Below are 135,298 nucleotides of genomic sequence, written 5' to 3'. Positions count from 1 at the left end.
AAAAAAATTGAATTTGAATTTTAGTATTATGAATGTTAATCATTTGAAATAATTGTATTATCTTTTTAAAATATTTGTATTATTTATTATCTTTTATTATCTTTACAGTAAAACTTTATTTATTATATTTTTTATTATTATTTAATTTTTTTAAGTCTTTTATTATTTATCTTTTACGCTCTTTACAGTGAATCTTTCACTATCTAGAGGCTCTCTATCACTGGCGGCGGGGTGAGCCGTCATGTTTTGCTGCTGTGAGAAGCGATTGGGCTGTAGAGCTGCTGTGGGTCTGTGCGCTCTGACCTTCGACCTCACTGACCGTCCTCATGTGTGTGTGTGTGTGTTTCAGATGAGCAGGTTTCTGCCGTGTGATTGGATGTCGGCTCTTCACAGACGCTCCTGGTTCGTGCCAGAGAAGCTTCAGGTTTGCACCAGTTCTTTTCCCAAAAATCACATCTGTCCCCGATCATCGACAGCTCGCTGAAGAACGACTGTCCACCGAACGCTCTCAGAAACGAAGCCAGCCCCTCTTTCTCTCTCATGTTTCATTCTTGGAGGAAACAGACTTTTGTCCCAGATTGCTCGAGCATCACATTATGGGCATGAGTCCAGCGCGGACCAATCATGGCTCAGAGATTAACGTTTACGGTACTGTAGCGACGCACACCTTTCTCGATGTTTATAAAGACGAATCAGGCGCCTCTCGCATGATTTCAGCATCGGACTCGTTTACACACGTCCTCGGTTTACAGTGTCTCTTCTGCTGACCTGCTGCATCTGCCTAGTTTTTTACGCAATAACACCGGAGCGGATCGCACACGAGTCCGATTTGTACAGTCTCAGCTGCTCCTGTCGTTGTACATAGCCAACGAGATCAATAATGCTTGTCAAGGGAGAATATATTTATATGCTATACGTGCATTTTCAGTCCTTGTTAGTTAATGCTCTTTGACAGAACGTTTTGTATAGACTGCAAATGGTTTCATTGCTCTCTGTATATCTCATTTGTATATGAACTAAACCGAGATAAATGTATTATATTAAGGGACGATAACTGGAGTATTACATTTTTATCCTTTACTTTACCTGTCTGGACCCAGATGCTTTTCTTCTTCTTGTTATTTTATTTTTAGTATGTTGTTTTGCAATGAACAGCATCGATTGTATTAATGATATAAGCATAAAGGGTTTTTTAATGTATGTTTTGTTGTAAATGAATGTTATTGATCATGTACAGCTGAGAAGAGAGTGCGCTATATAAACTGTATTTTCACTATTTTGTTGAAATAAATCTGGGATTGTGTCCGCTCCTGTTACCGGGCAGAACTTACTTGTTTCTCCGAACTCTGCTAATGTTACGGCTTCAAGAGTTTTTTCCACCCATCTTCCAGAGACAACATTACAGGTCCTTCTCAAAAAATTAGCAGATTGTGATAAAGTTCATTATTTTCCATAATGTAATAAAAAAAAATAACTTTCATGTTGTAATACGGTTCGTAGATGGGAAGGAAGGAGGCGGGAACCGGCGAACGTTCAAAAACTTTAATTCAAAATAAATAAACAAAACGAAAGTAAAACCGCGGGCAGCCCCTCACGGACGACTGCCCACAAACACATAATAACACGTAAAACAAAACTCAACATAAATCCTCCTTATATGCTCCCGTCACATGGCCGCGAGACGAGACCGGTGTGCCACGCAGCTGGCACTCGTGAACATTAATCACCGGCCCGCTCTCGTGGTCCCTCGCCCCGCTGCCTGTCACACCACACATATATTTTAGGTTCATTGCACACCAACTGAAATATTTCAGGTCTTTTATTGTTTTAATACTGATGATTTTGGCACACAGCTCATGAAAACCCAAAATTCCTATCTCAAAAAATTTGGACACTTCATCCGACCAATAAAAGAAAAGTGTTTTTAATTTAAAAAAAAGTCAACCTTCATATAATTATGTTCAGTTCTGCACTCAATACTTGGTGGGGAATCCTTTAGCAGAAATGACTGCTTCAGTGCGGCGTGGCATGGAGGCGATCAGCATGTGGCACTGCTGAGGTGTTCTGGAGGCCCAGGATGCTTCGATAGCGGCCTTAAGCTCATCCAGAGTGTTGGGTCTCGCGTCTCTCAACTTTCTCTTCACAATATCCCACAGATTCTCTATGGGGTTCAGGTCAGGAGAGTTGGCAGGCCAATTGAGCACAGTAATACCATGGTCAGTTAACCATTTACCAGTGGTTTTGGCACTTTGAGCAGGTGCCAGGTCATGCTGAAAAACCAAATCTTCATCTCCATAAAGCTTTTCAGCAGATGGAAGCATGAAGTGCTCCAAAATCTCCTGATAGCGAGCTGCATTGCCCCAACAGTGCAAACGTCATGTTTACGGAGTTTCAGTGACTTTACTATATTAAACAAACTATATATAATGCTATGATAATACAGTGGGGGAATATTTGTGTCCCGATAATAACATAATGACAATAATATTATTTAAAATAATAATAAAAAACTATTTTGTAGGGCTGTCAAAATGAGCGTGTTAATGAATATAAGAATATAGAGCCCCTATAGAATATAAAGCCCCTATAGAATATAGAGCCCCTATAGAATATAAAGCCCCTATAGAATATAGAGCCAGTATAGAATATAAAGCCCCTATAGAATATAGAGCCACCATAGAATATAGAGCCACCATAGACTATAAAGCCTCTATAGAATATAGAGCCCGTATAGAATTAAAAGCCCCTATAAAATATAGAGCCACCATAGAATATAAAGCCCCTATAGAAAATAGAGCCACCATAGACTATAAAGCCCCTATAGAAAATAGAGCCACCATAGACTATAAAGCCCCTATAGAAAATAGAGCCTCTATAGAATATAGATCCCGTATAGAATATAAAGCCCCTATAGAATATAGAGCCTGTATAGAATATAAAGCCCCTATAGAATATAGAGTCCGTATAGAATATAAAGCCCCTTTAGAATATAGAGCCACCATAGAATATAAAGCCCCTATAGAATATAGAGCCCCTATAGAATATAGAGCCCCTATAGAATATTGAGACCCATCTAGAATATTGAGTACCTATAGAATATAGAATCCCTATAGAATGCAGAGCCCCATCTAGAATATAGAGCCCCTATAGAATATAGAGCCCCATCTAGAATATAGAGCCCCTATAGAATATAAAGTCCCATCTAGAATATAGAGCCCCTATAGAATATAGAGCCCCTATAGAATATTGAGACCCATCTAGAATATTGAGTACCTATAGAATATAGAATCCCTATAGAATGCAGAGCCCCATCTAGAACAGTTCAAGTTCAAGTTCAAGTTCAAGAGTTTTATTTGTCACATACACAGTTATACAGAATACAACCGGCAGTGAAATGTAAACAGGTCCGCTCCATGGACAGCAAATAACAATTAACAAAAAGAGCACAATAAATTATAAAATAGGAATAGGATAAAATAGGAATAGGATAAAGGTGCTATATATACATATGTAGAATTATGAATAAATCAAGTAAAAGAAATAAGTAAGAAATAAGTAAATAAGAAATAAAATAAGTGAGATAAAGTAAACTGGAGACTATAAAAATAAATGTGTGGATAACAGAAGTGCAGGAGTGTAATGTGCAGACAGCATTATAATGAGTAGTTACATGGAACACAAGAATAAAGTGCAGTGCAATATCAGTATGTGAGTTTGTTAGTACTGAAGTGAGGTGAAATCACATGTAGTTAAGTGACAGCGTTCAGGAGTCTGATGGCCTGTGGGAAGAAACTCCTCCTGAGTCTCTCAGTTTTGGCCATCAGGCTACGGAAGCGCTTACCAGAAGGCAGCCGGGTGAAGTGGGGGTTGGCCGGGTGATTAATGTCCTTGATGATTTTTGTAGCTCTGCCTGTGCATCGTTTGATGGAGATGTCCTGCAGAGACGGGAGAGCTGACCCTGAGATGCGCTCGGACAAGCGCACCACTCTTTGCAGGGCTTTGCAGTCGTGACTGGTGCTGTTACCATACCACGCTGTGATGCACTGAGTCAGTAAACTTTCTATCACCCCTGAATAGAAAGTTTTCAGGATAGCTGGTGAGACCCGGAATTTCCTCAGCTTTCCTCAGAATATAGAGCCCCTATAGAATATAGAGCCCCATCTAGAATATAGAGCCCCATCTAGAATATAAAACCCTATAGAATATAAAGTCCCTATAGAATATAGAGCCCCATCTAGAATATAGAGCCCCTATAGAATATAGAGCCCCTATAGAATATAGAGCCCCATCTAGAATATAGAGCCCCATCTAGAATATAAAACCCTATAGAATATAAAGTCCCTATAGAATATAGAGCCCCATCTAGAATATAAAACCCTATAGAATATAAAGTCCCTATAGAATATAGAGCCCCATCTAGAATATAGAGCCCCTATAGAATATAGAGCCCCTATAGAATATAGAGCCCCATCTAGAATGTAGAGCCCCATCTAGAATATAAAACCCTATAGAATATAGAGCCCCATCTAGAATATAGAGCCCCTATAGAATATAAAGTCCCATCTAGAATATAGCCCCATCTAGAATATAGAGCCCCTATAGAATATAAAGCCCCTATAGAATATAGAGCCCCATCTAGAATATAGAGCCCCTATAGAATATAAAGCCCCTATAGAATATAGAGCCCCTATAGAATATAAAGCCCCTATAGAATATAGAGCCCCATCTAGAATATAGAGCCCCTATAGAATATAAAGCCCCTATAGAATATAGAGCCCCATCTAGAATATAGAGCCCCTATAGAATATAGAGCCCCATCTAGAATATAAAGTCCCATCTAGAATATAGAGCCCCATCTAGAATATAGCCCCATCTAGAATATAGAGCCCCTATAGAATATAAAGCCCCTATAGAATATAGAGTCCCTATAGAATATAGAGCCCCATCCCAATCCGGGAATAATGATTGAAAAAGGTTCTCTGAACTGTAAAGTTAAGTTTTTCAATATGTTTTGCACTCACACAGAAGACCGCTTGTACTTCTTTCTACACATCCGCGACCAACAATAATCTCCAATATTCTTCAAAATATATTTTGTGTTCAACGGAAGAAACTCGTACAGGTTTGGAAGAACATTTGAAAGTTTTATCAGTTGTGCATGAGCTGTCCCTTTAAGTATATAGTAGTTAAGGCCACCTAATGTATAGTTTGACCAAAACCTTTTTAAAAATATTTCCACGGTCAAAGTTAGAAGAGGATATTCAGGGTGATGATTGTTCTGCAGGACGTTACATGTGTGAGAAATTTCTGACGTTCGGTGTGAGTAATTACTGTAGGAAAACTGCGTTCAATCCAATCATCTGAGCTCAGGATGGCTCTTCAAACTCCGATCGGCCAGTGTGAACGCTTCATCAATAATGAACATCCAGTGGATCTCCAGGAACATCAGGCCAGATCCCACCGTTAAATCAAACGATGACTTATTTAATGATTCTCCATCATTGATGTGTGATGAGCTCAGGACAGGAGGCGTGTCGGCGTCTGAATATTCAGCAGACGTTCAAAGCCCTGCCAAGTTGACAGAGAATATTTTAGGCCGTTAAATGGGCGTATTTCCTTCCTTCGGGCCTCCATAGCGGAGACTTCTGGAAATTATTCTAAACTGCTTTTCACAATATGCATTATAGATCACAAGAGCAGCTCTGCGTCCAGACAGAAGAGTATTAAAGCATGATAAAAGGGAAAGAATCACTTCCCATTAATTGTGCTTCATGTTCAGATTTTATACATGATTTCTAAGCCTCTCGACTCAAAGCTGCTTCTGTGTCTTCATTGTTTTGGTCGCAGGAATCACACGAGGGTTCTTCGCTTCTGCTGTCCAACTCTCATTAACCACACAGGAACCAGCAAATCAAGCTCTTCAGGATTACCAGAAACCAACCGGAGAACCAGCGTGTGTTTCAAAGGCCGTTTGTGTTTTGCCTTCATGAGCGTCAGTCAGTCACAATGCAAAAAATATTTTTTACTTATTTTAGTCATTATTGTCTTGTTTCTTCTAGTCTAAATATCTAAAAATTCTTACATTAATAAACATTTACTAGACAAGTACAAATTATTGTCTTGTTTTGGGGAAAAATAACTCTAGAAAAAAGTTTTTGCTTAAAATGAGCTAAATAATCTGCCAATGGGGTGAGATAAATAATCTTGTTTTCTGTTTGAATTAAGATTATTTTTCTCACCCCATTGGCAGATTATTTATCTTATTTCAAGCAAAAACTCTCTTCATTTTGAGTTATTTTCCCCCCCAAAACAAGGCAATTACATTTGCTTGTCTAGTAAATACTTCTTTTTTTAAGAATTTTTAGATGTTTGGACTAGAAACAAGACAAAAATACTAAAGTAAGAAACGCATTTTTGTCTTTAGTGCGGTTACAGGACTGCAGTGTAACGTCATGGGGAGAAAACGTCTCGGGTTATGACTATAACTCATGTTCCCTGAGAGGGCACGAGACACTGCGTCTTCGAGATGACAGTTTGAGGTACGCCCCCAACATGCCGCTCCTGACGCTTGAATGAAAAAAGGCCAATCCTGATTGGCAGCACAGTAGCACAGTTAGCTTGCTGCGATGAAGCGAGCGCTCTGATGATAGGCGTGGAGACAAGACGCAGTGTCTCGTTCCCTCTCAGGGAGCATTGGTTATAGTCATAACCCAAGACGTTCCCTTTTTGAGGGATTTCGCACTGTCTTCAAAATGAGTTTGGGGAACGAGTACCCACTATGCCACACCAATCGTAACCCCCTGGTGTGAAGGCAATTTTGGGCACACTCAGGAGTGTGAGAGACCTCCGGGGGGAAAACGACCTCGGTCGTTCCACCGAGTGGGGGACAGCTCTCAGCGACCCAGCCACAACTAGGACCGCTTGGAAGCCTTCTTAGCCTGAATGACCTCCCTCAGGTCGGCCTTCGGTTTCAAAGACTTCCTGTGAGAGCATCGCCTCCTTTGCCAGGCTCCCTCGGGAGGGGCTCCCTCTGCTTTTGCACCTCGCACTGCCGGCCAAGGCTGCCCACTCAAGGCAGCCTTCCCAGAGGAGCCCGAGCGGCGAGGGAGGAAATGATGAAAGGTGGCTGCCTGTTTTTTCACCTCATGAAACCCTGACGACAGTGCTCACAGCACTGCCAAAGAGGCCAGAAGGCAAAACCGGGGAATCAAGGAGAAAATGTCTATATCTCTCCCTGATCCCCGACAAGTTCAGCCAGTGATGTCTCTCCCCACACACCATACCAGCCATTGAGCCGATAGCACGGGCCGTCTCTGGTGATGCGAAGAGACAAATCGGTTGCCTTTCTCAGTTCGGTGACATCCTCTGGAGAGGGTCTTTCACCCTCATCGAGTTCCAATAGGTCCGCATGGTAGGCCTGCAGTACCGCTAGGGTGTGCAGGCAACCACCAGCGCGCCCAGCCGCACCATATGCCCTGCCCACCAGCCTGGATGTTTCACGGCATGGCTTCGAGGGCGACGCCTGGGCCTTTAATGATGCAGCAGTCTCGGGTGAGAGGTGGCTCGCGAACGAATCTTCCACCCGCGGCAATGCTGTATAGCCCCGCTCCCAGTATATTTGCAAAGTCTAACACTGGGGGATTGGATAAGCGGCTGAGAAGGGCCTTTCGAGGTTGAGCCCTGCGCTTGAAAAAGCATTCATCCAGCTTATTTGGCGGCTGGATGTCCACTTTTTCCTGTGGCCAATCTAAACTCAGCTTGGCCACAGCGCCGGACAAAACCTCCACCAGCTCCTCTATAGCGGGCGTGTGGGGACTGGCCTAAGCACTGGATCCTCCCCCTCATGAGAAGTCGCTTCCGCACGTGGTGGGAGAATGTCTGAATTGTCAGACGAGGAAGATGCCTCAGCAGTTCCCAGTCCTGCAGACAGATCCATCTGCGAGCCCCACGATCTGCGGCGCCTCGCTGCCTCAGCAGCCGTGGGCCCAGAAGCGTGAGGCTGGCCGGCCTCATAGAACACGGTCAGCCGGGAGCGCAGCACTCTCAGCGGCAGCTTATCACACTCACGGCAGGCCGCCCACTCGAGAGCGGCCCGGATGTGCTGGTGTGTGTCTGTGCCCGAAATGAATCGCGGACACGGAGGAACACACCGCCTGAACTGCTCGTTTGCCATCATCTAATAATAATATTGTTTCCTACGGGACAAACAACACCAAATAGACGACAAACACAAACTGCTGTGTGCCGGTGTCCCTTTGTACCTTCCGGGTATGCCGTCACTCGCTACGTCATGACACAACACCATTCAGGATTGGCCTTTTTTCATTCAAGCTTCAGGAGCTGGGGGCGTTCCCCAAACTGTCATCTCGATGACGCAGTGTGAGATCCCTCGAAAAGGGATCCCTGACCATCAAACGCATCCAAATGTACAGTGGCGTTTTACTCTACATTTCAGGGTAGAAAAGGGCAGTTCCTGTTTTGTAGCAGAATTGTGTTTGATTAGGTTGCTTAAAAAAATGTTTCCAGCAACATTATTGTTAAAGGGATAGTTCACCCAAAAATGAAAATGACCCCATGATTGAAAAAAAAAAAAAAAGCTCATCTATCCATCATAAAAGCTCATCTATCCATCATAAAAGAGCATCTATCCATCATAAAAGCTCATCTATACATCATAAAAGCTCATCTATCCATCATAAAAGCTCATCTATCCATCATAAAAGCTCATCTATCCATCATAAAAGCTCATCTATCCATCATAAAAGTGCATCTATCCATCATAAAAGTGCATCTATCCATCATAAAAGTGCATCTATCCATCATAATAGTGCATCTCTCCATCATAAAAGTGCATCTACTCATCATAAAAGTGCATCTATCCATCATAAAAGTGCATCTATCCATCATAAAAGTGCATCTACTCATCATAAAAGTGCATCTATCCATCATAAAAGTGCATCTATCCATCATAAAAGCTCATCTATCCATCATAAAAGCTCATCTATCCATCATAAAAGTGCATCTATCCATCATAAAAGTGCATCTATCCATCATAAAAGCTCATCTATCCATCATAAAAGCTCATCTATCCATCATAAAAGCTCATCTATCCATCATAAAAGTGCATCTATCCATCATAAAAGTGCATCTACTCATCATAAAAGTGCATCTATCCATCATAATAGTGCATCTCTCCATCATAATAGTGCATCTTCTCATCATAAAAGTGCACTTTTATGATGGATGGATGCACTTTTATGGCCTTTAAATCAGAAGCATTCATTCGCTGCCATTATAAAGCTTGGAAGAGCCAGGATATTTTTAACATAACGCCGAATGTATTAATCTGAAAGAAGAAAGTTATATACACATGAATGAGGGTTATTAAATTGTGGGATTATTTTCATTTTGAGTGAACTAACCCTGAAATGCATTTTGCAAAGTTGACATTCCTCCCAGTATTATTAATAATAATAATAATAATGGCTCAGTTTTCCTGATTGAGGATTCTGCTCTTCTGGTCCCGACAGACACTTGTCACTGTGCTCCAACACACCAGTACTGCTCAGAGGAATCCGAAAGGCCTTGGTTAGTCGGTTCAGACACACTTCATTAGAGTTTCATTTAAGGGATGAGGAACCTGTCCTTAAACAGAAGAAGAAAATCATTAGAAAGAATCGGTTCCAGAGAACACCTGACGCTGAGCTGACGCAGTTCCTCAGAGTGCCTCTGGGTGTCAGTGTCTGCTCGCTCCTGAAGCAGAGGCGGCTCTGATTATTACAGACACAGGCGGCTGAAAACAAACTCTGATGTTTGCATGAAAACTCTCGATTATGTGTGTGTGTGCGCGCGCAAATTTGCGTGTAAGAGTGTGCGTGTGCATGTGTGAGAGAGTGTGTGTGTGTGTGAGAGAGAGAGAGTGTCTGTGTTAGTGTGTGCAAGAGTGTGTGTGTGCGTGCGTGCGTGCGAATTTGTGTGCGTGTGAGAGTTTGTGTGCGACAGAATGTGTGCGTGAGAGAGTGTGTGTGCATGCATTTAAAATAGTGTGTGCATGCGTGCGTTTGTGTGTATGTGTGTGCGTGCACTATTAAAAGGGGGACAGGTAAGATTTCCTTTTTTAAAGTCACTTTATTCATAGAGCAGATTTAATAAATCTTTGTATACTAGAGTGCTGCACAATGACAGTCACAGCAATAAAACACAAGAGAGAGCTAGAAGGGACCATAAATGAAAAGACAAAGACATTCTTTTTGAGATGTTAGAGTGTGTGGAGCGTGTGTTTATGTCTGGTTAAACCAATGTGTTTGCAATTAAACCATACATTCAACCAGTAAACCAGTCCAAATTCACACCATACACATGTATTATTTCCTGAACGGCTTGCCATAAGGAGGGCCACACACACCGGCTCATCTATAGCACATCCTGTTCAGGCCAGAACACACACTCTCTCAGGCCCAGTGAATATTAGCACATCATGTTTAAATCTGTAACTGTGAGAAAAACGTCTTCAGAAAGTCTGAATGATGAAATCTGGAACAGATCAGATTGAAATCTACAGACAACAGTCTTATACACACACACACACACACACACACACCTCTGTCCTGAGAGGAGTCATCCCTGGTCACCTGTGTGTGTGTGTGTGTGTGTGTGTGTGTGTGTGTGTGTGTGTGTGTGTGTGTGTGTGTGTGTGTGTGTGTGTGTGTGTGTGTGTGTGTGTGTGTTTAGGTCTAATGAAAGTGTTTCGTTCACCTGAGCAGGGGTCTTGAGGAATCAAATGCTCAGTCTTTTGTCTTTGTGTTTTTTTACCTTTAAAACATCCTGCAAGCTTAAGAGCTTAAAGCATCCTCATTTCAAACAAAGCATTAATTTAAAGGTGACGTATTGTGCAAAAATTCACTTTTATACGGTGTTTGAACACAGATGTGTCCACAATGTGTGTAATCAACCAGCCTATAATGGTATAAATCCACCCAATACTCTTTTTATAATCCCAGTCAATCATTATCAATCTCTCATAATGCTCTGTTCGATATTTCCCCCACTCCTATGTGAGAGGAGGGAAGCCCCGCCCACGCCCGCTCCTGATTGGCCCTTTTAGCAGAGACACGCCCCCTGAGGGAGAAGCACAGAGACGCCATTTCTGTTTGCTCGCTGTATCAGCGCTCGAGTATTAAAGTATCTGCACCTAAAACATTACTAATGTTCTTCATATTCTGTGAATGATGGCTAATATGGCTAACGTTAGCATCGCCTCCGACTGTATTCACAGAGCTGTGGCGTTAGTTTTATCCTAAAAAAGCTCACCGTAATTCATAAACACATTAATTATGTATTATATAGTCGGGTGACGGATGTGTTAAGTTCCCACACGAGCATCTATACTTTATAGATGAACATGACGGCACATGCTAGCCGATGAGTCGACTCAACGTAACTCCACAACAGCTAATGCTACATCAATGATCCGCTAGGCGTTCAGTGTAAAGGTGTGGAGCTCAAATATGTACGGCTGCTCCACAATGGCTGTTTTCTCACATTTTGTCTGCGTGAGATTGGCCTGTTTTGGATCCGCCCTATTCTGGAAAGGGGGCAGGGACCAGCAGCTCATTTACATCTAAAGGGACACTCACAAAAATGGCACATTTTTGCACACACCTAAATAGTGGCAAATTTGTCAAGCTATAATTAGCTCAAAAACAGCTTATTTTATATTGAGGGATCTGTGACATCACATGTTCTGCAGCGGGTCAAATATCCGCGGATACTCGCATAAAAGTGTCTAAAACGGATGGATTGTGACATTCCTAAAATTCACGGGCGGAGATGCAGGCGGATAATTAACTCCATGAGGGTGGGTAATAGCGCGGATAAAAAATATGTGCAATATTTCGATGACTAAATTACCATTACACATACACAATGATATGCCATCACGTCACCGCCACTGAGACTTTTGCTGATGCTCTCGTAGCCCAGTTGGAGCGAGCGTTGCAGGAGTAGATGGATGAAGTAAAAGTAAAGTTGGTGAGTGGAGTATATGAAATTGTTGACAACGAGTCTTTAAAGGTGCCCTAGAATGAAAAATTGAATTAACCTTGCCATAGTGAAATAATAAGAGTTCAGCACATGGACATCACATACTGTGAGTCTCAAACAGCATTGCCTCCTCCTTCTTATGTAAATCTTGTGAATCAAAAACACCACGGAAAAATAAGTGCTTCTCAACATAAGGCCAACCGTGACACAAGCGTTGGGGATCATTTATACGCACGCCCCCAACATTTGCATCTGTCCAAACAAGCCGAATCTACTGATGGCAAACAAGACACTCGAAGATCGCAAAACCGGCCCTCATGACACATGGTTGAGGTTTATTATAATCAGATACCACAACAGATCGTTCGTTTGTTCGGACCATTTCAAGCAAGCTTCACTCAGCGTCTTAAACTGAAGAAAGTGGCGAGTGTATTCCTGCAAGCAGTAAGTAGTGATTTATCCACTTATTGACTGTTTAAACAATTTCTGATTAAATTGAAGGTTTCTTAGAGAGACCGCATTGTCTAGATAACAGAAGATGCTAGTACAGTAACAATAGGAAACACCAAGTAGCATACAAAACTAAATAGTGTGTCTAATGACAAAGGGTAATATTATTTTGTATTACAAAATACAACCGTAGATACTTTGCTTACAGAATATTAATTCGATCTAGATAGTCACCTTTGCCACCATAAAAGTTAAAAAGATAGTCAATGTAGATTGATAAAATGCAGCTTGTTTATTGGTGTTTTCAGATCATCCGTGCGCGAGAGAGAGAGAGAGAGAGAGAGAGAGAGAGAGAGAGAGAGAGAGAGAGAGAGAGAGAGAGAGAGCATATGGTTGCCAGATTGGACATGTTTTGGTAAAACACTGGATAGTATATGAGTTTCTTTTCACAGAAAAGCTCTGTTTGGGTATTTAATTACTGAAATCTGGCAACCGCACGAACGCGAGCTCTTTCTCGCTTGCGGATGATCTGAAAACACCAATAAACAAGTAAGCTGCATTTTATCAATCTCCATTTGAGATGTTCTGCTTAAAGTGTCATTCAGTCGGTCTGTTCTGTCAGGACGGTCAGGACTCACGAGCCGCTTCACTGAACTGCTGTGAGCTGCTGAAATAAGCCAATCCAACACATTCTCACACCCAACTCGTCACATATGGACGCTTGACCAGGACCCCTTGTTGTCACTTTTTAACGAACTGGGCGTACCTTTATCGTCAATTTTCGACTCGCTGGGTGCTCCATTCATTTCAATGAGAAACCTTTGGCGTCATACAACGACGCACTGGGAATGGGAATATTATCGTCATGGTGAAATTTATTTTTTGATTTATTTATTGAAATTATTTATTGGTTTATAATTTTGCCATTATGACATGTTGGAGTGTGCTTCTCAATTAAATCAGCAAGCATAATTTAATTTACATTTATTTTATTTACGCTATTTAAACACATTTTAACATGTAACCCAACCCACCCCATCCCTAAACCTACCCATTTGTGTGAACATGATATAAAGCACAGGATATAACATACGACTGCATCCACGAGTTATTCAAAAAAGTTAAATAATCCAAGTTTTCCGAGGCCAAGCGATTGATTTGCATGAAGAAAATCCCCAAAAGCGATCAGCATCTCTCCGCCGAAGATCATGAACAAACACATCAGATTTCAAATATTGCCGCCCATACTTCAGATTTCATAGTGAAATTGCATTGGCTCTCGTGTGTCTTGTGACCAATTGCGTCATTACGTCAGCATTGATTGTAAAATGTCATTGGCTCTCGTGTGTCTTGTGACCGATCGCGTCATGCTCAGGAGTCGTTTGAATTATTTGAATGAGATATGAATGAGTTCGTTCAGGGGGCAGCGGGATCATCATTTCAGCGATTAAAACATCAAGATCAACTCTGTTCATCACATGAAGACATCGTAGGACTTCAGAAGACTTGGAATGCAACATGAGTTAATACTTTTATACTGTTTTGGTCAGATTTTGCAATAAATACTTGTGACTGTACATTTATTTGCCTGGTATGTGTTTTATATTGTTAAGATGTGGGTAGGTTTAGGGTAGGAGTTGCTCCAAAATATAAAAGTAGCCTTTAAATATGAATGAAATCATGTCTGCTTTTACAAACGCAAAGAATTAAATGCGTCTGTGTATGACGCCAAAGGTTTCTCATTGAAATGAATGGAGCACCCAGCGCGTCCAAAATTGACGATAAAGGTACGCCCAGTTCGTTGAAAAGTGACGACAAGGGGTCCGGGTCAAGCGTCCATATGTGACGAGTTGGGTGTGAGAATGTGTTGGCCAATCAGAGCAGAGCTCAACATTAATATTCATGACTCTTCCAAATAAGGCAAAAACAGAGCATTACATCCTAGGGACGATTTATAGGGTTGTAAATGGAGCTGTAAAACTGTATCTGGGCAATTTTGGCCCTTAATAAGCCACATACCCTCTCTGTAGATATCAGAGAACAATTTAACATATTGTTTTTTCCCACTGAAGCTAAGCAGGGCTGAGCCTGGTCAGTACCTGATGGGAGACCAACTGGGAAAACCAGGAGCTGCTGGTAGAGGTGTTAGTGAGGCCAGCAGGGGGCGCTCACCCTGTGGTCTGTGTGGGTCCTAACGCCCCAGTATAGTGATGGGGACACTACACTGACAAAGAGCACCGTCCTTCGGATGAGACGTTAAACCGAGGTCCTGACTCTCTGTGGTCGTTAAAAATCCCAGGATGTCCTTCGATAAAGAGTAGGGGTGTAACCCCGGCATCCTGGCCAAATTTGCCCATTGGCCTCTGTCCATCATGGCCTCCTAATCATCCCCATATCCTGATTGGCTTCATCACTCGGTGTCCTCTCCACCAATCAGCTGGTGTGTGGTGAGCGTTCTGGCGCAATATGGCTGCCGTCGCATCATCCAGGTGGTGCTGCACATTGGTGGTGGTTGAGGAGATTCCATCCTTCAATGTAAAGCGCTTTGAGTGCCTAGAAAAGCGCTATATAAATATAACACATTATTATTATTATTACTATTATTATTATTATTTGTTTCAAATCATTCTAGGGCACCTTAAACGGCACTTTAGCCTGTTTCATTAGCCCATTCATGACGCTGTCGATGTTGAGAGGTGCAAGATAAAAAATAAAGCATTTTATTTGAATGATTTTAGCGTGTGTGATTTATCATGGACACGGATCGGGTAACGGGCCAAATATTACCGGATCTGGGCGGGGGCAGATTTAATTTTGATATTTTCACGGGTCACGGGTCGGATCTGGCGCTGAACTTTGCGGTCACCGGTGGGGGCGGGTCTTCAAAAATAGACCCGTGTAGGACTCTGCATCACATAGGCAAACACATTTGTATATATGCCCACCTCCAGAGCAAGACATCGACCAATAGTTATACATCATCGCAGCATAGGCCACGCCCACTGCCGTTCATTTGGCTGACATTTACCAGTGTTCAAGCCCATTCACTTGTAAATGTGGTTTACGGTGACTCTCCATATGTGTAATAGGTTTTATACTGTACAATCTGTATATTCTATCAGTCTACACTAAACCCATCACTGAAAACTGTTGACATTTTAAAGTGAAGATCAATTAAAATTGGTTGATCGTTATGGTCAACACAGCCCTATAGCAGACACTTGTCTGATGAAACACTGAATGTGTTTATATGTGGACTGAAGACTGAGAGGACAATTACAGCTCATAGGGTTTACTCCTCCGGCTGCTCATCTCTCCATCTTTCCCTTTTCTATTACGGGACACACAGGGAATCTCGATTTGAATGTGATGACTTTGAGAACACAGGGAAGCGCAGGACTGACCCCGGTGTCCTTCTGCAGGGGTGCGTTTGAAGACAGCGGTCAGGAAGACGCCTTGACACAAGACATGAGTTAATCCATACATATATTTAACAAAGACGTAACGGTGTCAGGAAACAAGGGATCTGAGCCAGACATCCCTGGAATAAAGCCATTCAACCAGTTCCTCCAGGATTTCACCGGACTGGTTCAGATTTTTGCGGTCTAAAATAACTGCGACGCCGTTTCTCAAATTTTGTGGCACTATTTGTGGCATTTCTTGTATGGTTTTTCAGTGAGAACCTAACACTTTTATAACAATTCTGACTGCGAGAACCAGTGGGCTCTGTAATTTCTAAAAGAAGAACACTGTTAATAACTTAAAAATATAATTTCTAAATTATATTTCAAATGTAACACAAAAGAAAAACACAAACGTCCCACAGGATTTTACGAAGTTGTGGGGCATGGGGGGGGGGGGGGGGGGGTCTAGGGGCATATGCTCGACCTTTTGAAAATGGATATTTTAAATGTATCAATAAATTTTGTATATGTAATTTATCAGACACAACAGGATTTTGAAGAGTGTTTATTTGTTCATCCCTCAATCATCATTAGGCCTATAGCATAATTGTGTATGTGTATATACACTCACCTAAAGGATTATTAGGAACACCAGTCACACAATATCTAATCAACCAATCACGTGGCAGTTGCTTCAGTGCATTTAGGGCTGTGGTCCTGGTCAAGACAATCTCCTGAACTCCAAACTGAAAGTCAGAATGGGAAAGAAAGGTGATTTAAGCCATTTTGAGTGTGGCATGGTTGTTGGTGCCAGACGGGCCGGTCTGAGTATTTCACAATCTGCTCAGTTACTGGGATTTACACACACAACCATTTCTAGGGTTTACAAAGAATGGTGTGAAAAGGGAAAAACATCCAGAATGCAGCAGTCCTGTGGGAGAAAATGCCTTGTTGATGCTCGAGGTCAGAGGAGAATGGGCCGACTGATTCAAGCTGATAGAAGAGCAACTTTGACTGAAATAACCACTCGTTACAACCGAGGTATGCAGCGACGCATTTGTGAAGCCACAACACGCACAACCTTGAGGCGGATGGGCTACAACAGCAGAAGACCCCACCGGGTACCACTCATCTCCACTACAAATAGGAAAAAGAGGCGACAATTTGCACAAGCTCACCAAAATTGGACAGTTGAAGACTGGAAAAATGTTGCCTGGTCTGATGAGTCTCGATTTCTGTTGAGACATTCAGATGATAGAGTCAGAATTTGGCGAAACAGTATGAGAACATGGATCCATCATGCCTTGTTACCACTGTGCAGGCTGGTGGTGGTGGTGTAATGGTGTGGGGGATGTTTTCTTGGCACACTTTAGGCCCCTTAGTGCCAATTGGGCATCGTTTAAATGCCACGGCCTACCTGAGCATTGTTTCTGACCATGTCCATCCCTTTATGACCACCATGTGCCCATCCTCTGATGGCTATTCCAGCAGGATAATGCACCATGTCACAAAGCTTGAATCATTTCAAACTGGTTTCTTGAACATGACAATGAGTTGACTGTACTAAAATGGCCGCCACAGTCCCCAGATCTCAACCCAATAGAGCATCTTTGGGATGTGGTGGAACGGGAGCTTCGTACCCTGGATGTGCATCCCACAAATCTCCATCAACTGCAAGATACTCTTCTATCAATATGGGCCAACATTTCTAAAGAATACTTTCAGCGCCTTGTTGAATCAATGCCACGGAGAATTAAGGCAGTTCTGAAGGAGAAATGGTCTAACAAAGGATTAGTGTGGTGCTCCTAATAATCCTTTAGGTGAGTGTATATATATTGTGTTTCGCCATCCACAACAAAAACGATTGAGCTTGCATCATAAAAATAGGTATTTCAATATCATCAAGACATTATTAGTTATAAGTGGTCTGTTATACTGTTATAGAGATCTCATTGATTTACATTTGTGTCTCACCATATCATACTATATGGGCCACAAAAGCCTGATGTACCATGTATACGCATGCAAACTTTTTTCTTTTATATTTTGTTTAAAAGTTAAAAAAAAAATACCATTAAAAAAAGTTTATTATTTCAGGATTTACAGGGTTGATAACAAATTTTAAAAATCCTCCTCTTTCAGCAGATGTTTTTACAGTCAACAAATCCAAGTCTGCTGTTATAAAACATGCAGAGCAACTGGTAAACTTAATGAGTCCCAAAAGATGACAGCTTACTGTCATTGATTCCCACCCAAAAACACCTCAGACCCTAGAGGGTTAACGGTTGGCAACAGTGGTGTTCTTTGGCTTTCTCTAAAGTGAAACTCAAAAAATAAATAAATAAAAGCCATCCCTTCCTTCACTGAAGCTTCTCGGTTACATCACTATGTAAGGGCTCTAAATTGCAGCCCCATGCTAATTATACAGCCCTTGCTATTAACCCTCTGTTAAGCTCATTATTTGATTAAAATACATTGGAGACTGGCTCACAGTGTTTTTTGGTGACATTTAGCAAGTATACACCAGTGATTTGTGCATCTCAACAAGCTTATCTCTGCTTACTGAGCTGACAAGACAAAAATGTGTTATAGTAAATAGAAAAGTTAGACACATGGATATTTTGGGCATAAGCTCTGCTCATATCAGCCAGCGCAGTTTTTAGCAGTGCCTTGTGCTGAACATTTTAAATATAATAGTTTGAGCCTGTGGGATTTAATGGAGCATCTCTCAATAATGCTGCAAGAACAAAATCAATGCCCAGGTTTAATGACATTTTATATGAAATAACATCATATCTATAATGCAGTTTTATTTGTGAGTACCTGTAAATGGAGAGAACTAGCACCACCAGAAAAACCTTATGAGCAAAATTTGGCCTAACTATGTGGGGGCCAACTATTTAGGACCATTATTAGACCCTGCTTCCCATACTGGAATCGCTGCTTCCAATCCCACTCAGAGGAATTTGAGTAGGACTAGTTATACTGGGGCCATGACCTGGATGGGAGTGAATGTAATGGAGGTCAGCTAGTAAGAGCTGTGTGAGTAAACCTCACTCACCTGATCTCAAGAGGTGCCCTATTGACTGACGATATAGGCTGTGTCCTTGTTAGCGCCTGCCTCCCATGCTGGAAACGCTGGTACGAATCCCGCTCAGAATGGTGTGAGTAAGACTCGTTACACTGGTGCCGTGACCCGGATGGGTGTGATGTTTACACAGTGCTGGATGAACTCAGGGCTTACTGAGAAACATACCTGAGTAAATATGCGCACGCATCCGGTCCATGGAGTGGAATAGCACAGTAATCGATGAACCCTGTGCCTGTCCAGTTACTGGCCCCTTAGGGCGAGTACACAAGAGGAACTGGCCCCAGTCGGAGATATGGAATCTAGCGAATGTGTTAAGAGACCCAGGCCCAAGCTACTGGGACCTGGAGCAGGCCCTGTTGCCATGCCCATCTTGGGAGTCTTATATGAAGCAATCCAAGCAGCGTTACGTGGCTTTGGACGCCATATACCCCAGGAGCCTCTGAAATAACTTCAGTTCAAGCATCAATGAGTAACAAAACTGCACTGGATCAATATTTATTCTTATTACTTTCATGTGAAATGTAATGTAATGATTATGTAGTTATGTCTGATAACAATTTCTTAGCAACTATGGATTGTATACTGTATATATATATATATATATATATATATATATATATATATATATATATATATATATATTAGGCCTATGGGCTATACAGGCATCTGGCTATACAATGGTTTTACTGGTATTAATTTTAATCCTTATTAACAAATATATACAAATATGTATTTATTAATTAATACCAGGAATACCAATCTTGCCTTTTAAGATTTGACCGGGAAACCAATAAGGATTTCGCCTAGGGTGTCAAAATGGCTAGAAAACGGCCCTGGATCTGAAGCACATATTTCCATAATTTTCATATATTTTCTGAAGGAGACACTCTATTAAGAATATGGGGAGTTTGGCAGTATTTGATTTGAGTTCAACCTCTTAATAAATCATACAAGAACATGCATTATAGCTCACTATGGCATCACAAATTGCAATTCTGTCCTTTTTTTCACTTTATATTTAAAACATTTCCAGACCTTTTATTCTGGAATCATTGACTGGATGTTATATGTTGAACTCTTTGCGTGAAAACAAGCTGGGTTTCTACCAATCTTTCATTTCATTTCATTTTATTTATTTCAAAATAAAGGTCTGAACTTAATATGAAAACTAGAATGTATACGCTGTATTACTACATAAGGGGACTAGCTAACATTACCCTGAAGAGGACAGCAACTAAGCAAGTAGTGGAGTCCGTTTTCCATTGTTCATCATGGGCAGTCTCTGATCTTAATCACCAGTTGTGTGTTTAGATCGCACTAGTGTACAATTAGAATCGCAAGCACACATTGTAAAAAAATGTGGTTGTTTTTTGTTGGTTTAACTTAAAAAGTAAGTTAACTGGTTGCCTTAAAATTTTGAGTTTATTGAAATAAAAAATTTGAGTTGATACAATGAAGGAAATTTGTTTAATAAATAGAAACTCAAAATATTTTTGTATCTGAACCACATAAAAATATGATAAATCATGAAAATAGCACAATTTGTCATGTTTCACTGCATCATCAAAAATAAAACACACACAATTACCCAATATGCTTACAAAATCTTTTAATAATATTTGAATAAAGGTTGTCGAATCTCAAAAAATGTTCATTGTATGGTTTATTTTGATGAGTAGTCTTTCGGATGTTATGAGAGCAAATGAGGTTTTTTTTTTGTTGGCTGATATAGTGCAATCCCAGACGGAGTACTGAAGGAAAATGAAAATTGAGTGTAAGTTCGTAGGAGGGCATATACGAACACTGTAAAAAACGTCACAGCCTACATTTTTTTAGTACAATCGACTTGGATGTTTAAGTTATTTCAACTTAGATTATGTTAAAATGACTTTAAAAAATGAGTTGCATCTTGTATAAAAACATGTTGTCATAACTTATTGAACATATCATTTTTACACTATACTTTTCAGCTTGCCGCTATAAATTGCAATTTTTTTTTTGCACTAAACAAGAACATTTTGCCAATATATATTTTAAAGATGATAGACAAGATGTTGTAGAATAATAATTGAATGAAAACCCAATGTTGACCAAAAATTGACTCGACTTTCCTGTAGTCGTCCCCGCGCGCCATCACAACGAGTTTTCCCAGATTGCATCACAAATGTATAAATCGGAAGGAAAAGTGTGTGTGTGCTTGGACCCTGACATGCACATGAGAGCACTTTTCCACGTCAAAGAGCGTTTTTATAAATATGAACTTTGGCAAGGATTTTAGCGTTGGTTAACGCACGTTATAAATGAGCCCCTACATGTCTCACTTAGTAGTCAATGCTGTGCTTTTGTCTAGTGATGCAATAACGTGTAACTGTGCTCTATCAAGGACTGGAATGTTAATCAGCTTTTACAATCCACTATGATGATCTTTTTGTCTTTTTCTAATTGGATTAATCATGAGACAGTCAGGTCTTTCAGAGGCAGAACAGGTTTGTATGTGCACGGCTGTATGCTCCACTTATCTGTTATTCCACAGGTGAATTCCATTAGCGACTGTTATCTGCTGTCTCTCATGTGAGTGTTTACTGGAGGAAAGCATATTCGGCAGAGTAAAATATCCCCGCAAGCACTTGAGAACCTGTCCTTGTGATTTACAACTCATCTTAATTGCTGATGAATTCACAGAGAGACTGTTCTCACACGTGGAAGGGCTCTGTCATCTTGTGAATCCTAATGGTCGCACATGTAAATTGGCTCCTCACAGCTCAGTGTCCGTAAGCAATCATCTTTTCTTAACTCTGCCTCAGAAGGAGCTATAAATAAAGATCCCAGAGGGAAATGTTTTGCTCTCCACCTATTTATATGCGCATTTTGGGATATAGCATAAAAAACATGGATGGAAACGGCAAAATGTGAATAAATGTACATAAAAAAAAGTCTGCACTCAATTATGATACATTTTTTATCCGATAAGAAAACATGCATAAGCTACGATTGAAACACATTTGGCTACTTAATAAATTCCTCGATGTACATCGAAACAACGTTTTTTTGACTTTGTGATGCGATGGTATAACTGACTTTCCAGCGGACCGATCTCATTGCACAGCATCTGAAATATACACTGGCTATTCTGCTTGGCGTGAGTGTTTTTATCTCTCAGCTCCCAGGTCAGAGCTTGCACACTGCCTGCGTGACAAAAACGCGTGCATGCTAGAAATATAACCCAATGCCTATTTTTCAACAAAGCTAGCATGTTGGAAGCTTTTCCAGGCTAAATAGAATAGGAAAAGATGTTTGTCATTTTGACACAAATACGTATTAACTCTTTCCCTGCCAAACACGTAATTTTCCGTTATTCGTGAGAAAAACGCTTCCCGATCAAAAACGTGATTTTCTGTGTTTCTGTGTTTTCACTGTCAGACGCTAGGGGGCTCAGATATTAAGATATTGTCATATTGATATCTGATATTGTCAGATATTGTCTCAGATATATCAGACAAAATATTCTATGTGCTTTTAGCCTGGATGCCAGCCGAACTTAGCCCCGCCCACAAAATGTTTAGGTCGGGCAGTTCGGTCTGGCCTTGCTCCATAGAGGAGTAATTATGGCTGAACAGAAACAGTTCGGACCAATGAGATCATCAGGGCGGGCTTTAGACGATGACGGACAGATGATCAACAGAAACTGACCAATGAGATCATCAGGGCGGGCTTTAGCCGATGACGGACAGATGATCGACAGAAACTGACCAATGAGATCATCAGGGCGGGCTTTAGCCGATGACGGACAGATGATCGACAGAAACTGACCAATGAGATCATCAGGGCGGGCTTTAGACGATGACGGACAGATGATCAACAGTAACGTAATCATCACGTCATCAAAGGGGCTTGGGTTATATTTGTTCAAATCCTAAACGGAGAGCTTGTTTGTATCTGCATCACCTTCACTATTTCTCTCAGAAATGATGATCATGTTGGGTAAGTGTATCATTCACTCTGTGTATCATTAAAATCTTGTATTTTTTTACAACACCGGCAAAGATCGTTTATTCCAGCGTGCGTTCAGTCAGGTTTGCCAAGTTTTTACAACAAAAAATGGTGTTTGGGGGCAGGGGCGTGGGACTGGGGGGATAAAGGGTACTGAGTAACCAGGGCCCGAGGCAGGGGGGGGCCTTAGACGTCAGTTTTCTATACATACACATACATGGTACGGGGGCCCAGCAAGATGGTTTGTACCCAGGGCCCAAAATTTGGTGCTACGCCCCTGTTTGGGGGGTAAAATGTGTGTTATTTTGGCAAGGTTGCTGCTAAAATTCGCACTCATGGGTCTATATCACATAATAGTCGCTTCAACCCACGGGAAAAAAAAAAAAAGTGGACTTGGCAACACAGTGCAGTTGAGCTCTGTTGACGTCGCTTCGTTGCTCTGATTGGTTGTCGGTCTGTCCAATCGAGGTCTTTCCTGGTTGGGTTGAAACACGCCCCATAATCACAGCCCAATGGAGCATCAGACTCATATTCTGACTAGAGCTGAGTATGACCACATCAGGCTAATGTGCTATTAAAGTTTTGGGAAAATTGTCAAAAACTCTGGCAGTGGCTGGCAACTTTTCTTTTTTTAAACGCTGAAAGTCTCTAGGTTGACATAAATGCAGATATAGACCTAAATGTAATTAAAATAATGATAATTATCGATTTTGAAATATTGCACCTGTCAATGAACGAAATATTCTGTAGCATATTTTGCCATCAATACTGCCGAGGATGTCTTTGTGTATCAGTAGGCTATATATTTATGTTTAACATGAAGTATAGGCCTTCCCTGTATGTCAACTAGCAGCATAAGCGCAGCGTCAGACACGCGTCTGGTGTGCTAGGACAGAGAAAACGCCACGCTCACGCCACACTGCACGAAAATAATCTTATTTCTGTTTGGGACGGAAACAAGAAACAAGATTTCAATCAGAAATAAGATTATTTTTCTCACCCCATTTTGATTTTATGGAAACAAGGAAAATAATTATGCCATTTTACATCTCTAGTAAGGAAACTCACATTAGGAAATAAATGCTTTTCTCCAAAACATGTCGGACAAAATTATTGGCACCCCTTGAACTTTTTATGAGTAAAATATCTATGTAGGTTTTTTTGTTTTGTTTAGTTTAGTTTAGCACCCCAGGATGACTAGGAACATGAAATTGTCCAGCTATGACTGAGAGTATATGAGGAAACACTAAAGGACAATTTGCCGTGATCATCCTCACAATGAGTAAAACCTCAGAATATAGGTCTGATGTGCAGCAAAAGATCTGTTTTTTAATCTACATGTTTTCTGTTTGAATTAAGATTATTTTTCTTTCCCCATTGGCAGATTATTTATCTTATTTTAACCAAAAACTCTCTTCATTTTGAGTATTTTTCCCTCAAAACAAGACAATTACTTTTGCTTGTCTAGTAATATCTTATGTCTTTTTACTTAGGCCTATCTAGTAAATGCATCTTGCATTTGCATTCATTTACAGAATCTAGTGAAAAAGTTGAAACTGAAGCTAGGTTTTTTCTTTAGAAACAAATCTTGTTTTACTTTTTCTGCCAGTAAAAGACTAGTCGATGCCACTTTTCTGTCTATGATTGATTATGGTGATCTGTTGTATATGAATGCTCCTTCAAAGTATCTTCAGATGTTGGATTCTGTGTTTCATGGTGCTTTAAGATTTATTTCGAATTGTAGACCCCTATCTCATCACACTTTACTCCACAGTGAATTTGCCCTCTTTGTCAAGTCGCCGGCTTACTCACCTTTATATCTTTATATATAAGGGTATCATTGGCAGGCTACCAGGTTACATATCTGATTTACTTTCTTTTACACAGAGTACTTATGGTTTACGGTCCCAGAAAATTATTTCATTGAATGTACCTAAAGCCAGGACCGAGATGTTAAAAAAAGCTTTCATGTTTGTTGCACCTTCAAATTGGAATGACCTACAGAAAATACTCAAACTACAGAGTCTAATTTCCTTAAATGAGTTTAAAGGTTATGTTAAATCTATAGAACATGACTCAATCCACACATGCAAATGTTTTAATTAATGTCATTTTTATTTAATTGAAATGCACTTGACTTTTGTGTTTTTGTGATTGTGTGATTTAATTTGTACTGCTATCTTGGCCAGGTCTCTCTTGAAAAAGAGATTCTATATCTCAATGAGACAAACCTGGTTAAATAAAGGTTAAATAAATAAAATAAATCTTGATTTAAGAATTTTTTGATGTTTGGACTAGAAACAAGACAAAAATACTAAAGTAAGAAAAGCATTGGTTTTGCAGTGAACGTATGATGCAAAATGAATGGTGTTAAGAAAGCTACATTTCAATCTTCTAAAAAATATAAATGTAGCTTGCGTTGTGAATAAAGGTGTTTTTAAATGAACACTCGACAGCTCCAATCATTCACTCCCAATAGAGCAGACACAAATTCCTGGACTCGATGGTCAGCTTTATCTCCAGTGATTGAGGCTCGCGTGTCCTAATGACCGGATGTTCCCGCCGGAGATCAATGGCTCATGGTGACCTGTCAGTGACCTCTCTGGAGGCAGCGCATTGAGCCTGTGATGGATGGAGCTGGAGGTTGAGTTAAACTGATCGTCCTCATGCGCTTTCACCCTCACCGATGCCTGGAATTAGGAGCGCCGAGCGTCTCTCTAAACCGCATCCTGTTTGATCACAGCAGGAGAGGCAAAGAGCGCAGTGGATTTATCTCAACCCCGATGAAGCTGCACGTATCCGCATAAAGAGAGGATGCTGGACCTTTATAATGAAGAAGCATGACATTGCTACGGCCAAACTGGCAAAAACACTGTGTGTAACTCAACAAATGTGTTCAAAGATGAAGAAGTACACTGCAAAAAATGCTCTTCTTACTCAGTAATTTAGTCTTGTTTCTAGTCTAAATATCTAACAATTCTTCAATCAAGATTAAGTAAAATGACAAGATATTTTTTTCTGGCGGAAAAAAATAAAAATGAGAGTTTTTGCTTAAAACAGGCAAAATGATCTGCCAATGGGGTGAGAAAAATAATCTTGTTTCTGATTGAAATCTTGTTTCTTGTTTCCGTCCCAAACAGAAATAAGATTATTTTTCTCACCCCACTGGCAGTCATTTTATGTCATTTTACTGATCTAGTAAATGCATCTCGATTTAAGAATTTTTAGATATTTGGACTGGAAACAAGACAAAAATACTAAATAGGAAGAACATTTTTTGCAGTGTAACTATGAAGAAAAGTGAGTAATATGGTGTTGCTGTGGACATTGCCATTCAGTTGCTAATGTTTTTGTGTTGTGTAGGGGAGTTCAGGGTTATCGGGAGAACATTCTGGCAAAAACACCAACTTTGTAAGAATTATTTCCAATTTTCTTGAGCATGTTTTGTCCATATCTACAGGGAGTGCAGAATTATTAGGCTAGTTGTATTTTTGAGGATTAATTTTATTATTGAACAACAACCATGTTCTCATTGAACACAAAAAACTCATTAATATCAAAGCTGTTTGAAAGCAAAGTTTTAGTTTTTAGTTTTAGCTATTTTAGGGGGATATCTGTGTGTGCAGGTGACTATTACTGTGCATAATTATTAGGCTACTTAACAAAAAACAAATTTATACCCATTTCAATTATTTATTTTTACCAGTGAAACCAATATAACATCTCAACATTCACAAATATACATTTCTGACATTCAAAAACCAAACAAAAACAAATCAGTGACCAATATAGGCACCTTTCTCTGCTTTGACACTCAAAAGCCTGCCATCCATGGATTCTGTCAGTGTTTGGATCTGTTCACCATCAACATTGCGTGCAGCAGCAACCACAGCCTCCCAGACACTGTTCAGAGAGGTGTACTGTTTTCCCTCCTTGTAAATCGCACATTTGATGATGGACCACAGGTTCCCAATGGGGTTCAGATCAGGTGAACAAGGAGGCCATATCATTAGATTTTCTTCTTTTATACCCTTTCTTGCCAGCCACGCTGTGGAGTACTTGGACGCGTGTGATGGAGCATTGTCCTGCATGAAAATCATGTTTTTCTTGAAGGATGCAGACTTCTTCCTGTACCACTGCTTGAAGAAGGTGTCTTCCAGAAACTGGCAGTAGGACTGGGAGTTGAGCTTGACTCCATCCTCAACCCGAAAAGGCCCCACAAGCTCATCTTTGATGATACCAGCCCAAACCAGTACTCCACCTCCACCTTGCTGGCGTCTGAGTCGGACTGGAGCTCTCTGCCCTTTACTAATCCAGCCACGGGCCCATCCATCTGGCCCATCAAGACTCACTCTCATTTCATCAGTCCATAAAACCTTAGAAAAATCAGTCTTGAGATATTTCTTGGCCCAGTCTTGACGTTTCAGCTTGTGTGTCTTGTTCAGTGGTGGTCGACTTTCTGCCTTTCTTACCTTGGCCATGTCTCTGAGTATTGCACACCTTGTGCTTTTGGGCACTCCAGTGATGTTGCAGCTCTGAAATATGGCCAAACTGGTGGCAAGTGGCATCTTGGCAGCTGCACGCTTGACTTTTCTCAGTTCACGGGCAGTTATTTTGCGCCTTTGTTTTGTTGACTATTTTGAATGAAACGCTTGATTGTTCGATGATCACGCTTCAGAAGCTTGGCTATTTTAAGACTGCTGCATCCCTCTGCAATATATCTCACTATTTTTGACTTTTCTGAGCCTGTCAAGTCCTTCTTTTGACCCATTTTGCCAAAGGAAAGGAAGTTGCCTAATAATAATGCACACCTGATATAGGGTGTTGATGTCATTAGACCACACCCCTTCTCATTACAGAGATGCACATCACCTAATATGTTTAATTGGTAGTAGGCTTTCCAGCCTATACAGCTTGGAGTAAGACAACATGCATAACGAGGATGATGTGGTCAAAATACTCATTTGCCTAATAATTCTGCACTCCCTGTATAAGACTCAAAGACCCATAGACTAAACCCGTTCTCGCACTAAAAACACAAGACGCAGTGAAATGACACTTCAGGAACACCTCATGTGTGATGATTGTCTTTAGCCCTTATAGAAGCAGTTCATTGGCTGATGGCACAAAGGTAGAGGTACCTCTAGAAACGTTTTAGCATATTTAAAGCATTTGGAGTCCATTAATTCTTTGAATTGATTTTTTCCCCTGTTTATATTGTGTTCGGGGGTGATTGGAGAAGAGTGAAATGAATACAAAACACACAAAGCAAGTAAATTGGTTTATTGTTGTCTGCTATTTTATGCTTTAGCTCAACAGGGTTCATATGTTAAAGAATGACAGAATCCTAGCACTGCAAAAAATAATCTTATTTCTGATTGAAATCTTGTTTCTTGTTTCCGTCCCAAACAGAAATAAGGCAGATCATTTTGCCTGTTTTAAGCAAAAACTCACTTCATTTAGATATTTTCCCCAGAAAACAAGAAAAAATATCTTATGTCATTTTACAGATCTAGTAAATGCATCTTGATTTAAGAATATTTAGATATTTAGTCTGGAAACAAGAAAAAAATACTAAGAAGAGCATTTTTGCAGTGTGGGGTTGACAGTAATATTATAAAATTATATTAATTTTACTTATAAGTAAACTTATAAGTTGGCTCCCCAAAAACTCAGTCAATCCGCTTCAGTTGCACGTCATTGAGGATATTTGTGTCATTCCAGTTAAATTTCTGCAAAAGGTTTCACACGATTTTAATAATTGTAATCTTTCGAATGCACACACTAGAAGATTCGTCCGGAGCTCGAGACCACAGTTCTCCTGGTGTGAGTTTTATTTTTCATATATTTTACCTTTATTCTACACTTCTCTGCCCCTCTTTGTAAAAACGGTCTGATGTTTTCCAGGTTCTATGAAGCCGGTCCCTTAAAAATACACAATGGGCTCTGATTGGCTAGCTGGCCCAGTGTGTTGTGATTCGCTAACCGCCTAGTCCACGTGTTTCGGAAACCCCTTTACCTTTAACGGCCATAAAGACTGCGAATCTATAGCGATCGCTACTGAATGGCAGCTTTTGTATTTTTAGACCATTATAGCCAAATATCTGTCACAAGAACTACTAAGCCAAAACAAACACTAAACATTGGCTTTACTATAGTAGCCAAAGCAAACACAGAACCATGTTTAGCATGCCTGTAGATAAACAATACATAACAGCTCTAATTAAAGAATAATGTACACTAATTCCAAATCCGCTGTTAAGATTTTAATACGTTTGTAAGTTTAGGTGTTTGTCGGATAATGTTAAGTATGAGCATTTAACAAACTGGTTTTCAGAGCTAAACAGCATTGTCATTGGTTTACTTCCTTGCTACAATGTACAATTAACAATACAAACTATTACAGGAAAACACATAGAGAAAAAAGAAATCATACTTACAAGTTGTGGCCCATTTTTAAAGTTGGAACTGCTGCATCTTTCAGGACAAGCCGCTGTGCAAATCCTGCGTTGAACTCGCAACGATTGTGGAAGCTTTCCTCTGTAAAATGTGCAGCACAAAGAGCTAGATTTGGGTAATAATTATGAGGGGTCAAGTTAAAAAAATACATTTTAACCATTGATCCCTAATTCCCGCGTCCCTAAGGCTGAACAAAGTAGACCTGCAATCCGGATAAAAATAACAGCGCTTCGTCGGCAACTAACTATACCAAAACAACTCTTCTCCACAGCAATAAAAACGGCCTCATTTCCCTTATTTAATATTCTCAGAGGAGGGGTTTATGTAAATATTGGAGCTGCTAATGTCACCAACACTGGAGGAATATCTGTAGTTCCCTACCAGCCGTTTCCTGTAGTCCTTAGAAATGTATTTCTTCCCTTGCTTAAAACTTTGAACGTTGTAACTTTGCAGATGTTGTTCATGCTCAAACCGCAACATTAAACACTAGCTGAAGTTAGAAAAGAGAAATCGTGTTTTACCACCCCTTTAAACAAAGAAGAAGAAAAAAAAATTGTGTGGGTCATCTTCTCAATTCTCCACTTTCATGGCATGTTTGCGGATGCCAAGTTTCATCTATAGAGGCATGCAACATCCGGTTGGCGAAGCAAGAGTCGTAAATATCTAACATGTTGACACCACTCAATTGAGGATTTTTTGGACAAAAGGACTGCCCCCCATTCATACACCCGGTCGCTCGGGGTGCAAATCGGGCTTAAGATCTTTAAGTGTGTGTCCATCCTAACCCTGCTCAGCCATTCCAGAGACAGTGAAGTCTTGCCCCAGGAGGGTTGGTGAGGTGAGCTGAAAAAGGATGTTTCCAGGACCACGAGATTGAGGAGGAAAAGAAGTAAGCCAATAAGCAGTCAAGCTTAGATTGCCTCTCTTGATGAGGCTTGTCTAGCCTTGACCCTTGAGTGAAGCCCCTTCATTATCACATTATCACAACACTGGCAGTCTGAGCTACTCCACCCAAAATATTCTCTCAACATTTACTCACCCTCATGCCTTCTCAGTTGTATCTGACATCCTTTCTTTAGATGAACATTTCTTTTTTTTTTTAAAGGGGGGGGGGGGGGTGAAACACTCAGTTTCAGTCAATCTCATGTCAATCTTGAGTACCTATAGAGTAGTATTGCATCCTTCATATCTCCGACAAGTCTTTAGTTTTATTATATTTATAAAAGAAATATGGGCTGAACCGAGTCTTTCCGGAAAAAACGAACGGCTGGAGGCGTATCGAGTGGGCGGAGCTAAAGAATGACGAGCGCGCAGCTACAGCACGAGAGCTTGAAAAAAAAAGCTGACATCGTCATGCGTGGGAAAGAAAACGTTACTCTAATAAACAATGGCTATCAACAGATATGATCCAGAATTGGACCCAGAGGCTGAAATAAATTGAACAGGAGAAACAGCAGCAGCAGGACGTCCGTCTCTGTGGTATGGACTGTATTTAGTGGCCTGTCAACATTTGTGTGTCTTTACTCGCAGTTTATGAGGACATGATTCGGTTTATGGACTATTGTATGCGACTAAACCTTAGCAGTAGCAAGCAAAACGGTTTTGCACGTCAGACTGTGTTATAGTGTTACATAGAAAAACAATGGAGTAGCTCATTTGAATGTGCTTTGTGTGAACGTCACCTAGGTTTATGTTTGGGGTGGCTTTACAATAAACAAACCATAAGTTACATCGCATGCTCCATTGATAAATTAACTATACGATCGTGTTGTTTACTGATGTTTTACTCACGTGACGATAGTCAACAACATAGACATTTGAAGCAGTTTTACTCACCGCCTGCTTCCAAAGCACAATTGTGAACCTTTATAGTCACCACTCCATCAAACACACACTTCTTTGGTGACGTTGTTGATTTAGTGAAGTCCTGAGACAGCAGCTGAGAGCAGTGTTTATGGGCATCCATTTCCTCTCTCGCTCTGGTCGCTCGCGCGCACCCTACCGGGAGAAGAGCCCGTACGGCCCATACAAGGACCTTCCGCTCTATTAACGTCAAGCCGACCCATACTCGAAAAAAACTCTCCGAAACTTGTGAGAAACCGGAAGGAGTATTTTTGACACAGAAATACTCCATCAAACGTCCAACATTAGTTTTTGAAACTTTGTCTATGTTTAGGATGGGAATCCAAGTCTTTAACAGTGTAAAAAGCTCAGTATGCATGAAACAGCATTTCACCGCCCCTTTAAGTTTTTTTTTTAATAATCCCTTCATATAATGCAAGTGAATAGTAACCCAAAAGCTGACTATAAAGCAATAATGGCGTAACCCGTTATGACCCCACTGGATGAGTCAATGCCTTCTGAAGGGAAACAATAAAGGCCCCGATAAACTTCAAGCGAAATCGAAGAATGAACATGGCGTGATCTCTTTTTGAAAAAAAAACACACAAAAAAACAGGCCACAACCAGTGTTATTAAGTAATTAATTACGTTTCCATCGAAAAAGAAAGGGATTACCTTTTCTTTTTCTTCTGTCATTTAATTACAGTTACTTCTGATGTAATTGAACTAAATACTGTGAGAACTTTAAAGTGCATGTTTTTATGTATCCTTCTCACGTTTGTAACACTTCAGTGAGTTAATAAGAAGAACGTATGTAGTTTTATATTCTTAGCCGTTTCATGTCTTATCCTTGAATCACTTAACTAGTCGAGGTTGATATATGATTTAGAAAGTAATACGTAAAAGAATACTTTTTGGAGAGAGTAATTTGTAATCTTAGCAACTAGTAATTCATTATTTTTTATAATAATTTACCCAACTTTGGCCACACACAATGAAGTTTGTTTCAAGAGTTTAAAACAGTTTACCAAAATGAACTTTCCAGAAAAGTTTCCTCCGACTGGTAAACACCTTCTGATTTCCACTGAACTGTGATGATGATGCAATATGTGGGTGTGGCTCTGAGTCTCCGCCTTCTTTAATGTGGAAATCTTCTCTGGTTCTTGTCAAAGTCAGACACACACACACACAGACAAAGAAAGAGAGCTGCTTTATAGGAGAAAATTATGTTGTAGTTATAATAATAAAAAATAAAAAACCGGTAAAGCTACTTACTTTAAAGCAATACATTGCATACAATGCAATAAGATAAAAACGGCATGACTTGACTAGAGAGCCGAATCACAGAGTTGCTGCAAACATCCACATCATTATGACCAGATGCTTTCTTAACAGTTGTTTCTCACCACTGTCATTTGAGTTGTTTTGGAGAATTTACAGTTCTGAGGAACAGATATGACATAAAGACAAGGGGTGTTTCTCAATATCCCTCCTCGTTTCCTCGCTCCTCCGTCCTCCATCCTATGACCCGGAAACCGATGGAGCTCAGACATTTTGTAGGAGATCTCAATTCTCGAATTGCACCGCGAGGAGGCGAGGATGGAGGAGTATCCTTTGCGGAAGTGTTTTATCGACTAAACGTGACGCAAGCATTAATTCTCCTCCCCCTTCACAACGTGCCACAGTTTATTAATCATTATAATTATGTTTACATGTAAAAGACACAAATGTTTGTCAAAGAACAACACCTGACAGTTGAAGAATTATATCAAAGCACAAGAAAATGAACGAAACAAATAGAAACTAATACTATACAATGAAAAAAAAAAGTTAATAACTGGAATTCGTTGTTAATAATAACTGGTAATATTGATTAAAATATGGACAAATGTGGTATTTTGTGGAGGCTGAAGCTCACAATATAAATAGTTATCTCTAATGTTCAAGAATCCCGACTAAATCCAGCGGTGTCATCTTTAACTGACCCCGCTTTAAAGTGTTAAAGGGAGCGAGGATATCTCATTCCACTTGATTCAATTCCTCCGTCCTGGCGTCTTTTCCTCGCGACCTTCCCTCGCATCCTGAATGGGTGGAGCTAAGAAGCGAGGAAAGGAAGCTAGGAAAGGAAACGAGGATAAACAAATAAGAATTGGGAAGCACCCCAGGAGTCAGAGATGAGATCAACTGAAGAACATTTACCGAAAAATAGTTTGCAGTTTCATCAGCGTACACACAATACAACAGCAATTAAACTACGGTATTACTTCAGGTTGAATTTTTCTGATCAGTTAAGACATAAACTTAGAAAATCCCTTCATACGGACATATAGTTCAAAGCATATCGCCATTGATTAGCTGGATGAGAACAGCCTACCAAGAAGTGACCTACCAAGGACATGTATCAGCGTTTCTAGGCTTCGGTTTGTCTGAAAGATGGTCATTTCACCTCCCCGTGGTGCCTGTGTTCACCTCACTGGAGCCAGGACCTCTAACAGAGGATACAGACGCACACACACAGATACACAGCTTTGTCAAGGTTGGTCAAGCTCTAGCTCTGATCAGTTTATTTTGTTATTGAGAGGAAAGCTTGCAGCACATATTTGCATATTCATCTGTTGCTCTCAGCAGTGTCGACGGAGTATGGATGTTCAATAACAATATACCGCTGGTCATGTATTTCAAAGCCCTAAGAGAAGAATAAAAATATCTTCTGTGCGACTATATCAAGGTCTTATAAACCATTATTTCCAGTCAACTGCCATATAACCGGTCATTGAGTTTCAATCTCAAAATATCGACTTCATTGTAACTGCTCAAAATGATTCAGTAGGAGAGCGGTCTAATGAATCGAACTGAATTACAAATCGATTCAGACCATTTTGAAAACCTTTTTGGCCAATTCACTGAGAACAACCCAAAAAAGATTGATTCATTTGTACATTATTCATTGCTAATTCTGATATAAAGAACAAATACATGACATGAAATTGCTACAAAATATTCTCAGTGGTTGTTTGGGTTCAAGTGTGTTGTTTACTGGCCCAAGAAAGTGTTATAACATCAAACAAAATAGCACACTTTCAGCATGCCCGACGTGCATAAATAAAAGTGTACAATAGTTAAAAGGAAATGTTTCTTAAATCATTTTGGGAGTTTTTGTGGGTCTGTCCCTGGCTTGGCCTGTTATCTGCTGCTGCTTGTTTTTTAGCCTGACTGCGACACTGAAGCATGCATTTACTGCGGCATTAAAAGCCTATGAGGAGCTGTGATGTGTTTAAAAAGACATTTAGAGATAAGAGCAGGAAGGGATCTGTTTGTTCTTCAAACACTGTCTGTGTTGCATCCAGCACTCAGAGCAGAACGGCTGTGAAAGCGTGAGAAGACTGCAGGGAATGAAAGCGATAACACTGCTTTCCTGGAGTGCTCAAGCCTTTTATTTGGATAAATCTGTCATTGCTCTCTGATCCAGAAGTGTGTGTGTGTGTGGCAATTTTTCAAACACATCTTTTTCTCTTCTACCTGCTTCTTATGGACATGGACCACCACTAAAAACTCTACATCTTACCTCATCTTGTGCAATATTAAAATTCAGCAAAATTTAAATTTCTAAATATGCAATATACACTCCCCTAAAGGATTAATAGGAACACCTGTTCAATTTCTCATTAATGCCATTATCTAATCAACCAATCACATGGCAGTTGCTTCAGTGCATTTAGGGGTGTGGTCCTGGTCAAGACAATCTCCTGAACTCCAAACTGAATGTCAGAATAGGAAAGAAAGGTGCTCAGTTACTGGGATTTTCACGCACAACCATTTCTAGGGTTTACAAAGAATGGTGTGAAAAGGGAAGAGCATCCAGTATGCGGCAGTCCTGTGGGAGAAAATGCCTTGTTGATGCTCGAGGTCAGAGGAGAATGGGCCGACTGATTCAAGCTGATAGAAGAGCAACTTTGACTGAAATAACCACTCGTTACAACCGAGGTATGCAGCAAAGCATTAGTGAAGCCACAACACACACAACCTTGAGGCGGATGGGCTACAACAGCAGAAGACCCCACCGGGTACCACTCATCTCCACTACAAATAGGAAAAAGAGGCGACAATTTGCACCAAAATTGGACAGTTGAAGACTGGAAAAATGTTGCCTGGTCTGATGAGTCTCGATTTCTGTTGAGACATTCAGATGATAGAGTCAGAATTTGGCGTAAACAGAACGAGAACATGGATCCATCATGCCTTGCTACCACTGTGCAGGCTGGTGGTGGTGGTGTAATGGTGTAGGGGATGTTTTCATGGCACACTTTAGGCCCTTTAGTGACAATTGGGCATCGTTTAAATGCCACGGCCTACCTGAGCATTGTTTCCGACCATGTCCATCCCTTTATGACCACCATGTCCCCATCCTCTGATGGCTACTTCCAGCAGGATAATGCACCATGTCACAAAGCTTGAATCATTTCAAATTGGTTTCTTGAACATGACAATGAGTTGACTGTACTAAAATGGCCGCCACAGTCCCTAGATCTCAACCCAATAGAGCATCTTTGGGATGTGGTGGAACGGGAGCTTCGTGCCCTGGATGTGCATCCCACAAATCTACACTGTAAGAAATTGCTGTTAATTTACAGCTGAATTTCAACAGTATAATCCTGTTAAGTTCAAAAGCAGTACATTAATGTTTTTTTTGTTTTTGTAAAATGACGTAGACAAAATATAACGGCATTTTACCGTATTTATTAGTTGAAGGAAAAAAAACATTACTATCCAGTATTTTTGAAAACTGCTGAGCACGCATGGACTTTCATCCGCCATCATACTGTTAATAGGTGAGTTTTGCACGATATCGTAGACAAAATACATTACATTTGCTACAGCAACTAACCTGTATTGTGGATATTGGAAGTGAAATTATCTTTTATTTGTTCTTTTCAGAGACTCGCCAGAGTTTCGAGTCTCTCGAAACTCTTTTCAGAGATGCAACATCTTGGATAGGATTTCTGACTCGGATTATATTATTCCCAGTTACAGGGTGAGTTACATGAGACAATAATTCTTCTGCATCTATTTTATTTTATTTTATTTTATCCAAACACTGTTGCATTGAAATCAAATTGATGAATCTGTAGCGCGCTGTAAAGAAAGGTTGTTTACTAACTGGCTAGCTTGCTTTTCTGTAATCTGCGAAACCTCTAGAGTTAGAAAAAAAACTTAATTTCGATGTCATTGTGATTGCAAACTTGGGTAAGCTTGTTCTAATATGCACATCTTTATTCTTAGGTGCATTTATTGTAGTACTGTTGTGCTTTTATTCCGGTTATATGTTCTAATTTGTACATATCTTTATTCGGTCGATTTATTTGTATTATATTTCCGATTACAGAGTAAATTCCATGCAACATGATAGAATTCTTCTGCAAAGTTAATTTTTTAAACACTGTTGTTTTGAGATTACATCGAAGTCTTTGTAGCGCGCTGAAATAGGCAGACCGGTATTAGTTTGCTTTTCTGGAATTGGCGAAATCTCCAGCATTACGAAGAAACAAAAAAACAACAACGACAAAAAAAACGTCTCAGGTTACGTATGTAACCATGGTTCCCTGAGAGGGAACGAGACGCCGTGTCTTCACAAAGCGCTCTGTGTGATATTGTATGTCCATTTATTGTGTGTGTGTCAAAGAAAACGAAAAAGAATGTCGAGTCAGTTCAGGCGATGTGTCACTCCCTGCCCTCGTTACATCACGGGTGGGGATCCACACGACCTGTGTGTAATGTGTTTGGGGCTCGAGCATGCCCAGTCAGCTCTCGAGGGGGTTGGCTGTGAGCATTGCGAGAGTCTCCCAATGCGTACATTAAGATCACGCCGGGCACTCTTCGAGGAGAGTGCTTTGGCTCGCGGTCCTCAGGGCTCGGGTCCCGCTGCTGCCGAGGCACAGCGAAGGCTCGCGTCTTGGGGATCGCAGTTAGATCTAGTGGCGGGGTTAGAGACGGGTGATCCCCTATCTCTGCCCTTACCTGCTGGATCTCAAGCCTCAGCTCGCGAGTTGGAAGCACGCTCTGCGGTTTCTTCCGCTCGCGCTGAGGCACAAGATCAGCTGCAGCACTCCAGTTCCGAGGAACTGGATGTTGTAAGCATAAATGAAACTGACGAGTTACTTCCACCATTACACACGCACGCACAGGAGGAGCTTATGGAGGTTGTCACTCGCGCCGTTGCCAGATTAAGTTTAGACTGGCCGGCCGAGCGCTCTGAGTCACACAAACATACAAGCAGGCTAGACGAGAGATTTTTACCGTCATATACACAACCTCCTAGGCGGGGCTTGCCATTTTTCCCGGACCTCCACACCGAGGTGTCGAGGTCCTGGGCTAGACCAGCATCAGCCAGAGTCTTTAACCCGTCCACATCTGAATATTCCAATATAAACGGGTTGAAGGCTCATGGTTATGCGGCGATGCCGCGGGTGGAAGAGACGCTCGCGAGCTATCTCTCCCCCGAGTCGGCATCGTCGCTGCAAGCCCCGCAGCTGCCCACCAAGCCCGTGAGAACAACATCAGCGCTGGTGGGCAGGGCGTACTCGGCAGCAGGGCAGGCGGCCGCCTGTTTACATACGGTGGCCGTCCTGCAAGCATATCAAGCTGATCTGTTGGGGGATATTAATGAAGAAACAGAGGAAGTGGGGAGAGAAACGATCGCCGAAATTAGGCGGGCGGCAGATTTGTCTCTTCGTGCCACCAGGGAGACGGCCAGATCCATCGGCCGCTCTATGGCAGCCCTGGTGGCCACGGAGAGACATTTATGGTTAAATTTATCAGATATTAAAGAACGTGACAAAAAGTTCCTTATGGATTCGCCCGTCTCGCCTACTGGCCTCTTTGGTGACGCTGTAACAACAGTCGTCGACCGTTACCAGGAGGCCAGGAAGCAGGCGGCGGCATTTCAAAAATTTCTCCCCCGCAAATCATATCCCCCAGGGGCTGCCGGGCGGGGGCAGCCCCAGCCGAGTACGTCCTCCTCCGCAGCGCATCGAGCGCAACAAAAACAGAGCGTGGCCGCTCGGGCCCCCCCGCAGAGAGAACGGGGGACCGGGCGACGCGCTCAGCCGGGACCTTCCCGCGGTAGGACGGATCTGAGGACCGTCCTTATCGCTAGGAAGGCCTCGGCTAAGAAGTCCTGACGCCAAGAGCGCAGGGCTTCCGATGGCAGTCCCCTCCGGGAAAGTGCGGCTCGCCGAGGCGCCCGCTCTTTCCCGGTGCCATCGGGGGGGCCGGTCTGCCAACCCTGCCACCATTGGTGCTTCAGGGCGCGGCGGTCCCCGGCGAACGCATATCTCCATGTCCGCCCGGAAACGTAGCGGCTTGGGGATGTTCGCGCCCTCTCGGGAGGGCCCCTGGGCGGTCAGTTCGGTTGCTACCTGCCGGTTATCCGTTACAGGACACCGGGCTGACCACACAGGAAAATCCAGAGACCAGCCTCGAGAGGCTGGTTCCCTTAGTAGATTTTCTGGCAGCGTGGAAACTTCTGCCGAATGTCTCAGAATGGGTCCTGCGTACAATAGAAAAAGGGTACAGAATTCAATTCGGGTTACACCCGCCCGTGTTCAACGGGGTTACTACCACGGTAGTAAGCCCCGAGCAGGCTCTGGTAATGGAACAAGAGGTACAGACTCTTCTGCGAAAAGAGGCTATAGAACGGGTCCCTCCCCACTGCAGAGAGTCGGGGTTTTACAGCCGGTACTTCATAGTTCCAAAGAAGGATGGGGGGTTAAGGCCTATCTTAGATCTGCGTCATCTAAACAGAGCAGTAAAAAGATTAAAATTCAAAATGCTCACGATAAAACAGATCGTGTGTCACATCAGGTCCGAGGACTGGTGCGTCACGATAGATTTAAAAGATGCGTACTTCCACATCTCCATCCTTCCGCAGCACAGACAGTTCCTCAGGTTCGCTTTTGGGGGAAAAGCTTACCAATATCGAGTGCTGCCATTCGGTCTAGCTTTATCGCCCCGCACTTTCACGAAGTGCGTGGATGCAGCTCTGGCTCCGCTGCGACTCCAGGGCATCCGCGTGCTAAATTACATCGACGATTGGCTAGTGTTAGCAGAGTCAAAACAACTGGCGGTTCAGCATCGAGATGCTGTTCTCGCCCACATGAAGGTGTTGGGGCTAAGGTTGAACGAAAAGAAAAGTATGTTGGCGCCACAGCAGAGCATTACTTTTCTGGGGGTAGTTTGGGACACGAGAACGATGTCGGCTCGGCTATCTCCGCCCAGGGTAAAAACGATCCTGAATACCGTCAGCCAGATAAAGCTAGGCCAGTCACTCACTGTCAAACACTTTCAAAGAGTGTTGGGTTTGATGGCAGCAGCGTCCAACGTGATACCTTTTGGCCTGCTGTACATGAGACCCTTGCAGTGGTGGCTCAGGACCAAGGGGTTCTCCCCGAGGGGAAACCCTTTTCGCCTAATCAAGGTCACGCGGCGCTGCCTACGTGCCTTGGTGAAGTGGAAAGATCCTTGGTTCCTTTCCCAAGGTCCAGTTCTGGGGGCTCCTTGTCGTCGCGTAATGCTAACGACGGATGCCTCCCTAACTGGCTGGGGAGCGGTCATGAGTGGCCGCTCGGCCCAAGGTCTGTGGAGGGGCCATCAGCTCTCCTGGCACATAAACCAGCTGGAGCTGATGGCTGTGTTTCAAGCACTCAAACACTTCCTCCCAGACCTACGGGGCCGCCATGTGTTAGTTCGGTCAGACAACACTTCGGTGGTCTCGTATATAAATCACCAGGGGGGATTGAGATCGCGTCGGCTGTGGAAGCTCACGCATCACATTCTAATATGGGCCCAAGGCAAGATGCTCTCGCTAAGGGCGATGTACATCCCGGGGGTCATGAATGTAGCGGCAGACTCCCTGTTGAGGCAGGGAGTGGTGCCGGGGGAATGGAGGCTCCACCCCGAGGTGGTGGAGGAGCTGTGGATCCGCTTTGGGCGAGCCCAGGTGGATCTGTTTGCGTCTCGAGAGACGACACACTGTCCAGCATTCTTTTCCCTCACACATCCAGCCCCACTGGGGCTGGACGCAATGGTACAGACGTGGCCGAGGCTGCGTCTGTACGCCTTTCCCCCTCTGGCGTTGCTCCCAGGAGTGCTGGAGAGAGTCCGCCGGGACGGGGTTCAGCTCTTATTGGTAGCCCCGTTCTGGCCGGGCCGAGTATGGCTCTCAGACATCATGTCTCTCCTAGAGGGTCCTCCCTGGGAAATCCCAGTCAGGAGGGATCTTCTTTCACAGGCCGGGGGGTCAGTACTGCACCCGCGCCCGGAACTGTGGAAACTGTGGGCTTGGCCCCTGAGGGGGCCCAGTTCATAAACACGGGTCTATCGACTGAGGTGATAGAGACCATGTTGCACTCCAGAGCACCATCCACAAGGAGACTTTACGCACTCAAATGGAGAGTTTTTGTCGCCTGGTGTACGCACCAGACGTTGGACCCTGTTAACTGCCCGGTCGGTTCAGTTCTCGAGTTCTTGCAAGAAAAATTCTCCACAGGGTTATCCCCGTCGACTCTGAAAGTGTATGTGTCGGCGATATCTGCATATCATAATCCATTAGATAACGCATCATTAGGGAGACACCCGTGGGTCACGCGTTTCCTCCGTGGTACCTTGAGGCTCAGACCTGCGGCACGCTCCAGGGTGCCGACTTGGGACCTGGCCATAGTGCTGGAAGGCCTTATGTTGGCTCCCTTCGAGCCGTTAGAGGAAGTGTCAGAAAAGTTCCTCACACTTAAAACAGTGTTTCTCCTAGCGATTTCATCACTGAAAAGAGTAGGAGACCTATAGGCTCTATCAGTAGCACCTTCCTGCCTTGAATTTGCACCAGGAATGGTGAAAGCATTTCTCTTCCCGAGGGAAGGATATGTTCCTAAAGTCCCGACCAACGTGCCGGGACCAGTAATGCTGCAGGCTTTCTGTCCGCCTCCGTTCACTAGTCAAGACCAAGAGAAGCTAAATCTGCTATGTCCGGTCAGGGCCCTAGATGCATATGTCCACAGAGCTGCCCTGTGGCGAAAATCAGAACAGTTGTTCGTATGTTTTGGGTCCTCGAGTAAGGGAAAATCGGCTTCAAAGCAGACGCTTAGCAAGTGGATAGTCGAGGCTATCTCGCTCGCTTATGAGTCGGTCGGACATCCTTCACCTATGAGGGTCTGCGCCCACTCTACTAGGAGTATGGCTGCCTCTATGGCTCTTATTTCGGGAGTTTCACTGTCAGAGGTTTGTGATGCGGCTGGGTGGTCCTCTCCGCATACATTTGTGAGGTTTTACAATCTGGACGTAGCCTCTACTCCGGGGTCCCGGGTGTTTCTGGGTTAAATCACACAAACAGACATTTGGGACTCTGGCGGCGTGGGTATTGAGGTCCCCTAGCGTTTCGACGCAGCTCGAAGTTCCCTCGAGATAGGGAACGTCTCAGGTTACGTATGTAACCATGGTTCCCTGAGAGGGAACGAGACGCTGCGTCGAGATGCCATACTCCCAGCATGCCTGTGATCGATTTGTTCGACTTTTCCAGAAGCTAGTGACTGTTTGGTCCGGGCATGCTTTATAGCTTCCTGGTCGATGACGTCACCCGCCCGTGACGTATCGTCCCGCTATTGGACTGATTACACAAGTGCTTCATGACATGGCACGCAGAGGCGTCCCCTAGCGTTTCGACGCAGCGTCTCGTTCCCTCTCAGGGAACCATGGTTACATACGTAACCTGAGACGTTTTTCTTGTTAATTTTAAATACAATTATTCCAAGTTGGGTTTACTTAAAAAGTATGATGCAAAAATGGTGCATATATATTTTAAGTAAACCCAACACATCATTTTTACCAGCGTGAAACCAAAAATCATGACTATTACTTCTGGAAAAAAAATTACAATTTGACAAAAAGAAAGTCTCTAAAGGACCATCCATGAAGCCACCTTCATGATAATCCTCAGTCTGTGTGCTGTTCCAGTTCCTCGAGGTCACCAGGACTATCCTAAAGAAAAGAATAGCAAATGTTTATTTACTTACAACATTACTTGGTGTAGTTTTAGATTGTTTTACAGTGGGGAAAATATAATGCATTTATATAACAAAATGAGACAGAATGTTTTAAAATAACAAGAAAACACATTTATATTTAATAAATAAAATAAATGTTACATTTTATTGTTTCATTTCAGTTTTATGGTGAAATTGATTTACCGCCATCTATTAAGTTGGTCATTGAGCTTTGCAGTAGAGATGTCAAAGCCCTATTCGGATGGTAATTGTTGTAAAAATATAAAAATAAATTTGGCATTACTGAACATGGCACTTTAGTAACATTATTCGGTATTCGGGTGGCAATTTTAATTCACGATGGAGGAGTACGTTTTGTGGGAGGATGATTGCTGTAAATAAAATTTCATATGCTAATATGTGCAATAATATCCTATTTATTATTTTATTATTTAAATTTCCTGCTTAAAAAATAACAAGATAGACGTGCTATAGTTTAAAAAGTTTTCTGTATTACATTTTATCTCAAAATGATGCATCACCATAAAAAAACTAAAATATCTGCAAATGTTGAAAATGTTTTAGATCCCCATGAGAAACAGTCACTGTCGAATACTCTTCACTGGCTTCACTAAAAAAAATGCTTGGTTAAAAACAACCCAAGTTGAAAATGGACAAACCCAGTATTTGGGTTGTTTTGTTGGCAAATGTTTGTGCAAGGCAGATTTATTTAAAGCAACTATTGTTTAAAAAATACTGTATTGCTTGCTTAAAATGAACCCAATGTATGTTGAATTTTTATTTTTTTATATATATGTTTAATAAGTTGACATTGTTTATAACCCAGCAGGCACAGTACATCAATGTGACGTCAGGAAGACGTTGGACTCCAACCAACTAATCCATCGCAGTCATATTTCGTCATATTTTGGTTGAAAATCTAAGTCGAGTTGACATCTAAAGCCAACGTTTATTTAACATCAGGCTTCAACGTCAGAAAGACGTTGAATTTTGATTGGAATAAGCACTGAACTGAAGTAATAATGATAATAATAATTTTTAAAAAAGAAAAAAAAGGGTGAAATGTATGAGTGTCACACATTACTAACCAGGCTGACTTTATTTCTGTCAGACGTCTACAGAAGCTCTTATTGAGAATTAACAGAGGTTTTGTTGTTGATGTTTTATTGAAAATAATAGTTTGGTTTGAAGTCACCATTATGGTGATCAGTGATTGTTTTAGTTGGGTAGTTTGGCTTGACTTTTTAACATTAGTTTTTCTCTGGCTGCTGTAACTGTGTTTGTTATGGCAAGAAAAGCAAGAGAATATGTGATCAGATGATTTTGTCTGACTTGATGATAAAGATAAGATCTTCTTCACTAATGCCATCATGAATCTAATCTTTTGATACATGGTCATTTTGTATTATTAATTATAACAAGCCTACACTCTAAAAAATTCTGAATAAAAAACAACCCAATGTTGGGGTTTTTTTGGACCAGAATTCAACGTCTGTCCAATGTTGGAGCTTGACGTCAAACAAACGTTGGATTTAGACGTCAAACCAATTTTCCTTTTCAACCAAAATGCAACATCTGACTGACAATGGAGTTTACATCCTGTGCCTGCTGGGAAGTTTTAAAAAATTAAAATTAAACAATAAATATTTATTAAATTGCTTATTAATGTGTTCACCGTTTGATTATTATTGATGCCTCTAGTAATTATGTCAGATTTTTTTTTTGGTTTCATTTTAGGCCAGCCATACAGTCATTTTTAAACAATTTAAAACCAGGATTAAAAACCACTGCCATGTATTGCGTTCAATGTATTCCAGACACTCACCTAATGCCTGATGAGATTATCAGCGCTGTCAGAGAGGTACACCATAAAACACTGAATCAGTTCTGTGTATTTCCACAGGATTGATCTGAAAAGTACATGAGGCAAAAAAGTTGATTTTCATAGATACACGCTTGTTTATATCTAAACTGACTGAGAAAAATATTTTTAAAGCAGACAAATCATCCAAAATGCAGAGAATATGCCAAGTTCCCCTTTATTTGGTAAAGCCAATTTGTCAAAAACAATTAATCGTCAAGTGTGAAATTATTATTTATTAATTTTTTACCTGCAATAATTGATCTGAACAGGATGCGCCATATCCTGCTATTGTTGCACCACAACTGTTTGCACTGGAAAGACAAAAACAATAGCATTACAACAAAAAAGATTAGGCTAACTTTTTCAAATTTTCTTACATATTTTTGGAGCTGTCTGAAAGCTCAGTGCATGCACTTAATGCATATGCAAACTCCATAATTTTACCTTATGCAGTTTTCATGAATACATGTAAACATAAGCATTTAAGCATTCAACAATAAGTTTGCTGGAAGCATGTACATTTATAAAATATACTCGTGTGCAAACTGGTTTCTTTGTTCATGTGCAATAAAGATACACATACAAACTTGATGTATAGAGCTAGAACTATCACAAGGTATTCAAAAGTAACATTCTGATTGTTGAAGAATTCATCAAAAATTCAAAATATAATTGTAACGAATCGTGACTACTAATGCAGTAAACGAGTCGACGTTAGATGACATGACAAACTTTATTTTGTTAACATAAAGCTAAGCTTAGCATATCTCCTTTCACCATCTTCACCACACTGTGCTTCAGAAAACATTACATTGTACTTCTAGATTAGGAATACACCCCTCAGAACCAATAAATGAGTGTTAATGAATGTTTAAAAAAGTCAAAATCGAATATTTTAATACAATACAAGTATTATACCTAATACAATACAAGGTACTTCACAGATTTCACTTCACTGCACAGAAATTGTCTAAAATGGGGTTTGGTTCTGATTTATGTTCTCACTGCATGCAAAATAACCCAGACACATACATTCATGCTGTCTGGCAATGCACTCCAGTCAGCCGTTTTTGGGTAAGTGTCACAGAATCACTCTCTTCTATCTTTGGCTGTCACATCCCAGCAACCCCTTCCCTGTGTATTCTTGGTGATACTACCACAATCAACTTAAGCACCTCGTGCAATAAAACACTGCTAGTAGCATTGACTATCGCCAAGAAAACAATACTCATGAACTGGAAATCAAGGAACAATATACATATTACTCACTGGAAAAACTTGTTAACAGATTATATATCAATGGACACTATATCATCTCCAAAATTAATCAATACTCAAGATTCACCCTCCCTTTGGTCACCCTTCATCACCTACTTACAGTCCTGACACTCTCTCCCTGAGATCCAAACCACAAAGTCAGATCCACACATTTCTTCATATTCACATGTCAATAGCCACAAACACTAGGGCAGAGGATGGTAGCTGGAACAATCATCATTGATGGTGATGATAACAATGATGGTGATAATAATAATAATGATAATAATAATGATAATAATAATAATATTGTTGTGATTATTATTTATTATTATTAATTAAATATGAATATAATTTCCCCCTCCCCTTCTATCTTCTATTTTTATTTTTTTTATTTTTTCTAATAACTTCATTATTTACCCCCCCCCCCCCCCCTCTCTCTCTCTCTCTCTCTCTCTCTCTCTCTCTCTCTCTCTCTCTCTCTCTCTCTCTCTCTCTCTCTCTCTCTACTTCTCTCTACTCGTCTCTATTGTGCCTGGGCCCCATGGATGGCTCGGACGGCCCGGTCCTGTGGGGTTGCCATGTTGGTTTGGTGTCGGCCGGTCCGGTGGGGTATCTGCGGGTTCTAGGGCCCCCATGGGGCCCCCCTCCCCACTCAGGCATGCGTGCGCCACACCCTGGTAGCACTCAACACGCCTTACTCTCTTTTAAATGCTCTACACATTAGGCTGGACACATCATATTTCTACCAATAACAAGAATAAAAATCAAAATAGGGTATGTGAGATGTACATGTGGATGCCTTAGCAGGTGTTTCACTGTACACCTCACTTCTTTTAATGCACAGAGAAAGCATATATCCACCTATACATAGGGGGAGTGCGTTGTGCAGGAAGGGGGGATCTGGGTAGATACTCACCCTGCATATCCACTTCTTTTAATGCAGTACATCTGACAAGCCCATAATTTAGTAATTCACACTCATACATAGGGCGAGAGTAGTATGTTGAGAATTGGCTATGGGGTTGGGGCGTGGTAGATCCTGGGGGGGGAGGGGGTTGTGTGCTGTGGGCCTGATGGCACGCAGGGCCTCCCCTCTGCTGCCCCACCATGGTATACCCTGTGCGGGGACCGGAGAGCACTGTGGCTTTGTATGGGTGACCAGGCAGTCTGAATTCAGCTTTTTACAGTTCACCCCCCCCCCCCCCCCCCCCCCACACACACACACACACACACACACACACACACACACACACACACACACACACACACACACACACACACACACACACACACACACACACACACTGCTTCTTCACTCCTGGCATGTAATTTTTTTTTTTTTTTTTTCCTTACTTAATTTTTGCCATTTCATTCATATCTAGAATCAACCTGTATGCAATAACACTCAGCCTTTATATTTGTTGTTAATGTTATTTCCTATCAAGATAATATTCTAATATTATGTGTAATACATGTGTCTATTGTATTGTTATAGTTTGTTTGAAAAAAAAAAAAAAAAAAAAAAAAAAAAAAAAAAAATCGAATATTTTACTTTGTTAATATAAATTTAGCTTTAGCTTACCTCCTTTCACCATCATCAACACTTCGTGCTTCAGAAAACATCACATTGTGCTTCTTCCAGTTAAGGAACAAACTCCACTAATACAATAAACAAGTGTTAATGAATCTTAAAAAAGTCAAACTCTAATATCTTCTAAGTTTTTAAAAAAAGACTGCTTACCTGACATAGTCTTCACCACATCAGGCTTCAAAATGGCTCTAGCTTCTTCTCATTGGCTGGATAGAATATTTGAATATCACGCAGCTCACAAATAGGTAAAATGTTATGTTGGCGTTACTTAAATTTAACCAAGTTGTAATGCTAGTTGATGGTACTTACGTTTTTTTCTTTACTTTATGCATACACTTATGTTCCCCTTTTGATTTACATTTTTGTGTTGCATATGCTAGAATATGTTAAGTAGAGCTTGAAATGTAATAAATATATATATTTTTGAGTTTAATCTATTTATCTTTATAAGTAATGGTTGTTGAGCCAACGAATCGTTTTTTTCAGTGCATGAGTAATTTTTTTCTCCCCTCCTCACTAATTCTAAACACACACATTTGTTTTGCAGGCAGGTCATTGGGATAAATCCGGAAAAGGGCACCAAGGCCGGAGGATTCATTTCAAAACGGACGGGGAAGGTCACTCAGAAAAAGAAAACCGTGAACCCTCGTGTCTCCAGTCTGCTTAAATAATTGATGGATTTTGAGTGGGACTTTATCTAAGTATTACACACCACAGACCCCACACACATCTCGCACATGCATCACACATATGCGCATCTCATGCACACTCACATCGCACACATCGGACACGCATCACGCACACACACACACACACACACACACACACGCACGCACGCACATGTCGCACGCACATGTCGCACGCTCACATCGCACACATCGGACACGCATCACGGACACGCATCACGCACACACACACACACACACACACATACACACACACACACACACACACACACACACACACACACACACACACACACACGCACGCACATGACGCACGCACACACGCACACACGCACACACGCACACTCTGTTTTCTCAGGTATTCAGTAATTCTTATTCACTTACAAACATTTACTCAGTTGTTTTATAATTTGTTCACTTAACACTGTGTCCAGAGTTCATTTTTTGGACAGCCTGTATGACTTGAACAGCCAGAATAATTTGTTAAAAAATTGTTAAAGCGGTTGATTTTACATTAACAAATGTAATAATTTTGTTTAACCTTTTGCTTTCATTTTGTACAAATGTCAGAATTCGATTAGGGGAATATTTTAAGTTTATTTCTGTATAACCAATTCTTCCCCATACATTTTCACTTCTTTTCCTAAGAAAGTTATTCAAAAGTTTAATAAAACAAGACATGTTTTCAAACAATACTTTAAAGCTGCTTTCCTTCTGTTACATTTTTAAGTCACTGTTTCAAAAAGTACACACTGTACACTTATACTTACATATACACACTGTAGTAAAACATGGTATTTTGTAGTAAGACTGTTAGGGGCAATTTGCTAAATCACACTGTTTAGAAAATAAATAATATGTACATATATATATACTTTGAATGTAGAAACAGCATTATGCTGTATTTGCAAAAACAGTCTCCAACTGTAAATTTCACCAACAGTAAGATACAGTTAATTTTACAGTGCCTTGCTGGCAACCGTGCTGCCAGTTCTTTACTGTTTTTTTTATAAACAGTAGGTAACTGTAATTTTAATTAACAGTTAAACACTGTTAATTTTACAGTGCCTTGCTGGCAACCGTGCTGCCAGTTCTTTACTGTTTTTTTTATAAACAGTAGGTAACTGTAATTTTAATTAACAGTTAAACACTGTTAATTTTACAGTGCCTAGCTGGCAACCGTGCTGCCAGTTCTTTACTGTTTTTTTACGGGAAATTTTTTTACAGTGTACATCAACTGCAAGATGCTCTCCTATCAATATGGGCCAACATTTCTAAATAATCCCTTCAGCACCTCGTTGAATCAATGCCACGTAGAATTAAGGCAGTTCTGAAGGAGAAAGGGGGTCAAACACAGTATTAGTGTGTGCTCCTAATAATCCTTTAGGGGAGTGTATATGACATATATCGCTCTATATCAAGAGTGATAATGCCATACATGTTACTAAGGAATAAATTATTGTCACATACATGCATCATCTGGATATATAAAGATATAAGTGAATAACATTGACTGATCAGGCATAACATTTTGACAGGTGAAGTGAATAACACTGATGATCTCTTCATCACGGCTCCTGTTAGTGGGTAGGATATATTAGGCAGCAAGTGAACATTTTGTCCTCAGTTTTTTAGCGTTTGGGCCTTTTAAAAATGTCCATGCTTGACAGGATGTGTAAGGTAATTAAAACAACATGTTAAATATTCATACTAAAATCTGTATTTGTACGTATCGAGAGGAGGATTTTTCTCCTACGGTATATATTATAAGTAGCAAGTTACCATATATGTTAATACTATATAATGATTATATGTGCAAGGTAATTAAAACAACATACCATATATACAACAATTCTGTTTGCATGTACTGTATATGTTTTTCTTAATGTTTAATGTGAATATCTATCCTAAATCTCAAACACATCAAGGTTGTGCCACTGAAAATATTACCTACAAAAAATGTGATGTATTAATAACAGACTTTTTTTGCCATATTTTGTAAATGTTTTCATGGAAAATTCTTATAATTCATAAAATAAAATCTAAATTAAATATGGTAGTGGTTTAGCAGTGACTGATTATGTGATAATGTAGATAAGATAGAAAGCAACGGTCTATGGCTTAAAGACAGCCATGAGCCCCAAATCTAGCCTTAAAATAACAGCATTATGCACATTGGGAAAAAAGAAGATTGAATAAATTACATTATCATAAATCAATAGGGAATGACATTTCAGATTTTTGATTTTATAAGTGTGGGAATCCTCTTTAGTTTCCAATGAATACATCAGATTTGGTAGCAATGCAGCTGACCACACAAGATGATTTTCCATCTATACTGTGCATTATTGCACCTCGTAGCTTCAACATGTTGTCTAGAGTACTTTGTGCTTTCTCCATTGACTCCTCTCTTCTTTTCATTATGGAAAGGTGACTTGGAGATGGTTTGCTTCATATTGCGCTGGCAATCATCTAGCGCTGAGGTTATGTGTGTCTTGAGGGGAAATGGTATATTAGGGCAGTAATTGCCCTTGTGGTCTGCGTGTTTGTTTTTTTGATAACCCCACTTTCTCTTTTGACTTTGACAAGTCCTCTCACCTCGTGCTCCGTCGCGAGACATTTGCATCAAAACTGAGCTCGGGACAAAAGTTGGGAACAAACATATCATGCTGTTCCTGATGACTCGGGAAGGAGACACCTGGGATTGTGTGCTAGGCTTGACATAGCTGCGTTTTGACATTGCCAGAGCTCTCTGACTTTCTTAAATGGTGCTCTCAATTAAATTTCGCCCTCCTCTTCAATATGGGTGGAGGTGACGCTGTCCTTGAGCATCAAACAACACGCTCCTAGATTAGATAGCTGCATGTGCTCCATTTCTGAGGAACTGCTCTGGGACATGCACTGTGTTTTCTCCAGCCGGAATAAGGACACGCTGGATTCTTCTAAACATTAGCCACTTTTCCACTTTCGGGCCAGAAGCTCCGCAGCGCTTCACTAAACCCGCCGCCCGTAACACGCCTCTCTGGAACAACGTCACACAAAGCCATCATTTCACCAACAGATGGAAGTTTATCAGAAAAATAATCAGAAACAAATCACTGGAAACTGCTAGAATAAGAGCAGGGAGATCAGCGATTAAAAACCTCCCGGAGTGTAAACAGAACAGAACTAACAGTGTATTACAGATATCAATAATGTCAACAGTAAATGTACACTGCAAAAAACATTCTTCTTATTTAGTCCTTTTGTCTTGTTTCCAGTCTAAATATCTAATAATTCTTCAATTAAGATGCATTTACTAGATCAGTAAAATGACATAAGATATTTTTTCTTGTTTTGTTGAAAATAAAATCATAATGGAGTGAGTTTTTGCTTAAAACAGGCAAAATGATCTGCCAATGGGGTGAGAAAAATAATCTTGTTTCTGATTGAAATCTTGTTTCTTGTTTCCGTCCCAAATGTACTCCTCCCAAAATTATGTTTATTAACTTCACTTAATGTTGATGATCATGTTATTTTTCATATGAATCTGCTTACATACGATCGCTTGTTTTACTGCGTCTTCCTCACGTGTGTTTTGATCAGGAGATTTAGTGCTCATTCTGAACATGTGTAACAGCGCCCCCTAGCTCTGACAGTGAAAACACAGAAAATTACGTTTTTGGCCGGGATGCACTGTAAAAAAAAAAAGTAATTTTACAGGTAATGGTCTGTATTTTTTACAGGATTTTCCTGTTTTTCATTATACAGTGAAATACCTGTTGTTTTACAGATATTTGCTGTAATTTAATTTTTGACTATTAAATTTACAGGAATTGCTTGTATTTTGGTATTACATGAAATTTCCGTTTTTTAAGAGGAAATTTCTGAATTTTTACATAAGTTTGATTATGTAATTTTGTATTTTTGACTACTTTATTCATGATTAAAATTATTTTTTTTTAAATAATGGTATATTATATTTACCACCAAAGTTTTTTTTTTTTTGCAGCAGATCAGTCATTCTGAATTTTGATTTTTAAATACATTGTGAGAACTTTTTAAAGATACAGACAGACACCTAGAATCAGCATGTGAATCTCAACAATGGTGACATGCTTCATGCCACAATGCATGCTGGGAGCACTTATTTTAATACTACGTTGGCTCCCAGCATGCATTGCGGCATGAAGCATGTCACCATTGTTGAGATTCACATGCTGATTCTAGATGCCTGTGTGTGGTAAAACACTCCACCCAATAATGCATTTCAAGTTCAGAAGGTCTGCTCTACTGCAACAAAGTTTTGCTGGTAACACTGCATGAAAAGTGGGATTTTCGTCAGTAAGCGGCACTGTAGATTGTCGTGGAAGATCAGGTTTACGACTGTACACGGCAGTTTGCAGGTGACACCGAAAACTGCCGTGAATTGTCAGAAATTGACGTGGGCCTTGCTTGGCAGTTGTCCCCCCCAAGACCCCCCTTCCCTTAACTCCAGGGGAGGCTTTAACATGTAAATGAACATGCTGTGAGCTATACAAATGCAAATCAGGGTAGCAGGAGTTTTAACCCATGTGACATTTTTCTAAAAGGTATTAACTTCCTTCTAAAAAAATCTCTTAGATAGATCAGGCTCAGTATAGCCTAATTGTAAAATCTTAAACTTAAGCTTGAATTTATATATTTGATGAAAGTATTCTAGATTATTTATTGTGTGTCATTTGCAATCAGTCCCCGTGAATTCAGTGCGACTCGCAATTTTGACCAATCACCGCAACTTTTACCAATCATTGCGGTCTCCTGCTAATAAGCGGCGTCATACATCAGCAAACTTTATATATCATATATCATTGCCTGTCAAAATTAACGTGTTAACGCAAATTAATTTTAACGGCACTATATATATATATATATATATATATATATATATATATATATATATATATATATATATACATATATATATACATATATATATATATACATATATACATATACATATATATATATATATATATACATATATATATATATATATATATATATATATATATATATATATATATATATATATATATATATATATATACAGGGGTTGACATTAACTTTTTTGCTCACCGGCCACTGTGGCTAGTGGTTCCCTATATCGAGGGAACTCAACACTGCGTCGTCGAGTGACGACACTCTGGGAACGCCCCCAGCGTGACGGCTCTGAAGTATGAATGAAATCAGCCACCAATCCGATTGGTGCAACGTCGTGACGTAACCGGCGACGGCGTACGCGGAAGCTATAAGAAGGCGCCGCCCCAAACAACAGACAGTCTTTGCTCTTCAGCGAGGCGCTCTGTGTGAATATTGTTTGTCTATTTACTGTTGTCTGTCTGATTATCAGTCCCTCTCTGAGAAAGCATGGCAAGCGAGCAGTTTAGAAGGTGTGTTCATCCGTGCCCGCGCTTCATTACGGGCTCGGACACACACCAGCTGTGTGTGCAGTGTCTCGGAGCGCAGCACGCTCAGGCGGCGCTTGAGGGTGCCGCCTGCAGCGAGTGTGAGAGGCTGCCGCTCCGGGTGCTGCGCTCACGGCTGGCCGTCTTCACCGAAGGCAGTCAGGCTCGCGAGCCCCGTGGGTCTGGTCCCGCGTCTGTTGAGGCAGCGCGGCGGCGTAGATCCTGGGGCTCACAACTGGATCTCGCGACGGGAGGCGGGCATGCTGAGGCATCTTCCCAATCCTCGTCCGATGATTCAGACGCTCTTCCGCCTCGTGAGGAAGCCCGCGCTGCGGCTTCTTCCCACGAGGTCGATAACCCAGTGCTGATGCTGTCTGATTCCGAGGGATCAGATCAGTTCAGCCTGGAGGCGGGCGGAGTGCAGGTGAATTCACCTCTTCACTCTCCCGCTCAAGAAGAGCTGGTGGACGTGCTGACACGTGCTGTGGCCAAACTCAGTATCGACTGGCCACAGGAAGAGGTGGAAGTCCAGCCTGTGAGCAGGTTGGATGGTCGCTTCTTCAAAAAGCGTGCTCAGCCGCCACGCAGGGGCTTGCCGTTTTTCCCGGATTTGCACAATGAGTTGTGCAAATCATGGGGAAAACCATACTCATCGCGCCTATCGACACCCCCAGTTCTTGACTTCGGGTGTGTCGTGGGTGCGGCTGAGGCTGGTTATGGGACGCTGCCTCGCGTCGAGGAGGCACTAGCGAGCTATCTGTCTCCCGAGGCAGCAGCGTCCCTGAAAGCCCCTGTCCTGCCCACCAAGCCATGCAGGGACACGTCGTCCCTGGTGGGCAGGGCTTATCGAGCGGCCGGTAGAGCTGGTAGTTGCCTGCACACCATGGCGGTACTGCAGGCATACCAAGCTGAGCTCCTCAAAGAGCTCGATGAGGGAGAGGGTCCGTCTCCGGACGATATTACAGAGCTGCGGAAAGCTACCGACTTGTCTCTCCGCGTCACCAAAGAGACGGCCCGTGCTATCGGCCGCTCTATGGCTGGCATGGTGTGCGTGGAGAGGCACCTTTGGTTAAACCTGTCGGGGATGAAGGAGAAGGAGAAATCCTTCCTTCTGGATTCCCCGATAGCTCCTGTGGGTCTCTTCGGCGACGCAGTCATTAGCGTTGTCGAGAGATTCCAGGAGGTGAGGAAACAGTCGGCGGCTTTCCGGCAGTATCTCCCTCGCCGCCAGGGGCCTCCTGTAGCCAGCAGGGAGGTCTCTGGTGGCCAGTCCCGGCCCTCCACCAGCGCCCACAGACAGGCGCAAAAGGAGAGCGTCGCTTCCCGCGCCCCTCCCGAGGGAGCCCGGCAAAGGAGGCGACGTTCTCGCCAGAAGTCTTCTAAGCCGAAGGGCGACTTGAGGGAAGTCCTTCAGGCGAAGAAGGCTTCTGGCAAGCGGTCCTAGCTGCGGCGGGATCGCTCAGAGCTGGCCCTCCCGGGGGCGGACGACCGAGGTCGTTCCGAGCCCGCAGCTCTGGGGAAATCGATGTTGTGTTCCCGCCGTTAACAACGCTTCGGGCCTCATCGTTTTCCCGCGTACGTGCGCTGTCCCAGCCGCCTCGAAATCGACCTGCGGCGGGGCAGCGAATGCGTGCGCACACCGAAAATCCTCCCCGACTAAGCTCTGCCGGGTGGCCGCTTCAGGGGGTCGGGCAGGGGGTTCGGTGGGTACCAGAGACCAGCCTCGAGAGGCTGGTTCCCCTAGTAGAATATATCGGCGCATGGATGTGCCTCCCGAATATTTCTGCTTGGGTCCTGAGTACAGTGGGAAGGGGGTACAGATTGCAGTTCAGAGTTCCACCACCGAAGTTCAGCGGGGTGGTCTGGACTGTGGTCCCCCCGGCCCAGAGGCAGGTTATGGAACAAGAAGTACAGTCTCTGCTGGTCAAGGGGGCGATAGAAAAGATCCCTCCGCCAGACAGGGAGTCGGGCTTTTACAGCCGTTATTTCATTGTTCCCAAAAAGGGTGGAGGCTTACGTCCAATATTAGATCTGAGGTACTTGAATCGGTCTCTGAGGAGATTCAGGTTCAAGATGCTCACAATTCAAATGATCGTGAATCTGATCCAGTTCGAGGACTGGTTCGACACGATAGATCTAAAGGACGCATACTTTCATGTCTCCATCCTTCCTGCCCACAGGAAGTTCCTGAGGTTCGCTTTCGGGGGCGAAGCGTACCAATATCGGGTGCTTCCTTTCGGTCTAGCTCTTTCCCCTCGCACCTTCACGAAGTGCATGGATGCAGCTCTGGCCCCTATGAGGCTGCAGGGCATCCGTGTGCTGAATTACATCGACGACTGGCTCATTATGGCAAAGTCGCGCGAGATGGCGATTCGGCATCGAGATGTCGTTTTAGCCCATCTCAGGTGCTTGGGGCTGAGACTGAACACGGCCAAGAGCGTGTTGATACCCGCCCAGAGGACTACGTTCTTCGGGGTGGTATGGGACTCAACCTCGATGCGAGCGAGCATGTCTCCCGCACGGGTGGGTTCTATACTGGCGGAGGTCTCAAGGGTGAAGCTAGGCCACAGCCGCACTGTGAAGCAGTTTCAGAGACTGCTGGGACTCATGGCAGCAGCATCCAACGTAATTCCCTTGGGTCTGCTATACATGAGGCCCCTCCAGTGGTGGCTAGGAACCAAGGGGTTTTCCTCGAGGGGAAAACCTTTCCGTATGATCAGGGTAACGCGCAGATGCCTTCGTTCCCTCGTTATATGGAAGGATCCGAGGTTCCTGTCCCAGGGGCCTGTGTTAGGAGCGTTATGTTGCAGGAAGATCCTTTCAACAGACGCCTCCCTCACGGGCTGGGGCGCGGTCATGGAAGGCCGGTTCATGAGGGGTTCATGGGGACCCCAACATTCCTCCTGGCACATAAATTGCTTGGAAATGTTGGCGGTTTACAAAGCTTTGAGGAGCTTTCTCCCAGACCTTCACGGCCACCATGTCCTGATACGATCCGACAATACGTCGGTGGTATCGTATCTCAATCACCAGGGGGGTCTGAGGTTACGCCCACTATGCAAATTGGCGCTTCAGATCCTCCTGTGGTCCCAGGGGAAACTGTCGTCTCTCAGAGCGATGTATGTCCCAGGGGACCAGAACCAGGGAGCGGATGTCCTGTCGAGGCAGGGGCTGAGGCCCGGGGAGTGGCGGCTCCATCCAGAGGTGGTGGAGGCCATGTGCGAGAGGTTCGGCCCAGTGGAAGTGGATCTGTTTGCTTCCGTAGAAACGACCCACTGCCCACTGTGGTTCAGCCTCAGGCCTCCGGCCCCGTTAGGGCTGGATGCCATGACACAGACGTGGCCGAGGCAGCGTCTGTACGCATTTCCCCCGATCATTCTGCTCCCGGGAGTTCTAGAGCGAGTCCGCCGGGAGGGCATCAGCCTCCTATTAGTGGCACCCCGGTGGCCGTCCCGAGCTTGGTTCTCCGACATTGTGGCACTTCTAGACGGGACCCCGTGGCAGGTCCCTCTGAGGAGGGATTTGCTGTCTCAGGCAGGGGGTGTGATTTTCCACCCCAGGCCAGAGTTGTGGAACCTCTGGGTCTGGCCTCTGAGGGGGCACAGTACCTAGAGGAGGGTCTGCCACAAGAGGTCGTTGAGACCATTCTCAGCTCTAGGGCTCCCTCTACGAGGAAACTGTATAGCCTAAAGTGGAATGTCTTTACTAGCTGGTGTAGAGAAAGGGGGGTGAACCCAGTTGACTGCGCAATCGCTTCAGTACTGGAGTTCCTCCAAGACCGTTTCTCCGCTGGTTTGACCCCATCCACTCTGAAGGTGTATGTGGCAGCCATAGGGGCTTTCCACTCGCCTTTGGAAGGGGGCCCTTTGGGTAGACACCACTTGGTTGTGCGTTTTCTCCGTGGGGCTAGGAGATTGAGGCCTGCGGCTCATCCCAGAGTCCCGGCTTGGGACCTGGCGGTGGTTCTGGAGGGGTTGGCTGAGGCCCCCTTCGAACCATTGGAGTCGGCTGAGGCGAGAAATCTGACCCTGAAGGTAGCATTTCTCCTCGCCATCACTTCTCTGAGGAGAGTGGGGGACCTCCAGGCGTTGGCGGTCACGCCTACTTGCTTGGAGTTTGCCCCGGGCGGGGTGAAGGCTATCTTGCATCCCAGACCGGGCTACGTGCCCAAGGTCCCTTCTTCAGGGATGGGGTCGGTATTTCTTCAGGCTTTTCATCCTCCGCCTCACGCGACGGCAGAGGAAGCTAGGCTGCACCTGCTCTGCCCGGTTAGGGCATTGAGGATCTATCTAGACAGGTCAGCTCAATGGAGGAAATCGGACCAGCTTCTGGTGTGCTTTGGCCCCCCTAAGAAAGGGTTGCCTGCGGCGAGACAGACTATTAGTAACTGGATCGTGCAGACGATAGCCACGGCTTATCGGGTGCGCAATATGCCTTCACCCAGGGCCGTGAGGGCTCACTCTACGAGGGGCTTGGCCTCCTCGGTGGCCCTCCTTTCGGGAGCCTCACTTATTGAGATTTGTGAGGCGGCGGGTTGGGCTAATCCACACACCTTTATAAGATTTTATAAGCTGGACCTCCCGGCTACGCCGGGTGCTAGAGTGCTTGCGTCCTGAGTGTGCCTGGGATCCAGCTTCACACCAGGATGGGCGTGTCTCGGTGTGGCATAGTGGGTATTGACGTTCCCAGAGTGTCGTCACTCGACGACGCAGTGTTGAGTTCCCTCGATATAGGGAACGTCTCGGGTTACTATTGTAACCCTTGTTCCCTGAGAGGGAACGAGACACTGCGTCTCGTCGCCACACCTACACGTAGAGCGCTCGCTTCATCGCAAAGGCTGTCTGTTGTTTGGGGCGGCGCCTTCTTATAGCTTCCGCGTACGCCGTCGCCGGTTACGTCACGACGTTGCACCAATCGGATTGGTGGCTGATTTCATTCATACTTCAGAGCCGTCACGCTGGGGGCGTTCCCAGAGTGTCGTCACTCGACGACGCAGTGTCTCGTTCCCTCTCAGGGAACAAGGGTTACAATAGTAACCCGAGACGTTTTCCAAAGTTACTAGCCACTCAGCATTTTCACTGGCCACAATTTTGCTGTTTGGAAATTACATTGTATATGTTTAAAGTTGACTTTGGCATATATAAATTACTTGATTTTGAACCATTTTACTTTATTTAGAAGATTTAAAACCCTTTCAAACTTTCAAATGCAGAATGTCCCCCCAAATCTTGTATATCAGCTGGGATGTGCAGGTGGGCAAGGGGTGGGCAATATAATAGGCTAATATGAGAACGGTAATATGACAGGCTATGAGTTATTTTAGTTAGGATATATATATATATATATATATATATATATATATATATATATATATATATATATATATATATATATATATATATATAATTTAAAAAATACCCTAAGCAAATTACAAAAACAATAGTTATTAAAAATAAAATAAAAATTCCGATACTAATACGGCACAATGTAATTTATTGAATGTAATTGTCATTGGATACGACTTTCATTGAAACGAATGTAACAAAATGTGGGCGTGGTCTGTGTTGTGAAATGAAACCACATTAAAAATTCCCTTAAACTGCGTTTGAAACATACAGCAAAGTAGCGACAGAGGAAAACACAGAGCCTGATATTATGCAAACATTTACCAATAATGTGGAAAGCGTTTTAAATCTGTTCAGTGGAAAATCCGCTGTGACGAATCTGTCCTCGTCTAACATCTGCTGTAAATCCAGGTAAAACTAGCTACGTGCACGCGCCCGTCCCCAGATAACATGATCCCCAGTTGATCCGTAACACCGGCGGGAAGACACAGCTGAATGCAATCATTGGGCTATCTCGTCAGCTTGCTCAGTTTGCTGCCGATTTTAACGAGCAGTTCACTTTAGTAATCTCCAGGTTGCTGTCCATAGATGATAGGTTGCTTGCTTTGGAGTCGAAAAACTGTGTGGAAGATACTAACTTTAAGAAGAGAAGACGAGTGCCTAAGAGAAGACCAGTCCTAAGATTGCGGTAAGACTGTTATCTAAGCTAAAGTAACCTAAAGCAAAGCTTTTTAAGTAGCACAAGCTCAAATTAGCCTTGTAAAAGAACAAATGTAAGTTGCTTTATAAAAGTGTTTTCTTTTTCTGGTCATTTTACAGGAAGCAGTACGCCGTCTTCACAACTTCGTCATAACACTCATTTAATTGTTTTCCAGCTGCATGTAAGACATAGAGACATTACGCAGGACGCACAAACATCCAGTTCTTGCATCGCACGCAGAAGCTGTGAAGAGTTCAGCGCGGAGTCGATTGAGAAGAGGGTAAGATTTATTAGATTAGATCCGTTTTTGGTCAGTGTGACTATTTTTCAGGTGCATTTTACGCAGTACATCGCGCAATACTGATTGTCGTTATTGTTTGTTTTTACAGCTGCTACAAGCAAGAAAGCGTGTGTTAGCTGAGGATGAGGTGGGCCTTTGGAAGTGCGCTACCATAGACCTGATGAGGAAGACGGCATCGTTCGCGCGGTGTTTGGATGGACTGTTTGACCAGCCAGGAGCTCGCCGAGCTCTGTGCCACGCTGCAATCGAGATTAGAGGCGATTCCAAAGTACAGGGCAACGCACGACAGACGTCTGAAAAATGGACTTAAAACAGACAGAATGGCGCTAGTCACCTACAGCTCTGAAGCGGAAAACAGAGACTTCATGGTGCTGTAGGATTTTGGGCTTCTCGTGAGCTTCCTATTGTTGTGTGGGCAGATCTCAAACGTTTTGCATTTGGTTGTGTGTTTGTTCTAATAAAGCTCTTTCTTTGAATAAACTGCACGTCCCTGGCATATTTTCCTTTCCTCAATAAATGAATGTCCTTGATGGTTATAATAGCGTAATCCATAGGATAACAATGACATGAATATAAAACATAATAGCATATCACATGAATATGAATATATACAATTAAAAAATAATATGCAAATCATAATTTTATATGTGTAAAATTATTATAATTTGGGGGTTTAAATTTATTAATTTATTACCCAGGTTGACCAATAGTAACAGATCTGCCAACCAATCACGAGTGATATTTCTTGTTTCAATGTAGTAGTTTCAACCAATACTGAGTGAGGAAATTCAAGCAAGGCGCCACCCAGAGCTGCTATTCATATGCTAATTAGAGCCATTAGCGCCGGCGCCAGCATGCCTCCGCAAGCTCCACATACGTCATGGTTCGTTTCCGTCAATATGTGGCACAGACGAACGCGACGTGCACAGGCTGTAAACTGACGTTAATTGTCGAAAATCAGGGAGATTTCCGGCCGTTTACGGGGACGAAAATCCCACTTTTCATGCAGTGTAAAATATTGGTCAGAAATAATAATATTGATTTATTAGAGTTTATGAGGCTGAAAACTTGATCAACTTGGTTTCTTTCTTAGCAGAAAATAACCATTTTTTTTACAGTTCTTTTCTTCTTCAGTGTATATATATACCCATACACACAAATACGTGTAATTATCTGTATCTAAACTTTTTTAAATCATTCTTTAAAGATACGTTTTCTGTGTTTTAGAGGTGTATAACTGTATTTTAACAATTAAAGTATGTTAAAAGTTAAATATTTCATTGTATTATAAGGAGATTTTTGTGTAGAATAACAGTAATAAACTGTAATTATAGGATAAGAAATTACTGTTTTTTTTTTACAGTTTAGCTATGTTTTTTTCCTGACAGTATCTTTCTGTTTTTTTCCTAGACATTTTACTAGAAAATAACCGTTTTTTTACTTTTTTTTTTTTTTTTTTTTTTTTTTTTTACAGTGTGGGTTTTCTCACAAATAACGGAAACTTCTGCGTAAAGCCCTGCATTTATGCCCGAGCCCGACGGGCCCTGACTTTTTTACGCCCCTCGGGCCGGGCTTCGGGCCAATTTTCACGTCATACCTAAAACGCGGGCCGGGCTTCGGGCCTTTTTTAGGCATCTCCTCCGTTTTATATTTATTTTAATAATTAAAAGGAACAATGAGATGTTCTGCTGGTGGAAACAGCACGAGACCATAATAGCTAACGCGACTTTCAAGATATGGCTGGCACAGTGTTCAGAGCATAGGTTCAGAGTCCGCGCCAGCAGCAGCAGCGCGCGTTTCTTGTAAGCGTGACATTTCTGTTGCGTGTCATCCGCGGGGCGTCTGCTGCTATTAATGTACAGGGAAGCCCTATACTTCATGTTAAATATAAATATATTGCCTATTGATACAGCAAAGACAACGTCGGCAGTAGCCGGCCCATACCATATCCATGGTATTGACGGCAAAAGGCTACAGAATATTTCGTTCTATACAGGTTTAATATTTCAAAATCGATAATTATGTTGTTTTTTATTATTACAATTCGGCCTATATCTGCATTTATGTTAACCTACAGACTTTCAAACATGAAAATGTCATTTTTATTAATATGTATTCGTGTCAAAATGGCATATAAACATCTTTTCCTATTATATTTCGCCTGGAAATGCTTCCAACACGCTCGCGTGTCGCGTGAAAATAGGCCTATCTTCTATTTGAAGCATGAACGTATTTTCCGCGCGGCTCGGACCGACGTAGGCAGTATGCAAGCTCTAACCGGTTAACATGGGAGCCGAAATAAAAACGGACGCAGCCGAGATGCTCACGACACGCTTGCAGTGTGTCCCCGGCGTTATGGCCTTTTCACAACTGGTTCCTTCATTCGTTTTCTCTGAACAGGTATTTATCTGATTGCGAAATGACTAAATGATCTTACCAGTGCGCTTAGGTCGCTCTCTCTCTCTTATGTGGTCTTTGAATTTGAAATGAGCTGCTGAATAAAATGCATCTAATCTTATGCTTTCGTTGCTGTAAACTCCGTTAAATGAGCATATACCACGGGAATTGAAGATCGGATTTATATTCATTTTGCGTAGGTGTAAGGTAGGCTATAAGACAACCTGCATGTTCTTGTTTTATTTTTATTTGTTTAGCTCCGTTTGCGAGAGCCGCGAGCAGAATCAGCCTGCCTCAGCTCGTCAAAATGCATTTTACTGTGGTGGTAATAGCAGGCAAAATTAACTAAGATTGTGATGCTTGAAGTGTTTTACATATGGATTTTATTATAGGCAAGACAAGTCAAGAGTGTATTTGAGAGACTAAATCGATTAAATATGCGGTTAACTCACTGTCGGCCGCTGGCCGCTTGGTCGTCACTTAAAAAAAAATAAAACTTTAATTTAACAAACAAAAAAATGCTCTAAACATTTTTCTTAATTAACTTAATAAAGAAACGAAACGAAATATATCTACTTTGACATTAAAAACAAAACAGAACTATTTTAATGGCTGCAACAATGTAAAAAAAAAAAAAAAAAAAAAAAAAAACACGGGCTCCAGTCGGACTCGGGCCGAGAATTTTGATAAGCTGTCGGACACGGGCCGGGCTAGGGCCTCAGCGTCTCGGGCCAGGGCCGGGCTAGGGCCTCAGCGTCTCGGGCCAGGGCCGGGCTAGGGCCTCAGCGTCTCGGGCCAGGGCCGGGCTAGGGCCTCAGCGTCTCGGGCCAGGGCCGGGCTAGGGCCTCAGCGTCTCGGGCCAGGGCCGGGCTAGGGCCTCAGCGTCTCGGGCCAGGGCCGGGCTAGGGCCTCAGCGTCTCGGGCCAGGGCCAGGGCCGGGCTAGGGCCTCAGCGTCTCGGGCCAGGGCCGGGCTAGGGCCTCAGCGTCTCGGGGCAGGGCCGGGCTAGGGCCTCAGCGTCTCGGGGCAGGGCCGGGCTAGGGCCTCAGCGTCTCGGGCCAGGGCCGGGCTAGGGCCTCAGCGTCTCGGGGCAGGGCCGGGCTAGGGCCTCAGCGTCTCGGGCCAGGGCCGGGCTAGGGCCTCAGCGTCTCGGGCCAGGGCCGGGCTAGGGCCTCAGCGTCTCGGGCCAGGGCCGGGCTAGGGCCTCAGCGTCTCGGGCCAGGGCCGGGCTAGGGCCTCAGCGTCTCGGGCCAGGGCCGGGCTAGGGCCTAGATTTGAGGCCCGTGCAGGGCTCTACTTCTGCGTTTGGTGGGGAAAGTGTTAACAATGTTATATTATATTTCACTCTTAAAAATCTTCATTTGTGTTCTACTGAAGAAACAAACACACACATCTCGGATGCGCTGGGGGTCAGCAGATACACATCACACTCTCATTTTTGGGTCAACTATCCCTATATTAAATTTCACTAGTGTTTAATTGTAGACACACTGCTTTGAATTATGCATTGTGCTGTGTTTTAGGGTTGAAGGAGATCTCTGTAAACTTAAACCGAGGCATATTCTGGTGACTTTGCTCAGCATGTTAAGTAAAACGTCTCATCTTGATTGGATCATGTCAATAGAAGTGTGTGAATGTAAACGCACAGTGTGTGCCGACGGAAGACAGTGGCTGACTCCCTCTAAATGACACTGTCAGTCACACAGGATCTCATCCATATAAATATAATATTTTCACAGGTAATTCTCAATGCCGTCACCTTTGAATGACTTCATCCTCAGGTGAGGCTGTCCTCTGAGAGCGCCGGGGCGATGAATGAGAGATTTCCGGAGACAGATGGGGTCGTCCTCTCTCTTCACCTCCGCTGTAACTCACCATATCATCTCCGCTCACGCAGGAGGAAGCTCCTCGTGGCTTTAGGGTTGTTTTATTAAGTTTGAAAGTCGCATGGAACTGCATTCACATACTGGACCTTTATCCAGAGGAAGATGAGGGTTTGGCTGGCCATTATGCTGCCAGAAAGGGTCTTCCTTCGCTGTATTTGGTAACACTTTCTTTTTTTTTTTGTAACATATCAATGGTCCACTACACTGCAAAAAAAATCCTCTTCTTAATTTTGTCTTGTTTCTAGTCTAAATATCTAACAATTCTTAAATCAAGATGCATTTACTAAAGAAGTAAAACAACATATTTTTTTCTTGTTTTGTTGAAAATAAAATCATAATGAAGTGAGTTTTTGCTTAAAACAGGCAAAATGATCTGCCAATGGGGTGAGAAAAATAATCTTATTTCTGATTGAAATCTTGTTTCTTGTTTCCGTCCCAAACAGAAATAAGATTATTTTTCTCACCCCATTGGCAGATCATTTTGCCTGTTTTAAGCAAAAACTCACTTTATTATGATATTTTTCCCCAGAAAACAAGAAAAATATCTAATGTCATTTTACCTATCTACACTAAAAAAAAATCTGGGTAAACAACAACCAAATGTTGGGTCAAATATGTACTGGGTTGTTTTAACCCAGTGATTGGGTTTTCTTAAGCAAATAATAAACCCAACCGCAGGGTTAAAACAGCCCATTTGCTGGGTTAGTCCATATTTGGCCCAACACTGGGTTAAAACAACCCAGCATTTTTTTTTTAGAGTGTAGTAAATGCATCTTGATTTAAGAATATTTTGATATTTCGACTGGAAACAAGAAAAAAATACTAAAGAAGAGCATTTTTTGCAGTGTGCTAACTACAAGTAACTTTGTTACCCAAAGTTGGTACTTATTAGTATATTAGACTTTCTGCATGCTTAATATCACTTTATTTTCATGCCCGAACCCTAACCTACTAATCCTTTACTGAGAGTTAGCTGACATGTAGTTGTAACGGTACACTGTAAAAAATGTATAATCTTCCCAACTCAAAATTTTCTAGTGACTGGTCACATCTAAAATTTTCAATTGGCCCAAAGTTAAATTCTGTAAATGTAATTTTATCAATTGTAGCAATAGTCTGTTAACATTGGCTCAATGAGAAATAATTCATTAAAACAACTGAAAAGAAATTAATTTACCAACCCATGTTGTTGGCCAAATTGTACATTTTAAATTGTAGTAGCATTCCTTTTTAGTTTTACCGAAACTAAAAATTTATTTTGGTAAATTTATATTTTATTTAAATCTGTCATACATCATGACACAGACAAACTTCTTTTTTTCCACTATTTTCTGTAATTTAGTGGAAACAGCCCAAACTGTCTGCAGGTTCCTAGAGCACACAGGGCCTGAGTTACACACTTTCACAAATGAATTTATGGAGACAAAAAGCGCCTACTTTTTTAGTGGGTTATTACAGCTTAGACAACCTATACTTACATGTGTATCACTTTTAGCAGTGTTTTATGTAACTTCAACGGGTTTCCTGTAAAATGACACCAACATTTCGAACCTAGACCACTTTATGTGTGTATGGGAGGCTTTTCAATTTGGGTCGGCCAAATCCAGGAGTAAATCCCAAAAAATGGCCCTGAGTGTAAGAGGTAAACAAACTCTGTGTAGTCTGTTTTTTTAGAAGGTTACAACTGTGGTGTTCAACATATTGTTTCAGAAATGCAAACAATTAAAACATTTCAGTGTCATTTGGTTGGTTTGAAGTTGTTAAAGCTTTAAGCAAATAAATATGACTATTTGTAAAAGGTAGTTTACTTCATTAGTCTTTAATAATGTAGTAGTTTTAACTATGGTATTGAATTCGGAATCAATTGAGAATTGTGAAATTTCACTGGTATATAAAATTGGTAGCACTTTATTTTACAGTGTCATTGTCAATGTACTAATCATAGTAATAACAGTAAATAATGCATAATTACATGCAACTAACCCTCAACCAAACCCTAATCCTATAATAAGTATATTCATATGACTCAGTACTTAAACATATATTTACACTGTAACAATGACACCTTTAAATAAAGAGTAACCCTGAATTGTTGGTGTCATAACCTTATTTATTATAATACCAGGTTATATGGGTCAAAACAACACATTTATTTATTTTTATTCTTGTTTGCGGTGGGGCCAGTGGAAATGATTCATTGAATTAAATTGGAAACTGGGAATTGAGAATCAAATTGAGAATTGAATGGAATTGAGACATCTGTATTAATTATCAGCCCTTCAAATCTATTATGTGCTTTTATTTCTGTATATGTTATAACATTAATGCTAACCAATAATAATGACTGTTAAAGCAGCACTAGGTAACTTTTCAACCTTCATAATATATTTTTTAAGACTCTTGTGATGATAAATCGACTTACAATAGGTTGAATGACACGTCTGCCATAGCCTGATGGGGTCTGTATCGTTTTTAATCGTACTTTTAAACTTCGGGTTTCGGGTAGTAACCCGAGAACAAAAAGAACCACAAAATTCGACTGCTTTACGGCATATACGTCACTTCCACCGACACACACACTTCCTTACATTCAGACGTGCGAACCCAACTTTGTTCGTCGGATAATATAGTCATGTCCGAAGCAGCACAGACACATAAGAAAGAAAAGGTTTTGTTCGGAGGAAAGCAATAAGAGGAAACGAAAAAGTGATGTGATTAAAGGCAGGACGAGGATCAACATGTGACCAGCGTTTGCTCGTCGGCGTGAGCTGAAGGAGGCGTGCCCGACCGATGCGGTCCTGCTTGTTACGGTGATTACCGACCACTCAAACATTGAACTGAAGTATCATATAGATTCTGGAAAACGCTAACCAATAGACTACTATAATGACGCTGGCTTGTAAACGTGAGCATCGTGATTATTTGGCGTTTGAAAAAAATAAAACCCATGAAATTATATTCATATGACCTGCTGAAGCATATGCCACTGACTGTAACGTTACCTGGGATGAAGACATTTCACACACGCCGCCAGAAGAACTCCTGCATGTGAACTCCTCCTGCAGTGTTCAGGGGAACTGTTAGTGCTGCACCGACCCGCGGGACGCTTTTATGAAATTATTTGGCCCGCCCCGCACCACTGGATATATTTTTACAACCCGCCGCGCACCCGCGACCATTAAATAGACATACGGGGTCCGCGGGTTATGAGACGACCCGCGCATCGCTAGTTCAGGGCTATCAGGGTATCATGTCAACAAATGCACGCGCGATGGCATCCCCTGTTGTAGGATGACAGCTCTTACGACAGTAGTTGAGGACATTATTTTTTACAAACTGTAGGGGGACCCCGAGAGCAAAAGTAGCCAAGTGCGGCTTTAAAGGGATAGTTCACCCAAAAATGAAAAGTCTGTCATCATTTACTCACCTTCATGTTGTTTCAAACCTGTATGAGTTTCTTTGTTCTGTTGAACACAAACACACACACACACGCACGCACGCATGCACGCACGCACGCACGCACGCACACACACACACACGCACACACACAAATTATATTTGGAAAAATGTTTGTAACAAAGTAGTATATACAAAATATAATATACTATGCAGTGAATGGTTGCTCTATCTGCTTTGTTACAAACATTCTCCCAAATATCTTCTCTTTCGTTCAAAGGAACAAAGAAGCTCACACAGGTTTGGAACAACATGAGGTGTTTTGGGTGAACTATCCCTTTAACTGGTGATCTACAACAGTAACCTGAAACATACAGCTATTTGACAGTTAATCAAACATGAACAGCATGTTGAAGTTTCCTAACGCTGCACATATCTACCAACACTGCTAATATGAGCTCACACTACAGATCAGGTCAGAAAGGAGGAATACACCAGAGATACAATTGTGCAAAGTAGTCTATTTATGGGCGATGAGACGTGAATGGCTTTCAGTGTCAGATGAACAGTGTTTCAATTTAATGGCTGTTCCCTCTGGAGAAATAAAACCGTTCTCTCATTATAAAACACGTCTGCTCCCCCGGAGGCAAGCGGTGGACTTAACTCGTCCCTTTTACCGAAGAATTTTCATTGAATTACTCAGCAAACCCTGACTTGAAAATCATAATAATAAGAATAAGCCATTTCCTGATGTTTCGTCAAGCGACGTCTGGAAAGGTCTGTCCCCTCAGCCTGCACAATGCCCCCTAAAATTGATCCGGACAGTCAACGTAATTAAACATACACCCGTCCACAAAAGACCCAATTACTTTCACTGGTGTATTGACAGGTGAGATCGATAGGGAGGTAAAATAGAGGCCTGGATTGTGCACAGACTACACTGCAATCTACACGTGTGTGAGTGTTATAGGGCCAGAAATGCACAAAGCATGCACTCAGTATCGCTGTGCAATACGTAAAAATACAAAAACCCTTCAATGAATGCCATCTTAGCGGTGTTTGTTAGTCAAATGGCAATGGCAACGAGCTCATTTCATAGTAGCAATGTTGGCTTTTACACTACCACACAAAAACTAGTCATGATATTTTGTTTAACTGTCTGCAAAATAAAGTATGATTGGTAACACTTTAGTTTAGGGTCCAATTCTCACTATTAACTAGTTGCTTATTATTATGCATAGTACTAGGATATGGTCTGTATATTAGTACTTATTAAGTACATAGTAATGCCTTATTCTAAACTTTCACCTATTAATAAGCAGTAATTATGAGTTTATTGAGGCAAAAGTCATAATTAATATTGAGAATTGGACAATAAACCTAAAGTGTGACCTTATGATCAATATCAGGGGTGATTCTAGGTCAAATGGGGAATGATAAATAAAAAAGATGTCCTCAAATTTTTGGTGTGTTTTCATTTCAAGTGCCATAAAAGTCCATTATATATATATAATGGACTTTTATGGCACTTGAAATGAAAACACACCAAAAAATTGAGGCCATGAATGTATTAATTATTGCATAAATATTAATTAGTACCACAAAACCCTCTCAAAAAGGACTTTTTTAAAATTATTATTGAACAAAAATGTATTACGATGATTTTACTGAAAAATTAAGAAGTTACAGTTCAGTTGTCCGGTAATTTTTGACTGCTAAGACCACCAGTGTGAATAAAGGCCACACAAGGCTTTAAAGGTCCCGTTCTTTGCGTGTTTTCGAAGCTTTGATTATGTTTACAGTGTGCAATATAACATGAGATCATGTTTCACGTGTAAAAAAACACAGTATTTTTCACACAATTGACTTATCTGTACAGCGCTGTTTCCTCTGTCCTAAAAACGGCCTGATGATTTCCTTGTTCTATGAAGTCCCTTCTTCAGAAACACGTAACGTGTTCTGATTGGGCCAGCGCTTCCCGTGTTGTGATTGGACAGCAGCTTAGCGCACTTTGCCTGGAAAGGTCCCGCCTCTTACCATAACGGGGCGATGCAAGCGCTGAATGCGCGCTCTTCTCCACGTGGGAGAGCAACGAGACCACGCCCCCTATTTTGCGTGTTCTTGTGGGCGGAGCTTTAGTCAACAAACGGTTCTAGTGATGTCATCACAGCAGGAAGTGCAGCGGTGTCGTCCAAACCGGCCGCTCGCTGTAGGCTTTGAAAGGGAACTTCTGTTAAATAAAATATCTCGCTTGGCTTTGAACTTTGAGCTTTATAATTTTACAGGTATTATTTATGCTCTACAAGCAACATTACACACTAACTAAAGTTTGAAAGATGGAATCGCCAAGAACGGGACCTTTAAAAAGCTCCTTTTCAGTCCAACTGAAGAGAAAACAGCTATACAAGTTTAAACGATATGAGTTTGAGTGAATGATTTGCATTTTTAAGTGAACTATCCCTTTAACTACCTCAACATCAAACTCTGTGCTGTGCTCAACACACCCGTTACACACACTAGTGCACATTATTAAAGAGTGGCCAGTGGGAGTATCATGACAGAATTCATCATCTGGAGTGTTTTATGAAGTTCATAAGATCAAAGTGTGCAGTGACATGATCATACTATTATGAGCCCTCATCAAAAATAGGATAGCCATGAAACACAGGCGCTTTAATTAGAGCAGAATGGCATGTTGTTAGCTTAATGGTGTTTTAATCAGTGCTAATGTATCTGCGGTTTAAGCTCGTGTAATGTCCTTTTAACGGTCACTTTAGAAAGATATTCATCTGATGACCTGTTAAGACCAATTCACAGCGAAACAACAGACACAAAAAGACACTCATCAGATCAGCTTGTTTTCACCGACTGAAGATGCTGAATCTGCATTAGGATGTCTGAAAAGGGACGTGCCTCAATCTGATTCTGGTCTGCGTCTGTCGCTCAGTGTGAATTAAGCTTGGAACATACTCTGCAAGAACAAAGAAATTTGTTTGCTTTTTCGATGTGGGAAGAACAAGAATAAAGTTTGTTCTGGCAGTACATTCCAAGCAGGTGCAGACAAACTTGTAGCCAATCAGCAGTAAGGGGCGTGTCTAATAATGATGGTGAGATGAGAGGGAGTGAGCCAATCAGCACTAAGGGGCGTGTCTAATAATGATGGTGAGATGAGAGGGAGTGAGCCAATCAGCACTAAGGGGTGTGTCTAATAATGGTGGTGAGAAGAAAGGGAGTGAGCCAATCAGCTGTAAGGGGCGTGTCTAATAATGATGGTGAGAAGAGAGGGAGTGAGCCAATCAGCACTAAGGGACGTGTCTAATAATGATGGTGAGAAGAGAGGGAGTGAGCCAATCAGCACTAAGGGGCGTGTCTAATAATGATGGTGAGAAGAGAGGGAGTGAGCCAATCAGCAGTAAGGGGTGTGTCTAATAATGATGGTGAGAAGAGAGGGAGTGAGCCAATCAGCAGTAAGAGGTGTGTCTAATAATGATGGTGAGAAGAGAAGGAGTGAGCCAATCAGCACTAAGGGACGTGTCTAATAATGATGGTGAGAAGAGAGGGAGTGAGCCAATCAGCAGTAAGGGGTGTGTCTAATAATGATGGTGAGAAGAGAGGGAGTGAGCCAATCAGCTGTAAGGGGCGTGTCTAATAATGATGGTGAGAAGAGAGGGAGTGAGCCAATCAGCACTATGGGACGTGTCTAATAATGATGGTGAGAAGAGAGGGAGTGAGCCAATCAGCAGTAAGAGGCGTGTCTAATAATGATGGTGAGAAGATTGGGGAGTGAGCCAATCAGCAGTAAGGGGCGTATCTAATAATGATGGTGAGAAGATTGGGGAGTGAGCCAATCAGCACTAAGGGGTGTGTCTAATAATGATGGTGAGAAGAGAAGGAGTGAGCCAATCAGCACTAAGGGGTGTGTCTAATAATGATGGTGAGAAGAGAGGGAGTGAGCCAATCAGCACTAAGGGGTGTGTCTAATAATGATGGTGAGAAGAGAAGGAGTGAGCCAATCAGCACTAAGGGGTGTGTCTAATAATGATGGTGAGAAGAGAGGGAGTGAGCCAATCAGCACTAAGGGGTGTGTCTAATAATGATGGTGAGAAGAGAGGGAGTGAGCCAATCAGCAGTAAGAGGTGTGTCTAATAATGATGGTGAGAAGATTGGGGAGTGAGCCAATCAGCAGTAAGGGGCGTATCTAATAATGATGGTGAGAAGAGAGGGAGTGAGCCAATCAGCACTAAGGGGTGTGTCTAATAATGATGGTGAGAAGAGAGGGAGTGAGCCAATCAGCACTAAGGGGTGTGTCTAATAATGATGGTGAGAAGAGAAGGAGTGAGCCAATCAGCACTAAGGGGTGTGTCTAATAATGATGGTGAGAAGAGAGGGAGTGAGCCAATCAGCACTAAGGGGTGTGTCTAATAATGATGGTGAGAAGAGAGGGAGTGAGCCAATCAGCAGTAAGAGGTGTGTCTAATAATGATGGTGAGAAGATTGGGGAGTGAGCCAATCAGCAGTAAGGGGCGTATCTAATAATGATGGTGAGAAGATTGGGGAGTGAGCCAATCAGCACTAAGGGGTGTGTCTAATAATGATGGTGAGAGGAGAAGGAGTGAGCCAATCAGCACTAAGGGGTGTGTCTAATAATGATGGTGAGAAGAGAAGGAGTGAGCCAATCAGCACTAAGGGGCGTGTCTAATAATGATGGTGAGAAGAGAGGGAGTGAGCCAATCAGCACTAAGGGGTGTGTCTAATAATGATGGTGAGAAGAGAAGGAGTGAGCCAATCAGCAGTAAGGGGCGTGTCTAATAATGATGGTGAGAAGAGAGGGAGTGAGCCAATCAGCACTAAGGGGCGTGTCTAATAATGATGGTGAGAAGAGAAGGAGTGAGCCAATCAGCACTAAGGGGTGTGTCTAATAATGATGGTGAGAAGAGAGGGAGTGAGCCAATCAGCACTAAGGGGTGTGTCTAATGTCATTAGTTGGACTGTCGGCTTGTGTACTATCGAATGAGAACGGTTTGTGTTTTTATGATGGATATGTGTGGCCCGATTGACCCCTCCCTCTATCAAGACCATTGTTAACTCCCTATTTCCCTACCATTGACAGAAATTTCCGGCTTTCTGTGATTTCACTGTTATGCGGTAGGAGGTGCTATTACACATCTTATGAAACAGTGCTGAATCTCCTGATTAAAACACAGGTGAAGAAGAAGCAGAAACAAACAATATCATATGTTATCATAAATGCACATGTTAAATAAAGTGATCATCCACATTAAACAGCATATAAATCAAAACTTCCTAATTTTTCTGTGATAGCACCACCACTGGCCAACAGTAAATAAAAAAAGAAAAAAAAAAGAAAATGTATTTGTAGGCAAGTATTTGGAGTTTTGGAAAAATCTAGGTCAAGTTCATTTTCATAAAGAGCCAGGGTTCAATTTCACATAATCTAAAAAAAAGTCTAATGTGCCTTTTCCACGCAAAATCTACATAAAGAAAGATTTTTCAGAGAAGTGAATCGCATTGCAGAGCCACAGAGAGGAAATTAATGTGCACACATGCATTTACAAAAGGACTACTGTATAATTACTGACTGATTAGCATAAAGATAATTTGTCATAAAGTGTATCATTTATTCAACACGAGGATTCTGGGATCATCTAGAAAAGTAATATTTTATTGCACAGTCAGCCTTGAGTGTTGTTAACCTGTTTTCAATTTAAATAACCCACCAGCTTTATTTGCATTTACATGTCTCCGTCTGTTATTCTACTATAATCCCTGTGATGAACACTTTAGTTTTTGTTTTAAGTGATTTTATGATTATACTTTTCATTAAAGGGTCAGAGAACCCCAAACCACATTTTTTTGAGACATGCACAGGTATGCACATCGCTGAACACACTAAAAGCGGTCTTTATATTTCAGTTTTCTGAGCAATTTTGTTCTTCTTGGTCGAAAAGCAAAGAGAAACAAACGTCACAAATGTGAGGTAAGCATGCATTCGGTGTGTCTGATTCTACGTCAGCCGGTCCTCTGCAATTATTCATGAGAATGAGCTCTTTTAACCCAATCACTGCGCTGTATTATGCATGAGATCACATTACATCAGCGAATTCAAACAGGTTTTAAACGGTTTCTGCAGGGAACGCTGCCATGAGTTTAACAACACTCCCCATGTGTGGATCAGATATATCAGATACAGACCGGATCGAGCTCGTTTCAAGTTTTTATGGACATATTTCATATACTCAAGAGCTCTAAACCAGCGCTGTGTATGAACACATTGGTACACTATATTGCCAAATGTTTTGGGACGCCTGCCTCTACATGCACATGAGCTTTAATGCTATCCCATTGTTAATCCGTAGGGTTTAATATGGAGTCGGCCCACCCTTTGCAGCTCTAACAGCTCCAGCTCTTCTGGGAAGGCTTTCCTCAAGGTTTAGGAGTGTGTTTATGGGGATTTTTGCCCATTCTTCTAGAAGCTCATTTGTGAGGTCAGGCACTGATGTTGGACGAGAAGGCCTGGCTCTCAGTCTCCACTCTAATTCATCCCAAAGCTGTTCTATTGGGTTGAGCTCAGGACTCTGTGCAGGCCAGTCAAGTTCCTCCACACCAAACTCCTCATCCATGTCTTTATGGACCGACGCTTTGTGCACTGGAGCGCAGTCATGTTGGGACAGGAAGGGGCCGTCCCCAAACAGTTTCCACAAAGTTGGGAGCATGAAATTGTCAAAAATGTCTTGGTATGCTGAAGCATTAAGAGTTCCTTTCACTGGAACTAAGGGGCCAAGACCAACCCCTGTAAAACAACCCAACACCCTAATCCCCCCAACACCAAACTTTACACTTGTCACAATGCAGTCAGGCAAGTCCCGTTCTCCTGGCAACCGCCAAACCCAGACTCGTCCATGGGATTGTCAGACGGCTATATGATGAATTAAAATGTGCTGATGACATCACCGTTTTCTCCAGAACGACTGTATAGCCGAATCTAATTTTGTTCTAATATAAAAATATAACAAATCTAATATTTTCCTGTTTAACACTATGAAGCTGCTTTGAAACAAACGTCACTGTAAAAGCGCTACATAAATAAAGTAGACTTTACTTGACTCCTGAGAGAGACCCATTCTTTCACTAATGTGTGTAGAAGTGTCTGCAGGCCTAGTGCTCGATTTATACACCTGTGGCCATGAAGTGATTGAACACCTGAACTCAGTGACTTGGAGGGCAGTCACAATACTTTTGGCAATATGGTGTTTGTGCAAACAAGGACACTGATACAGCCATAAGTCTGATCATGAACGTGATGACACAATGGGTTATTCTGATACACACACAACTATGTCTTTGTTATTTTTGTGTAAAACTTACATGCGTTGTTTTTTCAGAGAATGTAGTGCTCGTAAATTTACTGAAAATACTATTAGACATTTAAACTGTCTACCACATTTCTCCCTCGTCTTGGTAGTTTATCGTTATATAGGGTTCAGTTTTTAAAATGCTTCAAGGTGCCCTCAACTCTCATCTATTTTATTAATATTCATGTGTCCGTGTAATGAGTGTGTAGCAGGTCTGTGTTTTATTGGTTGTTATCGCCCATCTTCCTCCCTCTACACTCCCACTTTCCACAGCTTTACTCGCCCTTTTTCCAACTTTGAGATGTGAAAGACCAGGCTAAAACAGCGGGGTTTAATGACACTTTAAATCGACAGCTCTCGGTGCCAGTGGAGGTGCAGTTCTGAATGGGTCTGAAACGACCTCTGACCTCACGCACACGTCCACACACAGTCTGCTTTGGTAGGCTACACTTAATTCCCTTCAGGTAGATTCAAACCGGTTTTAGCACATTAGTCTCGACTTTGAGAAAATCACGCTCAGTTTGACCCTTTCAGTAAATGGCATCTTCTGGGAATCAAGTTATCACTGTTGCCAATATTAGGTTATATGCTGTCCTCATCTTCAGCAAATATCATCATGTATCATTCTGTCATATTGGATGGGTGTTACTTAGCCACTATGAAATACTATGCCTGCAGCTAAACACTTCCCACAGAGATTTGTCCATAAAGGGTTACCAAAATGTGTTACTATTTTCCACCTGAAGTCAAGGCCATTTGTCACCCATTTATTCCCACAGACACTGTGTGAATGTCCAGAACAGTGCATTATATAGTATGCAGACTGTGCACATTGGTTTCTTTACTGCTATGCATCAAATTAAATGTCATCAATGTAGGCCCTGGTGAAAAAAAGTTATTTTTCAAATGCATAAAAAAAAAAAAAAGTAATAAACGAGTTTCCGGGTGGCAAAAGCTGAAGCGTTCCTATGGCAATGCTAGTAAATTGCTTGGGATTCAGACATATTTAACATGATTATTGAGAGACTGATTAACTAATTCAGGAGATAGCAATACATTAAATGCCTAACCTTTCTCCAGTAGATGTAGCGCTATCCCATAATTTTTAAATGAGCCTCAGCCTACCATTGAGTAGTTATTTTAGTGACTGTTGCTGTTTGACTTACCATATGTTAGGCTATTGTAGATGGACTATATCCGTTATCTAACTCAAAAGACTATGATGTTTTCTGTTGCTCGGTCGGATCAGATGGCACAGACGTGAGCTTCTGACGGTCAAAAGGATAGCGTGCTGTAGACTAGCGCTACTCCGCTAACATTAGGCATTCACTCAGACTAAACTCGCTCGCGGTGATGATGAAGCCGGTGTGGTGCACGCATCAATCATCCATCAGCCGACAACTGTTTTGCTTTTCCTATTTCTTCCATTGACATTCGATCAGTAGCCTACATGACACTAGAAGAAGTCTCTTCCTACTTTTTCTTCAGGCAGTGACTGGCAATGAGTTTGATCTTTAAAAGACATCTAAAGTTTACTAATATTAGTGTGGTGTGGCAAGCAGCGGGGCGAGGGACCGTGAGAGCGGGCCGGTGACGAGTGGTAATGAGTACCAGCTGAGCGACACACCGGTCTCGTCTCGCGGCCATGTGACGGGAGCATAAAAGGAGGAGCCAAGGCAGCGGAGGACGAGAGAGGACCAGGCCTGGATTTATGTTATGTTTTGTTTACATTTTATTATGTGTGTACGGGCAGTTGTCCGTGAGGGGCTGCCCGCGGTTTACTTTCTTTTGTTTATTTATTTTTACATTAAAGTTTGTTGAACGTTCGCCGGTTCCCGCCTCCTTCCTGCCCATTAGTCTTGAATTTCCCCAGCTGAAGATAATTATGCTCTGCTATGATTTTGTAGATGGACCGTTTTGAGAATACTTTCTCTGTAGTGCCTCTTTTGACAACGTCCACTCGCTTTAGCCTCGTCACCCACAGGTTTTGCTGGATATATTTACTTTTTCCTGAATGAAATCGATACAATCCTACACCTTTTGCTGTATACCTGACGACGCAACTGTAGCTGGTTCAAAAAATATATAAAATGTAATGAACTTCATCAAAACTTAATTTCTTGTGCTTTTATATTTGTTTAAATATGTTCTGGGTCATAATAGTTAAGTGTACATAATTAACTCTAGTGGGAACCATTCAAGCAGAAATCGTTTTGTATAGGGCACATTTCGGTGACGCACGTTTCCTTTTGCGATGTGCGAGCAGCGCCATCTTTAGACGCACATTTGTTGCAGTTTGGGTCAAATGTGCTCTCTCTCCTCTTCTAACGAGCGTGCTGGTAAGGACATTTTAAAGTGTGTTAAATGATATCATGAATTTATTTAATGAGATAAAGAATGTTTAAATGTAGTGTAAGGCTGTGATGTTATTAAATTGAATGCAGCAAATTGCATTTTGAATGTTTTACTGAGTACTAAGTGTTTTTGCTTACTAGCTTTTCCGTGCACAGAGTGAAGGGGAGAGACGTATATTCCAAAAATTGATTGTGCTCTATGTATTTCTGCAGGTATGTACGATTGTTTGTTATATGTTGAGAAATGTTTGAAATGAGTTTAATATCAAGTCTGAGTTACATACAAAAAAGAGTGAGGTCTGTTTGCAAAAGTGATGTCATTTATATCAAATGTTTTTATTTTATTTGTTGAAATATGTAACTTTTGAAATTATCATTTAATTAATTTACTGATATGAACAATCTGTGGGGAACTCTTTCATGGCTTACTATATTTTGTGGTTTTAATTCATTTATAATATTATTTTATGTTTTGCAACTTTAATTTGAGTAAATTAACATCTTTAGACGCACATTTGTTGCAGTTTGGGTCAAATGTGCTCTCTCTCGCTCTTCTAACGAGCGTGCTGCTTTTCCGTGCACAGAGTGAAGGGGAGAGACGTATATTCCAAAAATTGATTGTGCTCTATGTATTTCTGCAGAATAAAGCATCCTGAGACCTCTTCCACACGCATTGTCTTCATTGAGCATATCTACAGTAAACACAACCAGAGTAAAACCGCTACACAACCCCAAACACAACACGTTTTCGTCATAGTTTCAACTTTAATCAACAACAATGTTCTTAACTATGTTACTGCTTACAGTCGCCGGCTGATTTCTTCAGTTTGTCAGCAGAAGCCGCTCGCGTTCTGACACCCAGAAGTATCCTGGTGCCGATTGTTTACAAACATTCAGAAATGCCGTATTGGCAGAGGCTATTTACACTGACTCCGCCCACTGACGCCTGATTGGCCCAGGCAAAATTACAGAAGACGGCAGTTTGTCAACGATAATTGACGTTAAACGATCGAGTTCGAATCTGCGCTTCGCTGAACTCACTCCCTTTTCCAATCACAGATCAGAATTGCAATTATTTTAAGCGAATATTAGAAAAATAAGCAAATATTAGAAAAATGGAAATATGTTTAGTAATAAAGTGTTTAAGGTTAGGGATCGTTGTAAGGAGGCTGTATTATCCCAATAAGGCGGCATCCATTTTATAATTGTAATAAATACCATTTAAATAATTTTAATAAATACCATGAGTACCATGACAGTGTAAATAAGTCAGAATGCATGTGAGAATCTCTAGCCTGACAATAGCCACAAAATCCAGACAACACCTTCAGGAACAGTTAAAGGGTTAGTTCACCTCAAATCTTTATTTATATCATTAACTCCCTAATGTCGTTCCACACCCGTAACACCTCCATTATATGGTTACTTAAGTACTTGGGTAAGATGGTGTTTTACCTAGTACGGATTGTTTCATGATTCGGATTGCGTGTGACATTGGCGATCCGAATCATGAATCAATTCGCTGATTCATAACCGTTTGAATCTTTATTTGAGGATTGAACACACACCCAGAAGAGAAGACAATGCTGAATAAAGTCGTAGTTTTTGTTATTTTTGGACCCAAATGTATTTTGGATGCTTCAAGAGACTCTAATTAACCCACTGATGTCACATATGGACTACTGTGATGATGTTTTTATTCCCTTTCTGGACATGGACAGTATAGTGTGCATACTTACATACGCTCTCTGACTAAATATAAAATATCTTAAACTGTGTGTGAAGATGAACGGAGGTCTTACGGGTGTGGAACGACATTAGAGTGGGAGGAGTTAATTATATTCATTTTTGGGTAAACTAACCGTTTAATACACCAACAGCATCTTTCCCTTCTCTTGCTCTTATAAGGCGGTAAAAGAAATCCATACGGGTTGACATCATCACACACACGTGATAAATGACTGTAGCGAGCAGCAATGCAGAATCATTGTCACCTTTAGACCTGGTAAAAGTCATGACAATAATGAGTCTCGGGACCGGACGCATCTCTCCCTGCATGAGGTCTGAAGCAGATGAAATATAAATGAACTATTTATTGCATCGAAGTGCCGATGCACGATTAGATTTTTCTTTATCATGCTATAAGAATATCCTTAAAGCTATTGACCGCAGCACAACAGGCAAGGGCGAGCATCTTTAATGTTTGCAGTGCTAGCTGGTCATAACAGAACCTGTTTATCCATTAACACAAGATTACACTTTACTGTTCATAAAGATTTTCCATTAATCGTATCCTTGACTGGGTCTGGCACAGTCTAACTCTCTGGGTAAATAGGACAGGGACTCGGGGAAGGTAAATTACTTGCCACTTTTATTGCCAGTCCCAAGATGGGTATTCCAGAATGCAGAAGGCAGCATATGCCCAGCTAATCTGTTCCCACAGCTGTGCCAGGTGTCAGGCTGCCAGAGCTTTCTGCAAGGGCACGGGGCGCTGCACTACAACCCTCCATCACTTTTATGTCTCAAAATACAAGCAAAAAAATTCATTAATGATGATAACATATGTGTTGTCCAATGTTCACAATTTCCACTGGAAAAAAACGAAGGTGAACCAAAACAGAAATCACAGACAGTTAGTCCACGATTCAATACACGCCTCGAGTTTTAACCACGGTTGTTCGGTTTGGTTCGTTTTTTTAGTATTCTATTCTTAGGCGACAGGAACAGAAAAGGGTTAAGGAGAAAATGTTTTATTGCAATACTCTTTCTTTATTTCACTTAAAAGACCTGAAAACCCTTAAACTTAAAACTTTACTTAAAAAACCCTTGTACACATTCCCAGTGTATTGTATAATATAAAATAAATATATATATAAAGATTTACAGTGGCAGCTCAGAGATGTACAGTAGCATTTAAGTATGAAATTAAATGAATAAATATAGGCTAAAATTAAAACTACATAGTCTTTAGCATAAAACATTGATTAAAAGCTACTGTATTAAAGGTCTTTTGTTTAGTTTGTTATTAAAATCATTTTAGAGGTGAACTGTCCCTTTAAGGACAGCGTGTTCAGTAGGCTGTTCCTGTCAATTAAAGACCTGCTCACATCTCATATATCTAGACCAAGCGGCTCCTCCCACGATCTTTCTTGAAGCCAATACGGAAGTAATGTAAACTGCAATTCCTTAACTGGCCACTAGGGGCAGGCTCCAGAAGGAGCAGAGTCTCATTGACCCCCATGTTAAAATTCTCAACTTTACAGCAGAAAAAAACATGTTTACAGTCTGGTACAAATTGTGTTTTTTGCCTATACGGCTAATTTCGACACTCATGACAACTGTGAGGGGGGTGAATTTTTTCATATCTCATTCGTTTACCTTATATAAAGCCTTAAAGTTCTGCATAATTAAGGGCGTGGTTACAGGTGGATAGCCATTTATCCGCCGTCTATAGTCATTGCGTCACCTAAGCTCCACCCATATCCCACCTCTTTGCCCATTTTCTGTTATGCGGAAGTGACTCGCGATGACTCGCTCACAAGATGGCGACGGCCAGCTCGCCCCTACTTTAAGCTTCAGGACGGCTTATCGGAATCGTATAAGTGACGTCACGGACACTACGTCCATATTTTTTTACAGTCTATGATCTAGACACACACGGTTTTACTTTCACTTTACACATAACCGACTGTGTTTATATGTTAACCTTGTGTGTGTCTGACAGTATTAGCGCAGTAAGACTGTCCAGTAATCACATGTGTTTGACAGACGTTTAGTGCGAGCGCTCAATGCAAAACAGTGCATGCATTGAACAGTCCGTGCCTTGCCGGTTAAACATATGAAATGTTTGACCGGCAAGGCTTTAAAACGCAGCTAACACCCCTAACTTTAGAGCATATGATTGGATATTTGCTCATATCAGTGTGTAGACTCACAGGCACACTCAAACAGAGCCAAAATAAACTGAGAGGAATATTTAAAACTGAGAGAAATGGAAATAATTAATGAAATGCAAAACCGAAAAAAAAACACAATTCAACAGCACGTATTGAACCGTGAATGCCGTACCGAACGGTTCAATATTATATTGAGTATTGTGGCATCTCTAATATATATATAGTGCTATTTACAATATGTCCAAATAGTCCACCTTATTGTCAGAGGCTACACTCAAACAAATGAACTGTTGAATAGACTTAATTAAATTAAGGAAATCTTTTCCACGAAATTGAATTACGCTTTTCCAACTAAATCTAATGTGTTTGAAATAATGGGTGTAATCTTGTTGTATGAACTTAAAATAATTTAGTCAAAACTATTAAAAACTCATGTCATTCCAACTAGATAAAGTAAAGAAGGGTCGAACTGATGACCATGTTTAGTCGTGATGTTCGGTTCTTGAACGAGTCGTTCTTTTGAGCCGGTTCTCAGCCAGTAACTGGTCGAACCGGTTCACTAATCGAACTTTAGTTTCGTGTAGATGACGCAAGACGCAAAACCTGAAGTAGCACATCCGACTGAAAAAGAACAGTCTATAATCTTTTTAAGCTTGTTAGAGTTGATGTATATATTGTTAAATAATAGATCGTCAGACTCTAACTGCAGTCTCTCACGTGAGATCCCTGCTAAAGCTATTATATCCAGATGCTATCTGTCATTTCAACCGTTTTTAGATTCTCTGAGATCTTTCTGTCAAATGTGTTTATATTCATTTAAGGAATATCGTATCTAGCGCCTGAATTTAATGAGTTGAATGAATTGGTTGCCCTGTTTTTTTTTAACCACCATTTAAAACTCCTTTATTGGGTAAATTATGTATATTCTAGCATCATTCCTTTATATTCGCCTGTTGTGAAGGCTTCGGGTATTAAAATAACATTAGGATGTTCACAACATTAAAAATAAAACACTATGCCAGTAGATGGCTGAAGAGGAACACTTATTGGCTTATTTCCCTTTTTTCTATTTTGAATGAATTTTTATAGTTAAATAGCGTAAATAAAATAAATGTAAATAAAATTATGCTTGCTGATTAGATTGAGAATCACACTCACACATCAGACATGATTATGACTCAACATGTCATAATCATAAACCAATAAAATTTTATCATGCCGATAACGTTCCCATACGCCATATGGTCTGTGTATGATCCCAAAGGTTTTCTCATTGAAATGAATGGAGCACCCAGTGCATCGAAAAATGATGCCTAGTTACCTTCAGTTACCTTTAGGTACCTTTAGTTACCTTTAGTTACCTTTAGCTACCTTTAGGTACCTTTGGTTACCTTTAGTTACCTTTAGTTACCTTTAGGTACCTTTAGTTACCTTTAGTTACCTTTAGGTACCTTTAGTTACCTTTAGTTACCTTTAGGTACCTTTAGTTACCTTTAGTTACCTTTAGGTACCTTTAGGTACCTTTAGTTACCTTTAGTTACCTTTGGTTACCTTTAGTTACCTTTAGGTACCTTTAGGTACCTTTAGTTACCTTTAGTTACCTTTAGGTACCTTTAGTTACCTTTAGTTACCTTTAGTTACCTTTAGGTACCTTTAGTTACCTTTAGTTACCTTTAGGTACCTTTAGTTACCTTTAGTTACCTTTAGTTACCTTTAGGTACCTTTAGTTACCTTTAGTTACCTTTAGGTACCTTTAGTTACCTTTAGTTACCTTTAGTTACCTTTAGGTACCTTTACTTACCTTTAGTTACCTTTAGGTACCTTTAGTTACCTTTAGTTACCTTTTGGTACCTTTAGTTACCTTTAGGTACCTTTAGTTACCTTTAGGTACCTTTAGTCTTCATTGTGATGCGGAAGGCACTTGACCGTGCTTCGGATTTTGACACCTGGGGAGCAAGAATGGGTTGGTAGGGAGGCTTTATTGTCCCAATAAGGCGACATTCATTTAATAATTTTAAGAAATACACTGTAAACCCAAACAAAAAAAAAATAAAAAATAAATACAAATAAATAGTCAATAAGTTGCCTCAGCTTTTTTACGTTAAGAAATGCCTCAAAAAAAGTTTAAGCAGAACTTGTAGAGGTTTATTTTGTTATGAAACTGAACTGAACATTAAATATTTGAGTAACCCAATCCATACATTAAAGGGGGGGGGGGGGGGGGGGTAGGGTGAAACACTCAGTTTCAGTCAATCTCATGTCAATCTTGAGTACCTATAGAGTAGTATTGCATCCTTCATATCTCCGAAAAGTCTTTAGTTTTATTATATTTATAAAAGAAATATAGGCAGTACCGAGTCTTTCCGGAAAAAAACGAGCGCCTGGAGGCGTATCGTGTGGGCGGAGCTAAAGAATGACGAGCGCACAAAGCGGTGACGTCCTCAAGCGGGGAGAAACCCATGGCTATCTCAGCTAATAGATATATGATCCAGAATCAGATCCGGAGGATGAAATAAACTGAACAGGAGAAACAGCAGCAGCAGGACGTCTGTCTCTGTGGTATGGACTGTATTTAGTGGCCTGTCAACATTTGTGTGTCTTTACTCGCAGTTTATGAGGACATGATTCGGTTTATGGACTATTGTATGCGACTAAACCTTAGCAGTAGCAAGCAAAACGGTTTTGCACGTCAGACTAGTGTAACGTTATACAGAACAACAATGGAGTCCGTTAGCGCATTTGAATGACGAAGCACGCGATCGTGTCGTTTACTGATGTTTACTCGCGCGACGATAGCCGACAGCACAGACATCTGAAGCAGTTTAACTCACCGGCTGCTTCCAAAGCAGGACCGAACCTTTATCGCTGGGACCGCTCCGTCAAAAACACACTTCTTTGGTATGATTTGGTGAAGTCCTGTGACAGCAGTGAACGGTGGAGATCCACTTTGAGACGCGACTGAAGCGATGTTGTGAAGCTTCCCGTCATTTCTGCGTTCAAATCGGGTCAAATGCAGCGCTGCCTTCCCAGAATGCTGTGCTGAAGCGTTGAAGTCGCTCGACGTCACCCATAGGAATAAAGTGGAGCGTGGCGCGGACTATAACCGACATTAGTGTTCACGGACGACTGGATCTGCACCTGAGAGTGTTTATGAGCGTGCATTTCCTCTCTACCGCTCTAGTCACGCGCGCACCCTACCGGGAGAAGAGCCCGTACGGCCCATACAAGGACCTTCCGCTCTATTAACGTCAAGCCGAGCCATACTCGAAAAAAACTAAAATATAATGCAATCTCAAATTTACAGTAGTGGTAACTTGGTTCGCTTTAATTTGCTAATTCCATAAATGCCACCTTGCTAATTGGTGACTGTGGCAAGGGGGGCGTGGTTCAGCGAGGTCTGCAGCGGGAGAGAGAGCCGCGGGACAAGCGGTAAGTGAGTGGGTTGGAAGCAGATTAATAACACCTGTCTCTTGTTCTAGTAATGAGCGCGGAGAGGGTATAAAACCTCGGTGGAACCGGAGATCGAGGAGAGAGAGAGATCGGACGGTTGATGCGAACCCACAGAGACTGAGTTAGCGGAAGCCGGAAGTGCCGACCCGGAAGTGATCGAGTGTCTATGAGAATCCACACCGCAGTGTGTGTTATTGAAGTTTATTACAAGTTTTGAGTTATAATAAAGAAGCATCAACCGTCCAGCCGACCCCCGTGTCCTCTTCCTTCCTTCCATTATCGAACTTTGCTACAGTGGTGCCGAAAACCCGGGAAGGAAGTAGGACCGCGCCGCCGCCATGACAACACCAACACCCTCCGCCACGCCGTTTGCGGACATCATCACCTCTCTCGCGGCCCTCCACCAGGAACAACATCAGTCCATGCTGGACCTGCGGGCGGACCAGGAGCGCCGCTTCGAGGCCATCGTCCGCGGCCAGCAAGAGGACCGCGAGAGGTTCCGGAGCTGGATAGACCGGGAGGTTCGCACCGAAGCCGCCGGGCTCGCCAGCGCACCGGTCCACGTGCCCCTACATAAGATGGGGCCACAGGACGATCCAGAGGCCTTCATCGACCTGTTTCAGAAGGCAGCGGAGGCCTGCGGGTGGCCCCGGGCACAGTGGCCGGTGCGCCTCATACCACTGCTTACGGGAGAAGCCCAGGCGGCCGCCCAACAACTGCCGGTGGCGAACCTCCTGGATTATGAAGACCTAAAGAGGGCCATCATCCAGCGGGTCGGCCGGACCCCCGAGCAGCATCGACAGCGGTTCCGCTCGCTGGAGTGGGGTGAGGCCGGTCGGCCCTTCGCGATGGCCCAACAGCTCCGGGATGCGTGCCGCAAATGGCTATTGGCCGGTGGAAGCGACGTGGACCACATCGTCGATCTGGTGGTACTGGAGCAGTTTATCGCTCGGCTCCCCAAGAAGACCGCCGAGTGGGTCCAGTGCCACCGGCCCACGTCGCTGACGACGGCCATCAACCTGGCGGAGGACCATCTGGTGGCGTGCCCGGGGGTCGGCGAGCCCCTATTAACCTCTCCCTCTCTCTCTCCCCCCTCTGTCTCTCCTTCTCGCCCTGTCCCTCTCCCTAGGTCCCGCCCTCCAGGGCCCCCTCGTATTCCCCCCAGAGGCCGGGGTGGAATGGGCCCAGGGCAATACGGGAGTTCGAGGGCCCCGCCCAGGGGGGCGGGGCTGCTGGGGTCGGGCGGGGATAACGGTTCCGGTTCCACCCCCCCTCCGCGCTCATTTTCCAACCCACTCCCCGCCGCAGGGGCGGCGGGCAGGCCTGGGCTGGCCTGCTGGCGGTGCGGCGACCCGGACCATTTTGTGGACCGATGTCCGATGATGGACATCGGGACAATGATCCGGGTCCCGGACTTCCAGCGGACCACCCCTGATCAAGCAGGAGAGTACCAAATTCCTGTGAGTATCAAGGGGGGTACATATCAGGCCTTGGTGGATTCAGGCTGTAACCAAACCTCGATCCATCAAAGCCTGATGCAACCGGGGGCATTGGATACAAGCCGCATGGTTAAGGTGCGGTGTGTGCACGGGGATGTGGTGGAATATCCGGTTGTCCCAGTCACGATACAGTTTAGGGGAGAAAATCATAGTGTTGAGGTGGCGGTTAGTCCCCACCTCCGGCATCCGCTAATTCTGGGGACAAATTGGCCCGCCTTTCCGGCGTTATTGGGGTCGTTATGCGCGGATGCCGCTTGGGAGAACAAGGCTAGGAACGGGGCGGTGCGAGTGCAGGTTGGCGAGACTGATACGGGGCCCTTGGGAACCGCTTCAGAGGAACCGAGAGGGGTCGAGAGACTGATTCTCTCGGACCGCGATGACTTCCCTCTGGAGCAGTCCCAAGATGAGACTCTAAAACATGCTTTCCAACAGGTCCGCACTATCGACGGTCAGTCCCTCCAACCCGCCTTGCCCGTCACGTATCCTTATTTTGCCATAATTAAGGATAGGTTGTATCGAGTGACCCAAGACGCTCAGACAAAAGTGGATACAACCCAGTTGTTAGTACCGAAGAGCCGCCGGGAAATGCTTTTCCAGGCGGCTCACTCTAACCCGATGGCGGGCCACCTGGGACAGGCGGCCACGCTGAATCGTTTAATGACCCGATTTTTTTGGCCAGGCATTCATGACAATGTGCGCAGGTGGTGCGCGTCTTGTCCGGAATGTCAGTTGGTAAACCCACTGGCCGCTCCAAAAGCACCATTGTGCCCCCTACCATTAATGCAGGTCCCCTTCGAAAGAATTGCGATGGACCTCATCGGGCCATTAGAGCGATCCGCACGCGGACATCTTTTTGCGCTAGTTATCGTGGACTACGCAACACGATATCCGGAAGCAGTGGCTCTCCGCAACATCTCTGCGAAGAGTGTTGCGGATGCACTGTTTCGTTTAATCTCCCGAGTGGGGATTCCGAAGGAAATCCTCACTGATCAAGGCACGGCGTTTATGTCACGCACGTTAAGCGAATTGTACGGATTATTGGGCATTAAATCCATTCGAACAAGCGTCTATCACCCACAAACAGACGGCTTGGTCGAACGATTTAATCGCACTCTTAAATCCATGATCCGTAAATTCGTACAGGAAGACGCCAAAAATTGGGATCGGTGGTTAGAACCCCTCTTATTCGCTGTGCGAGAGGTCCCGCACCTTGGGGCGGCTATCTAGGGAGAATTTGTTGCAAGCCCAGGACCGCCAAAGCCGGTCGTATAACAGGGGTACGAGACTACGCAAATTCACACCGGGAGAGAAAGTGCTCGTATTACTCCCTACATCGAGCTCTAAATTAATGTCGAAGTGGCAGGGGCCGTTTGAGGTCGCACGACAGGTTGGAGACCTCGATTATGAAGTGATACGGTCCGATAGGAACGGGGCACGTCAAATATACCACCTCAATCTCCTTAAGAAATGGAATGAGGTGGAATCAGTGTTGTTGGCGACGGTGATCGGGGGAGAGGATGATCTCGGGCCAGAGGCGAGCATCAAAGCACAATCGGTCGCACTGGCCCCTGGGGGAGATCACCTCTCACCGTCCCAACTCACTGATCTCTCTAAACTACAGGCGGAGTTCGCCGACGTGTTTTCGCCCCTACCGGGACGTACCAACTTAATTCAGCACCATATCGAGACCGAGCCGGGCGTGGTAGTTCGCAGCCGGCCGTATCGCTTACCTGAACACAAGAAAAAGGTAGTTCAGGAAGAATTAGGGGCAATGCTCGATATGGGAGTAATAGAGGAGTCCAACAGTGACTGGGCGAGCCCGATCGTTTTGGTCCCTAAGACCGACGGCTCGGTCAGGTTCTGTGTGGACTACCGCAAGGTGAACGCAGTGTCGAAATTCGACGCGTATCCAATGCCGCGGGTTGACGAGTTGCTTGATCGGCTGGGCACGGCTCGATTTTATTCGACATTGGACTTAACGAAGGGCTATTGGCAGATCCCCTTGTCTCCATTGTCCAAAGAAAAGACAGCTTTCACCACGGCGTTTGGATTGCACCAATTCGTCACGCTTCCCTTCGGCTTGTTCGGGGCACCCGCTACTTTTCAGCGCCTCATGGACCGGATTTTGCGTCCCCATGCCGCATATGCTGCTGCCTACCTGGACGATATCGTGATTTACAGTCACGATTGGCGGCGGCATATGCAGCATGTCAGGGCGGTCCTGAGGTCGCTGAGGGGAGCGGGGCTCACGGCCAATCCGAAGAAGTGTGCAATTGGGCGGGTGGAGGTAAGGTATCTGGGCTTCCACTTGGGTCATGGGCAGGTGCGTCCCCAAATTGATAAGACCGCCGCAATTGCAACCTGTCCGAGACCCAAGACCAAAAAGGAGGTAAGGCAGTTCTTGGGGCTGGCGGGATATTATAGACGGTTTATACCAAATTATTCGGACCTCACCAGCCCTCTGACTGACCTTACTAAAAAGGGGCTACCAGATACGGTCCAATGGACGGAGCCGTGCCAGCAGGCCTTCACCCGAGTTAAGGCTGCTCTATGTGGCGGGCCGCTTTTACACTCCCCTGACTTTTCTCTCCCTTTTCTGTTGCAGACTGACGCGTCGGACAGGGGGCTGGGCGCAGTCCTGGCCCAGGAGGTGGAGGGGGGAGAGCGGCCGGTGCTGTACATTAGCCGTAAGCTCTCGAAGAGAGAGGCTAAGTACAGCACCATCGAAAAGGAGTGCCTTGCCATCAGGTGGGCCGTTCTCACCCTCCGCTACTACCTTCTGGGGCGGGAGTTCACCCTCTGTTCGGACCACGCTCCTCTCCAATGGCTCCACCGCATGAAGGATACCAACGCGCGGATCACCCGTTGGTATCTAGCTCTTCAGCCTTTTAAGTTCCAGGTGGTCCACAGGCCGGGTGCTCAGATGGCTGTGGCCGATTTCCTCTCCAGAAATGGGGGGGGGGCTGCAGGCCGGACGGCTCCCCGGCCTGAGTCGGGCGGTGGGGGTATGTGGCAAGGGGGGCGTGGTTCAGCGAGGTCTGCAGCGGGAGAGAGAGCCGCGGGACAAGCGGTAAGTGAGTGGGTTGGAAGCAGATTAATAACACCTGTCTCTTGTTCTAGTAATGAGCGCGGAGAGGGTATAAAACCTCGGTGGAACCGGAGATCGAGGAGAGAGAGAGATCGGACGGTTGATGCGAACCCACAGAGACTGAGTTACCGGAAGCCGGAAGTGCCGACCCGGAAGTGATCGAGTGTCTATGAGAATCCACACCGCAGTGTGTGTTATTGAAGTTTATTACAAGTTTTGAGTTATAATAAAGAAGCATCAACCGTCCAGCCGACCCCCGTGTCCTCTTCCTTCCTTCCATTATCGAACTTTGCTACAGTGACATTAGCATAGCATTGAACTTGCTGAATGAGGACAGCAATATAATACATTTAACATAAATCTGTTCTCAAACTAAACTCATCCACCCAAACTATCATAACAAAGCATTAAACGCTACTAAATCGCCACCTCGACGTTAATCTTGCACAAAAACATTATATAACACTTAATTTTTTACATTTTAAGTTGCCATGGGCTAAGCATGATGGGGAATATAAACCCCACCCCAGTTTCAGTTAAATTTAAGTTTGTCTAAATTAAAAGAAACAAGTTCATTAAACTCATGAAACAATTCAGATTAAGTCAAGTCAACTTTATTTATATAGCGCTTTTCCAATGCCGATTGTCAGCTTCACAGTGTTAAACAGGAAAACACTGCAACAGAAATTACTCAAAAGGTGTCAGGTTTGAGAACTCAGAAGAAAAAGAAAGGTCTAAATACTAATATAAAATCATTTGTTTGAACTATTTTGTTTAATTTTAGTTGTCTCTACTCAAACCAATTAATTATTTTGAGCATTAGGGTTTACATTTTGACTTGTTTAATGTACAACACTGAGGTGCAAACTGAATCTGCACTATTTATAAGTATAAAAGCATCTAACTATTTACACATATTGCAAAGAAAATACTCAGTGTAAATAGATGCTATGTTATGACAGCCTAACGAGAAGCGGTCCATAATCAGTCCATAATCCTAATCTGGGACAAAATCACATGGAAAAGTCCCCGTCATACACGGTGCCCATGGTTTGAACTGTGGCCAGACTTCATGATGATTGTCTGCATCTGATGCGGCTGAAAAAGGGAAAATGTTGATTTTTGTGGTAACACTTTATTTTAAGTTAACTATTAACCAGTTGCTTATTATCATGTATATTACTAGGATATTGTCTGTTTATTCGCACTTATAAAGCTCATATTAATGCCTTATTCTGCATGATCTTATTCTACATCTCTTAATCCGACCCAATACCTAAACTTAAACGCTACAAAAACTACCTTACTAACTATTAATAAGCAGTAAATTAGGAGTTTATTGAGGCAAAAGTCAGAGTTAATAGTGAATATGTGTTTCTCATACTAAAGTGTTAACTTTTTTGTTGACATTATATTAAATAAAGCCATTATTATTAAATTCAGCAGTCATTTTTCACTAATATTTGGTTCAACATGTGTTTGTTTTTTGTTCTAAAACAGGTTTGATCCACTCAAAGGTCTGTTTTATTCTGTGAAGGTCTGTGATCTCTTGATTTTGACCAGGACTGTGTGTCGTCAGGATAGGGAGATAGGGAATATCCTCATCAAAGACTGCATTCAAAAGCATCCACGCAGCTTTTACAAATTGATTTCGGCAGTAGATGCGCTTTCTCTCCCAGTGTGCTTTGCTTCCAGCCGCAGAAAGGGACTGTGTAACGTTGTTCTCGCTTCCTGGGCTGGGATGATTTTACTCCCACTCCACAGTGTGTGATTTAACATTAATCAAAATGACTTCCTAATCTCACCCTCAGTCGGCTACGGAGCGCCATTTCCCACTTCACAGGTGTGAAAGCCAGGCGCATCAAACCGTTATGCGCAACCGAGTGTGTCTCATTCTCAGATATATTTGTTCTCCTCTTGTGGGAGGAGGGTTAACACTATCTTTGATGTGTCCTTGCGGTGGCGGCTGTCCCCGAAATGAGGAGGACGGATCTGTAGTAATGAATATCTTGTTTTTTTTCCTGAAGTACACAGCCCTGTTATTTTCTTAGGGCTTTTGCACCGCCAAATGTGCTCCAAATGTGTTTCAGCAGAAAAACTGGAGCTACAATACCTACATCATGATCACAATCAGTCGTTCAGACAATTAATACACCAACATTGCATATTTTCATCTGGATTAATCAAAATAGGTAACACTTTATGTTAAAGGTGATGTAGTTACACATACTTACTATTGTAATAAGAATTCATTGAATTATGCGTAAATGAAGCAACTAACCCTAAACCAAACCCTCATCCTAACCTACCCTATAGTAAGTAAATGTTATTAATCAATATTACTCAGTACTTATATATAATATATATTGTAACAAATGACACCTTAAAATATAATGGGTAACAGTGTCATTGTTACGTACACCAATCAGGCATAACATTATGACCGGTGAAGTGACTAACACTGATGATCTCTTCATCACGGCTCCTGTTAGTGGGTGGGATATATTAGGCAGCAAGTGAACATGTTGTCCTCAAAGTTGATGTGTTAGAAGCAGGAGAAATGGGCAAGCGTAAGGATTTGATCGAGTTTGACAAGGGCCAAATTGTGACGGCTAGACGACTGGGTCAGAGCATCTCCAAAACTGCAGCTCTTGTGGGCTGTTCCCGGTCTGCAGTGGTCAGTATCTATCAAAAGTGCTCCAAGAGGACCAGTGGAGAACCGGCCACAGGGTCATGGGCGGCCAAGGCTCATTGATGCACGTGGGGAGCGAAGGCTGGCCCGTGGGGTCCGATCAAACAGACGAGCTACTGGAGCTCAAACTGCTCCAGAAGTTAATGCTGGTTCTGATAGAAAGCTGTCAGAATACACAGAGCAGCTCAGTTTGAGGCGTATGGACCAGTCAGGGTGACCTCTGACTCCGCTGAAAGCACCAACAGTGGCCCGTGAGCATCAGAACTGGACCACGGAGAAATGGAAGAAGGTGGTCTGGTCTGAGGAATCACGTGTTCTTTTACATCACGGTGATGGCCGGGTGTGTGTGCGTGGCTTACCTGAGGAACACATGGCCCCAGGACGCACTATGGGAAGAAGGCGAGCCGGCGGAGGCAGTGTGATGCTTTCAGGACAGAAGATACAAGACTATCTTCTGCTGCTAACACCTTGGTGCCAGATACCACAGCACACCTTCAGGGGTCTAGGGGAGTCCATGCCTCGACGGGTAAGGGCTGTTTTTGGCAGCAAAAAGGGACCAACACAATATAACGTCATAATGTTATGCCTGATCGGTGCATGTTACATATAGTGATAACAGTAAATTATAGCCTGACAAGCCAGACCCACATCAAGATGTTTGGTTCTGGAAACTCCCCATTGACGGCTCAATCCGAGGGGCGGATAAACGGCTGTCTGTCAAACTCCCTCTGCACGCGATAGGATAGCGCTACACCAACCAGAGCAACGAATGTGAAGCAGAGCTCGCTGACTGATTAAACATTCACCGTATCCGGTCGGCTAAACTATGAACATCTTCCCTTTTTAAGAATGACTTCAGTGCCGTTCTTTGTTCTTTTCTCAGAGGAAAGCTTAACTTAAGTCTTCCAGAGTCGCGGTCAAAGCTGATTCGAAAGACCGCCGTTCGCCAGTTTCTGTGTTTACTAGAAGCAGCAAACACAACTCGGCCGTCGACATTATGGCCCCGCCCACTGACTCTATAGCCTACACGATGTGATTGGGCCGTCCAGATTGTGAGGAATACAGCTCAGAAGGGTATTGAGAGTTCCTAGACGACACTTGTGGGCAAATTAAATTTGCTGCCGCTAGGGTACGTCTAGATTTCTAGGCTAAGTAAATTATGCATAATTACACGCAACTAACCCTCAACCAAACCCCACTCCTATTTCTATAGTAAATACATGTCAATATCACTCAGTACTTAAATATATAATTACACTGCAACAATGTCTCAAAATATAATGCAATTTTTTTTTGTGGCCCATTTCTCCTTAAACTCGGCTCTAACTGATGATCTTCAGGTTCTTCAACAATGTCCGTCCCAAGATTGAATTCATTAAACATGATGGCAAAGCACTTTTGAACCAGTTTGAAGCATGGTGCAACCGTTATTGGATTTGTGCTAAGTGAAAACGAGGATGCAAAAAATGTATTAAGCCCATTGTGTCGTCGAGGATGTCATGCGGCATCAATTTAATCAAATAAACTGTCAATCCAGTCATGCCTTCCATCCCAAAATCAATGAAGAGAGGAAATGTGCCATATGCAAATCAAAATGGCATTCTGGCCAGCGCGGATGTCTATTAGCATAACTCATTCAAGGGCCGCAGAGCAACTGCAGAGAGCAGCTCCTGTCATGGAGCAGTTGTTTTATGGAGATCTAGTCACACTCCTGGTTTTAATTGACATTAAAAATCACTGAACGGCATGCTAATTCTGTGTGCGCCTGACTGTTGGAGCGCCATTAGCATTTCTGCAACAAAGCATGTCCTGCCAGTGAAACTGTTGGAGAAACAATAAGGCATGTTCTCTCAAGGTTTGTGTAAATGGACACGTGGTGAATGCACATTAAATGGTGTTGATAATCCACCCAGCACGTCACGAAATGCATTTTTCTGTGAAATGACTTTTCGGATCACAATGGACAAATATATTTGGTCACATTTTAGATAAGTGTCCAATTCTCGCTATTAACTATAAATTATTAACTATGTTTGCCTCAGTAAACTCATAATTACTACTAAATAAGAGTAAGTTAGTTGTTAAATTTAAGGGTTGTAGAATATGGTAAAGGCATTAATATGTGACACTAGACCACAAAACCAGTCATAAGGGTTCATTTTTTTATTTATTGAGATTTATACATTATCTGAAAGCTGAATAAATAATCTTAGCATTGATTTTTTGAGGGAATCTGAGGGTGCAAAAATATCTAAATATTGAGAAAATATCCTGTAAATTTGTCCAAATTAAGTCCTTATCAATGCTACAATATATATATATATATATATATATATATATATATATATATATATATATATATATATATATATATATATATATATATATATATATTTTTTTTTTTTTTTTTTTTTTTTTTTTAAATATATATTTATGGTACAAAATTTACAAAACATCTTCATGGAACCTGACCTTAATATCCCAATGATTTTTGGCATAAAATAAAAATCGATAGTTCTGACCAATACAACGTATTGTTGGCTGTAGAGCTCCGGAGGTCCTGTGACCCATTCTGTTTAGGACGCCATTTTGACACACATATGACTGTTGTTACCAATCAGAATGCGTGTTCATTTTAATGTAATGTGTGGACTTTTTACCACCATTTGTCATATTTCCATTTAACAAAAATAATTTTTTAGTCATATTTCCATTTAACAAAAATCTTTTTTTTAAATTAATAACTACACCTACCCCACCCCTAAACCTACCCAGTGATTTATGGTGCACACACACACTTTATGAGCACGTGCGTTTCCTGGGATCGAACCATGATTACATGTTGTTGTATTTTGCAATCAATTGAGCTCATCTATCAATTGAGCTGTGCAAAACCTAAAATATGATGCACATAAAAGGAAACAAAGCAATAAAATGAAAGTGTCCTGTTGTGGATAGGGGGGCGACTTTAGTAAACGCTGTTATGGGTCATATTTCAGAAGAGTGACAAACAACCAACATAGGCTTATTCGTTGGAGGACATGTTGCAAATAAAATCAGTAAAGTAATTTCTTATTTTTTTGTTTCAGTATGTATTTATTGATCCTTAATTTCATTTGAAATAGCCTTTCTTGATGTTATTTATATATAAAAGCACGTATGCTATTCACGATTAAGTATCATATTTAACAGGATTTTATTTTTATCATTATATTGACGTGAGGCAGAAGTAGTTCATTAAATTCATGGCATTCAACAACTTACTAAGATAAATTGATTTCCCCTTTGCTTTCTCCCGCCTGTTCTGGCATCTGACACACATCAGCTGTCCATCATGTTGAAATAGTAAGGTTTAAACAGTCTGGTTTTAAACTCTTTTAGAGATACCAGTGCTACAGCCACTCTAGCGCTCCCCTAATTGCTTGCCAACATGATGGACTTTACACTCTTAGAAGAAAAGGTTCGGGCCTATACGTATTTGCAACCACTAAAAGGTTTACTGCAAAAAATGATCTTCTTACTTTAGTATTGTCGTCTTGTTTCTAGTCCAAACATCTAAAAATTCTTAAAACAAGAAGTATTTACTAGACAAGCTAAAGTAATTGTCTTGTTTTGGGAAAAAATAACTCAATTAAGAGAGTTTTTGCTTAAAATAAGATAAATAATCTGCCAATGGGGTAAGAAAAACAACATTATTTTTCTCACCCCATTGGCAGATTATTTTAGTCTATAAATCTAGACGCACCCTAGAGGCAGCAAATCTAATCTGCCGCGAGTGTCGTCTAGCAACTCTCAATACCCTTCTGAGCTGTAATCGCCAAACTCTGGCCGGGCCAATCACATCGTGTATAGAGTCGGTGGGCGGGGCCATAATGACGACGGCCGAGTTGCGTTTGCGTGCTTCTAGTAAACACAGAAACTGGTGAAGGGTGGTCTGTCGAATCAGCTTTGACCGCGACTCTGGAAGACTTGAGTTAAGCTTTTCTCTGAGAAAAGAACAAAGAACGGCACTGAAGTCATTCTTAAGAAGGGAAGATGTGTTTGGAGTTTAGCCGACCGGATACGGCGAATGTTTAATCTGTCAGCGAGCTCTGCTTCACCATCGTTGCTCTGGTTGGTGTAGTGCTATCCTATCGCGTGCAGAGGGAGTTTGACAGACAGCCGTTTATCCGCCCCTCGGATTGAGCCGTCAATGGGGAGTTTCCAGACCAAACATCTTGATGTAGCTCTGGCTTGTCAGGCTAAGATTATTTATCTTATTTTAAACAAAAACTCTCTTAATTGAGTTATTTTCCCTCAAAACAAGACAATATTTTTTTTACTTGTCTAGTAATTGCTTCTTAATGTAAGAATTTTTTTTTAAATTTAGACTAGAAACAAGACAAAAACACTAAGAAAAGCATAATTTTTTTTGCTGTGTTCTATAGAGAAGCCTTTTTAAGTGCCAAAAGGGCTCTTTCTTGTCATTATAGAGCCTTTTTAGCATAAAAGGGTCTTTGGAGTATGACATTGTGCATTATAAGTACTAATAAACAGCCAATATACTAGTAATATGCATGCTAATAAACAGCTAGTTAATAGTGAGAATCGGAGCCTAAACTAAAGTGTTAGCGGTTTATGATTATGCTTTTCGAGGCCAGTGTTAAGCAGAGATGTGATATGGACTGCTCCACTCATCTCCTTGTTTGTACTGAGAGAGTTTAAGGGTGGCATCGTTTAGGTAGTGTGATGTAACTTTCACTAATTGCACTGTGACATTCAAACATGAGTAAAGTTTCAACCCTTCTCTTAATTAACGCATTTGGTTTCATCTACACTTGAATAATTTGTTTTATAATTTTCCTAATTTACACGTTTTAGTTTTTTTCCCCAGCACTCTTAAAATGAATTAATTGTCACAGTTTTTCCTTCACATTAACAGTCTGAAGTTATTCTTTCGCTGTGAAAATGTGACTATTTCCGTGAATCACAATTTTTTTCATCTGTGCAAATTCATAAGCAAACAAAAGAATATCTGATGAGCTAAAACATTATGACCATTATGCCTAAAATGCTTTTCCTAATATGGTTCTCCGCATGCTGCCTAAACAGCGCCGACCCACCCGGGCCTGGACTCTACCAGAGACCTCCAGGGTCCTGTGGTGTTGGCAGAAGATCTTCAATTCCTCACTGCAAAAAGGCTTTTCTTACTTAGTATTTTTGTCTTGTTTTAAGTCCAAAAATCTAAAAATATTTAGAAACATTTACAAGACAAGCAATAGTTTTTATCTTGTTTTGTGAAAAATAACTCAAAACCTTGCTGCGAGGCAAGTGCTAATCATGCTATGTTAGCAAAAAAAAAGGTCAATACCATTGTCAATACCATAGCAATGTATAAAGCACAGCTCAAAGAGATAAGAGAAACACTAATATCACATATTCAAGCCCAACAAAAGCAAACACTGATCTCCATCATGGTGACTTCCAACTAAACTATTATTTTCATTAAAACAGAAATAAAGTCAATCTGGTTAGTTATAAGTTAGTTCACGTATCATTGTTAGGTTTAGTAACTTACGAACTTTAAGAATTTAAGATTGCACACAATAAAAAGGTCTCCATCTTAATTTGAATCAGCGACAGGCGAGGCGAAAAGGGCCGCCTTTTGTAAATGTCCTCCAATCAGTGAATTAGTTCTCATTGCCAGACAGAACTCCTGGCATGGCCAATCACATCAAAGCAAGACCAGAGGGAGCTATTTTAATTAGTTATGATTTTGAGTTCATACAACTTGAAATCTTAAGTTTATGTATTTTGTAGGTTAATAAGTTATACTAACTTATATTTTTGAGTTTCTGGACTAAACTAGCAATAATTAGTCAAGATTACTTGATTTGTTTAAGTAAGGACAACATTAGGGTTTACAGTGTATAACCAGTAGATGGCAGCAGAGGAACACGTTTTGGCTCAGCCATTTTCACTGCTATATATATCCTCATGGGACCCAGTAATATACTTTATATTTAGTGAGTTTCTGTGACATCACACATGTCACAGTTTAATGTCAGGATGTCCTGTAAAGAGCACATTGTGGGCTTTACACAAATACCAAATGTTTAGAGGTTTCACCAGATCAACAACACCTTCTTGGTCTTCAAAAATGGCTGACAATAATGTTTAGCACTCTTATGGAAATATGATACAATTTTTTGTAATTATAATTTAAATCTGATTCATTTTCAAATAGGTTGCTATAAATCAACATCTTAGGAAAATGTTATGGGGTTTCTAATCAAAATATGACTTTTTGTTACAAAACGGGGCATTAATTTCATAAATGTCTACTGTAGTGGACGCCAGGAATTAAATCATGTTTATCAGACTGGCGACTCAGCAAGTGAATAGGGGGAAAAACAATCCATTACATGTTGCACCAAGAACACATTAAAATGCAAATTAGATGCAGTGTACATTGTACTGAATGGGAAAATCCAAGTATGCCATTTTTACCCATTTTAAAGGACCCGGCAGCCGAGGTATGACTGTCATACCCATTTGACACCCCTTATGGGGACGCATGTAATAGAGGAAAACGGGACTGTGTGTTGTGACACATTCCTCCCATAACCAATCCTTAAATCCTCCCATCCTTAAAACCTTGTGTGACTTGTGCCATTGTGGATCTTCTATTGGCTCAAACCAGACAGGATAACATCCGTTGGTCTCATGCACCGACGAGCCTCGAGCGCCCAACACCCTGTCATCCGTTTGTGGTTTGTCCCTCCTTGGACACTGTTGGTAAATTCTCACAACTAATGACCGGGAGCAACACTCAAGCCTTGTCGTTTCAGAGATACTCTGACCCAGTTGAGTGATTTGGCCCTTGTTAAAGTCGTTCAGATCTTTATTCCTGCCCATTTCTCCTGCATCCAACACGCTGAGTATGAGAACTGATTGTTTGCCTACCGTCTAATCTACCCAAACCTTAAAGTGGTGGTTCCGTGTTTTTTATCTAGGCTTGGTTGTGTTTATGGGGCCCGGTATAACATGTCTTTATTTTTAATTTTAATTTTAAAAGCGCTGTATTTTTCTTCTATTCTCCCTTTATTCCACACCGCTGTCTCCACTGTCCTCTGAACGGCTCGTTTGCTTCCTGCTTCTATGAAGCTCCTCCCTCCGAAAAACGCAATGGTCTTAGATTGGTTAGTTTCCTGTATTTTTATTGGCTGAAGTGCCAAGCACAGGTAGGCCACGCCCCTTCCCATTACGGGCAGAAGTCACATCTGCGGAGACTAGCGAGGGTTTATGATGTCACCAACCCAGGAAGAAGCTCGTTGTAGTCCAAACCGGCCATTTTTGTAGGCAATAAACTGCCGTAACTTTAAGAGACAATATCTCCGTTTGCAGTGAACTTTCAGCGCTGTAACTTTGCAGATACTGTTTATGCTCAAGCAGCGACATTACACACTAACTAAAGATAAAAAAGTCAAATCGCATGCAACCACTAAAAGTCTCTTCATTTTAGGCTAGTTTTAATCAAAAGAAACCTCAATATATCAGGTTTTAGTTAAAACATTTTATTCGTTTTTTACACAAATTATTTCTGAGAACTTCAGCTGAATATTCTCTCGTGATGAAAAAGTAGAGATGATTGTTGACGAAAATGAAGACAGATTTTATCTTAGTTTTTATTTTGTGCAAAACATTTTAGTCTCGTTCTTTTTCGTCAACAATAATGCAATTTAGTCTTAGTCAGCGTTTTTGAACATTGGTGCAGTCTCGTCATCGTCTCGTCTTAGTCATGGAAAAAATGGTCACTGACGAACATATTTCGTCTCGTCGTGTCTGACGAAATTAACTCTAGACTGCGCTCCAGTGCACAAAGCGTCGGTCCATAAAGACATGGATGAGGAGTTTGGTGTGGAGGAACTGGACTGGCCTGCACAGAGTCCTGAGCTCAACCTGATAGAACAGCTTTGGGATGAATTAGAGCGGAGACTGAGAGCCAGGCCTTCTCGTCCAACATCAGTGCCTGACCTCATAAATGAGCTTCTAGAAGAATGGTCAAAAATCCCCATAAACACACTCCTAAACCTTGAGGAAAGCCTTCCCAGAAGAGCTGGAGCTGTTAGAGAGGGTGGGCCGACTCCATATTAAACCCTACGGATTAACAATGGGATGGCATTAAAGCTCATGTGCATGTAGAGGCAGGAGTCCCAAAACTTGACATTATAGTGTGTATGTCAGTGCATTGTTTTGTCTCAAGATGCACACCAGTAATGCTTTAAGGCATGTTTATAAAATGTACTCATATGTCCCAATCTTGTCTTAATCTATACCCTGTCTGTGAAACCATTCCTTCATTTCTTAGACCTAATGGATATTATATCGGAGTTATTTAATATTTGCAATACAGAATTCTGTGCCCGACCCATTTTTATCTGACATTTCCTCATTCATGCTTCAGCGTCTCTGACCGTTTGGGGACTCGTGACAAAGTGAGGGTGGGCTGTTCACTAAGCCATATCCATTCAGGGTCAAAACCTTAAAAGGTGACTCGTAGTGGGCATTGCAACAAAAAAAAGAGAGAAAACTGAGCAAAAACAAAAGGTGGAGAGAGTGGATAGAGAGAGGAGCACAGAGTTAGAGGAAAAGAAAGAAAGTAGGTCGACTGGGTCACTTTGTGGATGAAGAGAAGCGTTAATGGATTGCTACATCCTGTTAAGAGGCAGACGAGAGAGATAAAGGTACAACGAAATAAAAGCTGGATGTCAGAGCCACCTCAAGGAGAGTCAGAGCTCCGATGGCTTCAACCTCACGGCGAGGGGTCGAAAAGTGAAGTTTGGGAACATGGATCGCTGCTTTTTCATCCTGTAGGTCTGAGCGCATCGTGTAGAAGACAAAATTCTCCACTCGCTCCATATCTGGTACTGATCTAATCCAGTGTAACAGAAATGAAGGTGATAATGGGTGAAATGAATAAACGATGAAAAGCGCTAGCATACAAACAGCTGCTTTCACCAACCAGACACGAAGGTGATAATAGCAAAATTATTCTGATGTGCTTTGACAGAAAAGAACAAAGTGTGTTCCTTTCCTCTTGTGTTTCTTGACATTAAGTCATGTGGTGTAGGAGCCATTTATGTTGACTGTGGATTTATGATCTGTTCACACCCCAGATGTGCTGTCCCTTTGTCCAGAGAAGGGAATAGGGGAGAGCGAGGCACAAACCAATGCTTTTTTTGACCGTCTCAGTTTTTGTGTAAATCCACCAATTGTACACGTCTAGTATAATTATGTGGTTTTGTGGCAGTGTATACCTTTTTCTTGGTTTACCCCGAAAGAATAGGAGTGAAATGTGACAACATGCCCCGTAGGTGGGGTGCATTGTAACATGAGCACATGGAGCCCGATCTCACGAAAATGCGTATAAATAGTACGAGTGTGCAATCTCGTGGAATGTATACGGCAAAATGAGTTTTCGCGTGCATGTGATACGCATTTTATGCCGTATTATATGTACGAACCCCCGACCCTTAACCTACCCAAGAGTGTGTCATATGCACGCCATAAAGTGCGTATCATATGCGCGCAAAAAACTCATTTTGGCGTATCCATTCCACGAGATTTCACACTCGTACTATTTATACACATGACCATGAGATCGTGTTGGCACATGTTAGCTTAAAATGTGGGATTCAAACTGCGGCTTGGTTCTTCTGCTGTTAGATCAGCATTAAAGAACGATCTCAACTGTTAAATAACAGACATAAGATTACAATAATATCAGATTGGTCTTATTTTGAATAAACACAAAAAACTGAGATGAAAAATAAACTTACATGAGAAATTTACTTGTAATATGGTTCAATAAATGTGACCCGTCACGGAAACCAGGGACACAAGTCGGCAGCTCTACTTTCGAGCAAAATGAGAAAAAAGGGTTTTTTTCAAATTATGTGATTTTCGCTTTTTTGCAGAATCTGTTAGTTGAAATCATGAAGAAGCCTCTCCGTGTTTGAGATGGCATTAATTGTATATTTAAAAGCGTATATTTTGAGGTTGAAATCGCCTTGTTTTGTCTGTGTGTATTTCCATACTGACTTTGGTTATTGCTCCGCCCTCCAAGGGACGCGTGGCTAATTATTTATGCAGCGCTCTGGCCGGCTGTAGAGATGATCTGAGCGACGATGAAAGACTGGATAATACCCTAATCTACAAGTGAGCGAAGATGAAGAAGAGGAAGAATGTATCAGACAGGCGTCAGACGAGTTGGACTGTAAGAAATCAGAGGCTATAGCGATAGTAACATTTGACAGGGATAAAGGCAGAGAAATGGCTCAAATCTGTAACCGTGGCTATAGTGTAGTGGTAAGACGCATGTCAATCAATCAATCAATAATTTATTTATATAGCGCCTTACAGCAGCCAAAAGGTGCACAAGGCGCTTTCCAGAAAAAACATCAAACGACAACATAAAGACAAATCCAACCAATCAAAACCAAGACTAAAAGTCAAAAGCTTGATTAAAAAAGTGTGTTTTCAGATGTGTTTTGAAAACACTCAGCACCGTGATGTTTCGGAGGTGCACAGGCAGTGCATTCCACAACTTTGGTCCTAGAACACTAAATGACCGGCCTCCAAACTTTTTATACCTGTATTTTGTGGTAACCAGAGAAATTTGGTCAGAGGAACGGAGTGTTCTGGCTGGCTGATATATTTTTACTAGTTCAGTGAGGTACACTGGGGCCATACCATGGATGGCCTTAAACACAAACAACAGGATTTTATACTCCACCCTAAACTGCACTGGGAGCCAGTGAAGCGAGCGGAGGACAGGGGTGATGTGTGACCGTTTAGATGTGTTAGAGAGAAGACGTGCGGCTGCGTTTTGTACCAGTTGAAGGCGACTGATAAGTGATGTATTTAGTCCAGTGTAGAGGGCATTACAGTAGTCGATCCTCGAGCTGATGAAGGCATGAATTGCTTTTTCAAGGTCGGCTCTGGACAAAAAATATTTGACCTTACTAAGAAGTCTAAGCTGGTAAAAACTCGCCTTCACTACTGCACCAATCTGTTTATCATACTGCATGTTTTTGTCCAAAATAACACCCAGGTTACGTACAGACGGAGCAAACTGAGGTGTCGTAGGTCCAAAGGTAAAAGCACTGCTGGATGAATCCTGGATGTCATCAAGTTAACGCACCTCGATCAGAGGATCAGAGGTTTGAATCCGCCTTTTGCCACACTCTCTCTACTCCCTTTTCCCATCACATATCTGATCGGAAAGGCATTTATTTTCAATAAACCGATAAAATATTAGAAAAGTGGAAATAAAGCATCTAACGTGTTTATTAATAAGCGTTTCTCGGTTAGAGAGTGTGGCAAAAGGCGGATTCGAACCTCTGATCGATTTGCGTCAAAACTTAATGACATGCGCCTTACCCCTACAGCCACGGTTACAGACTTTACCCATTTCTCTGTCTTTATCCCCTTCGAACAGACGCACAGTACATCCACTAAGAAGACCCCGGCAAACAGAAAGTGTGCCCGAACGACTTATTTGATTGGAGGCAACAAGATTTGCAAGAATAATTTTCTGTTTCTTATGGGGTGTGTTTCCATAAACATTTGTCGTTTTGTGTTCATTGTAAGAACACACACACGTTATCTCATGTTTAGACCTTCCCATACCTACCTATTGTTCTTAACTGTCGTTTTAATTGTAATCGTTAGCATCGTATCACTTGCTAAAAAAAAACATTACTATAATGGGCTTTTAGATGGTAATGTTAGCATCTTTATTATTAGTAGTATGAGGTCTGATTTTTCCCGTTGCGTCTGTCGTTACTAGCAACCCTGCAGCTTTACAGGGGGTGTGGCTTATCTAAATGAGATGTAAATGAGCCCTATTGTCACTCCCAGCAGGTGAGAACAGGTGAGAAACTTCAGAGGCTGTATTCTCTCGTTTACACTTTTCTAAAGGCCTACATTCAGATGGACACAACTTCTCCAAATATTATCAGATTTCCATGTGTTACACATCGCTGGAAAGCTTGGAGACTACACTTTCTGAATCCGTAACTCAAAGTGCCCCCAGACCGACTTGTGTCCCTACTTTCTGTGACTGGTCACACATTTTCAGTGATATCTTCCAAATATTTTTTTTAAATTTTTGTCTCTATATAGTATTGATATGGCAGCTAGTAAATACACAAAGTTTCATCATCCTGGCATGTGCTGATCGTGTTAAACCATGTGTGTTACAACTAACCCCGCGTTAGGTGTGCCCCGCGCTCCCCTATATGTCTGAACTGTGTCCACAAACCTAACAATCAGAAATGGACAATGGCTGTTTTAAGAACATTATTAAAGATTGAATGGCCATGTGAATATGATCTTTACTGACACAGTGCCTTTAACAATGGGTTAAAATGGATTTCAGAAGGGAAAAAATACTGAAAAGTAAGTTAGTTAAGAGTGTAAAGACCGGCCATGATGTTGAATATTCAATTAGACTTTTATAGTAGCTGGCTGTTTGTGTGTTAGTGTGAGAAATACACAATGTAGGTGTCATTACAGCTAAAGATGTGATCCTGTGTGTTAGAGCAGCACTTTTAATTACCTCCTCCTCACAGAATTTCGTGTCTTTGTCTTTTATTCTTCTGAGGGACGCTGATGTTCTCCTCGTTCCCTTTCATGTATTGGTAATAGCTGTATGTGAATGTAAAAAGGAGTTTAAAAGGGCAGATAAATTGAGTTATTATCTCCCAAAAGAAAGAAACAATTCTGAATTAGAGCCCTGGATGGACCTACAGCTTATCAAAATGCAAATAAAAAATCTCACCTTTTTTTAATCCTCCTATTACACTGCAGCTTCAGTTTGGTTTTTAATGTCAAAGTAGTTATGTTAATGCTCTTTTCTTTATTAAAGGGTTACTTCACCGCTTTTTTTTATATTAAACTGTTATTCCCTTAACTAAAACGAGTTGACACACACCTCTCTCGTCTCAGTGCGTGCTCTTAATCGCTCTGATGATCTGATAGCATTTAGCTTAGCCCACTAACTGTTAAGCCAAGTTCATCCACTATGGTACCAGACAGAGAACAAGTTAGGAGTAACAAACTCCACGTTTTCCCTATTTAAATACAGTTACTCGAATTGTTGAACGATCAAGTATGATGACAAAATAAAACGTGGCGCTTTTCTTAGCGGATTAAAGAGGAGAACTATAATGTATGGCGGAATAGCACTTCTGAGAGTACTTCGGCTCGGCGCAGTAAAAAGTCCCGGCCGAAACATCTTCCCTCACATCTCCCTATTGACAGAAATGAGAGAGGGAGGGGGAGATGTGAGGGAAGATGTTTCGGAAGACATATAAGTCAAATGTGACTAAGAATCAAAATAAAGAGTTAGCAGATATTAAGCAGACAGTCTGCTAATACTCTAACGAGAGTTAGTTGACATGTAGTTGCAAAGTTACTTATAATAATTAGTTAGCCTACATGTATATAGCTGCCAATGTGCAGCACCACCTGGATGATGCTGTAGGAATTGTAAAACAAAACAAAAACATATTTTACAGTTTTTATTTCAGTGGTGTTGCGGCTGGAAAAACATATAAAGAAACAATAATAATCTCAGGTACTGATTTTGTGCTTTATTCTTCATAAAAGGAATTTTGAATATAATTTTTCATGACCTTTATAGACATAACCTACTGAAAGCAGAAATACATATATCGTGCATTGTTTCTTTCAGTAGGCTGTGTCTATAAAGGTCATGAAAAATGATATATTCATACTTCTTTTTATTTGCGTCTGAGGGCAATTCACCCCAGATATTGAAAATAAATTAAGAGAAAACAATGTTCAAACTGTCAACTCAAGGTGAACAAACAAGTGTATGCTATGATAATAAAAGATGGTTTCAGGTACTCGTGTATTTTTAACAGTGTTAAAATAGTGTAAGAAGGAATTTTAATGTACATTGTTGTGGATGCTTGAGATCCCGCCCACACGCTCTTCTGATTGGCTGGGATTTTTGATTGATTTTGTCGGGTCGAGGTTGGTTTGGACCTACAAATTGCTTATCGCACAGCGACACGGTATTAGGCTGTATAAATTTGCTTTTCAAAGCTGCAATTTCTAGTATCCCTGATTACACACTTCAAGAGGTGTGACTTGAGATTTTATAACAATAGTGGATGAGTTTTCATCCAAATATTTGATGGTGTCTGGGGAATATGTTATCAATGAGGGTTGAGGATGGCCCGATGTCAAGTGCGAGTCCGGTCTGTGGAGATAAGACTCTATCAGCAGGTCTAGGGTGCGTGGCTTGATCTAGGATTGAAGGTAACGTGGGTCTGACCATTGTTTGTGCTGTGGGACAAAAACAGACTCTTGAGTTTAATTTTGGCATTCACTTGCAGCTGGTGTACAGGCCTGAGCTAAAGTCTAATAAGGACTGTTCTGGATGACCACACAGATGAGCTAGACGTCTGGAATGGTGGCTGAGATTTTAATGCACCTGCATGTGATAGCTATGTGATTTTCAGATAAGATGTAGAATAGATTTAAACGAAAGAGACAGGCATTAAGAATTCTGGCATAATGTGAGAATTAAATACAGTGAAATGATTGTCAATGAAAATGACAGAATAGTGACTAAACTATTTAATATATGTTTATATGTATGTATGAATATTTTGCCAACAGTTTTGGGACGTCTGGCACTACATGCAAATGAATGTTAATGCCATCCCATTGTTAATCCGTAGGGTTTAATATGGAGTCGGCACACCCTCTCTAACAGCTCCAGCTCTTCTGGGAAGGCTTTCCTCAAGGTTTAGGAGTGTGTTTATGGGGATTTATGCCCGTTCTTCTAGAAGCTCATTTGTGAGGTCAGGCACTGATGTTGGACGAGAAGGCCTGGCTCTCAGTCTCCGCTCTAATTCATCCCAAAGCTGTTCTATCGGGTCGAGCTCAGGACTCTGTGCAGGCCAGTCAAGTTCCTCCACACCAAACTCCTCATCCATGTCTTTATGGCCCGACGCTTTGTGCACTGGAGCACAGTCATGCTGGGACAGGAAAGAGGGCGTCGCCAAACTGTTCCCACAAAGTTGGGAGCATGAAATTGTCCAAAATGTCTTGGTATGCTGGAACATTAAGAGTTCCTTTCACTGGAACTAAGGGGCAAAGCCCAACCCCTGAAAAAAACAAAGGCCACGATCCCCCCTCCACCAAACTTTACTCTTGGACTGCATTTATATAACGCTTTTAACAGACCCTATAGCCATCCAAAGCGCTTTACATTTTGCCTCACATTCACCCATTTATGCACCGACGGCGATGTCAGCCATGTAAGGCACCATCCAGCTCGTCGGGAGCAGCTGGGGTTAGGTGTCTTGCTCAAGGACACCTCAACACTTGGTCAGGTGGAACTGGGGATTGAACCACCAACCTTTCGGTTTGTAGACAACCTACATGAACCATAAATTGGCACAATGGCACAATGCAGTCAGGCAAGTCCCGTTCTCCTAGAAACCGCCAAACCCAGACTCGTCCATGGAATTGTCAGACTGAAGTGTGATTGGTCGCTCAGAGAACACGTCTCACTGCTCTAGAGTCCAGTGGCGGCTGCTTTACTCTAATTTAGTGATTTGGAAGGCCGTCACAAGCCATTTTTCAATATAGTGTACCTTTGAATTTAACCTAATGTTGCACATTAACATACAGTACATCATGGCTATGAGCATGTGGCATTATGCTAGTTAAGAAAACAATTATATGCCTTTATTATATTTAAACTGTTTAAAAAGAACATTATTGATTATTTACCTAACTGAATAATAGTTTTTGACTTTTTAAGTTTCTGATTGTGTTGTATATTTTCTGTATATTAAAGACTGTACTATGTAATGTTAAGTATTGACATGGGATATCAGCAGTGCTTTTTTGAGGAACCCTCTAGGTCAAATGCCTTTTTAAAATCAAATTTAGACAGTGAAAATGCAATTTATGCAATTTCCTTTCTGAGTGATCAGCTATAAATGGAGAAGTAAACAGGACCCAACACTGATCCCTGTGGGATGCCTGATAAATGAGTAATGTGAGACATAAAACATGAGGGTTTAAGCTGACATCAGATGATTAGTTATGTAAAATTGAAAAATAAATAATATTTTTACGCTCTTATGTTAAATCTAAACTTGTCAGCACAACATTCACATCAAAATCTCTCTAATTATAGGTGCTATCAAAGTGTACGCAGATGGTCTAGCACCTGTTTCGCTGTATTTGAGAGCTTATTGCTTTTGCCATAGCTGCACAGTGACAGGTTTATGACTTTTATTTCCTCTGATTTGGGGATAAACATTAAAGGCTTTGGTAGTTGCTGTAATAGCTATGCTAAATCAGACAACTTTCGTTTTACTGGACCCTCCCAAGGGTTATAGATGGAAAGATGCTGATGATATTTTCTCGGGAGAAAATACATGAATAGTAAAGATAGCACACCGTGTTCTTGCTGAAGAATTCTGCCTCACTCATCTATATCAGCACTTCCAGATTATCTATGGGCACATCCTCTAAAACATAATACAAACGCCTGATACTGTCCTTGAGTGTGTGCAGTGTGAAAGGTGCACGTTTGATAAATGATTATGTGTGTTAGCATGAATGTGCAGGGTATCTTTGCATTTAAACTCCTGACCAGGATTTATTAATCGACTCAAACTGTAAAGCCTGTTTTCACAGGCTTAAATCAGGATTAGGCTTTAGTTAAATTAGCTTTTTTAAATGTCCTTTTTTGTCAGTTGCATTTACTGCCACTAGTGCTACATAAATTACACAGTTCCCCATTTCAGAGATGTGACTGTGGGACATCATGAAATCTACCACTGATCACATCTACATTTTTCAGCTGGCCAAATTAAATTTCTGTGAATTGATGCAATTTAATTTTGCCAACTAAACTATTTAGATGTGATCAGTTACTAGAACATTTTCAATTGGGGCCTGAACTTTTTTTTTTTACAGTGAAGGTTTGCATAAACTCTGACAGATGTCTTCACTGAAGATCAGTGAGCAATGGATTTCGATCATGAAGTCTAAAATTATTCACTTCTTTCTCAACAAAAGAAAAGAAGTGTGAACTGCCAACTATAAATTCAACAACTCTGAGCACATAAGTGTAATTTTATAAGGGTCAAGGAAGGACATGCAATAAAATAATACTAATAATACAAACAACATAGTGAGCAATGAAACATATTTCTATCTTTGTGCTAGAGTGTATTTTTTTTTCCAGCTCTTTGTCAAATAGTTTTTATCTTATCATGTTATAACCCCCTACCCATCTTAAATCTGAAAATCAATACCTTATTACTTCTATCTTCACTGCCTCCTCTGGCACCTCAACTCAGCAATACGGCAAAAGATCTCAAAAATGTATCAACAATTATCTCTAAATATCAGTTTTCTGCGAGTGAAGAACATTGGGCCAAATTCAGACACCTTGTTAACTCAGTCTAGCCCAAGACGGATAATATTCCCACATTCCCCTGGACTGTTGGAATAGATTTTTCAGCTAGAATAACATGAGCACCAACACAAATCATCCATCTAACTGTGCTGTGCCTCTGTGTATTTCAACCACTTCACAACTAGAGAAACACACAATGCCAGGCTGTTGGTAGACTATTGCCTCATGGCTAGCGTATGATTGCTTGGCGCTGCTCCCTTAAGCTAACTTTAACGAAAAAATTAATACAAATAAATCCTCACTCGGGTCAGGAAGAGAAAGTATCTCGCTTACTTTGATGAGATATATTTCTTCTTCTAATCTATCTACTGTATTTATCCCCTCCGCATCGAGGCTTTTGTGTTCCATACTGTACATAAATTGCACACTACATTGCACAACTGATTTTTAAAAATTATAATTGTGTTAGCATTTTTTAAATATTGTTTAATACTGATATGTTATAAAATCAGACCTGCAAGTAATTGCATTTAAAATTACATTGTTGACACTTCCCTTACACCCCTATGTAAGGGATTTAACTCTACCCTTAAACTGACCCACACCACCACACCTGACCCTAACTCTACCCTTAAACTGACCCACACCACCACACCTGTCCCTAACTTTACCGTTAAACTGACCCACACCACCACACCTGACCCTAACTTTACCCTTAAACTGACCCACACCACCACACCTGTCCCTAACTTTACCGTTAAACTGACCCACACCACCACACCTGACCCTAACTCTACCCTTAAACTGACCCACACCACCACACCTGACCCTAACTCTACCCTTAAACTGACCCACACCTGTCCCTAACTTTACCGTTAAACTGACCCACACCACCACACCTGTCCCTAACTCTACCCTTAAACTGACCCACACCACCACACCTGTCCCTAACTTTACCCTTAAACTGACCCACACCACCACACCTGACCCTAACTCTACCCTTAAACTGACCCACACCACCACACCTGTCCCTAACTCTACCCTTAAACTGACCCACACCACCACAACTGTCCCTAACTTTACCCTTAAACTGACCCACACCACCACAACTGTCCCTAACTCTACCCTTAAGCTGACCCACACCACCACACCTGTCCCTAACGCTACCCTTAAACTGACCCACACCACCACACCTGTCCCTAACTTTACCCTTAAACTGACCCACACCACCACACCTGTCCCTAACTTTACCCTTAAACTGACCCACACCACCACACCTGTCCCTAACTTTACCCTTAAACTGACCCACACCACCACACCTGACCCTAACTCTACCCTTAAACTGACCCACACCACCACAACTGTCCCTAACTTTACCCTTAAACTGACCCACACCACCACATATGTCCCTAACCTTACCCTTCAACTGTCCCACACCACCACACCTGACCCTAACTTTACCCTTAAACTGACCCACACCACCACACCTGCCCCTAACTTTACCCTTAAACTGACCCACACCACCACACCTGTCCCTAACTCTACCCTTAAACTGATCCACACCACCACACCTATCCCTAACTTTACCCTTAAACTGACCCACACCACCACACCAGTCCCTAACTTTACCCTTAAACTGACCCACACCACCACACCTGTCCCTAACTTTACCCTTAAACTGACCCACACCACCACACCTGTCCCTAACTTTACCCTTAAACTGACCCACACCACCACATATGTCCCTAACCTTACCCTTCAACTGTCCCACACCACCACACCTGACCCTAACTTTACCCTTAAACTGACCCACACCACCACACCTGTCCCTAACTTTACCCTTAAACTGACCCACACCACCACACCTGTCCCTAACTCTACCCTTAAACTGATCCACACCACCACACCTATCCCTAACTTTACCCTTAAACTGACCCACACCACCACACCAGTCCCTAACTTTACCCTTAAACTGACCCACACCACCACACTTGTCCCTAACTTTACCCTTAAACTGACCCACACCACCACACCTGTCCCTAACTTTACCCTTAAACTGACCCACACCTGACCCTAACTTTACCCTTAAACTGACCCACACCACCACACCTGACCCTAACTCTACCCTTAAACTGACCCACACCTGTCCCTAACTTTACCCTTAAACTGACCCACACCACCACATATGTCCCTAACCTTACCCTTCAACTGTCCCACACCACCACACCTGTCCCTAACTTTACCCTTAAACTGACCCACACCACCACACCTGACCCTAACTTTACCCTTAAACTGACCCACACCACCACACCTGACCCTAACTTTACCCTTAAACTGACCCACACCACCACACCTGTCCCTAACTTTACCCTTAAACTGACCCACACCACCACACCTGTCCCTAACTTTACCCTTAAACTGACCCACACCACCACACCTGTCCCTAACTCTACCCTTAAACTGACCCACACCTGACCCTAACTTTACCCTTAAACTGACCCACACCACCACACCTGACCCTAACTCTACCCTTAAACTGACCCACACCTGTCCCTAACTTTACCCTTAAACTGACCCACACCACCACATATGTCCCTAACCTTACCCTTCAACTGTCCCACACCACCACACCTGTCCCTAACTTTACCCTTAAACTGACCCACACCACCACACCTGACCCTAACTTTACCCTTAAACTGACCCACACCACCACACCTGACCCTAACTTTACCCTTAAACTGACCCACACCACCACACCTGACCCTAACTCTACCCTTAAACTGATCCACACCACCACACCTGTCCCTAACTTTACCCTTAAACTGACCCACACCACCACACTTGTCCCTAACTCTACCCTTAAACACACCTGACCCTAACTTTACCCTTAAACTGACTCACACCACCACACCTGACCCTAACTTTGACCCTAACTTAACGAAGCACTTCCTGCTTCGCTACTGTTCGGACGCTCTTGCTTACTGCTCCGCGCTTTGCTCTATCGCTTCTATATTTTATCTCATAATTTTAACTTCAGCAAATCAACACAGCGCTCAAACAACAAAGCTTGACTTCAACGATAAAACTAGAAACTCTGTTGACTGGATTACTACAAAAAAGTGGAACATTTCATCTGACCAGCCTCTCGCTGCCATCAGCTTACATTCCGGAAGGGAAAACACAGCTGCCTACTATCGAAAGGATAAGAAAATGCCTCCTCTAGCTAAGGAATCTTCTTGCTGCACAAACTGCCAGAGACTTTTACAAAGGATTGCAGTTCTTGAAACAAAGTTATTTGCGGAACCACCGAACCGGACGAATCACACAGCAGAGCTTCATCACGAACGCCCTCTGCACACAGCCGGTGAGTCCCATAAATTTAGTGCTACTCAACAGATAGAGAAACAAGAAACTGATCGACACACTGATCGATGGCACAAACAGGGGGCAAGACCCAAACGCACTCGAGACATCAGATTGTCACGAGCTTCATATATTGCTGCCGTTGCATGCTCTACCCCAGACACAAGGATTGCAAACTCTAGTTTCCGACCACCATCGATACATCTCGAAAACAGATTTGAAGTATTAATGAATGTGGGTGAGGAATCCCCAAACGTGATGAATATGAACGAACACAGATTGCATCAGCCCGCAGCTAACACTAATGCTAACAGGCACTCAAGGTCGAGCAGACAGCGGCCCTCAGCTCAGAGCACAGCCGAGCCAAGGACTCTGATAGTGGGTGACTCTACAGTCAGAAACATTCGCAGCAGAGATACAACTACATGCTGCCTTCCACAAGCAACCATTTCTGATGTAAACAGGGAAATTGAGAACATCCTGATAAAACATAAGACTGCAAATCAACTAATCATTCATGTGGGGAAGAACGATATTCAGAGAGAGCAGTCAGAACTCATGAAGTCGGACTTCAATGAACTTTTTGAAACACTTAGAAAACTGAAAGTTCAGCCGTTCATCAGTGGACCACTGCCAGCACGAGGAACAAATAGATTCTCACGGTTGCTTGGGCTTAATACATGGCTGCAAAAAACCTGTAACATGAATGGAGTGAACTTCATTGATAACTTCAATCTCTTCTGGAGTCAGAGACAACTGTTTACATCAAATGGCCACCACCCAAACAAACTTGGTGCAAGAGTGCTAAAGGACAATATTTATTTTTCCCTTCATCATCCTTCAGCTGTGTGTTTTAACCCACTCAACCTGATACAGAGTATGGATGACCACAGGAATTCATTTCAGCTCCTGAATGGACACTCGGCTGACACATCCCACAAGGACAATGAGAACTCCACACAGCCACAACAATTGCTCATGGACACACTCCCAGCTGAGCCCTGCCCACAGAGCTCACTACAGACAGACTGTGAAGGATTAGAACTGCTCCAAGATTCAGCACCCAAAGATGACTTTCTTGAAAATGGACAGCAAAGCCAGGACAACATACTTCAACTTCCGATAACACCAGAGCAACAGCCCCTCTCACCAGACATGTCATTCCTCTCTCCAGCATCCCCGCATCTGGGCTTCTCAGAGAAAATGGAGGAACTGATTTTTGTTGGAACTAGACTATCACACTCGATTGTTGCGAGCCCCCAGATATCAACCAAAAAGCGTCGAGCCCCACAACCACCAAAGCCTGTGGGCCCAGCTCCCCCTCCTCCTGTGAGATTTCTTCGGTCACAACGTCAGGGCCCACACCCGCCTCCATCTGTTGTAGGTGAACCAAAAACAACTGATTCCAGCTCTCAGTGATGTGTTTTGGGTCCCCGCTATGATAACAGTACCTTTATCAAATGTTTACAAAACAAGTGGGAACCCAGTGTGCCTGCCTCTTTCTCTATCTCTGTTCTGTTACGTGAAAGAAAGTCTAAGGCCTTGTCAGGCCGTTTAACAAACCAATTTAATCTGCTGCCTGTTACCTGTCAAACTAAGACTAATGTGGGTGAAAAAATTAATACTGTTAAGTTAGCACTTTTAAACATCTGTTCACTTAAGAACAAATCATTCCTAGTCAGCGACTTAATAACCACAAACAACCTTGATTTTTTGCTTCTAAATGAAACGTGGTTAGAAGAAAACTGTAGTGCAACAGTCCTAAATGAAGCAGCCCCTCCTAACTTTACTTTTATGAGTGTTTGCAGAGCTGTTAGGAGAGGTGGGGGTGTTGCTGCTCTTTTTAAAGATGTCTTTCAATGTAAGCAAGTATCATTTGGTGACTATTTGTCTCTAGAATATCTGGGTATTGTGTTAAAAGGTTCTCCACGCATCCTGCTTATCATTGTTTACAGGCCTCCAAAGTACTCACCAGCCTTTATTGAGGAATTTACAGAACTGTTATCAATAATTTCCTCAGAGTTTGACTGTTTTGCTATTGCTGGGGATTTTAACATTCACATAGATAATATTGAATCCAGTACAACAAAAGAGCTCATGACTGTTCTTAACACTTTTGATTTGACACAGCATGTAAATGGACCCACACACAATCGTGGACACACCCTAGATTTACTTATCAGTAAGGGTCTAAACATTTCATCGATTGTTATTAAGGATGTGGCACTGTCTGATCATTTCTGTATTTTCTTTGACATATCAATCACTCCTGCCATTGAAGCTAGATCTGTCTCTGTCAAAAAGAGATGCTTAAATGAGAACACTAATGTGCTGTTTATGAAGGCTTTATCTCTAAAACCAAGCATATCTGCAGACTCTGTTGATTTTCTCCTTGACTCCTTTAACTCAAAAGTTAAGAGTGTAATGGATGATATTGCCCCTCTGAAAGTCAGGAAAAAGAGTGGCAAACAAAAGGCACCATGGAGAAACTCAACAGCAGTTCAAATAATGAAAAGACAATGCAGAAAATCTGAACGAAAGTGGCGGAAGACAAAACTTGTAGTCCATTATAACATCTATAAAGACAGCCTTCATGCTTTCAATGTTGAACTAGGCAAAGCTAGACAGACCTTCTTCTCAAATATTATAAACAAACACATAAACAACACGCGCACTCTTTTTGCTACTGTAGACAGACTAACAAACCCCCCGAGTCACATTCCCAGAGAAATGCTCTCAGACAGCAAATGCAGTGAGTTTGCTTCCTTCTTCTCGGAGAAAATCAAAAATATCAGAAAGGCGATCAGCACATCCTCTAGTTGCTCTGGGGTCAGTCAGATCAGACCAAACCCTCGGAAAATTACTATGTCTGATTTCAAAACAATTGACGGTAAAATTTTAGAAGACACAGTACAGCATCTTAAAACATCAAACTGTGCCCTAGACACACTCCCCACTTCTTTTTTCAAAAGTGTGTTTAACTGTTTGGAAGCAGATCTCCTAGAAGTGGTGAACTCCTCACTTCTCTACGGGACTTTTCCAACCGCCCTTAAAACTGCAATAGTTAAGCCTCTTCTGAAAAAGAGAAATCTAGATAACTCCATACTGAGCAACTACAGACCAATCTCAAATCTCCCCTTCATAGGCAAAATCATTGAAAAAGTTGTTTTCAATCAACTAAACAAATTCTTAAACTCAAACGGATTCTTTGACAATTTTCAATCTGGTTTCCGACCGCATCACAGCACAGAGACAGCGCTCATAAAGATTATAAATGATATTCGCTTGAATACTGATACAGGCAAAACATCAATTCTGGTTCTACTCGATCTCAGTGCTGCATTCGACACTGTTGACCACAACATACTTCTAGACAGGCTGGAAAACTGGGTCGGGCTTTCTGGGATGGTCCTCAGATGGTTCAGATCATACTTAGAAGGGAGAGGTTATTATGTGAGTATAGGAGACCATAAGTCTGAGTGGACATCCATGACATGCGGAGTCCCACAAGGGTCAATTCTAGCACCTCTCCTGTTTAACCTGTATATGCTGCCACTGAGCCAAATAATGAAAAAGAACAATATTGCTTACCACAGCTATGCTGACGACACCCAGCTCTACTTAGCACTGTCACCTAATGACTACAGCCCCATTGACTCGCTGTGCAAATGCATTGATGAAGTTAACGACTGGATGTGCCAAAACTATCTTCAGTTAAACAAAGACAAAACCGAAATCATTACATTTGGAAACAAAGATGAAATTCTCAAGGTGAACGCGTATCTTGAGGCTAAAGGTCTGATAACAAAAAATCAAGTCAGGAATCTTGGAGTGATTTTGGAGTCAGACCTGAGTTTCAGTAGTCATGTCAAAGCAATAACTAAATCAGCATACTATCATCTGAAAAATATTGCAAGGATTAGATGTTTTGTCTCCAGGCAAGACTTAGAGAAACTGGTTCACGCTTTCATCACCAGTAGGGTGGACTATTGTAATGGCCTTCTCACTGGCCTTCCCAAAAAGACCATTAGACAGCTGCAGCTCATACAGAACGCTGCTGCCAGGATTGTGAGCAGAACCAGAAAATATGACCATATCACACCAGTCCTCAGGTCTTTACACTGGCTTCCAGTTACATTTAGGATCGACTTTAAAGTACTATTACTTGTTTATAAATCACTCAATGAGCTAGGACCCCAATACATCGCAGATATGCTGATTAAATACAAACCCAACAGATCACTCAGATCAGCAGGATCAAGTCAGTTAGAAATACCAAGAGTTCACTCAAAGCAAGGAGAGTCTGCCTTTAGCTATTATGCCAGCCGTAGTTGGAACCGGCTTCCTGAACAGATCAGATGTGCTCCAACAGTAGCCACATTCAAATCCAGACTCAAAACACATCTGTTTAGCTGTGCATTTACTGAATGAGCTCTGAGCACTGTACGTCCGACTGATTGCACCTTATCTATGCATCATTTTTTAAATAATTTTTTATAACTGTTTTAGTTTACCTGTTCTTTTCTTTGGTTATCATCATTTTATTACTTTTAATTCTCTTTACATTGTATTCTTTTTCTTATGCATTTTTTAGCCCTATTTTAATTCCTTTCTATGTAAAGCACTTTGAATTGCCATTGTGTATGAAATGTGCTATATAAATAAACTTGCCTTGCCTTGCCTTGCCTAACTTTACCCTTAAACTGACTCACACCACCACACCTGACCCTAACTCTACCCTTAAACACACCTGACCCTAACTTTACCCTTAAACTGACCCACACCACCACACCTGACCCTAACTCAACCCTTAAACTGACCCACACCTGTCCCTAACTTTACCCTTAAACTGACCCACACCACCACATATGTCCCTAACCTTACACTTAAACTGACCCACACCACAACACCTGTCGCTAACTTTACCCTTAGCGTGAAGTTAAACGTTTAGTCACTGGTTTGATTTACTAACACACAGACAAAGAACATCTGACTTTACATGAATCATATCAGAAATTACTGGTCTCAGATCAGGCATTAAAATGAACACAATTTCGAATATGAATAAATAATGCTCAACTGAGACATTCATATTGTTGAGAATAAATAAGCTCATTCCTAGCGTTAGGATCCTTTGGAAGGTAATGTTATTTTTAGTTTGTTCTATGTTTTATCTCTCCTCATCATCTCACTAACACTCGAGTGGGGGGAGCCAAAGTTGGGTTGATGAAGTGGGCGTTGATCTTCTTCTGCAGAGGCCGTCTTTCACCATACAGGCTCATTCCACAACGAGTCGTTCTCTGGGCTTGGTTACAATAAAATCAGTTTTTGGACTAACAAGAAAGTTTTCAGTTCTGGAACATAAATAGTATGAAGACATATGTCAAAAGAAAATTTGATTTCTCATGACCTTTTTAAAGCACAAAGCATTATAGATATATTATTATGATTTTTTGTAGATTTGCTTGGAAACGATGTGTATAATTAAAGTGATGAGGACATTTATGGATATTCTGTTTGTTCAACTATATATTGTAGAAACTTTTTAGAAAATATCCAACATAACTCAAAATTAAACACTGACAAGTCTGTGCCTGTGATTTTTAGCTCAAGTACATTGAACAAGTACCAAATATAATTTTCACAGTTTATACCAATGAAAGTCGCATACATGCACAGGCAGGCCACACACATCTTTTTCATTTTGCTTTCCTAATGTGTGATTTTTACTACTATGAATAAATGAATCAATCATAAGGAGAGATGACTGTATAACGTTTTAATCAGGGAAAAAAGGACTTCAAACAGCTCATCAAGAGAGGGAAGCTGGCACAGTCACCTAGTTACCTAATTACCTAATTCATATATAGTATTGTATACTATTTATTAGTTCAGTATTTATTGTTTAAAAGTGTAAAATGAATGTTGTTCCAAACATGTAAACTTTACACTGGACTAAAACCCAAAGGCAGGGAACGTTGCCTCTACATTCCAGAGGTCCAGCACACGGCGCTGCTGTTTATACTTATGCATGCATGTTGGCCGTGAGAAAAAGAGAGAAAGATGCCTTTGAGACTTGAGGGAAATGAATTCCCTATGAAGCTTGCTCCATTAGGAATACATGATGCCCCCAAACTACTCTGTCTCCACTGCACCAGCACTCTTTCTCTCACCCCTTTCTTTTCTCTCTCTGTCTTTAGGGACCTTGTGAAATATGTTGAAAGCAGGCCTCAAAGGCCTTTAGAATTGAAAAACAAATAGCATAATTCAGGAGAACGCCAGTACTTGAAGCTATTGGACCCACGTGCTATTCCTTACTTTTTCATTTTCTTTCTTTTTTAAATAATTTGGGGCAAGTTTCACAACACCATTACGCCACTAGCTGAAATGAGAAGTTTGGCGGAGAACTCATTCATCATTTCTGTGCAACAATTAGCATGGCATAAATAATTTCTTTACTTTCTGTGTTGTTTTTAAGAGTCTGCCACCAAATGGAGTTTTAAAGTACCCATACTTGATCTCTTCTGTTTATAATTCCAGTCGTCACATATATGATTAAAAAAACAAATATGTGATATCTGATATTTGTGATATCCACTGGAAACTTTCTTACTATATAATCCAAAATATAGCAATATATATTGTTTGAAGAAATAAATAGCAGGAATTCAATCTGAGATTGCACTAAATAATATATCATGAGCTCTGAATTACGGACTATCAAAGGTATCTAATAGATGTCTTCTTTAAGAACTCCTATGGCTAAACAGTATGTCATACAAAATAATGGCATATAATACATTTGTAATGATAGTCATGTTTGTGTAACAGTAAAGCAAAAATTATAATTGAGTTTCACATGACCATTTTCACATGACAATATAAACAGGCCAGTTTGTGCAAGATCTTTTTGCATGTACTGTGAGTAACAATCCATAGCAATTAGGGTTGGGAATCAATTTTCCAAAAACAAGAAATAGGTGTACATAATCAAATGAAATGTAAAAGCGGAATTAAAGGGACTAAATTAAATCAATATAAGAGGCACTGGAACAGAACAGAACAAACTCCTGTTATAATCACGGAAACTGCTAAATGAATAGGAAAAATGAGCTACATGTCATTCCGAAAACAGCACCTTTCATTTTTGTTTTATTTTACTTTAATCCCAATATATAATACTATCGTATTATGTCCAGTTCAATAGTTTTTTTACCCCCTTATCTTGAATCTTGTCACATTCCTCGTTCATTTCTGACCCTGGTACCAACGGATTATGGGTTTGTTGTTGGGTTCAGTATAGTTTTAGCTGCTTCATCCTTCCTTTTGCTGATCAGATGTTCAGATCAGACTGAAATCACAGTCCCATTGTTACAAATACACTTCAGCCACTTTTCCCTTACAATGGGTTCATTCAGAAGGCTGTTCACAGCCCCTGGTAGAGCGCACTTACAAAACAATAACTGCAGTTTTTATTAGAGTTCATGCCATGCCCTCTCTTCTGCAACATACATTGTGCAACATATCACAGAGACAAGGACTGCATATATACTCACCACTAGAGAATGCCTTCGATACCGAAACCGAATGCCTATTTCGGAAAGGCACAGATAATGGCTTCAGAAAGAATAATGAATTCTACCGAATAATAGGAAGAATATTCAGCAGACACAGTCACTCCCCATGTTTGCTGTAATGTGAAGTGAATGAATGTAAACTCCATATGATATTAGCGCAAGGCGAATAGTAAAAGTCTTTGGTGTCTCTCAGCAATCAGAGCTGTGTCAAGAGTATTATCAACTAAAATACTCAATCATACACATTTTCTAGTACTTGATATCTCTTTAAATGTTTTAAACCATGTTTATGATACTTGCCTCACTCCCTGCTGGAGCTGTCGAGCACTTATGTAATCTTTATAGTTTGTTCAGATTTGCATTTGTACGTTTTCAACCAGTGAATGTTTTCATTCAACTTCCATGTTCTTTTATCAGCTATTTTATATAAATTCATCTTATTTAAGACTTTGTATGATTGCCCTGACATAAAAAATAAACAAAATAAAATAAAATAAAAATTCCCCTACGGAAAGTGTTCCTGGTTTCAGTGGACCTAATTTATGCAGCCTAATAATCTTTTTAAGGGATTTGAATTATAGAAATGTGATAATGTGTAACGTGTATGCTAGGTTAGGTCTTTAATCTAGATTTAAACTGACAGAGTGTGTCTGCTTCCTGAACAAGGCTCGGAAGACTGTTTAAGAGTTTAGGAGCTAAATAGGAAAAGGATCGACCGCCTGCAGTAGATTTAGATATTCTAGGTATTATCAACTGGCCAGAGTTTTGAGACCGCAATAGACGTGATGGAGTATAATGTGTTAAGAGCTCGCTTAAGTACCGGGGAGCTAAACCATTTAGTGCTTTGTAAGTAATAAGCAAGATTTTAAAATGTATGCGATGTTTAATAGGGAGCCAGTGCAGTGTTGACAGAACTGGACTAATATGATCATACTTCCTGGTTCTGGTAAGAACTTGACCTGCTGCGTTTTGGACCAGCTGGAGTTTGTTTATTGAGTGACTAAGGCAACCACCCAGTAGAGCATTACAATAATCTAGCCTCAAGCTCATGAACGCATGTACTAACTGTTCAGCATTTTGCTTTGAGAGCATATTTCATAATTTAGATATATTTTTAAGATGGAGGAATGCAGTTTTATAGATACTACAGACGTAGCTTTCAAAAGAGACCCCACAAGCACACCCAGGTTCCTCACTGATGACGAGAGCTTGACAGAGCAGCCATCAAGTGTTACAGCGTGAGTAGAAAAGGTCCTAGCCCTGAGCCTTACGGTACCAGCAGCCATATCACCCTGTAGCACAAGACTGGTTTCCCACTGAAGCTAAGCAGGGCTGAGCCTGGTCAGTACCTGGATGGGAGACCAACTGGGAAAACCAGGAGCTGCTGGTAGAGGTGTTAGTGAGGCCAGCAGGGGGCGCTCACCCTGTGGTCTGTGTGGGTCCTAACGCCCCAGTATAGTGATGGGGACACTATACTGACAAAGAGCACCGTCCTTCAGATGAGACGTTAAACCGAGGCCCTGACTCTCTGTGGTCGTTAAAAATCCCAGGATGTCTTTCGGAAAAAGAGTAGGGGTGTAACCCCGGCATCCTGGCCAAATTTGCCCATTGGCCTCTGTCCATCATGGCCTCCTAATAATCCCCATATTCTGATTGGCTTCATCACTCAGTCTCCTCTCCACCAATCAGCTGGTGCGTGGTGAGCGTTCTGGCACAATATGTCTGCCGTCGCATCATCCAGGTGGTGCTGCACATTGGTGGTGGTTGAGGAGATTCCCCCCTTCTATGTAAAGCACTTTGAGTGCCTTGAAAAGCGCTATATAAATCGAACGCATTATTATTATTATTACTCCATACTGAACTTGTGATCGGTATGACATCTCTACATTTACTGCTACAAACATAACGGTCAGATAAGTATGATTTGAACCATGCTAATGCAATTTTACTAAAGCCGATGCAATTTTCACATCTATTCAAAAGAATGATCCCAGACAGAAAATACTGTCAACCAAGATCTGGCCCACATCTGGTACACGTAATATCCACATTCACCTCTACTGTTCCTCTCAAAAATGATGATTGTCAAGTCAAGTCAACTTTATTTATATAGCGCCAATGCCGATTGTTCCAAAGCAGCTTCACGGTGTTAAACAGGACAATATTGCAACAAAATTTTATTCGGCTGTACAGTCGTTCTGGAGAAAATGGTGATGTTATCAGCTTATTTTAATTTATCATACAGCGACAATGTGGGCAGATCAGTGATGTAGTTGATACAGTTAATTTAGTAATTGATTTTATTTGGATATTTAGTTGAAAACTTTAGTTGAAATTTTAGTGTCCCCATTTAAGCAAGCCAAGCCAAAGGCGACAGTGAGGAACCCAAACTCCATCAGGACATGATGGAGAAAAATAAACCTTAGAGAAACCAGACTCAGTTCTCCTCTGGCCTATTAACACACAGAGTATGATTATTATTCTGGCAACCTTACAGGTCAGAAATCATATTAGATCGGGATATTCGAGAGTTTGAGGTATCAAGCTGGAGACGGGTTTATTGAGGATAATGCATTGATTACACAAAAAAATATGAAAATTGTGTTAGTAAATACTCTATGTATCCTTAAACTATTTTTTACAACATCATAAAAGATTGTTTACACTCATCTTCTTCTTCTACTTCTTTCAGCGTGCATGCAGTTGAGTTCAGTTGACAACTAAGTAATGCGTTAGTGAGTTCGTTCAACTAATCTTAAAGGGGGGGTGAAACACTCAGTTTCAGTCAATCTCATGTCAATCTTGAGTACCTATAGAGTAGCATTGCATCCTGCATATCTCCGAAAAGTCTTTAGTTTTATCATATTTATAAAAGAAATATAGGCTGTACCGAGTCTTTCCGGAAAAAACCGAGCGCCTGGAGGCGTATTGTGTGGGCGGAGCTAAAGAATGACGAGAGCGAACAAAGCGGTGACGTCCTCAAGCGTGGAGAAACCCATGGCTATCTCAGCTAATACAGATAATGATCCACAATCAAATCTGAGGCTGAAATAAATTGAACAGGAGAAACAGCAACAGCAGGACGTCCGTCTCTGTGGTGTGGACTGTATTTAGTGGCCTCTCCACATTTCTGTGTCTTTACTCGCAGTGTATGTGGACATGATTCGGTTTATGGACTATTGTATGCGACTAAACCTTAGCAGTAGCAAGCAAAACGGTTTTGCACATCAGACTAGTGTAACGTTATACAGAGAACAACAATGGAGTCCGTTAGCGCATTTGAATGACGAAGCACGCGATCGCGTCGTTTACTGATGTTTACTCACGCGACGATAGCCGACAGCACAGACATTTGAAGCAGTTTAACTCACCGGCTGCTTCCAAAGCAGGACCGAACCTTTATCGCTGGGACCGCTCCGTCAAAAACACACTTCTTTGGTATGATTTGGTAAAGTCCTGACAGCAGTGGCGTGTAAATCCATTTTGAGACGCGACTGAAACGATGTTGTGAAGCTTCCCGTCATTTCTGCGTTCAAATCGGTTCAAATGCAGCGCTGCCTTCCCGGAATGCTGTGCTGAAGCGTTGAAGTCGCTCGACGTCACCCATAGGAATAAAGTGGAGCGCGGCGCGGACTATAACGACAGAAGTGTTCACGGACGACTGGATCTGCAGCTGAGAGTGTTTATGGGCGTGCATTTCCTCTCTCGCTCTAGTCGCGTGCGCGCACCCTACCGGGAGAAGAGCCCGTACGGCCCATACAAGGACCTTCCGCTCTATTAACGTCAAGTAGACCCATACTCGAAAAAAACTCGCCGAAACTTGTGAGAAACCGGAAGGAGTATTTTTGACACAGAAATACTCCATCAAACGTCCAACATTAGTTTTTGAAACTTTGTCTATGTTTAGGATGGGAATCCAAGTCTTTAACAGTGTAAAAAGCTCAGTATGCATGAAACAGCATTTCACCCCGCCTTTAAATATGACTCAAGAACAGCGAGTTGTCCCAGAGAGCGATTTGTTCATTTTGTGTTGAGCGTGCCTGCGCTACAGGCCATCGGTTCTGGACAGGATTTTCTGCACTCAGTCTATGGGGCTGAGAACGGATGACTCGAACCCAAACACTCGAGAGGTGAACTAATCAAGTGTGTTTTTGGGACCGCATGCATTGCTTATTGGGCTGCCACGGCCCAGATCAGACACTGATGAAGGAACCAATGACTCAAACCCGAAGACAGGAGAGACGTGACTTATCTTTCCAGGGAACAGACGTGATTAAATGTGAAGTGACAAAAGAAAGAATGACTGGGAGGTGAGGTGACATAAGTTGGGCTTTGGCCGCGTTAGCTTATAATTTTTTTTTTTATTCCAAAAGTTCAAGAGTTCAAAAAGAAAAGAAAAGTTCAAAAGATCAACGTATGCATAAGTACTAGATGTGTTGGGGAATTTAACATGTAACATTTTAATCATATTCTACTGAAATGAACAAAATGACAAAAATAGATTTGTTCATTTTGCTGAATGAGATTCAAAGATCCGAGTCCGTGAAATTATCCGAACTTCACTACTATGCGTCGCTCAACATACGTCATTTACTCCGTTGCTCTGATTGGTTGTCGGTCTGTCCAATCGAGGTCTTTCCTGGTTCGGTTAAAACACGCCCCATAATCACAGCCCAATGGAGCATCAGACTCATATTCTGAGTAGAGCTGAGTATGACCACGTCAGGCTAATCGAATGCAGTGCTAAGATCGAGTAAAACAACCAGGATCAGATTATAAGAGTAAATCATTTGTACCTCTAATGAGAACAGTCTAATCCTGGAAATCCTCACAGATACCATTTCTCTCCGGGGAAGAACATAACAACTGACTTGCAAAAGTCAGCCTGCAGACTCTTATCCAGAAAGAATAGTATCATTAAGTGTGAAAAGGGAGAAGCATGGGATCAGAAAAAGGCAAATTTGGGTCGTGTCAAAAGCTAAATCCGCTGTACTTCCTCTCCACAACACTGATACTGTTACTGAATGTGTGTCTTTTTGTCATTTGGTGGGCGAGTTACTGTAAATGTGTTTCCAATGGGACAGGATATTTGCACTTAGTCCTAATAGACACTCTTCATTGTTGCTACTCCTTGTCATACTTTCACAGCAGTTTTGACAGCAGCTTCTTTAGTTTATTGGCGTGTCCTACTCCTCTTGTTGATTTTGTATCAGTTATTTGTTCTATGTTATTTTTATCATATTGAGTCACTGAGACACAGCTCATCACAATCCAAACCATTTGTAAGAGAAGTCTCCATAATTCCATCATTCACAGAAACCAGCAGAAGTCTTCAAGCTCCAGATCACACATCTCAGCTTATCATTCCAGTCAGAAGACTGTCCTCCGCTCATCTCGCGAGGGTGGCAGATGTGTGCTTTCACAGAACATATGATTCACAACTGTGAATGACATAGCAACTAAAACATAATTTCCCTGATATCAGCTGGTACGGTTCACAGGCACCTAAAACGACCTGTTCTCAAAGGATGGAAACGTCCACCATAAAGAACAGATCTAGCATGGTTTCCCAAATGAGGGTTTGCAGGGTTCGTAAGAGAGTTGATAAAAAGCCTATAATTAGTTAAAGTGAAATAAACTGAAAATAAATAAATGGACTGATCAAAGTAAAAATCCAATCCAATACAAATACAATATTTACTGGAAAAATATAAAATATTTTATTTGTTTACCTGAATGTCATTTAGGGAAGATCATAAGTGTGTCAGAAATAATTAATTAATATTTATCTAATTTACAGAGAGTCTCTATCTTTTATCACTTTTAAGATATAGCCTTTTGAAATGAAGAGGTCAAAATCGAATGTTTTAGGAAAAAAAAAACTGGCATGTAAAGGGTTAACATTGATTAACATTAGTTGTACATTAGAAATAGGCATTAATAAATATTTTTACAAATAAATGTATTAATCTATACTTTATTATTTTATTTATTTATAGAAGCTTGAGTATTTTAAAACATACGTAATGAAAACGTAATTATATATATATATATAATATATATATATATATATATATATATATATATATATATATATATATATAATTTTATGATAAAATATTATGTGATTTATGAAAACAGTAATATATTTATGTGAAATGTTTTATAATTAGGATTAATAATAATAATAATGATAATAATAATAATAATAATAATAATAATAATAATAATAATAATAATAATAATAATAATAATAATAATATGAGAGACTGTTATATATAATCATTATAAATGACAAAATGTTTGCAATATAATTAATGCATATATATAAACTAGAAATAAATAAAATAAAACAATCAAAATAAATAATGGATCTAAGTGTCTTGGAAATAATAATTAAGCATTGCATTAATTAATGACTAATTGGACTTTAAAAATAGACCTTAATAAAAAATTTTACAAATTCATTTATTATTCTATTTTTATACAGATTAATTAATAATTTAATATTTTTATAGTTGCTAAAAAAAGTTATTTAAAAAATCAGTCAAAAAATACATGCATGATCAATAAATAATGGAATTTTGATGGATGGATGGATGGATGGATGGATGGATGGATGGAGGGAGGGAGGGAGGGAGGGAGGGAGGGATGGATGGAGGGAGGGAGGGAGGGAGGGAGGGAGGGATGGATGGATGGATGGGTGGAGGGATGGATGGAGGGATGGATGGATGGATAGATGGATTGAAGGCCATTTAGTTTTCCTGCCCCTTTTCCTCGTTCTGATAGTAATTTGATTCTGATCGAGAATCATGAACATTGTTAAATGACTGAAATACGATGTCTAAGGCGTTTGGCAGACAAAACCCCTAATCTAAAGTGATCAATACGTAATCTCACTTTAAAATCATTAAAATACAACAATTCAGCATTATGCACGCATTATAAATTCAGTTTAAATGCAGCACAACAAGCACCATGACGTATAAACACAGTGCTTAATATATTATTATTTTTCACAATCAATGTGTGTAACTGAACTGAAAATTAGGCTTTTTGTGCATTTAGAAAGACTTTTAGTTGAAAAGCAAAATATTAGAGTAATATTAGAGTAACACGATGTGTATCGCTCATCTTTTTTAGTATACTTTTTGAGCTTCTCAACTCTTTGTGCTCGCGATCAATAGCTTCTCTCTCTAAGTTAGTGAGAATAAAGCTTGAGTAGCTCATATAGATTTATTTGCAGTGATTGTGGTGGTCTGTGACTCCTCCTGGTGTGACAATGATGGACGGCCTATTGACAGCATCTTTCACTGGCGAGCTGTTGCGGATAATTGCTACAGATGGAGGAGTGTGTAGAACACTAAAGCATATAGATTAGGTTGAGCTAGAGTAAAGGAAGACTTCATGTGACCTTATCACCTTATCACCACCAGAACCATGGAGCGAGATTTAAGGAGGTCATCAACACTGACCTCTATGTAGAAGCCATTCATCAGTCAAGATGTTCAGATAATCACTGTCAGAAGGAGCTCCATCAGTGCAATGACACTGGAATTAAACATCTAGTACAAGTACAATATAAAGCCTGGACAACAACAACACACCAGTAACGGCCGTTTGAAATGGGCCTTGCGCTTGAAAAAGAGTCATTTGTAGTGGTGTCTGAAACCATTGGGCAAACAATGCCATCAGAATGAATAAATACTGCCCCAAAAAAGTCCAAGATATGGGGCAAAAATATCTTAAGTTTAAGTTCCCTTTCAGTAAGTACAGAGTTACGTCAGTACTGACGAAATGGGGGTTTCGCTAGAAGCCAGCTGCCGTCGATAGCAATCAAAATGATCCAATGGCATGAAAATCCCATGGGTCTGCGTAATTTGCATAATGCAACTCCACCCCACTGCGTTGCAGACCCGCATTTATGTTTCTGCTTCGTAGCCGAGTTCTACTTGCCTTCCTGAATGACTATATCTCTTCAAGACGAGTGTTGGTGTACAGCATGTTCCACGAGTTCTGCATTCCTGTCGATCTGTGCAGTGGTCTGTGCAAGTGTGTGTGTTCTCCCTGGGCATCTCAGCACTCTGCCTGAGTAAAACTCCTCTAAAAGAGCTGCACGTGGCACGTCTTCTTAAAGATGTCTCACCCGTGCTCCGTTCCTGGGTGCGGTTGGCAGGTTAGTCCGCTTGACAGGCATGATCGCTGTTTGGTATGCTTGGGACTCGTGCACGACCAGCGCGTGTTCATGGATGAGTCATGTTCTCACTGCGGGAACATGACCATCACAGTGTTGAGATCAAGACTCCATGATCTCCGTGCTGGAGGAAGAGTCCCCTATACCACACCCCATCTACTGTCTCCACAAAAGGGAGTACTTTGGCTTATGGTCAGGGTGATCTGAGGGTAACGGTGTGGGGCCAACCCGACGAACGTTCCTCGGGCCACACCCCCCTCTACCACATTGCAACCTGTGGTGTTGCCTGATGAGGGCGCTGGTGTTTCCCGTCCTGGGCCTAGCGTTTCATTTGGTGCACCGGCAGATTACATCATGCCGATCACCGCGTCACAAGGTGGGCTGGACTCCTCCGGATTCCTACTGGCGATGAAGGTGACTGCGCGGGATCTAGGTCAGGTGATGTCCACTTGTGTGTTCCAGGAGCGCCACCTATGGCTCAACCTTGCTGAGATGCGTGAGTCTGACAGGATGAGGTTCCTAAAAACTAATAATAATTAATAATAATTTGTTTGATTTATATAGCGCTTTTCAAGGCACTCAAAGCGCTTTACATTGAAGGGGGGAATCTCCTCAACCACCACCAATCTGCAGCATCCACCTGCATGATGCGACGGCAGACATATTGTGCCAGAACGCTCACCAAACACCAGCTGATTGGTGGAGAGGAGACAGAGTGATGAAGCCAATCAGGAGAGGGGGATGATTAGGGGGCCATTATGACAGAGGTCAAAGGGCAAATTTGGCCAGGATGCCGGGGTTACACCCTTACCCTTTTCCAAAGGACATCCTGGGATTTTTAACGACCACAGAGAGTCGGGACCTCGGTTTAACGTCTCATCCGAAAGACGGTGCTCTTTGTCAGTATAGTGTCCCCATCACTATACTGGGGCATTAGGACTCACACAGACCACAGGGTGAGCGCCCCCTGCTGGCATCACTAACACCTCTACCAGCAGCAACCTAGTTTTCCTAGTTGGTCTCCCATCCAGGTATTGAGCCTGTGTCCTCCCGTGTCCTCGCCCCAGATGGCCAGTAACTGGACAGGCTCAGGTGTCTTCGCTTGCTGGGCCATTTCAATCCACGGGCTGGATAAGTGCACTTATTTGCTCAGGTGAGCCTCTCCGCAGGCCCTGAGTTCCTCCAGCACCGCTGATGCCGGCACCAGAGTGCATGCCCAGATGGTCCCAGCCCTCGTGTCAGTCTAGGTGCCCCATGTGCATGGTTCCCCCGTTAGGCAACCCTGTGTTTTCTCCACCGTAAGTCTCCTTGAGACTTGTCTTTCCTTAGCAAGGCCCTTGCCATCCCTGGGGTTGAAATATTCCACCTGCGGCTGGATACTCCAGGTACTTCCATATGTAGCCCATACGTGGGTCATACGTGTATTCCTAAATCCTCCCTATGGGCAGGCATTGTTTTGCATTTCTCCAAATGGGATATGCTTCCCAGTGTACCTTGGTAGCTGAGCCGGTCCCTTGTCATGTCATTTCCGAGGCAGGGAATGGAAACGTTACATCCCCATGCCACATCCGCTGTACCGCTGGTATGACTGAGAAGGTCAGTCTCGGCTCCTCAGCAGGTAAACATAAATACAAGACTGCAGTGCAACGTTGTTTATACCCACGCAGTGAGGCGGAGTTGCATTATGCAAATTTTCATGCCCTTGGATCTTTTTGATTGAGATTGAAGGCAGCTGGCTTCTAGCAAAACCCCAATTTCGTCAGTACTGATGTAACGTCTCCATTAAATTCCTTCAGGGAACAAGGGTTACATACATAACTAATATGTTTTTAATATTTATAAGCAGCATATTAACACAAGCAAGAGTGATGTATTCCCGAATATCAGTACGTTTGCACATGATATTGATTTTATACATCAGTTCAATACACAAGTACTTAATATTAGGTGGCTTACATTTTAAACACAATATTGAATCTTTTTGTTCTGTTTTGCCAAAGAAAATAGTTCCAAACTGTAGAGCAACACTTTTAGTTTCGTTACTGAATGAATCCGTGTTTTTGAACATACTGGCTTACGAACATACTGGTCTTTAAATAGAGCACTATTTGAGGGGACAGCCATTTGTAGTGGTGTCTGAAACCATAGTGGACATTACTGAGTGCAATCCCACAATGCATTGGAATAACGAGTGTACAGCTGATGTATTCTCAAGGCCTAGAATACCCATAATGCACTGTGAGAGTCACATACCAAAATTAATTCCAGCATAAACTCATTTACATATTACATTTAAGCATTTGGCAGATGCTTTTATCCAAAGCGACTTACGATGCACTTATTACTTATTTCATTTGATGGCGACTGCTGGGATCAAACCAGCAAGCTTCTGTGTATCAGTTTAGTGTTTTAACCCACCTCCATCACCAATTCCATGATACCAATCTTTCATTTCAAAGCAAGTTTCTAGCATCTGTAAAACCGCATTCTACCATCTTAAAAATATACCTAAATTACGGCACATGCTTTCAATGCAAAATGCTGAACAGTTAGTACATGCGTTCATGAGCTCAAGGCTATATTATTGCAACGCTCTACTGGGTGGTTGCCCTGCTCGCTTAATAAACAAATTACAGCTGGTCCAAAACGCAGCAGCTCGAGTTCTTACTAGAACCAGGAAGTATGATCATATTAGCTCATATTAGTGTCAATTAGTGTCTCCTATGAATTTGCCTCACCGACACATCATCCTCAATAAACCTGTCTCTTGCGTGATATCCAGAAATGTTGAATATCCCGATCTAATCTGATTTCTGACCTGTAAGGTTGCCAGACTAATAATCATACTCTGTGTGTTAATAGGCCAGAGGAGAACTGAGTCTGGTTACTCCAGAGGTTTATTTTTCTCCATCATGTCCTGATGGAGTTTGGGTTCCTCACTGTCGCCTTTGGCTTGGCTTGCTCAGATGGGGACACTAACATTATGATCCAATTTATTTAACTATATATACAAATAAAATGTAATTCTATAACATATGATAAATTAAAATAAGCTGATAACATCACCATTTTCTCCAGAGCGACTGTACAGCGGAATCTATTTTTGTTGCAATATTGTCCTGTATAACACTGAAGCAGCTTTGAAACAATCTTCATTGTAAAAGCGATATCTAAATAAAGTTGACTGATTGATTAATTGAATTCCTGCTTAATTGATTAATAAATTGTTTAATAAAGGTTTATGCATGCAACACATTCTCACTCCCAACTCTTCAGATATTGACACTTGGTCAGACTTTTTAACACACAGCGAACTCCTTTAGCATCTTTTGTTCGACATGCAGGTACTCCATTGATTTCGGTGAGAAACCTTTAGCATCATACACAGCTGCCAGGCATGGGAATGTTATCGACATGAATTATATATTGGGTTATGATTTTGCCATTATAACATGTTGGAGTGTGATTCTCAATTTAATCAGCCAGCATCATTTTATTTACATTTATTTTATACATTTTTTATTTATTTACACTCTTTAGACACGTTTGGACATGTAACCCAAACCCTTCCCTAAACCTACTCATATGATATAAAACACAGGATATAACAGGCAGATGTGACTGCAGGCACAATTTACTCAAAAAGTACAAATATTCCAAATAACCTGAGGCCAAACGATTGATTTGTGTGAAGAAAATCCCCAAAAGAGATCCGCAGAGGATCATACACACCTTCATAAATTGCCGCTGGAAGAAACGTTACATAACGATTAAAACATTAAGATCAACTCTGTTCTTCACATGAAGATATCATATGACTTCAGAAGACTCTGAGTTAATACTTTTATACTGTTGCTGGTCAATTCTTGCAATAACTACCTGTGACCTGTACTTTTATATGCCTGTTATGTGTTTTATATTGTTGAGAAGTGTGTGGTTTAGGCTATAGGAGTGGGGTTAGGCGCTCCTAAATATAAAAGTAGCCTATAAATATTTATAAAATCATGTCTACTTTTACAAATGCAAATAATTAAATGTGTCTTGATCTGATTGGACAAACAACTGAAATCAATGCAGTACCTGTTAAAAAATGAGCCTAACACATCCATGGCAGAAATGTGTAATTACCACTGGACCTGTCAGTTTGCTATGTTTCAAATTATCATTAAACATCACAAACTATGAAAAAGTGGCAGCCCTTCCAGCTCTCAGTATCTGAATTCACTCACTCGTTTTCATTCACTCCTCCAGCTGGAGTATATGAGTGGACTAATGTAGGGAAAAGTGAATGAGGGTATAGGGGCGATTTCAGACACAGCCTTTGTCCGGTCTCACTTATGGACTATTTAACCGTTTCACACACCCCTGAAGTCTCCTTGTGAATCTCCAGCGTTATAATTTTTTTTTAGTAAAATTTATAGTATAGGGGCGATTTCAGACACAGAAAGTCACTTACAGTAATTTTGAATGAATCATTTGAGTGAACGATTCAATGACTAACTCCTTAAGACAATGGTTTGCCACCACCTACTGGTGGATATAGTATAATTTCATTTCATCTAAGGGGCTGAGAGAGTGACAGAGATGGAATGATGGCTTTGTTTTGGTCATGGTTGTAACAAAGATATAGAATGTGTTTATAAATAGATTATTAAAAGTGAAATATGAAATAACATTGTTAACTCTTTCCCCAGAATGTTCTGTAATTTGTGGGAAAACGCTTCCCGGCCAAAAACGGAATTTTCCGGGTTTCTGTGTTTTCACTGTCAGACGCTAGGGGGCGCTATTACGCATCTTCAGAATGAGTACTGAATCTCCTGATCAAAAAACCTGTGAGGAAGACACAGTAAAACAAGCGTTTGTATGTAAGCAGATGCATATTATGTAAAATAATATTTTTTACATATTTATTTTTACATTAGTTACAATAGTGTTTTACAGATTATGTAAAATAACGTAATCAACATTAAACCTCATATAAATCTAATCTATCTAATGTTAGAGAATGAGATGAGGAGCAGGATGAGCTCCAGGACTGAAGCATTAGAGGTGTAGATGATCTCGATCTCCTCATCTGTGTCTGATCATCTCTGATCATTAATCATCATATAAATCTAATCTATCTAATGTTAGAGAATGAGATGAGGAGCAGGATGAGGAGCAGGACTGAAGCATTAGAGGTGTAGATGGACTCGATCTCCTCATCTGTGTCTGATCATCTCTGATCATTAATCATCATATAAATCTAATCTATCTAATGTTAGTGAATGAGATGAGGTGCAGGATGAGCTCCAGGACTGAAGCATTAGAGGTGTAGATGGACTCGATCTCCTCATCTGTGTCTGATCATCTCTGATCATTAATCATCATATAAATCTAATCTATCTAATGTTAGTGAATGAGATGAGGAGCAGGATGAGGAGCAGGACTGAAGCATTAGAGGAGTAGATGGACTCGATCTCCTCATCTGTGTCTGATCATCTCTGATCATTAATCATCATATAAATCTAATCTATCTAATGTTAGAGAATGAGATGAGGAGCAGGATGAGGAGCAGGACTGAAGCATTAGAGGTGTAGATGGACCTGATCTCCTCATCTGTGTCTGATCATCTCTGATCATTAATCATTATATAAATCTAATCTATCTAATGTTAGAGAATGAGATGAGGAGCAGGATGAGCTCCAGGACTGAAGCATTAGAGGAGTAGATGGACTCGATCTCCTCATCTGTGTCTGATCATCTCTGATCATTAATCATCATATAAATCTAATCTATCTAATGTTAGAGAATGAGATGAGGAGCAGGATGAGGAGCAGGACTGAAGCATTAGAGGTGTAGATGGACTCGATCTCCTCATCTGTGTCTGATCATCTCTGATCATTAATCATCATATAAATCTAATCTATCTAATGTTAGAGAATGAGATGAGGAGCAGGATGAGGAGCAGGACTGAAGCATTAGAGGTGTAGATGGACTCGATCTCCTCATCTGTGTCTGATCATCTCTGATCATTAATCATCATATAAATCTAATCTATCTAATGTTAGTGAATGAGATGAGGAGCAGGATGAGGAGCAGGACTGAAGCATTAGAGGTGTAGATGGACTCGATCTCCTCATCTGTGTCTGATCATCTCTGATCATTAATCATTATATAAATCTAATCTATCTAATGTTAGAGAATGAGATGAGGAGCAGGATGAGGAGCAGGACTGAAGCATTAGAGGTGTAGATGGACTCGATCTCCTCATCTGTGTCTGATCATCTCTGATCATTAATCATCATATAAATCTAATCTATCTAATGTTAGAGAATGAGATGAGGAACAGGATGAGGAGCAGGACTGAAGCATTAGAGGTGTAGATGGACTCGATCTCCTCATCTGTGTCTGATCATCTCTGATCATTAATCATCATATAAATCTAATCTATCTAATGTTAGAGGATGAGATGAGGAGCAGGATGAGGAGCAGGACTGAATCATTAGAGATGTAGATGGGTACTATGGGTGAATCTCCAGTTGTCACTAGCGACTGGATTAAAATCTGCCATCAAAATGATAAATTTAATTATTCCAGCTGTTGAGAGAAAAGGCTATAAATGATCCGCCAACTGCAGCATCCTCACACTAGCCGGACTCCTTCTTTATGTGTACAGACGCGATTTAATGACGCAAAGACACACAGCATCATGCTCGAATCTTCCAAGGAAAGTTCAGATTATAACACATTTATTAAGTTTATATAAGTTTACCGTCAGTGCTGGTATCTATGGTTGGACAAAGACAGATTCTGTGTTTTTAGAAAAAAACAAAAAAGCATAGTGAAAGCACAATGTGTTATTTTCAGTAAAAGCAATATCTGTCTCGGTCTGTAAATACGAATAATTTACCGTGTGACATTTCCTAACTGCATTTGTTTCTTACAAATATTTTCATTTCATTAAAGGCACATACTGCGAAATATTCGGGTCTCATCTTTTATTGTAAAACTGGAAGAAATATATATCCCAGGCAACACTATATTACATTATACAATAAAAGTATCTATACAACCAACGCTAATAAATCACTCGGGTGTACCGGGATCTCAGGAATCTGGGTTTGTTTTAATGTTTGTTACATACTTAGTTCACTAAAATGATGACCATGACATTTCAACTGTTCTA

At 41.7% G+C, this 135,298-nt stretch overlaps 1 protein-coding gene, 1 long non-coding RNA gene and 1 pseudogene across 2 annotated transcripts in view; 2 read left to right on the top strand and 1 right to left on the bottom strand.

Moving 5' to 3' along the window:
• The window catches only part of rapgef6 (Rap guanine nucleotide exchange factor (GEF) 6), a 192,353-nt gene extending 191,037 nt beyond the window's left edge, over positions 1-1,316 (top strand). Inside the window, exon 30 of the mRNA XM_067423107.1 lies at positions 350-1,316. Coding sequence (XP_067279208.1) covers positions 350-372 — 23 coding nt within the window. The 3' untranslated portion in view covers positions 373-1,316. The remainder of the gene's footprint in view (positions 1-349) is intronic.
• A 32,336-nt stretch (positions 1,317-33,652) lies between these two features.
• Positions 33,653-104,570, bottom strand: LOC137046989 (uncharacterized). Its single transcript, XR_010899138.1, has 3 exons — positions 104,359-104,570; positions 104,137-104,225; positions 33,653-33,766 (listed from the first exon to the last, which is right to left on the bottom strand). It is a non-coding gene; the product is annotated as an uncharacterized lncRNA (long non-coding RNA).
• A 16,640-nt stretch (positions 104,571-121,210) lies between these two features.
• Positions 121,211-121,326, top strand: LOC137047230 (5S ribosomal RNA; annotated as a pseudogene).
• The last annotated feature ends 13,972 nt before the right edge of the window (positions 121,327-135,298 follow it).

The sequence above is a fragment of the Pseudorasbora parva genome, chromosome 18 (assembly GCF_024679245.1).
Source record: "Pseudorasbora parva isolate DD20220531a chromosome 18, ASM2467924v1, whole genome shotgun sequence".
NCBI lineage: Eukaryota > Metazoa > Chordata > Actinopteri > Cypriniformes > Gobionidae > Pseudorasbora > Pseudorasbora parva.
Note: the sequence above shows the minus strand (reverse complement) of the source record. Positions and strands in the feature narration are given on the sequence as shown.